At 41.1% G+C, this 118,944-nt stretch overlaps 1 protein-coding gene and 1 pseudogene across 2 annotated transcripts; both read right to left on the bottom strand.

Moving 5' to 3' along the window:
* Positions 1-2,476: 2,476 nt before the first annotated feature.
* Positions 2,477-112,833, bottom strand: MTR (5-methyltetrahydrofolate-homocysteine methyltransferase). 2 transcript variants are annotated; one of them, XM_089529855.1, is made up of 33 exons: positions 112,757-112,833; positions 103,173-103,384; positions 97,328-97,417; positions 94,199-94,268; positions 91,961-92,053; positions 90,858-90,964; positions 89,981-90,040; positions 84,372-84,466; positions 77,367-77,467; positions 75,045-75,106; positions 72,942-73,009; positions 66,767-66,846; positions 65,383-65,495; positions 63,799-63,939; positions 61,287-61,472; positions 58,613-58,792; positions 56,368-56,484; positions 56,133-56,273; positions 45,290-45,379; positions 39,805-39,957; positions 38,993-39,100; positions 30,534-30,634; positions 29,239-29,306; positions 28,304-28,424; positions 23,796-23,877; positions 20,390-20,488; positions 19,168-19,243; positions 17,721-17,876; positions 16,871-17,067; positions 10,674-10,874; positions 6,419-6,611; positions 3,691-3,803; positions 2,477-3,127 (listed from the first exon to the last, which is right to left on the bottom strand). In XM_089529855.1, the coding sequence occupies exons 1-33, from the start codon at positions 112,809-112,811 to the stop codon at positions 3,041-3,043; spliced, it is 3,816 nt and encodes a 1,271-aa protein (XP_089385981.1). In that variant the 5' UTR covers positions 112,812-112,833; the 3' UTR covers positions 2,477-3,040. The 2 variants fall into 2 exon arrangements, with proteins under 2 accessions (XP_089385981.1, XP_089385982.1); XM_089529856.1 differs by lacking the exon at positions 112,757-112,833 and adding an exon at positions 103,510-103,557.
* Positions 47,969-54,282, bottom strand: LOC149310842 (uncharacterized; annotated as a pseudogene).
* Positions 112,834-118,944: the final 6,111 nt, after the last annotated feature.

Genomic DNA, 118,944 nt, shown 5'->3' on the forward strand with positions numbered 1-118,944 from the left:
ACAGACAGACACAGACACACATATTAATCATAAATATAAGCTTTTGAAACTCAATCTCAATGTGCATTCACAGTATAAAATCATTTTGCAAGTCTAAAAGCTGTATTATTATATCAAGTACAAATGTATCAGAAATACATTTACAAGCCGTGTTTATTTAATCATTTCCATATTTTTTGTTGGATTGTTTATGCCCTGAGCATGTTTTTCTTTTATCTGTTTAACTGTTTTTTTAAAAAAAAAATCAAGGTTCTTGTTTTTATTAACATTAGTTGAGCTGCAGAATGAGCCACCAACCTATTTGGTAACTCTGCTGGCCTAACATACAGGTCAACTAGCTACTCAAAAACAGAAAATGTGACTTCTGAGAAGCAAGCTGCAAATTTTCCATTCACTGTTCTATATGCAGCTTGGACTCTCTGTAGACCTTGCCAAAATAGAACTTTCTCCTTAAGAGCTCTGCTGCCTCTTCCCTGTACAAGTTGTCCTCTTTCATGGTCTTGTAACTTATCTGGATATCAGATGTGAATAGTGACCCCTGAATTTTATTGAAAGGTTAAGAGGTTATCTAAATGACTTCTGAGTCCCTCCTTATTTATCTGACTGACCTGGATAACATTAAAAGGCCATAATTATGCACCAGAAGTCTATATACAGCTCTTTTCTATGCCAGCATTGCCTCAACTGAAAAAAGGAAACAAAGCCTGGGAGGGGAAATAACTTTTCTAAGTTTGGAATGGGGTAATGATTTGGGGAAAGGGGCCACACAAGAGCTTCTCCCATGTTGCAAAGGGCTTTGTACATTACCCAAGTGGCAAGGGAAGAAGTTGCGCTGCTGATATCATCCGGCCTGGGAGGGAGTGAAAAGGCAGGCCCAACTCCATCAGGCGTAAGACAGAGCAAGAAGAAGGGCCGTCTCTCCAGTCCATCTGCCATGGTCTAGACCTCAGAGGGAGAGAAGAACCACTGGACTTGATCCCCTTCCCCACCAACATTCCTTTTCTTTTTGTGTCATGTCTTTTTAGATTGTAAGCCTCAGGGCAGGGAACTGTCTGAATAACTATCTGTAAGCCTCTCTGAGAGCCTTTAGGCCTGAAGAGCAAATACAGTAAATAAATAAATAAACAAACCGTGACCACTATGTTCAAGTAATGGCACAAACAACATTCCAGCAAACATATTCAGTCAGTTTACCACAGGCTGATAAGCAACTAGACCATGAGAAAATAGCTATGTGCCTACTTATCAGAAAAGGTGTAGGAACTGCTCATGATATTTTACCTGTCTTTGAAAGGATGTATTAGCTTTTTCAAGAATAAAATTTTAGCTCCATTTAAACCTTGTTTTCTGAAGGCTAACCTAACTAATGGATCCTAAGACTAGAACCTGTTCAACTTTAATAACACTAGATTCTTTTTAAATATATGTATGCCTATTTAACTTTGCTTTATTGAGACTCTGTGCAGAACCTATCAAAACTCACTTGTACAAATTATACAGGTTGAGTCTCCCTTATCCGAAATGCTTGGGACCATGTTTTGGATTTTTCAAATTTGAGAACATTTGCATATAAATAATGAGATATCTTGGAGATGAGACCCAAGTCTAAACATGACATTTATCTATGCTTCTTATATTCCTTATACAATACACTGAAGGTATACATATATTTAATAACTTTGTGAATGAAACAAAGTTTGTGTAACCTGAACCATCAGAAAGCAAAGATGTCACTGTCTCAGCTGCCCATGGAAAATGTTTTAGATTTTGGAGTATTTCGAATTTTGGAATTCCAGATAAGGGGGACTCAAACTTTGTAGTTCTCAGAGAAAACAGGAGAACTATCCTCAAACTACAAGCTGAAAAGCACAATGCGTGAAATCTTGTTCTGGAAGTTTAAGCACTGTTAATCTAATCTTCCAAATTAACAATACCAGGATAGACACAGGCTATAGTAGGGGAAATCCAATTATATAGATCTCCAAAAAGCAACTGGACAGGGAAGGGAAAGTCAGCAGAGATTTAAAGAGAATGATTTCATTATGTAGTGGGAGAAACTAGTACCCTCCCACACTTTCAAAAGTAAGTATCAAAACATTTGTGACCTAATACTTTGGCAACTACTGGAAAATGACACCACAACACAGACAACAACAGAAGGCTCATCCATCTGTAACTGTAATTATATTACAAGTAAGGATTATTAAAGTAACAGAAATATTATTTTCCTGGCCTCTACAATACCTGAGGTAGGTGAGGAATCAGGATGTTTGGTTAGGAAAATGAAAGCTGAAAATGGGAATGGCATCTGCAAGTTTGCATCAAGGCACTTATTTATGCCCCAAGTGTATGTATCTGTTTAGGAGCATATTAACCATTATATATATGCACAATCAAATTAAACATCAATATTTTGAACTTTGACACTATTCGTGTATATACATTCAACAGGACACATCAGTGCAAAACACATGTCTTTTGATATATACTCATTTCATTAAATTAAGCTCCAGAAAGCAACTGCGAAATCCTCAATTGCAATGAAAAGGTCGCTGTTGCTTACAGTAACAAATGTGGGAGATTATGTGCAAATGAAAGAGGCACCACATATTAGTCACTGTAGCTGTCTTCCCAAGTTTGCTCCACTGCTTAACTTTTTAAAGAAGTTGTTGTGGGTGGAGAATATGGTTCACTGTAGGGGATGATGGCCAAAAGTAGCCATTTTAAATTGCCAGCTTAAGACTGTTATTTCTTGGGAAGTAGACCTCTTCTTAAAGCTTTTTTTCCCACCAAAAGTTGGCATAGAACCCAATTGGAACTCTTTCATAGACAAAAAATGCCCATTGTTGGAAGATAGAATAGAGCAGTTTTTACACTCCATATGTGTGACAGATACTTTGGATAGTGTAAGAGATGGTGCAGGGATCTGCAGGGAAGAAGGGAAACTGTCAACATCTCTCATTCTCCTGGTGAGTGTAATCAATGAAAGATGCCAATTGGATGTCACCCAAAAGGCCACCCCACCCTCAGATATAGTTAGTTATTCTGGATCATATCCCAATATAGGTCCCAGCCACTTTTCAACCTCTGCCACAGACATGTTTTTCCTTAAGGCATAATCTTCAACCTGCAAAATGAAAAAGAGGATCACCAATTTAGCATTTCAACTTCCAAAGCTTTCATTTGTACATGATCAGAATATCTGGAAAAGCAAGTTTGCACCATTCTGAACAAGACCTTGTTTATAACTTGCTTAAACACCTACACTCTCCTGACATGAAAGTCTCAATTTTTAAACTTTCTTCCTATACATAAAACAATACAAATGACAACTATATGAAAAATAAAATATTCAGATTAGGATTTCATAAACTTTAGATCTAAAGTGGACTTCTTTTTAGACCAGAAAGCTTTCTATATAGATATGTAAACCATCAATTAATCTTCCAATCTAGATCACTTTATTTGATATGTTTTTAGTTCTTTAAAATTACTTTTAATTATTTATGCTATCTTAAATTTTGTTAAATTGGTTTTATTGTACACCACCCTAAGATCTTTATATAAAGGATGAGATATAAATATTTAAATAAATATATCATAGATATTTCCCACATCACTTTGACATTATCATTTGGGTTTTAAGCTCTATGTATTTTATACACTTCCCATGGTAGCAGACAGGCTTACCTGGTCTTTTAATATCTTGCCAACAGCAAAGTATTGAGAACCTGGATTGGAAAAGTAGAGACCAGATACTGCTGAAGCAGGCAACATTGCAAGGGATTCAGTTAGCTGAATACCTGTGAGAATCAAAGAAATACACAAGTGACTGAGCAGGTATAATGTTATGGTTAATAATAATAATAATAATAATAATAATAATAATAATAAAGTTTATTTCTATCCCGCTTTTCCAATTTGATCAAAGCGGCGTTAAGAGAATGAGTCATGATAGCTCTGGTTTAAGTGTCATCTCAGCTGGGAAATCACTGCATGGACTTCAGGCATACCACTTTTCCTTGGCCCCAGCCCACATTACACCACGCCACTTAATCTGGAATAAGGGTGTAATGACCATGTTCTGCCTCATTATTGTTCTGAGGATAACAGCTCTTAAAGAATTTGGGTACCAAGGGAAAATAATATGTGAACATAGAGAACTAGAAATAGGATACTGTAGCAGCATGGGAGTTGCTAAGATGCACAAACCCTTCCCTTTCTTTGCTGCCAGAGGGTCCCAACAACCCCAGGGCCTAGTACAGGGATGTGCAGTTTTGGAGACTGAGCCACCACTGGTCACACCAATGCATTAAAATGATCCAAAATTAAAATAGGAACTGGCCAGATATACACTTATGATTTCAGTTTTGTTTGGGGCTTTATTTCAATTTCAGGATGGGAGGTTTGGATAGCTCTGTAACCGGTTTTATGGCAAATGCAGGCCTTCAAGAGTGAGAAATGCAATTTTTGAAGAAAGGTGGGTTTGTTTGGTTTTTGGTCTATACTTCTAAAGGATTGCTAAGAGGACCAGAAAAACAACTTTGGTGGGTTGCATGTAGCATTTGCCCATCCTTGGCCTAGTCAGGGTCATCCACACTTTAGTTTCTTATACCCACCCACCATGGAGAAGAATTTTCAAGTTTAAGTGATTGAACCAAATTCTAAATTCCAAGAGAACTACACAGATTGGAACATAGTTACTCCTTGGACCACATACATCTACAAATGTTGGGATATGAATTATTGGCTGAAAAATTGGATACAAAAATGTCTACGTTGGAGAATACTGTACATGTTAGGGAGAAATAAATTTGCCCCTTTATGTACTATTAAAAACAATAATTTACAGGCTGATGCAGACATTAGATGCATTTGTTTCATAGAATCGTAGAGTTGGAAGAGACCACAAGGGCCATCCAGTCCAACCCACTGCCATGCTGTTTGTTTGTTTATATTCTGCTTTTATCCCATATGAGGTTCAAAGTAGCTTTCCAGGTAAATAAGAAGACCTATAACAATATGGAGTACAACAGATTAAAAGGTATTAAGCCAGACATTAAATTAAAATGCTATGTTTAAAACATCAAAATTAAAACCATTAAAACATTTAAAATGCACAATACACGCTAAAAACAGCACACCCAAACTGCACATTACTTGGACAACCAAGACTGAAGTACTTTTTAAACAAGCAGGTCTTTACTTGCTGACAAAAAGACAGCAGAGAGAGAGAGCACATTGAAACTCCCAGAAAAGGGAGTTCCACAGAGTGAGAGCAGCCACTGAAAAGGCTCTCTCTTGTGTCCTCACCAGCCAAGCATAGGAGTATGTGAGATGGAAAGAAAGCCCTCCCCCAAAGATTGCAAGACTCAGGTTGGCTTGTATGGGGAGATATGGACTTGCCCTAAGCCCTAAAGAGCATATGGCTATATATACATGATTTTACAGAATAGAAACACAGTTCTTAGCTATTTAATTGCTAAAATTAGTTACGTGAGGTTACTCTAGAACAATTTTTACATTTTATTTTAGAACATTTTTCTCTATTCTTGTGTTTATGATTTTTAAATTCAGATACCGTATACTGATAGTAAAGGAATATGGACTTTAGTTGGCATGTTAGTAAAATTATGAGTGAAATAGCTGTCTTCAAGTATCTGTTACATAAAATTTTACTTCCATCAGATGATCTCATTGACAAGAACATAAAGAAAGCCTCATGAAACTCAGCAGAGTGAGCAGTCACACCTCACATACTGCGCACAAAGATTAGTTCATAGTCCTATGACATCTTTACACATTGTTTGATATGTTTCCACTTTCCAACATTCTGTGAAAAAGTTAAATTTAGGATTTATGACATCGCAAATTATGTCATTGTGCCTCAAAATTACTGTACCACAGCAAAAAAGGGCAGAAATTAAGCAGTCAAAATCTCCCATGGCAAATTCTCTTTATTTTAAGAAAAAATAAGTGTAGAGGAAAGGAAGCTCTGTCATTTTGTCAGAAATGTTTGCAACTCTTGCTTAACCAAAGATATTGTAAATGAACTACTCGCTAGTAATAAGAGAGGTGCAACTAATATTTCAGCTATCAAGAATTGTTTCATTTACAATATCTTTGGTTAAGCAAGAGTTGCAAACATTTCTAACAAAATGGCAGAGCTTCCTTTCCTCCACACTTATTTTTTCTTAAATTAAACAGATGAATGATAATTAATAGAGTGGAATTTTCCTCGTAATTTTAATTGTTCGATATTACACCTGAGACTAAAAGTGTGGAAACAAAACACAGTATGTTTTTTTTCTTTTTCTCCAAATTTTAAAATGTCAGACTTACAAATCTATACAAAAGGGTTAATTTCTATCAAAAGCATTTAAGAAAATAAATCTTCCTAGCCAAAGCTTCAGCTAACCTGTTGCTTCCTCAATGTTTGCAAGCCTCCACATAGTGATTTTTTCAGTGTGGTCAGGCTGACATGGATACCCAGGTGCTGGACGAATTCCATCATATCTAATTCTCCGCAGGTCTGAAAATTCCAGCTGCTCATTTTCACAGTATGCCCAGAAATCTTTGCGAACTCTTTCATGCAGTTCCTCTGCAAATGCCTTGGAATAAAGCAGAAGTGAAGAGTAATGTTGGCAGCGCTGTAACCCAGTACTTGATTCATAAGTAGCTTTCTCCATAGTCCTCTATCTTATATTAGACTACATAGACCAGTGCCACCACAGGGAGAATGCTCTTTGATTTAAATAGAGGTTTCTGTCAGTGTAAGAAAAAGAGACAATTTTCACTCCTTTCCCCTTTAGCCCCTTTTTATCTGTTATTTCAGTACACTGCAGGAAAGAGTCCTGAAGAAACCATACTAGTTTCCATTTCTGTGGGAGCTAACTCAAATGTAAGAATGTAAACTTTCACTTATTTCATTCCTCCATGGAAGAATGAATAATTTCAAATGTTTCCTCCACACTTGATGAATCACACACATTTATGTGCATCTTCCCAATGTCTCTCCCCCCCATTTCTTGAACTTTGTTTTGGTGCAAAACCCACCACTGTTGTCCAAAAACCTGATTTTGTGCAAAAACAAAACAAAACCTCAAGCCTTTATTCCCACCCACCCCCTAGCCATTTTCTTAATGGGGTGTCTCAATATGTCAAGACATTCTCTCTTATTCAGGAAGACAAAATTTATAAGTTGTCTTTACATCCCTGCTCATATGTGGGTGGCCCCTTCTCTGTGGTCTAAGAATACACTGAATAATAGAAACCAGGGCCATGATTTCTGGACCTGACCAAGCCATAACCTTTAAAAAGAAGAGATGGAGAGGAATTGTAGTGGAAAGGTATAATGCCTCCTACAATAAAGCTTCCAAATCCACACAAGGATAGGAAAATGGAAAAGCTAGCCAAGCAATTAAACTTTCACAGAGGTACTAGTTAAACCACTAGTGTTCCATACAAACGGTACATTTTTATTAATTATATGAGTAAGGAATTTCACTTTGTAGAGTGAAGTAATATGCTTTATTTGGTTCTTTTGAATATCATTATGACAATGTGATAATTCTGCTGAATTTACTGGAAATACATCCTTATGAACATTGTACACATTGTGGTTGCTTTCTCACCACATGATCACTATAAAATTTATCATCTTTCCCAGATCATTATGAATTACAGTTATAAAAACTTGAATCAATAAAAATTAAAGAAACAAGAAAAGAACCCATGAGAAGTGCCAAGTCCCATATTATCTTAATTTAAACCACACATCCAGCCCCCCCCCCCCCCAAAAAAAAATACATCTTAAAATGCTGTCTCTCCAGCAAGCATTCCAAGGAAATTCTTGTCCAAACTTGTACCCAGACAGAAAGCCAGAATGAATTTTCATGGCTGTCAGCACAGGTCAAAGAATAACAAGACGGCAACATATCTCAGCATATCAGTCTATTGACTGTAGAAAGTCAACTTGCTCTCTTGATCCAATTCCTACTCGTCTTCTAATCTCTATAGCTCCCTCCTTTCTGCCCTCGCTTCTCCATATCTTCAATCTCTCTCTCTCTACAGGCTCCTTCCCGTCGGACTTCAAACATGCTCTCATTTCCCCAATTCTGAAAAAACCTTCTCTTGACCCCTCCTCCTTGTCTAGCTATCGTCCGATTTCTCTTCTTCCCTTTCTTTCTAAGGTTTTGGAACGGGTTGTCTATTCGCGCTGTCTTGAGTTTCTTGAAGCCAATTCCATCCTCGATCCCTTTCAGTCTGGCTTCCGCCCAAGGCATTCTACAGAGACAGCTCTCACCAAGATCTTGAATGACCTTTTACAGGCCAAGGCTAATGGCCTTTACTCTGTTCTCATCCTGCTTGATCTGTCTGCAGCCTTTGACACCGCTGATCACTGTCTTCTAGTTGATATCCTCTCTGATCTTGGGTTCTCAGACTCTGTTCTCGACTGGTTTAGATCTTACTTGTCTGGCAGATCTTTTGCAGTAGTTGCAGGTGGTCAGACTTCATCTCCTGTTCCCTTATCTGTTGGAGTTCCCCAGGGCTCTGTTCTGGGTCCCCTTCTGTTTTCTCTCTACACACTGTCCTTAGGAAAACGCACCAGCTCTTTTGGCTTTTCCTACCATCTGTATGCCGATGACACCCAGCTGTATCTTTCCACCCCTGACCTTTCTCCAAGGCTTGAACAGCAAGTTTCGTCTTGCCTCACAGCTGTCTCGCAGTGGATGCGCCATCGGCGTTTGAAGCTCAACATGTCCAAGAGGGAGCTTCTTGTCTTTCCTCCTAAGCCCATCCTTCAACACTCCTTTTCTGTCTCTGTGGACAACATTTCTATTCAACCAGTCCAGCAAGCCCGCAGTCTTGGTTTTATCTTTGACTCTTCTCTGTCGTGTATCCCTCAGATCCAGACCACAGCCAAGGCTTGTAGATTCTTTTTATACAATATTGCCAAAATCCGACCATATTTCTCCGCCTCTACTGCCAGGATCCTGGTCCATGCCCTAGTGGTCTCACGACTTGATTACTGTAATGTCCTCCTGGCTGGGCTTCCTCTTTCTCACCTCCGTCCTTTAATCTCTGTTCAGCATTCAGCTGCACGCATTATCACTTCCACCCACCGCTCTGACCACATCTCTCCTGTGTTGGCATCCCTTCACTGGCTCCCCCTCCCTTTCCGCATTCAATATAAGCTCCTGCTGTCCACGTTTAAAGCCCTCCATGGACTGGCCCCTCCCTACTTATCAAGACCTTCTTTCTCCTCACCTTTCCACTCGGGCCCTCCGTTCTAGTAGTCAAGGTCTGCTGTCTCAGCCCAGGATTTCCTCTGCCCCATCCCGGATTCGCCCCTTTTCACTCGCTGCCCCTCACTCCTGGAACCTTCTTCCCCCACAAGCAAGAGCCATCACTTCTTTTACCAGCTTCAAAACGGAGTTGAAAACCATCCTGTTCAGAGAAGCGTTCCCAGGCATTGCATAATTGTCACTTACTATTTGATGTTCTTGTGGTGCCTGTTTATTGAACCATTTCCTGTATTGCTATGTACTGTATATGTATTATCCTACTTGAGAGTATGTATTTTCCCTGGAAAATGATTAACCATCCATTATGAAGCCTCCCCCTCCCTCCAGTCCATCTGCCTTGGTCCAGGCCTCGGAGGTAGAGAGGAACTGCTGGACCTCTTACCCTTTCCCTCCACCACTCCCTTCTCCTTCTGTGTCATGTCTTTTTAGATTGTAAGCCTGAGGGCAGGGAATCGTCTAACTAAAAGATTATATGTACAGCGCTGTGTAAATTTACAGCGCTTCATAAATAAAGGTTAATAATAATAATAAATAGGTATTTACAAATTAATGATAAATGTAAGGAGAATATGAACAGAGTGACAAGTTGCGTACTCATGAGCTCTTCTGTTTGTCTGCCAGACAGTGAGTCCAGAGCAGAGTTTAGAGAAGTTATCATTTTGAAATACAATTCCTAAAATACTCCAGCCTGTCTATTTGGTATCCATGCTGGTTGGAGTATTATGCGAACTATAGTCCAAAAAATGTTTTCCAAGCTCTACCCCAGGATGATTTTACTCTGTCCAGTAAGAGATAGGCTCTCCAAAGAAGGTTTGGCTTAAGAGTGAAGCACCTCCCACTTCCCCTCTGAAACAACTAGTTCTTACTCACTAAATAATGAGAGTGATGGCTAAGCTCCAGTGTAATACACATACAAAACACAGACCTACCTAAGAGATAGGTGACTATGCATTACTAAGTGATGAAAACAGTATAGAATTTACTCATTCTCCTGTTTGATGTGATGCAGTAGTCCAGCAGATTCACGGTTATCCAACTGGTTTCACAATTGTTTCAAGAGTTTTGGTGGGTAGACAGAGAAGAGGAAAGTGGTAGTAATGAACTATAATAAACACCAAAGTATCTTTTCTCTGAAGACTGGCTTAACAAAAACCAAACATATTAATTCTGTGCTTTCCAGCAAACATGTAAAGGAAGGCCCAGGTTGCTGCTCTCACATTTTTGACTTTTGTATGGAGGGGATGCTTTATTTCAGCATTTGGTATCAGCTCGTAAGTCAAATACATGCCCAGTTTTGCACTGCTTCAGCTGTAATGCAGAGTTGTTTAGAAAACACTGCTATCTATAAATATTGGAAGTCATTACCTCGGCTAACCGATCTCCCAGTGCTTTTATCATTATGATATTGAAGTCATCAGACTGTTTCTCATATTCCTTGCACAGCTCATCTACTCCAAAGCATGCCACAGCAAACAGACCCAAATAGTCAGGAACACCAGATTTCAGAGGGCATATAAAGTCAGACAAGCAATAATATGGGTCTGTAGAAGCAGAGTCTTTCTCAGCCTACAAGAATAAATGGAGTACAGCATTAAATAAAAATAATTCTTACTGAAAAGGTTTCAGTATAATGTAGAATACTCACAGAAGATCCCCAAGGATATTTACATGATCACATCTTTAAAATGGACTACTTAGACTACTTCAGAAGTGTACAATTTTTTCAACTTTAGGGCTATCTGTTAACTTTGGCAGCAGTATTTAGGCCATTTGGACAAATTAAGTTAAACTTTCCATCTTAATCAGTGTTAACAAAATTTATGCTATAGCTTTTAAGCTGTTACTTGGTTTTGCTTCCTTTCCATCCATATGGGCACTTTAAAAACAAAATGAGAAGCAACAGATTCTAAGCCAGCACTCTTACACACACTTTACTTCCAACTAAATATGGGTAGAACTGTGCTTAGAATGATTCTAAGAAGAAATTACATACAGTAGATAGAACAGCATATGGGATCCACCTACTAAATTAAAACTAAAAACATATTTACACTGTATTTTATATAAGATATCTAAAAAAATTAAAAACCTAAGATACACATAATTATTAAACCGATTTTAATTATTTATTTTAAAAAGTATAACTGAATCTTTAATATATAAGCAGAAGAACTAAAAATGAACACAAACAACTATAATTTAGTGTTAATGTGTTGTGAGGGTATTAGTAATCATTGGAGGAGAAGGACTACCTGTTTCCAATCAAAGCTTAATGAAGTTACTATTTTGGACCAATACAGAATCCCTAAGCCAGGAATATTTCCCAGCTCTGTATTTTTGGTAAACAGAACTGCTCTATCAAGACTGCAAAAAAGCCATTGCCCCGCTGAACACATTTCCAACAGTGAGCTGTGCTATCAATTTTCACTAATGTAAAAGGTACAAGATATCATTGTGTTGACATTTTAAAACAATGCCTCTTTAATGAAGTACAAAACATCATGGTTTTTTCAAATATAGTTCCAAATGGCATTGTCAGAGCAAGAAAGGGAGAGCAACAGCAGCAAAGGAAAGAGGTGTATTGCCACCCAAACCTAAGAACAGTTCAATACAAACTTAAAATGAAGGTTTAAAAAGTCATCATTATTAAAAAAAATCTTTTTACCTGGTGCTGAAATGGAAGCAGACTAGGTGCTAGGTGAGTGACCTCATGTATGGCATTACACAGTTGGAGTGTCACCAACAAAAACTTTGGAAGGAAGTACTCCTTCTCATAGTGTGTAATTAAACCGTGGAATTCATACCCACAAGATATAGTGATAGCAGCCAATGCTGCCAGTTCCAAAAAGGGATTAGATACATTTAAAGATGTTAGAGCAGGGGTCGGCAACCTCCGGCCCGCGGGCCGGATGCGGCCCACGGAAGTCTGCCGACCAGGCCCCTGGCTGCTGTTGTTGCCACTGCCGCCGCTGCGGCGGCCGCCCATCACGGCTTTTCGCCGCTCTGGGCGCCGCCATTTTGGGCGGCAAAATGGCAGTGAGGTCGCGTGAGACTTCGCCGCTATTTTGGGCAAAAAAATGGCGGCGCCCATAGCGGCCTCTGGGGTTATGGGTGCCGCCATTTTGCCGCCCAAAATGGCGGTGCCCAGAGCGGCGAAAAGCTGCGACGGGCGGCCGCGGCAGGCCTCTAGGAGGCCCTCTGCCGCCTCTGGGGCCCTCCAGGAGGGCTCCGAGGGCGGCAGGGGGCCTCTGGGGGGCCCTTTGCCGCCTCTGGGGCCCTCCAGGAGGGCTCCAAGGGCAGCAGGGGGCCTCTGGGGGGCCCTTTGCCGCCTCTGGGGCCCTCCAGGAGGGCTCCGAGGGCAGCATGGGGCCTCTGGGGGGCCCGCTGCCGCCTCTGGGGCCCTCCAGGAGGGCTCCGAGGGTGGCATGGGGCCTCTGGGGGGTCCTTTGCCACCGCTGGGGCCCTCCAGGAGGGCTCCGAGGGCAGCAGGGGGCCTCTGGGGGACCCTTTGCCGCCGCTGGGGCCCTCCAGGAGGGCTCCGAGGGTGGCAGGGGGCCTCAGGGAGGCCCGGTGTCTTCGCTGGGGCCCTCCAGGAGGGCTCCGACGGTGGCAGGGGGCCTCTGGGAGGCCCGGTGCCGTCCCTGGGGCCCTCCAGGAGGGCTCCGACGGCGGCAGGGGGCCTCTGGGAGGCCTGGTGCCGTCCCTGGGGCCCTCCAGGGCGCCCTCCAGCGCTGGCGACCCCCGCTTTTTTGCCGGTCTCTGACGGGGCCTGGGGCCCCGTCAGGGGCCAGCAAAGATGGGGAGGCCTGGCCCCCGGAGGGTGGAAGCTCCGCCCCCAGCATGCGGCCCCGCCCCTGGAGGGTGGAAGCTCCACCCCTGGCACGCAGCCCCGCCCCGGAGGGTGGAAGCTCCATCCCCGGCACGCGGCCACGCCCTGGAGGGTTGAAGCTCCACCCTCGACTTCGGCCCCCCAGTCGCCTGAGGGACAGCAACCTGGCCCCCGGCTCAGAAAGGTTGCCTACCCCTGTGTTAGAGCCATCAACAGCTATTTAGTTAGTATGGCTACATACTGTCTTCAATATCACAGCCTAAGTACCTCCATATAAAAGCTGCTGAGAAATATAAGAGAGAATGCAGGGGCACTCAAGTCCTGCTGCCAAGGTTCCTAGTGGCAACAAAATAGTTGGCCAACTCTGTGAATGCAATGCTGGACTGCTAGTCATTTGGTTTGATCGTCCAGGCCTCTTCATATGTTCTTAGACTGCAGACTGCTGCAGAAGATATTCCAACAGCTATCTGGCTATTAACCTGGATAAGGCTTTAAAAGTAAGCACTAATGTGTTAAATTAAAATGTAATGATGGCAGAGAATTGTGCTTTCAGTCTTCAGTTTCAAAGCTCTGCCAGTGTTCCAGAGGAAAAGAAAATATGCTTTCTGGGGTTCATTTTGTCTAAGCATTTTTTAAAAAGTACAGTTCTTATGCCATTAAAGAAGGCCCCAATCCTCAAGTCTGGGACAAAGAGTCTGGGCAACATCCAGCCTGTTCAACATCAACCTGATGTATTGCTGTTAATTGCCCTCGAGTCAACTTCAACTTATGGCAACTCCATGAGTGAGACACCTCCAAACCCCCTGTCGTCAACTGCTTTGCTCAGATCCTGCAGGCTCAGGGTCATGGCCTCCTTGATCTATCAGCTATCCATCTAGCATGTGGCATTCCTCTCTTTCTGTTACCTTCCACCTTTCTTAGCATTATTGCCTTTTCCAGTGAGTCATACCTTCTGATTATGTGGCCAAAGTACGACAGCCTCAGATTGGTCATCTTGGCTTCTAGGGAGAGCTCAGGCCTGATCTGTTCTAGGACACATTTATTTGATTTTCTAGTTGTCCATGTTCTTCTAAGCACTCTTCTCCAGCACCACATCTCAAATGAGTTGATTTTCTTTCTATCTGCTTCCTCATTCTCCATCTCTTGCATCCATACATGGTGATGGGGAAAAACAATGACTTGGACTATCTGTAATTTAGTATTAATATCTTTGCACTTTAGGATTTTGTCTAGTTTTTCATAGCTGCCCTACCCAGTCCTAATCATCTTCTGATTTTCTTACTGCAATCTCCATTTTAGTCAATGATGGATCCAAAATATGAGAAAATTTTGACTATTTCCATTTCTTCATGGTCTAGATTGAATTGCTGTAAATCCTATGTGGTCATTTTTTAAAATGTTCAGTGTTACTGTATATACTCGATTATAAGTCGACCTCATGTATAAGTTTAGGGCAAGTTTTGGGGCCAAAATTATGGATTTTAATATGACCCATGGATAAGTCAAGGATAAAACTTAGCAGCATGTAACAAATGATGTAAAGGCTGAAATAAATGAAAATGATGCTAAAGATCTTTAAAACTTTTGACAGGCATAATTGTTTGTGCTCACCCTAAAGGCAGAATGGATGCGACTGTAGAGGGGGTTAAGCTCTCACTTTTCACCAGGTCATGGTTCCTTTTTTGACAAGAGTTAAAGTACAGTTCCTACATTGACCCATGGATAAGTCGACCAAGGTTTTTGACTGAAATGTTTAGATTTATACATGAGTATATACAGTAAGCTTGCCTTTCCTCTTTAACCCTTCTTAGTAACTGTTCCAAGTCTTTGTTGTTTTAACTAGCAGTATTGTATCATCTGCAAATCTTAAATTATGGATATTCTTTCCTCCAATCTTCACTCCTCCTTCTTCCTAATACAAATCTGCTCTTCATACTGCATAATGTTTTCTGCATACAAATTGAACAAATAGGGTGATAGACTGCAGGCTTGCCTGACCCCCGTTGCTAACTGGGAAGCATTCTGTTTCTCCATATTCTGTTCTAACAGTAGCCTCTTGTCCCAAGTACAGATTTCACATAGGGACAATCAAATGTATTGGAACTCCCATAGCTTTTGTGAACTATACAGTCAAAGGCTTTGCTAGTCTATAAAGCACATGCTGATTCTCTTCTGAAATTCCCTGAAGTGCTCCACTATCCATCATGTATTTGCAATATGGTCCCTAGCGCCTTTACCTTTCTTGAACCCTGCTTGTATTTCTGAGATTTCCTGCTCTATATTTGGTAGGAATCTTTGCTGCAGAATTTTGATAATAATTTCTCCTGTGTGGGAAATAAATGCAATGATCCTGTAGTTACAGCAGTCTTTTGTGTCACTTTTCTGTGGATGGGAATGTATACTGATTGTTTCCAGGAAACATCAGGAATAAACTCTTCCAGAACATGGCCATATAGCCCGAAAAACCCACAAAAAACTATGTATTTATGTTACTTTGTCTACTACATACAAGCTCTGTCTGCATTGGTCAGTGCTGCCTACTGGCTCTGGAGCTGCCTCCCTCTTTACCTCAGGTTTACTGTTCTGATGCTGGGAGGCTGTTTACACACATGTCTCGTGGCAGTGAATTCTTCACTGTTGAGATCAGAATGAGTGACATTTACGGCCATTGGTCATCATCCCATTTTCCATATTGGCAGATTTTAGTAAGAAATCAGAATATGCCCCTCTCAAAACAGTGTAAAAATAAGTCCCTGTTTGCTTTGGATGTTCCCAGAAGATCCAGAGTCCATTGTTCCAATGCCAGTTGGCTGTTAACACTTTCTGTTGTGCCACCTGGTGCAGTGGTGGCCATAAGTCACCCATTCTGAATTCAGCAGTGAAGAACTCACTGCCATGAGACACGTTTGTAAACAGCCTCCCAGCATCAGAACAGGGAACCTGAGGTAAAGGGGGAGGTCAGGGCAGCTCCAGGGCCAGTAGGCAGCCCTGGCTAATGCAGACAGAACCTGTATTGAGTAGACAAAGTAACATAAATACATAGTTTTTTGTGGGTTTTTTGGGCTATGTAGCCATGTTCTGGAAGAATTTATTCCTGACGTTTCACTCAGGATGGTTTGTAACATGTTTGCTACTCTCAATTTTTCTGTCTAGCCATGGAAACCCCTCTGAGCTCTGTGATAGGAAAAGTGTTCCATGGTATCCTGGGCATAAAATGCTATTTGAAAACACTGAAATCCTGGATCATGCCAACAATTATCAGGGAACCCACTGAAATCCACAAACACCTGGACAACTTTAACAGAAAAGAAGAAACCCTGAAAGTAAACAAAGATTGGCTCCCAGTCCTGAAAAACACCAAAATCAAGACCCAACATGTGCAAATGAAAACCACCCAGGGTCAGGGGTTTTCCCAGCAGACAATGCATCACTAATTAAATAGACACCCTGAGGCCTTGCCATTCAACAACAGAGCAATACACTGATTAACATGCAAATCATGTCCTCTTAACCAAGGGTCACACAGTATATGTACTCCACTCATTTCCATGTCAGCATTCTCTGAAGATGCCAGCCACGGCTGCTGGAGAAACGTCAGGAATAAACTCTTCCAGAACATGGCCACGTAGCCCGAAAAACCCACAAAAAATATGGATGCCAGCCATGACAGCTTTTAACTTCACAATGAACATAAATACACGTCATCTAAGTAAAAATCAGATTGACATCCTACCTGTTGCCTTAAGCCATAGAATTTAGCTACTGGTTCTGAAGCCTGTACATCATCATCTGTGGCATATAAATAAATATCATCCTGAACACTCTGAGCTGGCCAAAATCCAACCAGACCTTTGGCTCTAAGTTTTTTTTCTGTAATCAAAGTTTTCAACAAGTTCTGAGCTTCATCATAGACTTTTTTTGCCTCTTCCCCTAATAAAAAGATGGGGAAAAAATCCAGAAGAAAGCATTAAAAGCTGAAGCAATGTCCCAATGCATCCTTTAAAAAAAGAATTTGTTCTGAATGAACAAAAAACATTTTACATTTTTTCCTAGAGAATTTACTGTGTAAAAACTATATGCTTGAATAAACTCAAGCAATACAGAACAGCCTTGCAATTAAGTCCACAAATCCTGGGATTTGCAGTTTAAGAAGGGGCACCTCAGAACTGTCAGCTCTAATGCATCCGTACATTACAAATTCCTGGATTTCATAGAATGTTGCCATTACAGTCAGAATAGAATACAGCACTATAGCTGTGTAGAAGTGTGTCTATTCACAAGCCTACATGTTATTTAGAAGGATTAATTTACAATTGCCAAAAATGAATAGGGACACATGAATTTATTAACTCTTTTGCTGCAGACTACTAATGGGCAGTTTATAGTTAATGTTACATTAGCTCTCACAGACACATTCCCCCTTCCCCAATGTAGCTGTGCTTTACTGAATTTTAACCTTTCTAATTAACATTGTTCTAATGTGATTTCTGCTTTATGTATAGTCACGAGATTTAAGTATTCTTTAAGTGATGCTTAATCTACCTTTTAGGTTCTCCACTACAGAACTTTACTGGGTTACTCACCCACTGTTTTGTCACTGAAGATTTTAGGAAATCCCCGGTTGGGATATCTGCCTCTAAGCTGCCAGACATCAAAAAAAGGCTTCCAGTCAATGTATTCCACCAGCTTCTGCAAGTCATAATCTTCAAAGACTCTAGTGCCAAGGAACTGCGGTTTAACTGCAGAAATATAATGAACAGATTTTTGCAGCTTAGAACATACTCTGTAGGCTATACCTATATCTGTTACACAGCACATACTATTTTATTATGCTCTTATTGTGTTATTGAGTCTCATTACTGTCATCTAATGTTATAGGTTTCTTACCAGCATGGTAAAACACTTTGCTTCAGACAGCCTGACCTAGAAAAGTCTGCCTATTTGAGGAAATAAGGCATAAGGATGCAAGGAATATGTGATGAGTCCAAGTTACATCACAGCCAGAGGATGCACCATCTATTTCTCTCACCTTGATTAATCTTTTTAAAATTTTACCCAGCTAGAAATAAATTGATAAGGAAGTGTAAACTGTGCATAAAGATGTGGCAAGGAAAAAACCAACCAAAGTTTAGGATATAACTTGCCCCATGTTGGCATACAATTCTGTAAAAAATATCCTTCTCTGCAGCATGTGAAAAATCACACCACTACTAATTTACCGGTCATGATATTCTGATGTCATAATATGGCACCCACTGCATGCCCAGAAGCTGAGCAGGACAACAGTTGACTCTCATTCGAGCACTAGCAACGAGATGGTGCCCTCTACTACATGTGAGACTGTTTAGGACATGTGAAAAATACAGCTCCAGGCTTCAACAGAAGGGAACAGCCAGGATCATTCATCTGACATTAGCAAACATAACAATTCCTTGCATCTTTTGTGAAGAAAGGTACCATTTTACTATTTTTATTTCTTTAGCTCTCTATTTTGTAGATGTATGTTGGTTTTCTTGGTTGAATCCCATTTTGGGAGAAAGGCAGCATATAGAGAGATAGATTTTCCTTATTGCAGCCTATTTTAGATGCCTTTATCCTCTCAGCTATTATTGAGAAGGTATATAATACCTCTTAACAGAAGCTGGCATTGAGTACCCCTTTAGAATGTTGTGCCAATGCAGCCCCTTTTTATAACAAAGAAGAGTTTTACTATTTTGTATATTTGGGGGGGAGGTGAATTTTGTCCTAGTGGTACAGCTGAAGTAACTAAACAACCACGTATTTCAGTTCACCAAGTGACTGCCTACGATATCAGGATAAAAAGGAGGTGAAGAATGTTATATAAATATTGAGGGTTTTTTCTGTAAAATGAAGTTGCAAATATTTACTTTTCATAACACAATAAAAGTTAGAAAAATAGATATGTAATAATAAATAGAAGTAAAGACTGATTTTCACAGCACGACATTTCTTGAGGGTAATAGGTCTATGTTTTAGTGAAACACAAAATATTTTTAAAGACAAATTAACCTGGTCTGTAGCCATTTAGCCAGTCATAGGAGAAACTCTTGTTCCTTGCTTGCTGTAATGATAAGTATTTTCTTTCCTACGTGGAAAAGAAACAGAAGATCAGTTCTAACAATTAACTTAGCCCAGGGGTAGGCAACCTGCGGCCCGCGGGCCGGATGCGGCCCGGCGAGGCCTTGGGACCGGCCCCAGCCCAGTCCTGCCGCCGATTGCCGCCGGGGCCTTTGGTGCCCCCTTTGGCGAGGGGCATGGTGGGGCAATTGTCTATAGAAGCCTCAGAAACATGCATTTATCTTCACATTTTTAAAAAAATCAGCAAATTTTTTCACGTGTCCTCCATTTTTTATTTAAAAAGTGCCCTCCATTTGAAAATTTTGTCCTATGTTTGTCCCAGTTTATTTATTTATTTAATTTTTAAAATTTTATTTAATTATTTATTTTTTGGCTTCGGCCCCCCAGTTGTCTGAGGGACAGCAACCCGGCCCCCGGCTCAAAAGGGTTGCCTACCCCTGACTTAGCCCCTAAACAGATGAGCCAAACAGTGCAGCTTCCAGCCACTTCGGGTGTGTGGTGTACCGACAACGCACCTTTCCCCTAACGTGGCCGGAGGCTGCTCTGAGGTTGTCACTAAAGGAATGGTAAAAAGCCACTTGCCGGCAACCTGTTTGGGTGGCAGCAGCCCGGTTTAAGAACAGGCCATCCTGTTACCATAGGGCTCAATTGCGAGTGGAGCGGCCACTGGCTGCTCTAAGCCACTTGTCTGCTTCACTCCTTTGTTGTTTCTTTAAACAAGAATAAAAAAACATGGAGCAAGTGATAGTGAAACAGAGGGATTGCCCTATGGACCATAAGAGAATGTCCAAAATCCATATTGTGGCAAAATGATTAGACCAAGCAAAGAAAGCATGAAAATATCTTTGCAAGCATTCAAAACGATATGATTATTCATCAAGTAAGTGCAATGGAAAAAAGCAGGCACAATGGAAAGTGTGTGTGGACAAAGGTGTGACAATCTTATAGTCACGTAATCTTGAAACAACCTACCTTCCATACCACCAAGAAAGCACACACCCAACAAGTCTCTAAGATTGTCATGTCCAAATCTTTTCCTGCCTGTTTTTAGAACATATTTGTCATATGAAGAAACTTGACATTTTACAAGCTTGCACAGAGATTTTCATTTCTTTGGATACAGTGCAGTTGACATTACAGAGGACATGCTTACTTTGAGAGAGTCATAGTGATCCTGCCTAATGTCTTCATATTCTTCTTGTACTTCTTCAAAGAAGTCATCCTTTACATTTTCATCCAAAAGCTGAGAGCACTGAAATAAACATAGAATGCTCTAAACTTAAGTCAGTCTTAACTGTGTGCCAAACTGTTAAACTCCCTCAACAAATGATACAAGTCTGTAAGAATAGGGATAAGAATCTTTTAAAAAATAATTGAAAGGACATTTTAAACTGTTAGTGGAGTGGGAGGGGGAGAGAACAATGTAACCCCAAATGTACCTATGGCCCGTTACACACGGGCAGGAAAGTACGCACAGAGTGCGCACTAGGGTTAAGGCGGGGCGGTGCTTCTGCACTGCCCTAACCCTAGTGCGCACTATGCGTGCACAAAATGGCGGCGGCCATTCTGCACGGCCGCCGTCATCGATACGTCACGGCCGCGCCGCCTCCAAACAAGGCGGTGTGGTTGTGACATATTGGGGTCGCGGCAGGGCGTCTAGGGCGCCCTTTCCGCAACCCCGGAAGGAGCTCCGTTTCGAAGCTCCTTCCTGGTTTGGTCCGCTGGGCGCAGCCTTCAGACGGCTGCGCCCAGCGGACCAAAGGAGAAAGGGGCCAAGCGGCCCCTTTCTCCTTCTCCCCACCGCCGCGGGGTGTCCTTGGGGCTTGAAGCCCCAAGGACACCCCTTTCCAGGCTGCAGGGAAGGGGCCTTTTGCCGCTTCCCCGCAGCCCGGAAAGCAGCGGATCGGGGCCTCAGCGGCTGCTGCTCTGGCCACTGAGGCCCTGATCCGGCGGGGAAAGGTGCGCCTACAGGCCGCCCCAAAGGGGCGGTCTGTAACGCGCCTATGTGAGCCTATTACAGACTTCCCATGTAGATGTTCAAAATGAATTGATGGATGATTTAAATCTGGAAAGAGTGAGAGTGAGGGGAGAAGAGGGATGGGATACATTTCTATAATACTTCTGTTATACATTACAACCACTGTCAAAATTATAATTACAATTCCACTTTACTGTTATCCCAATTTAAAACATTTACATATAGCTCATTAGTTGTTGTTATGTACTTCCAAGTTGATTCTAGAAAACCAGAGGGTATTCTTGGCAAGATTTTGCAAGAGCTATTTGTCACTGCATTCCTCTAAGGCTGAGAGGGTGTGACTTGCCTATTTATGTAAGAAACTTCATTTACTATTGCTAAAGTAAGGAAGGTTGATATTTCCCTGCACAAAACTGGGAAAGAATTTAAAATATATAGAAATAGCACAAGTCCTTTTAAATCCTGGTGAAAAGGCACAGAGGACTTGTGTTTCTCATATGTAAGAGGTAACCGTCTGAAAATGCAAGAGCTGAAAGCCTAGCAAAGAACATGGAATATATTTCAAACTACAGTCTAGTCATTTCTGAAATTTCTATTATTCATTAAGCAAGCTGTTCAAGTCAGATTTAATTAAGCCTCTGACTGCCTTCAGCATCCACACGCATTGGCCAGAACACAAAAATATGTTATGACATATAGAAATTACCTAACAAAGGTAATTTTAATAATACAGGCATACCTCAGCTAATAAAGCCTGTGATAAAGAAGACTCTTTTTATAAAGTCTTTTAACAGGAGACCAGACCAGCCTCCTCACTGTCTTGTTTTATTTCTAGCTGGAAGTTTTTGGGAGGATGGTTCTTCCTTTCAGACTGGCATTGGAAGGAGGCATTGGAGAGAGACGGATTTTCATGCTGGATTGCAGCAGTGTGTCTGCAGTAAACAGTGCTTGACCTGAGAAAGAATGAGATTCAACTCTAGGTGATCCTACTGCATCTGTGATTGCTTATATACAATAGGCAAGGTAAACATCTCCCGCCAGAATCACTTACTAAGCCTGTGTGAGGAGCAAAACAGGGGGGGAAAGGGAAAGCAGATTACCCTGCCTCACCAGCTATCCTGGCATGTTGAAAAAGCATAGATCTATAAGTTTCATTGCCAAAATAGAAATCATAAGAAAAGTGGAGACTGTTGAAAGAAAAAAAGAAAAATCATCCCAGGATGCATTTTGGAAGAAGCTTTCAAATAATCTCCAGAAGATTCAAAATGTTTTTGTTCACCCAACCTTGTTTTATTTCACATGTGTGTGTTAGTTTTGAATGAAAAGTCTGCTGAAACATGCTGTACTGCTCTTCCTTTTTGTGGTGCAGGAGTCTATTCCTCCCCCCCCCCTTGCATGTTATTTCTGCTTCTGGTACCAAAGTTTCTGTTCAAGAAGTAAAGCCCAGAAACACATCTACTTCATTAACTGAAGTATACCTGTATTTTTTAGATAAATTAGGACATTATGCAGCGCTTTAGACATTAACAAAATAATCTGGAGAGGATTAACAGCTAGTAAAACTCAAGGGTGCTTGGGGATTTTTTACACTGAATTGTGGGCAAACTGAGCTGTGGGAAAACAGTTATCCAGTTGATTGCTGTGTCCACAAGTAAGAATAAAATGGGGTGATATTTTTTCATTCATGTACTTGCTAGTATGTATCCACATGTTCTGTGACTGCATAACAAAGCACCAGACATATTGGTGGGAAGCAACCACAATTTAGCAGTTCATATCTTGGAGAAAAAGATTCACAAAATAGTCTGAAAACTATTTACTATTTCATAATATACATAGTGGAAGTCACAGTACAGCTGCTTTTCACAGTTATAAGTGACATTTGTATTTTTGTGAGGCACCTGCATGCTTTGGCAGAGAAGGCTAAAGACCTTGTAAAACTACAAATCCCAAAATTCCATAGAATGGAACTACAAGACTTGAAAATGGTGTCAGACTGCATTATTTCTACAGTGTAGATCAGTGGTCCTCAAACTGTTCTCATTAAGGGATTTTGGATTTCAGCTCCCAGAAGGCCAGACTACAGTTGGCCCTCTGTTTTTGTTTACTTGCCAATATTCAAGCCCCATAGGCTTGAATGGGGCACATGCCTGCGAGCGCATGCTCCATGGGGCGCACCCCATTGAAAGTAACGGAGGTCACCCCTCCATGAATATTGAAGACCGCAAACCTCAAGTCCATGCGAAAGGAGGAGCAACTGTATTGGCCACCATGGCTGAGGCTTCTCGGAGCTGAAGTCCAAAATCTCTTAAAGGGCACAGTTTGGGAACCACTGGTGTAGATGCACTCTGAGAAGCATTAATTTGGCCAGTAATAGAGAAGGATATCGTACTGAATGACAAAAACAATGGAAAAAGGGGGTGAGGAGGAATCCAAAAGCACCTTTATTTTAGCATGATCTTTTGTGGATATTAATCTAATTCTTCAGATGCACTCAAACATGATGACCTAGTTGAAAACTACTGATTGAGACAACAAGCTAAAGACTGAACTAAAGATATATATATATCCCTTGACTTACAACGACAACACTCTTTGATGCATCCAAGACATGAATGACAGGAGCACTGTATCGGGGAGCAATTTTTACAGCTGTGTGTGTTCTGAAATTACAAAAAGGACACAGAGGGTAAAGATAGTACAAAAGAAATTGCCACAGCATTGAGATGTTGATGTGCAAACATTTTTATGCCTCAATGGGAAAGCCATAAAACAAATTGGATACAGTTCCCCTGCAAGCTCATTTTCTTTTTCATGGATATTATAGTCTATCTGCAGATCATAAAAAAGGCAAAAGGGCACATTCCATACTAATTTACAAGACTGCAAATGCCAGGTGGTTTTCAGAGAGTTCACTAATCCTGATACACATGGAAGTGAAATTATTACAGGTCAAGATTTAGTAAAAGAGGTTGTCTTAATTATTAATTTGTTATTTACACCTACTATATATACTCATGTATAAGTCTAGAAATTTAGGTCAAAAAATTGACCCAAAAAAACCTGGATCACCTTATCCATGGGTCAATGTAAGTACTGTATCTTATCTCTTATTTGAAAGAAGGAACCATCCCCTGGTGAAAAGCAAGAGTATAATCTGTCCTAGAAGCACTGACCCCCTCTACTCTCTCATCCATCCGGCCTTAAGAGAAAACACAAAGAGTTATGTCTGCTGGAATTTTGTAAGTTCTTTGACGTTTTGCTTTGCTTCATCCTTTAGATCCTTTGCTATGTGCCCCTAAATTTTACTCTCGACTTATCCATGGATCATAGCAAAATCCATAATTTTGGCCCCAAAATTTGCCCTCGACTTATACATGAGGTTGACTTATAGTCGAGTAAATATGGTATATCCTGCCTTTCCTTCAATGTGCTCAAGACAGCATACATAGCTCTCCTCTTCCCCACACTGTTTGCAAATCAAGCCTTGTGAAGCTATTTAGTCAGAAGGAAAATCACTGGCCCATGGACACACAATGGATTTTGCAACTCAGTTGGGACTTGAACCTGGATCTTCCAAGGCCCGGTTGAACACTCTAATCGAAGACTGGTGTTATAGACCAGGCATATTCATTTGCCAATTTCTCAGTCTGTTAATATAACCTTAAATATATACTCTGGTAGCATCTATAGACTGTAGAATATAGAGAATGAGATCTGTGACAGTATTTGCCATTTTTCTGTACTGGAGCCGCATGAGGAAAGCTTGTTTGGGTTTCAGTCTTGAAAGAGTGCCACATGTTGGATTCAGGAATGTAAACAAAGACAAAGAGACTGATCAAAGATAACCCTGTGACCTGGTACATTAGCTGATACCTGAAACATGTAGTGGACAGATTTCTAAAAGCACGGTGATCTCTAGATAAAGCCCTCTAGTGTACAGGACATAAAGGTATGATTTGGCCAGATAACTGTTGCACTGACTGGGCATCTGGAGAGAATAGATTAGTTACGTAAGAATCATAAATCAAACTACTATTCACTCCATTATAGGCTGTTCCTAATAGCCCTGACAGTCTGCCCTACCATCTTGATTTATGGTAATATTGGTAAGATGCATGTCTAGGCTATACTAAGAATGGATATGTGTTTAAGTAGTTACAACTGATATATGACTAATAAAGACTAATATAAAATGCCTTGCATATAAAGTCATGGAACGTAACAAAGCTGAAGTGCCCAGATATTGCTGTGTCTGTGTTTCTCCCCAAGGGGAATGTATATGTATATATAAATCTATGCATACGTATAATAAATAGCCTGAAAAGAATACCAAAAGAGCCTGCTCATTCACTGGTAAATATCCTGAAACTCCCATATTTGAAAATGTTTAAGTGGAGTGTTGATTTCAACCTGGCCTGTTTGCCTTAATCACTATCATGAGCTGGGAACTCAGGTGACCAGAAGCTGATAAACATTATCCCAGACATAACCCAGAATTAGCTGAAAGGTGGCAAGGCTCCTCAGTTCCTACCAACCTCTGCCTGAAAGCAATCAGCCTCCCCAACCAACTTCCTTGTACAAAACCCTGGAAATGATCCGAGTTTCACTTCTACTCACAAGTTTTTTGCCCTAGTGACAGGGCACTTGGGCCTCAAAAAGACCTTGAGAACACTGTGCACGCCATGAGCTTTTCTCTGCCCATCTCTGTTCTAACATCACAACGGCTTCCCCATCTCATCCCCCTTGTGCCTAATTAACAGACATTTGTTCCTGAGGTATTATCAGTACTTCAATTTAGATTTAACATTTTTTAAAAGTACCGGATCTCTTAGAAACATTTTCTTAAGAGAAAGTCTAATGTAGATTAAAGTGATGTTTACACTGACACTTTTCCTAATTTTTGGCATCTCTCATTTTTGCTAATCCGATGTCATTTAGGAGATGAAAATGGCTAAACATCATGCTACCCCTGCAGAACATGAGCTAGTGTTTACAAGATACTGAGTGGGAGGGAAAATTTATGCATTCCTATTCTAAGCCAGCATCTTCATCTGTCACATTTCTCTAAAGCTCTCTCCTGACAAAATTTTCCCTCTAGAATAACCTTCTTTTCAGTACTGCAAATATATTCCCTTAGGCTTGAATGGATATATAGCAGAGCTCAGCTCCATATTGCTTTGAGAGGCCCCTCTCTAGCAGTCTGTCAGGTCTTTTGAAAATCCTGGGAGTGGTAGCTGTAATTTTAAAAAAACCATGATATGATTTGTCATGCAGAAAAAATTCTTAGTACAAGATGGCAAAAATTACCAGCATGATTTTAATGTTGAACAATGAGTTGTTCACCTGCATCTATACACAGAATCATAGAATCAAGGCTGCTGCCACATTGCTCAATTAATGCATTTTGACACTGCATTAACTACAAAGGCTCCACCCTATGGAATCCTGGATTTGTAGTTTGTTGTGGCACCAGAGTAAATGAAATATCTCACAAATATCTGACCATGAAAGCTAAATAGCTCATAGAACTACAACTATCTCACAAACAACAAATTTGTTATGTAACTTTCTTGTGGATAAATATGGCATTTACATTTAAGCAACATTTTTCTCAGTCAGCAACATAAACTGTTACACTAGTATAGCTAAGTATCTTCTGTGCTTCATGTTTAGATTTATAGCTGTTTCAAAATGGATACAGCGTTTCCTTCTTTTTTAATTTCCCTTCTCATTGGTCACCTATTGTAAAGTTAGAAAAAATTGCACTATATACATGTCATATTTATATATTTGGAGTGCTTACATATCACTTAATATACTATAATCTCTAATGTAGTTATACACCAAATATATAGCAATTTCCTCTGTTCTTTCCCCTTGGAAATAGGGCTTCAACTGAGACACTGTATTTTTGTACTTCGTAATTTCTGTACTTGTACTTTGTAATTGTGTGAACATCACCTTAAGTATGTGATGCTCTTAGCAGAAATATATCCAAATGGGTTTTAAAAAAATGTGCCAAGTAACCTGATGGGAATTCTAATATATTTCAGGACCTAAAATATATTTTAGCAGCTAAAAATATCCCCATTGTCCACAAGACTGTTGGTCAGTGTACAATGAAGGATATTCCACAATATTCAAGTACCCAGAGTTGGAAAATAGATGTTCCCATGAGAGAGAACATTTGTTTTGGGTAGCTGACAGAGAGATGTGTTATGAAATGATGGCATCAACCCATGCTCTCTGCTTTTATAAAGATCCAAATGACATTTTGCCAATCATGCATTGTTTTGGGATTTTGTCTTTCTTTTCTGCAATATTTTATTTTTTGAATTTTGTTTGTAGCAAAAGGTGAGCTTCTTTTTTTCTTTTAAAAAAACCCTGATAGATTTGGTCATTGTGTGGATTATGACTGAAGTGGGTGTGTTCAGTCCCTCACCACTGCCCTATTTTCAGAATGTTTCAGGGTTGGGGAACCTGCAGTCTGCAGACCAAGTATGGCCTGGTTTTGTGGCCTGGGAGTTCTCAAAAGTTAACACTTTGTGGCTGCAAACAGAGAAACGAAATTTGTTGTTGTATGCCTTAAAGTCAATGCAACTTATGGAGACACTAAGGTGGTCCTGTCATGGAGCTTTCCTGGCAACATTTCTTCAGAGAGGATTTGCCATTGCTCTCCTTGGAGACTGAGAGAGTGTGACTTGCCCAAGATCACCTAATGGGTTTTCATGACAGAGCAGGGATTCAAACCCCAGTGTCTTATAATCCTAGCCCACACTCTAATGGCTACACCATGCTGGCTTTTTATTTGCGTTGCTTCACTTCTTTATCTGTGTGAGCTGTTGATATTAATATTCTTTGAAATAGTATACTGTTTCTGTCTTTTGTCTGAGGAATGTTCATTTATTTATTATGGTCTTGTTTGATATGAGTTCTTTTGTTTGAGACCCTTCCCTGATGTATTGGTTAAGCATACAAAAGATTAAAAATTATATTGGAGAATGTATTTCTAGTCCACTGTGGAACAAAAACTTCCACATTTGCACTGATTCCAACCTTGGAAATAGCAGAAAGAATACAACTTACTTGGAAGTAGTTGCGCCTCCAATAAGCAAAGGAATCTTTATTCCTAGTCTCTCCATTTCCTTGGCCACAAAGATCATCTCATCCAAAGAAGGAGTGATGAGGCCCGACAGGCCAATAACATCTATTAAACATAGATAGCTTAAAAATATTTCTATCCTCAAGATATAAGACATTAGAAGAAGAAAAGCCAACCTGCTGCGCAATGAACTGAGGGCTTTGATCTAGATCTCTGACCCAGTACCCTCCCAGAGGTGCTGGACTATAATTTCCATAAACCTCAGACAGAACAGTTTGGGAAAGATGGATATAGATGTTTCCACCAAAATTACAAAGAAAATAGCATCACTCTAAACACTGGGATAATCAGTGAAATGACTATAAAGAGGATATAGGTATACATGTTCCAAGATGCCAGTACCAACACTGTTCATATTTCAATATCACGAAAGTATTTTTTAAATTCCTCCAGGCTTTTAGTATATATTTATATCATGTAATTTTGCTATAATTTGATTTTGATCTTGAACAAGTTTTGATCAACCACTATGGCAATCTTCATGAAGAGTGGTATATAGATCTCTTAAATAAAGAAGATACAATTGTAGATTGCACATTAGAGTGTTAAATGATTCAGTACACTTCTGCATTAAGATGCATTGAGGCATTGAAGAAAAATCCACATACACTAGTACTTAGCATCCAGCTCAAAAATAATTATCTGTTATTCAAACTCATATCATCCTTATTTTCTTGACAAGACCTATGGCATTTTAATCATTCTAATGTCAAAAAAATCTGATGCAGTACCACTTTATCTTTTGAAACCATTTCATTTTCTTGAGATCAGTCAGCATGAGCCTTCAAAGATGTGAGCTCAAGATCATAATGACAGTATCCTTTCTAAAATGAAGAATATGGATAGAACATCTTCCTACCTGCTTTGTTTTCAAGGGCAGCTCTAAGTATCTTGTCACATGGCGTCATGACTCCCAAATCGATAACCCTGGGAGGGAAATTGTACTTTGCTATTCATCATGCATATGTACTCATTTAAAACCAACTCAGCTATCTTGAAAAATAGTTACCTTCTTGTGGAGGTCCATGCAAACTGAATGTGGCTCATAACTCTCATGCACCAATATTTTATCTTTCAAACCAAATTGCCTGTATGACCTGTGTGGCATTTTCTGGCCCAAATAAGAGTTCCAATGTGACATTTGTAAACTGTGAGGTATACAAATGTCATACATCCACAGTTGCGTGTAAATCAACTGTGTTCCATTCAAAGCTATAAAATACAAGATGGAATACAAGTGAAATAATACAAGATAAAATAAAGGGCGATAAAGTCTAAAGCCCACGCAATGGAATAATTTTTTATTTCCCCTCAATGGCAGCAACCACATGAGCATCAGAGAATGTCACTTTTCCTATGCTCCATCATGCCTCGCTAAAAATCAGCATGGCACAGTATTTCCCCTCCAATACATTACATTGGATGCAAAAAAATTACCTGTGAAGCCAATATCAACAGATTTGTTGCAACGTGGCTGTTTTGTTTGTTTTCCATTTTGTAAATAATAAAAAAACAAAGCCTGTATGTGGCGAGTGGCTGACATTCAGGGACACTTTACGTGTGAGAGTGTCACAGAATGTCTACACTGTAGCTCTAGGTCAGTGATGGCGAACCTATGGAACGCGTGCCAGAGGTGGCACTAAGAGCCCTCTCTGTGGGCACATGTGTTGTCGCCCTAGCACAGAGTTTGCCAGAGTTTCTTACTAGAAAGCCAGAGGGACGTGGCACTTTGCAATAAATAAGTGGGGTCTGGGTTGCAGTTTGGGCACTCGGTCTGTAAAAGGTTCACCATCACTGCTCTAGGTCTATGTGGATTTTGCAATAAAGCATGTCTGAGGGACTCAAATGTCCTGTCCTGCTGCATTAATCCTCCCAGACAACTGAACTTGCAGATACCAGCTTTTCCTAATACCTCATTCTCTTCTGAAGGTCCTTCATTTTCTAATTGTTACCGCACTAGTTTCAGAATGTTCCTGACATACATCTGAACTTGACACCATGTCCAGGGAGGAAATACCCTAAGAAAAACAGCTGATTTGAATATTAGTCTGGAACTAGGAGAAGTTCAGAAAACTTTGTTCAAACTGCCCACTTGGAAGAGGAAATTCTCATATGCAAAACAATCATGTAAGGGAAAGGGTTTAGCCTTGTTACCTGAAATTATTGCAGCCCAAGACAACTCCCACAATATTCTTGCCAATATCATGGACATCCCCCTTCACAGTAGCTAACACAATGGTGCCATGGTAAGGGTCCTGCAAGAATTAAATTTTCAGTAAAGGTGATAATCTGAGCAAATTCCACTATATGAAAGAGACTGCAACATCTGTTATTTTCTGCAGGTAAAAGCAGAAGCAAATCTGTATGAAATAAGCAGATAGATATACTGTCTGATTTCAGTCATAATGTAAGCTACATTATGGGAGGGAAGATTATCGGCCAGTTTCGCTGCTGCCATTTTTGGGGAAGGTGATCGAGAGGGCGGTTGCAATCCAGCTTCAGTCGGTCTTGGATGAAACGGATTATCTGGACCCATTTCAAACTGGCTTTCGGGTGGGTTACGGGGTTGAGATGGCCATGGTCGCCTTGGTCGATGATCTCCGTCTGGGCATCGACAGGGGAAGCGTGTCCCTGTTGGTGCTCTTGGACATCTCAGAGGCTTTCGATACCATAGACCATGGTATCCTTCTGGAACGCCTGGCTGAGGTGGGAATCGGGGGCACTGCGCTCCAGTGGTTCCGGTCCTACCTCTCTGGGAGGTTCCAGATGGTGCAGCTGGGAGACGTGAGCTCCAATAAGAGGGCCCTCACAACTGGGGTCCCTCAAGGAGCCATTCTGTCTCCCATGCTATTTAACATTTACATGAAACCACTGGGAGAGATCATCCGGAGACATGGGGCGCGGGGTTATCAGTACGCTGATGACACCCAAATAGTCTTCTCTATGTCTCCGACTGATGCTGTGACCGAGGATGGCATCTCTCCTCTTGTGGCATGCCTGGAGTCAGTAATGGGCTGGATGAGGAAAAACCGACTCAGCCTGAATCCAGAGAAAACGGAGGTACTCGTGATAGGTTCCCCTGGTCCAGGAATGGCGGTGGTTCCACCTGTCCTGAACGGGATCACGCTTCCTGTGAAGGACTCCGTGCGCAGTCTGGGGGTGCTTCTTGATTCGTCGCTTCACCTTACATCTCAGGTGAACGCGACGGTCAGGAACACCTGTTATCAGCTTCGGCTTATTCGCCAGCTGCGCCCATACCTGGCCCAGAGGGACCTAGAAACGGTGGTACATGCTCTGGTAACCTCTAGATTGGATTTCTGCAACGCGCTCTACATGGGGCAACCCTTGTATCATACTCGGAAGCTACAGCTGGTACAGAATATGGCGGCCAGGCTGGTCACTAGTACCTCCAGGACCAGCCATATTACACCGGTGCTTAAAGACCTGCACTGGCTGCCTATTCGCTTCCTGGCACAGTACAAGGTGTTGGTGATTACCTATAAAGCCCTACATGGCTTGGGCCCAGGATACTTGAAGGACCGCCTCTCCCCATACATTCCGCCCCGCACCCTCAGAACTTCTGGGCAGCAATTACTTAGGGTTCCTGGGGCCAAACTCTCCTCTACAATGAGGAGGACGTATTCCATCGTTGCCCCGACCCTTTGGAACACGCTGCCCACAGAGCTCCGCTCGGCCACCTCCCTGGCTCAGTTTAGGAGGGATTTAAAGACCCTCCTATTTCGAACTGCATTCCCCGAGTAAAGTCCTAGATGGCCTCTCTCTCTTTGCTGACGGCAAGCTGGAGGGCTGACCGGGGGTTTTATGATTGTTTTAATTTTAATTTGTCTTACTGTATGTATTGTTTTATTATGCTGTTCACCGCCCTGATCAGTGGAAGGGCGGTATATAAATAAAGGTTTTTTTTTATTATTATTATTATTATTTAAGATGTCCCCAGCCTCCTAGAAACCCTCTGCCTGTTCCCTTCACTGCAAAGATTGAAAAGGAAGACAGATGGAGGAAGGTGAGGTGAAAAAAGGACTCAAAACACCTTCCCTTTCAGGAAGAAAGCTTGTTGGAAAAGCAGAAAGATTGTTAGGAATCCATTTCAGATGGCCTGGCTAGAAATTACAGTCGGCCCTCTGTTTCCACATATTCTGCACACAAAGATTCAACCATCCATGGCTTGAAAATATTCCCTCCCCCAAAAATTCCAAAAAGCAAATCTTAATTTGACATTTTATATAAAGGACATCATCTTACACCACTGAATATAATGGAACTTGAGCATCCATGGATTTTGATATCCATGGGAGGTCCTGGAACCAAATCCCAGAAGACACCAAGGGCCCACTATAATTTGAAGTAGTCTCTGGGTGGGTAACACCACACTACAGCAGGTAATAACACAAATAACATTATTACACATCTGTTATTAGATGTGGAATCTCCAAAAAAATTTGGCTGTAGCCATGCACCCAATGCAGCTATGTAATTATGGCACATTTCAAATTTTGTGAGAATGTGGCCACAGACACCCCCCCCCCCAAAAAAAAAAAAAAAAACCTTTGAGGGCTCTTAGTCCAATGCATAGTGTTTGCCTAAAAGTGGAAAACATGAAAGCAAATGATACCAGTCATAAAGCTTACTGGGTGATTTTCAGCCAACAACTTAAGAAATGAGAAAGTCTACAAAAAACACTAGAAAGTTTGTAGGGGGATCACTTCTTCCAAAGCCTTTTCACCAGAAAACATGAAAAAATTAGTTGTGGGATATTTTGTTTTGGAAATATGAACTTCAAATTCAATTTATAATAATCTTCTGAATAAACAATACCTTTAATTCATTGAACATACTCAAACCAGAATATGAATAATGCATTTTATGTTCCTAAAGTAACAGATTTTCAAACTGTAAAGGGTGTTAACACTGCATTTAAAAGAAAAATACAAACATTTCCATCTCCCCCCCCCCCCCAAAAAAAAAAATATGGAAAATTGATTCCCCCGCCAAGGACTTCAAATTTTCTGAAGGTTTTACATCTGTACAGCCACTCTCTCTCAACTTAAATGGATAAACCAACAGATAAAATGGAAAGGAAAAACCATACATTGATTCCCTTGAGTTCAGCAAACAAAGGGAGCATAAAGGCATACCCAAAGAAACGCAAAAGATCTAGACGCCAGCAAGTAAATCACTTTACACTTTGTACACTTTAAGATACTAGGAGTCGAATTCTGGGAAAACAGGGTTTGATCTCTGCTCAACCACAAAAACCCACTAGGTGACCTGGAGCATGCCATAATCTCTCTGTGAAAGAGGAAGGCAATAGAAAAGTTTCTCTGACTGAAGTATGCCAAGAAAACCTATAATAGGATCACCATATGTCAGAGTTTGTTTGAAAACACATGACAACAACAGTGTACTTTGTTAGCAAGTGTCAACAGCTTACCAGACCAAAACACTGACAAAGGAATTTATTAATTCACATATTTACTAGTAAATATATTCAACTATTACAGCTATAGAGTCCTACTTTTCTAATTATAGAGTTCAGATCTTATTTGAAAGATACTACTTGTAAAGGTAATGTCTTTCTGTAGCATTTGTCTGTCACCAATCATACATGTGGTACACACAAAATGACTGTTCTTAATAAAAGAGAAGTAGATTCTAACACCTTTGAAGATGGGTAAGCAAATATTTTGGCCCAAGAACTGTACATAGTGCCTGGAGGCAGTATGTAGGTGGAGCAGAATGGGAACTACACACGAATGTTCACGTGTCTACATATGTGCATGTAAAGATGAAAACACTTATGTGTTTCTGCAACCTGCCCATCTGCCAGGTATAGAAAGGAGGAACTTTAAAGTTCCTCCCCCCACCTGATGAGTTCTAGAGAGGAGATTCTTGGCTGCATTTAGATTGCTGGGGAATAGGGAGATGAATGCCCCTCTACCCCCAGCATTCCCCACTAAAATCAGTCTTTCCCCAACCCTGCTAGCAATTGAAGAAAAAGCTATCTTAGATGCATAATGATAGAATTCATGTCTCTATCACCATCCAGCCAACACATATTGAAACTTGCTGGAAATCACAATGTCAGCCATGTTGAAATCATTGTGAGGTGAAGGAAAACATTAGCACCGGAATAGCAAGCTTGTAGGCCAGGAATGCTGACCAGATCAGTTGGGCTCTGGAGAAAAGTAGGTGTACATCACCAGGCTCAACAGGAGAAACAATGTGCCACCAAAGGCCACAAGTGTGCTTTAGAACACTTCCTGCAAGGTATCTTTTCTACAGGTATGTTTCTCTACTGTCTTATTGAATATATACAATATGCATGTCACAGTATCAGTTGTTAAGCTTATAAATCAATTTCTTTGGGTAAATGTCCTCTGTGAAGTTCAAGCTGTATATGGTAGTGATGGCACAGTCATCAATGTAAACCTGTGTTTTTTTCCAACTGTACAGAAAGTAAAAGATAGGAACATCAGGTTTTTAAAAAATCAAGGAGATAGACACGTTAGCCTATTCTAGCAAAACAACAGCTTGTGCAGCTTTAAGACTAACAGATTTATTTACTGATTACAAACCACAAAAATTCATGCTAAAACAGGTTAGTCTTAAAAGGTGCTAGAAGACTCTTCACAGTTTTAAAAAAAACTAGACTGCATGGCTAGGGGAGACTAAATCTTTACTGTTCCATTAGATTAAAGTGCCAGGCACTTCTATCCCTAGGAAGCTCCCAAAATTATCAGAACCCAACTTGGGAATGGGGTGCATATGCTTGTGGGCATCCCTTTTGTTCTCCAAAGCAATACCATCACTCCTAGCTTTATCTACGATTGGGGCAAATCCAAGTTGAAAACAAATGGCTCTGCACCAGGATGTATAATTTGAGTCTACCACTCCATTCCCTTTAACATCTGGTAATCTTTTTATACAAATTAATCTGTGTTGCCTGAAAAGGATTGCATGTGGTATATTTATTAATCTCTTATGCCTTCCTAAAATGTAGTGATTCCAAGAATGATCGTCCAAAGCTATGTCAAATGACTGGGCTACCCAGCATCATCCTGCTCTATATTCATGAGTGCTGAAAGGCTCACACAGCTGGGGCAGAAAGAGATGTTCATTTAAATCAATCTAAAAGACATCAGTACCTATAGTGGGATAGTCGAAGAATGGCTACACACTTGATTGGTGAGGAAAAATCTAAGATAAAAAAGAAATGAGAAGTACTGAAGGAGAATGAAACACATCCAACCTCAAAGCAAGCTGCAATGTGGACCAGAACATGCATTAGATTTTATGATGCCTCCTACATAAAAACAAGGGGAGTTCAAGCATTAAATGAATTGGAGCACTCTAGTGCTGGGAACAGAACCAAACAGCTTTCTTTTTCAATCCTGGCACAAGCCTGCAAGTACAACCATTCACGCTAAAAAATAACAACCAGGTTTTTAAAAACATTTTGCTGATGTCTTGGCACTCCAAAGAAAATTCATGCCAACAGATATGTAACTTATTTTAAGACAAGCTACAAGCTACTCTCATTTTTAATAAACATATGTAGCAGTCCTTCTGTCCCTCCCCCTCTCTCCCCTTGTTCACTTGGAAGAGCAGTATCCACTTTACAGCACACATCAAGTATTAACAAAACATAATGCAGGGCTGACTTAATGTTGCACACATTCACAGACATTTTCTTCCTTTTGATAAGCATACATAAAAGAAATAATAAAATTCATAAGGTAAAATTTTATTATAGGCCTTTTTCTGTAGTCTTGTCTGCCTTAGCATATTTCACTCTCTTTCCGGATATCAAAAACAGCATAACATGCTCAATTTGATTTTAGAACTCATCCCAGTCTCAATTTAAACTACAAGAACAACTGCTGCTATTTCATTTTCATGCTTGTTAGGGACAAAAAAATTTTTTTTTAATGCAGCTACAGCATAGACCCTCAGGTTTTCTCCTGTCCTAGGATTCTTTCCAAAAAAGAGGAAATCAACATCCATTTAGTTATGCTTCCCTAAGCTGCAAGTATGTGGCTTATATAAAGCAGGAATCTTTCTGTTCCAGAAAGCATCCACATGTTGCTATCTCTACAACCTTGTCTTGAGGATTAGCCTCCAGGAGAACAAATTTTGCCAGTTTGAAACAAAAAAAAAAAAAAAAAAGGGGGGGGGGCTGTGCTGTAGGGATCCATTTAGTCCACATTTGGAAGTGAACCAATCTGATTTACATACTCCAACTAATGGGTAGATCAGGACAGCAGATGTTAATTCTAACATGACTTCTCCTTGTATGATAAATGGAAAAATACAAAATGTTTTCACCTTGCAACAAGACTACAAGACTCTTTTTGTCTGTCTTGAGGAGACTTTGCACATTTTCAAGAATTGGTTTTTGTTTTTGTTTTTTGAGGGGGGCATTTCTGTAAAATGTGTGAAATTGAACCATCTGGTTAACTATTGCCTTCCTGAACTAGGAAAACATGTAGCTCTGGTTGTCTCGTTTGTGACATTTACCCTGCCTTTTTGTGTTTGCTGTGTGCGCTTAACATCACAAAGGAAAAGGCACCAATTCTGTGCAAAATGAGAACACAACTGGAAAAATGCTTTGTGTTTCAGTCTGATATTGGAGAATACTCAACTAGCTGTGTCAGCATGACAGGATGGCCTGGCTCAATCAAAATCTCAGCAATGACTGGACAAGATACGAAAGCCAAGCTAGTTAACTCAGTAATTTTTGCTTAGTATTTATGGGGAAAAAGATGAGCTTAAATGTAAATATGGAATAATGTAAATATGGAATAAACTGTAAAGTTAACCTTTTTAAGGTGAGGAGAACTTTGATAGAAAGGAAAAGATAGTACAATGGAGAAAAACCAGGACTTTAAGGAAAAATGCAAGTAGTAGGAAGTACTCTTTTATGTTATATGTGTTTTAAAAATAATGTCAAGAGAGACGGTATATGTTTTCAAAGGATCAAGATAGAACAAGGCATGGATGATGGAAGATGGAAATTAATAAGAAAGTCTGTTATAATGAAGCCATGCGTAATAATGGAATTTAAAATTTGTAAATACATATGTAGTGATATGTGTTTGTTTATATGGATTTATATGTGTGTTTGTAGATGTATCAGTGTCATAATGTAAGTTGTTGAAAAGTCTATAAAAATTAATTTAAAAAAATCTCAGCAATGACAAGATTTTTCCATGTCAGTTACACTTTTCTGAATTTTGTGATGCAGTTTTGGGCCTAAAGAAGTACCATAAATACTCCTTAGATATACCTTCTCGGCATAAAGATGTACTGAAGGCACTCTCCTCTGCCTCCACTACTACTGGGAAAAACACATTATAGGGAGAGGCCTTCTTGGCTGTGGCACCTCACCTTGGCTAGCACTGAGACAGGTCCCTTTTTGGCTAGTTAAAATTTGGCTTTTTACCTCCAGACATTTCAGTCTTAGTTCTGATATACTTGATCATGGATTTTTATTGTGCTTCGTGACTTCTCTGTTTCCAAACTGTTCTTGTTTATTGTGTCACCCATTTTATGCTAAAATTCACATTTTGTACTTGTTTCATTTATTGTCTTTCACTATAAGACAATAAATGAAACAAGTACAAAATGTGAATTTTAGCATAAAATGGGTGTAAAATTTGTACACATATTCATCGACATTAAAGAAAACAACATATATAGATTAAGACAGAAAATAAGGAGTGATCTATGAAGGATCCACCCAGTTTGAACCACCCAGCCCAGGGTGCTGGTTGGCTTGGCAACTATGATATCAAACTACCCAAGGTGTTTTTCACCTTAAAACAACCTGTTTAATACCAGCCAGGGGCTCAGGGCTGATTCAGCCTGGCATCCTTCTGAGTTTAATAAAATAAGAATCAGCTTGTTGGAGGCAATTAGCTTACATACTGTAAACAGCTTAGGGAGTGCTTAAGTGCACAGATAAGTGATATAGAAACATACTTGCTATTGCTATTGTTTAGAACCTGGGCTATTTATGGCAATTTTAATATTTGATCAAATAAGGTAAAGGCAAAGGTAGTCCCTTGACATAAATGTCTAATCTTAACTGACTGAAAAGTAGTGCTCATCTCCGTTACTAAGCCGTAGAGCCAGCATTGTCCGAGGACTGCTCTGGTGGTCATGCGGCCAGCATGACTACACCATACACTGTTACCTTCCCACTGAGAAGTGGTACCTATTTATCTACTTGCATTTGTATGCTCTGAACAGCTAGGTTGGCAGAAGCTGGGACTAGAGACAGGAGCTCACTCCATCATGCAGTACTCAGGCCTCGAATTGCCAACCTTCCGATAATCAGAACTTAACCACTAATCCACCACATCCCTTTGATCAAATACATGGTTCTTAAAAACAAAGGGCCAGATCATGCATCAGACAGGTAATCATCATAAAATTTAGGCAGCCATACAGAGGGATAGAGCTCTGCAGCGCTGGTGAGCAGCACACTGAAGGATAATGTGGTGTTGACACTGCTGCAGTAACAACAGGAAAATAACTGGCAAACAAAAGTTCATTCAAGGCAACCAGGCATTGTAGAATTGCAAACTTACGTCTTCCTCTGTGCTATTGGACATGGCACGCATTTCCTCTCGCTCCTGCTCCATGAAAGGAATGAGATGCCCAACTGCCTTCTTCATAACTCGAGCAGATTTGATCACCTAAATAACCAGATGTAAAGAAAGAACTATTGCAGCCACTGAAATGTTTATTTGAGGGTACATCAAAAGAAAACACTCCCCTTTCCACAGGACAATCAGACATTTGGTAATCTATTTGAACTGAATATGAGAAGAGGAACATATGTCTTCTCTGTTGTCATTCTCCATGTCTAGAGAGTACAGATTTGAAAAGGAGATAAGCTCTCCACATAATTAGCAGTTCTGCCTTTTCAGGGTTCCCAGTAATAAAGAGAGCCTCCACATGTAGAATTAAGTCTCCTCATTAGACCTCTCCATGGGAAGAATGATGATGGGAGAGGAATGATGATGGACAAAGACAATAGCACAGCAGTAATGCACATGCTAGGTTCAATCTCTGGTATCTCCAGCCAAAAAGGGAGCAAGGAACAGATTATAAGAAAAAGACCTGAGATGCTGCAAAGTCACTGCCTATCACAGTAGTCAAGATTAGATTGACAATAGTCAGACCTGATGTAAGGTAAATGCTTATATCCCATTTATAGCTTCCTCAAACACTCATATCAGACTACAGTAAAGATTAGTGCCCTCAGTTGAAGAGACAACTGGTCTAGCCTGATATCAATGTTTATGTTATGTTAACTGTTCACTTATTCCCAAACACTAGAGAGGGTTTTTTGGTCTACAATTCCCAGGGCTCCTGCTATGCTTATTTATTTTCTTACCTGTGGAAGAAACATCTTTCCAGATCCAAAAAGATCACCAACAGTTTTCATGCCATTCATCAGAGGCCCCTCGATTATATGCAGCGGTCTGGAATATTTTTCTTTGTTTACTCTAGCTTCCTCTGTATCCTCAATCACATATTTTTCAATGCCCTACAAATAAGCCAAATCAAAATCAACCACAGTATATAAATAAAAAGCACGTCATAGTTATGTTAACATTAAGAAAACATTAATGTTCATATTATATATTAAAAAGTATATACCTGAAAAAAGTCATGAAGTGGTTGAGCAAAGGAAACTTTTCCTTCAAGTTACATCTATGGAAATGACTTGTACAGAGATCCACCAAGCAAATGAGAGACACATCTCAAGATACTAAAAAGATGGTTATTTTATTACTAAAAAATCCTTTCCAGTGTGATGTAATGGTGCGAGCACTGGACTATGACTCTGGAGATCAGGGTTTGATTGATCTGGTACAACATAAAAACTCACTGGCTGACCTTGGGCAAGTCACACTCTGTCAGCTTCAGAGGACAGCAATAGCAATCTCCCTCTGAAGAAACTTGCCAAGAAAACCCTCTGAAAGGGTAATCTTAAGGTTCACCATAAGACAAAAAATGACTTGGAGGCAACAACAAATACTCCCAAGGCCCTCTGTTTTCGCAGGAGATCCATTCCGCCCCCCCCCCCCAACGAAAATGGAGGCTCACGCATATTCAAGCACCATAGGCACACATGCCATTAAAAATAGCAGAGGTCACCCCTCCGCGGATATTCAAGGCTGTGGATCTCAGATCTGTGAATTAGGAGGGGCGACTGTATATAAAGCACATAAATACATTACAGTGGGCCCTTCCCTTACACGGGGGATCTGTTCCGCCCCCCCCCCCCCCCCGTGTAAGAGAAATATCGCATATGCTCAAGCACCATTGGAAACAATGGGGTTCATGCATGCGCCGCATGCACTACAGGAACACATGCCATTGTCTCTTCTAGCATGTGACTTCAGCATAAGCTGAAAGCCACATATGCCACGCCTGAGTATGGCACGGGCACTCTGTATATCATATCACATGAAATCATAGTTGCCTTGGTGCATTGCCTATAGAATCAAAGTTCAAAAATTTCTCAAAACGGAACTCTCAAACCATTTACTGGAGAAGTGAAAACATGTGAGTAAAGACTGAAATGCCTATTTGACAGTATACCAAAAGAAAATACCCCACTTTCCACAGGACAATCAGCGCCAGTCAGGCATTTGGTAATCTATTTTCCAAATAGCCTAATGGCACCAGATCCCATCTCAACTTGGAAGCTAAGCATGGTCAGATCAGTTAGATGGGAGATTGCCAATGAATACCAAGTGCTGTAAGATGTATTTCAGAGGTAAGAACTCAGAGTATTCTTTGTCTAACCCTATGAAATGCATAGGGTTGCCATAAATCGACAGGCAGATTGAAGGTACCTACACACATAAAGGCTGAAAGGTTTTTGTGAAATATCTTTTAAGCAAATGGTAGAAAAATAGGTAACAATCAACATATCAACTTTTTTCACTAATAAGATAACCATCTTTTGAGCATTTTGAGACATATCTCCAATTTCTTCTGTGGGTTTTATTGGATACTTCCCAGCCTTTGCACTCTGCAGCTTGTCCAGGGACCCAGCTTGAATTCTCAGCTGAACTAGAAGAATTCTGGTATATCTATTCCCTTTTAGACAACATGCTCAGCCAACATAGCCACACCCAACATGTGATGGTACACTGACGTATCTGAAAGGCCCCCCTTTGTTGGTAAAGGAACGATTAGATTTTTAATAGCAGGAAACAGCACAAACCACTTCCATGGAGATATATCACAGTCATATGCCCGCTGCCACCAACATCTTACTACCTATGGAACGTGTCTGGTTGAAGAGATAACTGTTCTAGCATGAGTGTCTCCATTATCTGTTTTCTTGTACCCACAGCTCAGAAAAGAGGGGGAGAGAATCCTTTGTACAGGCTGTAAGGAGAAGGAGAGAAGTCAAACCAGTTGACCCTTCAACCTAGAGCACTATTCTTGACAGTGTCCTGATATAAATATTTTAGGAATTAAGAATCTTGCTAGTCCCTAAAAGATACCAAATGTATCCATGTCATTTATCAGAGGCTTCTTGATGAGCTGGAGCTTCCCTCAACAAAAATATATAGGTTTTTGTGGAAATGGTGGGTGTAAGATGCCAGAACTCCCTTTTCCCAGCCCTTTAAAGTTAGCCTTTCTCACAACATATTCCATGATTGACTAGGTGCATCTCATTGACTTCATTCTGACCTAATTATGCAAATTACAAGGTAATTAAGTGTCCTTCTCCATCTTTATCCACACCACACACTGTATTTTAGCAAGTCAGGCTGTTTTTAATCGTAGATTATTTAATGGAATAATGGTATATTATTCTAGATATGTCCTTGGACCTGACTCTCTGCATTTATCTACTATGTTTACAGCTCAGTTTTCCTCCATAAAGGCCAGAGAGACATACATGGTGCTTATCTGTGTGGTAGGTCAACCTGAGGCAAAGTGACCAGCCATAGGTCATCCAGGGATTTTAATTTTCTTAGTGGGGTACTTGAATTCAGATCAGCTAACTTCCAGTCCAACACTTTTACCACTTCACCACACTGGCTCCCACTGCTATACAGGCTTATCTCACTAAATAAAACCTCTAACAAATAGGCTCCTTTTTATATCTGCCTAACCCTCATAGTCACCTCTTTATCTTCTGTTTAGCTGTACTTTTTAAACAGTAGCAGCACTAGGAGGATGGTGAAGGAGGGCTACAGTAACATAGACTATTGGTATCAGATTGCAGCAGTGTGTCTGCAGTTAAACTATGCAATAAACTTTGAGCTAGGAAAGAAAGGGATTCTACTGTAGTCAGTCCTATTGTTGTTGCATGGACAAATTCTATAACAGGGAAAATAAACAGCAGCTGCCTCCAGAATCCCTTACGGAGCTTGTGTGAAAAAACAAGAGAAAAGAGAGAAAATGGATAAGCCTACCCCTAACATGTTTTTTTTTAAAGCAGAGATCTATAAGTATGGTCAACAAAATGGAAAGCATAAGAAAAATGGAAACTGGTGAAATAAAAAAATTATCCTTGAATATACTTTCAGGAACTTTCAGGGGTCTCTTGGAGGTTCAAAATGTTTCTGTTTACTTATGCAAGCCTTACCTGACCTGGCTGTATTATTTCAAAATGTGTATATTGTTAGTTTTGAATAAAAACTTTGCTGAAACATACTAAAATGTTCTTCTTGTTTGTTTTTGTGTGTGTAGTATAGGGACCTATCTCTGTTTTTTCCTTGTTATTTCTGCCTCTGGTACCAAAGATTCTATTAAAAAAAGTAATGTTCAGGAACACATCTACTTCATTAACTGAGCTATGCCCGTATAGTCTTTTTCTGTGATTAAGCTTCTAATGTATGCACATTCAGATTGGACCCCATCCAAAGTTTTAGCTTTAAAAAAATTAATGTCAATGCATGCCATGCTTTAGAGTGGTGGAACAATCTTAAATATCAGTTGGTTTTGTTAGTTTTTACCATACAGCTCTGATTTTATCAAAACATCCAATCAGAAAAAAGAGAAAGGTAATTTTGGGACACTCCACCATGCTAATTATATAATTATACTGAAATCCATCTTCCAGTATCTTTCAAAACAAAGGAAGAAAAAAAGACAAAATCACTTTGACAGTTATTTTAGTAAAAGCTCTGTTGCTTTTAATCAAAGGGATTCACAAGGCTGCTAACAAATAAAAAGTAAAGTTACAATAAAAAACAACACACAGGGACACATATATTTTCAAAGCAGTAGTAAAAGGAATCAAAAATGGAATCTGGCAAAATCATCAGTGTATTCATAAGCAAAGTGCCTCAACCAATAAGGCTTCTTTACTTCTGAGAAGAGGCTTTGAGCAAATTAAAAAACCGAAATTCATCCTTCAAGTGTTTGAAACTCCTCTTCAAGCTAACAGCCCAAGATATACTCAGAACTATGAATCCCACATGAAAACAGTTAAGAGAAATAAATTTGGACATTTAATTTCAAACTAACATGAATCTTACATTACAAATGAGATGGCATGTACCCCATACAGACCCACTTCTAATATCATCTTGTTATTTTATAAGTTCTAGTGACAAATGAACTGTGGTCAATATAACCTTATAATAATATACTCTGCAGTTGACTTTAAGACAGCCTGATAAGTTATCCAGAATCATGGGGTTTGAAGTTACTAGATCGTCAAAGAATTATTTGCATATTTGCAGGTGAACTGATGTTTCACATTTCCTCACCTATGAATTATAAGGCTGTATGACTTGTAAAAAGAATCTGATGTTACAGTGTAGTAAGATGGAAGTAGAGACTGGGAGAGTTGGGAGGGCTAAGGAGGACCAGGTGGAAGAAATGAGGAAAGGAACCCAGGAGGAGGAGCCAAAGGAGGAGAGGGCGGGCCATCCAGAGAATATAAAGAAGGAGGAGACAGCTTGCGGGGGGAGAGGGAGAAGGCGCGGAAGAGGGGGACGCGGTGAGGCGGCCGAGTTAAGAGGAGAAAGGTGACTCAAAGTCCTCAAAGAGTGGGAAGGCCCGTCTCTCTGGTAGGTAGGGCCAGCCCTCGGAGGCCAGGCCCACATGAGACTGTTAGGTTGGTCGACCCCCGAGTAGAGGGAGACTTTACCTACCCAGGGGAAGGTGACTGGCGTCAGCGGGACCAAGGGAGTCTCGAAGGTGAATGGTGGGACCCGAAGGGAGGAGCCTGGGAACAAGGCCCAAGACCCCAAGACTGGGAAAAGGCAGATAGAGAAGCATTGGAGAAGCACGCGGGTGGAAGGCGAGGCGGGGAGAACACCCTGGACCAGGACGAAGAGACCGGTGGAGACTTGTCTCAGGTGGCTTGCTAAAAAGGGAACTTAGAGACACTTGTTTTCTTTGCCTGTTTGGTTGTTACCCTGTTTGTTGCCAATAAAGGCGTTATTGTTGCTGCAATTCAGTACTGGAGGAAAGTTTGTTTCCCACGTGGAAAGGAGTTCCACCCATTTTTCTCCCACCATGCAACCTGCTATGCCGGCCCCGCCCACATACAGGTCATATAATTCATTCAGAAATGGCTAATATTCACTCATCTGCATCCTGCCAAACTATAATGACTTATGACCATACTTGTGCCATTTGATATTTACTGTATGCCTCCTTTCATAACAAATCCTGGAAGATTGTGAAAAGTGGAGAAACACAGCCTGACAAGACTACAAAAACAACACCTTAGATAATTCTTCATTCAAGCAGTGCAAACAATTATATAATCTCCATTTCAAAATACTTTTTTGAGTGATTCAAAATGTTTGGTAATGATATGGACAAGAAAGCAGGATCTTTTAAAAAGAAATCATACTTTTGGCTTTGATAAAGAAAGAAAAAAAGTTCACCTTGACAAGGGCATACTCCAATCTTTCTTCTACGGAGCCATTTCTCCATTCATCAGTCTGCACCACTTTCTTTCCTCCTTGAGCATGGGTCTGAATTGAGATTAAGAGAGTTAAAAACTTGGAAAGTTCAGGATTTTCATTTAAAAAAAAATACAATTAAGAGATCTTTAGCACAAGACTATAATTCTTATCTTTTCCACACCCACTTGGGCATCAAGTTGATAATAGTTCGTTCAAACCAGTGGTTATTAAACTGTGGGCTTCCAGGTGCTCTAGACTTCAGCTCTTAGAGGAGTCTTAACCATCAACCATGCTGTTGGAGGTTTCTGGGATTGAAGTCCAAACCATCTGGACAACCAAAGTTTGAAAACCACTGGTTGAGACTACTGCTTGGCATTCCTTAACAGGTATTACTGTAAAATAGGAAAACATGGGGGTGTATTTCTTCACTTTCTTTTCTGAGTCCATCTAAGCGATTCCCCCACCCCTTATAGAGTGTAGGATGACCCCCCATAGGTTGCAAAGCTGAACATGCTACAAAAATCATGTCCAACTCATTGGCATTCTAAGCTCCCCAACCCTGCTAGTAGCATTATTGACAGTGCCTTCTACTTTACATTCTCCCTTACCAGATAAAGATACAGACCAGGATTTTTGAACCATGGTCCCCTGGCAAGAAGTCACTAGGGGATCCATGAGAATCAGTAATTGGAACAAAATTAACCTTTTTAAAGCTGTAGATATAATAATTTTTATGAAAATTATTTCAAGGGTTCCTTCAGGGTAAAAAGGTTGAAAAAGGCTTATCTAGACCATTGCTTACTAAACCATACACAATCCAACTATCGCATCATTTGAAACCGTAAACATGAGAATGCCAAATCCAATCCAGGAAGCAAGCAAATGCTGAGGGAGAAACAAAACCTTAACTCTGGTACAGCGAGCTATTGGTAGTAAAGACACAGATACTAAACCCATGTTTCTTTGGCTACTTTGCACAGCACATTCCTATATGAAGTCCAATATGAGCTTTTAGTGCCACAGATTATATTCTGCTCATTTCAAACTCAGGAAAGCATTACTGAGTTGATATTTACCTGGACACCACTTGCTATGTAGTTAATTATATATATGGTTGGTTGGATAGAAAGATACATGGATGCAGGGACATGTGCAGGGGATTGGAACACACCTGGTAACACTGCAGAAGTGGGTGTTACCTGGTGGGGCTCCCTGAGGAAATAAACAGTGATGGTGGCAGAAACATGAAGGCCTGAGACCTCCAGCCCACCATTCCAACTGCTGCTCATCTCTTCAGGGCCAACAGCCTCCTGAGGAATGAGCCACAATGGCAGCAGGAATGTGAAGGCCTGAGTCCCCCACCTAGGGCTGCCATAATTGTCCACTTTTACCAGGGACAAAATGTAGGACAAATTCAAGACCAAACTGTAGGGCAACTGCAGGACAAAACTCAGCTCAAAATGTAGGACATTTAAGGTCCACCATTTTTCTTCAATGTCCTACATTTTGGGCTGAGTTTTGTCCTGCAGTTGTCCTACAGTTTGGTCTTGAATTTGTTCCACATTTTGTCCCTGGTAAAAGTGGACAATTATGGCAACCCTACCCCCACCCCCTATCACCACTGCCATTATTTCTTTAGGATCTATGGTTCCATGAGGTAATGAGTGATGGTGGCAGCAGATACATGGCAAGCTGAATCCTCCGTCACCCACGGCAACTTCTTGTCTCTTCAAGGCACTGCAGCCTCCTGAGTAAATAAGCAGCAGTAGTAGCAGCAGCAGCAAGAATGTGGAGAACTGAACCCTCCATCCCCTCTGCTGCTATCATCTCTCTGGGGTGCCACAGCCCCCCAAGGAGATGAGTGGCAGGAGGAACAGATTCGTCATTTTTTAACACACACACACAACCATTTTGTTGGGTGAGTGTTAAAAAAAAACCTCAAACTGCAACAAGTATAAAACATGCCAGGTATGTCACTGCATGGATAAGGAAGTATATGTTTTTGCACCAATGTTTTCTGGACTGGTGTCAGCCATGCCACTCTCCATATGCTCTCCGGTAGCACACATGCTCTCTGGCAGTATTCATGTTATACACAGAAGCTTTTCTACACATTGAAAAGAAAAGGCTGCCAACTGTTTCCAAAAGGCCTTAACAGCTAAAAGAGGAAAGGCATTTAATCATAAATGTTCTACAGATAGGAAAAGACATACTGAAAGGAATGAACCATCAGATTTTTATTTCTGGGAATTTAATTTAAATTTATCCCTGGCTAGGCAAAGAGCACTTCTTTTTATGAACCTAACAAATTAACTTGGCTTCAGTACAGTTCTCGTTGGTATTAGTTTATGTTCTGTCACGTAACAGATCACTAATGAATCAAAACCTTCACTGAACCAGAATACTTCATCAGCTTAAGCCAACATCCTATCCTCTTTCACTCATTTGGGTAACCTCCCCTACCTGTCTGCCCTACATGATATATTATTTAAAATCTTCAATTCTTTCATGGATGTCAATTGGTCTAAGGGATAGGTTTCTAGGCATGTACCAAGGATCTCTGGATTGTAAACCAGATTACTCCAGTAAATGGTATCTTTAGGCAAGGAACTCTTCGCCCTCAGTATTCTGCTTATATATGGAGAACAGAACCCAACCTCACAGCTCCTAAGGAGGTACAGACATATAGTGCACATTAAAGATGCACTATAAATGAAGAGTGTCCATAGTACTATTTTTTGTTGTTAACTGCCATCAGAACAACTTCAACTTATGGCAGCCCTATGAGTGAGAACCCTCCAAAACACCCTATCAGTAACAGTCCAGTCCAGGTCCTGCAAACTCAGGGCTGTGTCCTCCTTCAAGTGAGCTTCCACCTGTAGTTTGTTTGTTTGTTTGTTTGTTTGTTGATATCCTGCTCTTTTCCCAGGACTGGGACTCAGAGCGGCTTCACAGCAATTAAAAAACAAACAAACAAACAAAAAGTACAATTAAAACATTTTAAAAATAAATAGATAAATGGCATGCATTAAACAGAATGATTAAACTAGTCCAACATTCCTGCCTGTTCATATAGTGATTCCTTAAATGCCTGTTTGAACAGGTAGGTCTTCACCTGCCGTCGGAAAGCCATCAAGGAGGGAGCTGTTCTTATCTTCCTGGGCAGGGAGTTCCAGAGTCTAGGGGCAGCCGCTGAGAAGGCCCTCTCTCATGTCCCCATCAAACGTGTTTGTGAAGGTGTTGGGATGGAGAGAAGAGCTTCTCCAGAGGATCTCAGAGTCCGGGCAGGTTCATACCAGGAGAAACGGTCTGCCAAATAATATGGACCTGAGTCATGTATTGACTTTGTAGGATATAACCAGTACCTTGAATTGTGCCCAGGAACAAACTGGCAGCCAATGAAGCTGTTTGAACAGGGGAGTTGTATGGGCTCTGTAATCGGCGCCTGTTAACAGCCTGGCAGCAGCTCTTTGAACCAGTTGAATTTTCCAAACACTTTTCAAAGGCAGTCCTATGTAGAGCCCATTACAGTAGACCAAACAGGATGTAACCAAGGCATGTACCACCGTAGCCAGATCTGGCTTCTCAAGGAACGGGCGCAGTTGGCGCACAAGTTTTAAATGTGCGAAAGCACTCCTGGTCACAGCAGAGACCTGGGCCTCCAAGTTTAAAGCTGAGTCCAAGATTACCCCCAAACTGTGAACCTGTGTCTTCAGGCGAGTGTGACCCCATCTAACACAGGCTGGATCCCTATTCCCTGATCTGCCTTCCGACTGACCAGGAGAACCTCTGTCTTGTCTGGATTAAGTTTCAACTTGTTTGCTCTCATCCAGTCCATTACTGAAGACAGGCACTGGTTTAGAACCAGGACTGCCTCCTTGGATTGAGGTGGGAAGGAGTAGTAGAGTTGAGTGTCATCTGCATATTGATGACATTGCACCCCAAAATTCCGGACAACCTCTCCCAGCAGTTTCATGTATATGTTAAACAGCATAGGGGACAACACAGAACCTTGAGAGACCCCACAGGTCAATGGCCAAGGGGTCGAACAGGAGTCCCCCAGTACCACCTTCTGAGTTCGCCCCTCCAGGAAGGAACGGAGCCACTGTAGAACAGTACCTCCAAGCCCCATCCCAGAGAGGCGGTCTAGAAGGATACCATGATCGATGGTATCAAAAGCTGCTGTGAGGTCCAGAAGAACTAACAGGGACACACTCCCTCTGTCCAGTTCCCTGCGTAGGTCATCCACCAAGGTGATCAAGGCTGTCTCTGTTCCATAGCCAGGTCTGAAACCAGACTGAAATGGATCTAGATAATCTGTTTCATCCAGAAACCCCTGGAGTTGGGAAGCCACCACATGTTCTAGAACCTTGACCAGAAATGGTAAGTTAGACACTGGCCGATAGTTATTCATTATTGTGGGATCCAATGATGACTTTTTTAACAGAGGCCTCACAACAGCCTCCTTTAGGAAGAATGGAATTCTGCCTTGTTGTAGGGAGGCATTGATTACTTCCTTTACCCAGTCAGTCAGTCCCCCTCTGGCCTGTTTAATAAGCCAAGAAGGACAAGGGTCCAAGACACATGTGGTAGCTCTTATCTTTCCAAGGATTCTGTCCACATCATCAGGCTGCACAAGTTGAAAAGTATCCATTAACAGTGGACCGGTAGGAGCCAAGGTAGCATCCACTGACATTGTATTAATTGTAGCATCCAATTTGGACCGAGCTGAGTGATTTTATCTGCAAAATGCTAAGCAAATTCTTCACAGCGAGCCTTTGAGTGGTCTGCATTTTCTACTTGAGGTTGAGTATGTAAAAGACCCTTGACCACTCAGAACAGCTCTGCTGACCGGCTCCTTGCAGATGCAATGCTGGTAGCAAAAAATAATTTCTTTGCTGCCCGCATTGCCACAGAGTAGGCTTTCAAATAGGATCTGGCTCATATTCGATCAGATTCACTCCGAGTCTTTCGCCAACGTCGCTCTAGTCTCCTTCTCATTCACTTCATCAACATCAAATCCCTAGAGAACCAGGGGGCTGGTTTGGCTCCACTCTGTGAGAGGGGATGCTCAGCAGCGATTGTGTCCACCACTCTGGCCATTTCCCCATTCCAAAGGCTGGCTAGGGCTTCAACAGAATCGCCTGCCAAGGTGACAGGAAACTCCCCAAGAGCCCTCAGGAATCCATCTGGATCCATCAGCCTCCTGGGGGGGACCATCCTAATCGGTCCCCTACCCCTGCAGAGGTTCTGAGTCCCAGTAAGTCTAAACCTGACCAGATAATGATCTGTCCATGATAATGAAACTGTGGAGAGTTCCACCACACCAAGATCATCATCATCCCACCCAGCACAAAAAACAAGGTCCAGAGTGTGCCCAGCAGCATGAGTAGGGTCAGATACTACTTGGGATAGACCCATGGTTGTCATGGAGTCCATGAAGTCCTGAGCCACTCCTGAAAGGGAAGTCCCAGCATGGATGTTGAAGTCCCCTAGCACTAATAGACGTGGAGATTCCAATACCAACCCCGAGACCACTCCGGTCAGTTCAGGAAGGGAGACTGTTGTGCAGCGGGGTGGGCAGTACACCAACAGAATCCCTGTTCTGTCTCGGCTACCCAATTTTAAATAAACACATTCAAAACCCGTAGATTGTGTCAGGAGGCATCTGGTCAGGGGGATGGAATCACGATATACAACTGCAACTCCACCTCCTCACCCTCCAGATCTTGCCTGATGTTGCACAGAGAAACCAGATGGGCAAAGCTGAGATAGATTAACTCCTCCATCCTCATCTAACCAGGTCTCTGTTATACATGCCAGGTCAGCTTGTTCTTCCAAGATCAGGTCCTGAATGGCAGCTGTTTTACCATTCACTGACCTGGCATTGAGCAGCAGTAGCTTCAACCCAGGGAGACTGTCATCAAGGCTATACATACTATTTAGACTGGGAGACACCTTGGGGACCACAAGCACCCTCTTGAGCTCCTCTCTTCCTTGGTGTTTTAATTGTCTCCTCTCTCCGTATCTACCTCTGCCTTGAATGACTCCAATGGCTGCTCCCTGACTCTGTATATCCCTTCCTCCCTCAGGAAAAAACATGCTTCCTGTTGAAGTGACAGGAACAGGAAAAGAAAAACAAACAAAAAGGACAGGTAGCAAAATAAATCGGGATGTGGTCTGGTGAGTCTCCTGTAGAAGTCCCAGCCTTATACCTCAGGTAGGCAAGGCAACTGTGCTGGATGAAACAGTGCCTGCTGAGTCAAGGCCCAGTCCTGAAAGAGCTCAGTCCAGAAAGGGAAGCAGAGGTCCAGGCAGCAGGAACAGAAGCTTCTTCTCCCAAAAGCCTCCAGATAGAACCTGTGGGCCTCTGTCTCTTCCCAGATGTTGTCTCCTTCCCAGATGTTATCAGGGAAGGCTTGCTCTTCTCTCTGTGTGTTACCACAAGGTATGAGGGATCTAATATAGATGTTGCTGGACAGGGAAGCGTCCCTGGAGAGAAGTGGCAGTTGGTTTCAGTGCCTCTTAGTCCCTTGGGGCTCAGATGTTGGCGTGTTCTCCCTCTTACTGGCTCTTCTCTCCCTCAGAGTCCACAACAGTGGCAGTTGGAAGGGAGGGAGGTTGCCTCACCAGCAGCTGGGACCAGCAAGATGGCTCTTCTCTCCCTCAGAGTCCACAGCAGTCTAGTTTGACATCCTTCTTTTCCTATTACCTCCCAATTTACCAAACATTATAATCTTTTCTAATAAATATTGGATTAGAAAAGAGAAGTCCTTGTTGATATGCAAATGGACTTTAAACTTCCTGGACTTTGCCCAATTGATGCATGGCTAGAAGAGGAAGGGCCACGCTGTTAAAAATACTCTTCCCATACCATTGTACTAAACAGAAACAACGAAGTGCAGGCATCTTACTAACATCTCTAATTTTTCTCCTGTTTAATATGTAACATCTTGCCTGATAAAGAAGCCAGTGGAGCTTTGAAAGCTTGCAATATTGTGCATTTCGGTTGGCCATTTCGGTTGGCCAAAAAAGGTATCACTATTTGGTGGATTTGTGTACTTTCTGTTAATGTAAACTGCAATTCATGGTGCAAGGACTATGCTACTGAAAACTGCTTTCTGTATTTTGAGTCTTGTTTCTTCTAGGTGTGCATGTATGCATATCCTGGTAACAGGGTCACTGCATACAAAAATCTATATCAACTCTTCTGGACTATAAGTTTAGGATTCTAGACTATCTTCCTGCTAGCAGGCTGGGACTTCATAATTGCCTTTCACTGTAAACACAGCCCTGTAAAATCTGAGGTGTTTTTCCACTGAACAAGCAGGGTTTTATCCAGGGAATATAGTCGTTGTTTTATCCTTCCATTGAGAGTTTCTAAGCAAGAAAAAAGGCAAGGAGAATGCATTTAAAGTTAACATAAGCTTGTTCTTGCCTTGGGGGCAAATTCTCATATACCAAGTTACAGGTTATTACAACTATACACATGTTCAGCGGTATCGCACAGTAGAATCTTTTTGAGACTAAACCATTTCAGAATTATCTGAGGCAAAATTCACGGTCAAATGTTCCCCTAGTTCAGTGATGGAGAACCTATGGCACGCGTGCCAGAGATGGCACTCAGAGCCCTCTCTGTGGGCACACGCACCATCGTCCCAACACAGACTTCACTAGAGTTTGTCATTAGAAATCCAGAGGGACGTGGCACTTTGCAATAAATAAGTGGGTTTTGGGTTGCAGTTTGGGCACTCGGTCTCTAAAAGGTTCACCACCACTGCCCTAGTTTAAAAAATAAATTTCCTGCCTATGGTTCGCTTGTCAGAAAGCTGAAATCTAGGCCAGTCTTCTTTTTCTTTTAGTTTTCTAAGTACAGGCCAATCTCTCTCTCTCTGTGTCTCTCTGTGTGCGTGTGTGTGTGTGCTGTTTGCCTTCAAGTCATTTCTGATTTATGGCAACCCTAAAGCAAATCTATCACAGGGTTATCCTGAAGTTTCTTCAGAGGAAGTTTGCCATTGCTATCCTCTGAGAGTGAGACTATGACTTCCACAAGGTGACTCAGTGGATTTTCATGGCCAAGTGAGGATCCAAACCTTGCTCTCCAGAGTCACAGCCCAACACTCAAACCACTACACCACACTGGCTCTCAGAGTAAAAATATTCAGTCATATAACTATCACTGCCTCTCTACCACCATCAAACACATCCATTATTATTATTATTATTATTATTATTATTATTAACCTTTATTTATATAGCGCTGTAAATTTACTCTTGTAGAAAAGCTAAAGCACATGCTTTTTTCTCAACATATTGGTAGGTTTTAATCTTCTCACATGCAATGTAAATGAGAATGTCTAGAGAGAGATTAGAGAGATGTATAGACCTAAAGGAACAGATCCCATCTGATCTTGGAAGCTAAACAAAGTCAATCCCAATTAGTACCTGGATGAGTAAATGGCAACAAATACCAGATGCTGTGGGCTGCATTTCAGAGGAAAAACTGGCAAAATCACTCCGGGTTGCACTCTGGGTGTGCTGACCCCTGCGACTTGCCCAAACATGGGAAACTCGACAGCATAATTTGTGGTAGTGATATGGCTGGTACCGTTGAGATCCACACCAACGCCAAGGAGATTGGAATGATCTAGAAGACATGCCATGTTTCTTGGCACGGCCTTCATCCGATACCAAAAGTTCAACCTCTCCTCCGTCTCTTTGTTGAAGAGTCCGGAATCATTGAAGGGCATGTCCTCAATTGCAGACCGAGCATGGGGGTTGAAGCTGGAGTAACGCATCCAAGCATGCCTTCTGAGGGCCACCAAACCCAACAGGACCTTGGAGGCACAATCAGTGGAGTGGAGTGCATGAGCCTCATCGCGGAGAGCCATAGCCAACTTTTTCTTATCATCCAGCATCTCATTTAGGAGTGGCTCCACACGCTCCATGAGGTGCTGGACATAAACTCCCATACAGGCTGTATAATTTGCCACCTTGAGGTCAAGGACTGCCGAGGCATAAAACTTCTATGCCAACCCGTCAATCTTCTTGCTCTCCTTGTCAGAGGGAAGGTGGAGGCAATCATGGCCGGTGCGGACCAGGAACACTTCACGATCTTCTCCAGAGATGGAAGATAGCTGATGGAAGGAGGCGTCGGTACTGGTACGTTGCACTCAATTGGGTCCAACACATCATCATCAGTATGGGAGACTTCCAACTCAAGTGCTTTAGCCATGTGGACGATATGGTCAGTGAAAGACCTGACGTCATCGGTGGGAAAAGCGGGGTCCAGTTCCACAAGATGGAGACCTCTTGGCATCAGAGGCCGGGCTCTGGGAGTGTGACTCTTTTCGAGATTGACCCGAACCAGGCAAGTCTTCTGGAGTCCTCGGCAAGGGCCTGTCATATAGACACCCACAACGAGGTGGTACCGGTTGGAGTGGAGGCACTGATGACCTAAGCCTCAGTCACTATCTTCAAAGAAGCAGATGGAAGCTTCCTTCGAAGTTCATCAGGATCCACCGGCAGGAGATATCTCCCAGTATCATGGTCTAACACCAAATCCAGGTATTTTTGGAGGTCATTGTGGAACGAAGACTCGACATCGAGGCAGAACTGGCCTGTTTCAGGGCTAAATGGTTGGAGGAATTGTCCTTTTTAGAATGAGAGGACTTCTCCTTGGTATGCTTCTGCTTAGAAGTCTTCTTTGCAACAGCATTATGGTCTTTTCTAGGCTGGGAAGTTTGAGTCCTTAGAAGACTTTTCCTTGACCTTCTCACCTGCCTTAGACCTCGTTTTCTCCTTTCCAGAGGAAGAGGAGTGAGCCGCTGGAGAGCTCTCCAGGGCAGGGGAGAGGCCAGTCTTGGGGCCTGCTCCAAAAGAGCCACATTTAACTTCACGTTCCGGTTCATCAGAGCCTGGGAGGTCATCAACTTGCACAAAGAACAAGTCTTAGGATTGTGGGCTTCTCCCATGCTCAGCACACAAGACTCGTGGGATTTTTGCCCCACATTTATTGCATGTCTTCAAGGAAGCCATCTTCTTCATGATTCGAGGTACAAAATCGCAAAACTCAGACAATGGTGAGACAGTCCTATGGTCAGTCGAACAGCAAACAATATTCAAGCGAAAATCCAAAAGAATGGTCAAAATCAAGCCAATAAGGTCAAGAAAAACCATTAGTCAAAATCGAAAGATCAAGCGATTCACCAGAGAAGTTCCCTCAAGCTGCTAGCATGGTGGATGAAAGGAACTGAAAATAGAGTGGGAATGCCATGGGCTTTATAAGGATGGGCAGAGCTACCGCCAAAAAGTTGCAAACTAAAGTCTGCCCAGTGATTCCAGAAGTTTCCGAGCATTCTGCACAGGCGCAGATATAACTCATATGTGTGGATTCGCAGAGACCACAAAGAAGAATACACACACACACACACACAAAACAATATGCTTTGTTGTCATTAACAAAATGGACACATACATTTAAGAAGCACATTTATTACAATGCTTTTTGTTATGAATCCTGTTTGCCTTTCATAATGATTAAGTTTGCACATCAAGATAAGCCATGGTTTATGTTAGCCACAATCTGTTGATTAAGGCCCTGTACAGACCGGCCTGAAAGCCCGGCCTGGGGGCAGAGTATCTTGTTGTAAGTCTGACATGCTAATATAGTTAACATAACATAATCATGTATACACATATTTTTTTCCCAGTCTGAACTGTTAAGAGAACATTTTGAATCTATGCAGGTAGATGATGCCATTAATCAAAACAGGCAAATTCATAGAGCACTTTTTGAATGTAGACAAAATGTAAAGATTACCTGAGCATAACGCAAAAGCTTCTCTGTGGCATCTGGGTCTTTATTCCATATCAAATCTTCACAAAGTTGCAAAAGCTCTTTATGGATGTCATCATACACAGGCAAATTCCCTGCATTCACAATCCCCATGTCCATTCCACACTAAAAATACAAGGGAAAAAAGGAGGCAGAGATTAAGAAAACCTGCATCAAGTAACTTCTGATCAGAAGCTATTTTGTCAAGATGCTTTCCTACCTTAATTGCATGGTAAAGAAAAACTCCATGCATTGCTTCTCGAATAGCATCCATACCCCGAAAGGAAAATGACAGATTGGAAAGGCCTCCACTTATTTTCACTCCAGGAAGAGTTTCCTGCCAACAACAGTATAGATATCAGCAAGCTCATTAAACTTCATAAAATCTACTTCCTTATTAGAAACCTAAGAGTCACCTATGAATTCATCAATCACATCTTCAAGGTCTGAAAGCAGTTAGGCACCAGGTCACATGGTGCTATCAATGTGTGGACAGCAAAGAAAGAACAGCAGAAAAGCAATACACACAGCTCTGGAGCTGCCAGTTTGATTAGTGGCAAAGGACTGAAGTATATCATAGCAAACAGGAAAAAAGCACACAGGCCCCTGTTTAAGAACATAACTTATCCCACAGTGAAGGATGTCTGCCTTGCACATTTTGCTACATAAGATCAACTTGTAGTATCTTTTTTCCCCATTTTGTACCTTGTAAGATGTTCTTTCATGCAAGAACATTTGAAAGTTGTTCAAAATAAGATCTGGCTTCATGGACCCTCATTCTTTGCTGGCATTAGATGACTGCGGGGAGCACCCAGGCAGAAAAAAAGTAGGTCAAGGGTGTGACAGGGTGACATGCAGCTATGCCTGGTGGAATCTAGTGCAATGCAGGTTCCAGACTAATCTCCCGAAGATGCTAGACAGGTTTTAGGATAAATGAAACAAATTCCGCTACCTTTTAACTACCCTGGCTTTAAAAATTCATTTTAACTACCCTGGCTTTACAAAAAAAAAAACAGAAGAGGCAGTCATTGATTAACTGATTGCAGGAATAATTTTTCAAGATATGTGCACACTATTTTAACTTTGTTCTTATTTTTTTTTAATGATTTTTAGACTTTTAAAAAATTAATGGGATTTTAGAGTAACAGAAACAGAAGGGACTACAAGGGTCATCTACTCCAGCTCATTACTACGCAGGAATGCATAGCTAAAGCACTTCTGATAAAATACCCATTCTACCTCTGTATAAAAATTTCCAAGGCAGACCATTCTACTGTCGAGCACTCCTTACAGTCAATACACTCTTCCTAATGTTTAGCTGGAATCTCTTATTGTAATTTGAATTTACTGGTTTCTTGGTTTAGTCTCTGGAGCAGAAGAAAATAAACTTGCACCTTCTTCTATATGATATTCCTTTGTAAATTTAAAGATGGCTATCATGTTTCCACTGAGGCTGTATCTGCACTGCAGATACAATCCAGATTGATGCCACTTTAACTGCCATGGCACGATGCTATGGAATTCTGAGAATTGTAGTTTTGTGGGACATCTAGCCTTCTCTGTCAGAGAGAAGATGCCACAACAAATTATTCTGGTGCACCAACAGACTGCAATTCCTAGAATTCAATAACATTGAGCCATGGCAATTAAAGTGGTGTCAACGTGGATTATTTCTGCAGTTTGGATGCAACCTCAGAATTCTCTTCTCCAAGCTAAACATTACTAGCTTCTTAAGTCATTCCTCATAGCCTCTACAGCATAGCTTTGCCATAGCTTCATTATTAATTTTGTGGATTTTGTAGTTTGCACTACCACTTATGAATTATTTTTAACATGTTTTCTTTTGATTGAGTGGGACTGTCAAAATTGGCGTTTCGTCAAATCTCAAGGACTGAAATTTGTATAGGAATCCGATTTGGGAACAAAATGATCAGAGAATAAAAAGTATTATTTTTCTAGACAAAGGCTTTTTGGCTAACCATCAACAGTTTGTTGACATTGCCATCTTTAATTATTCTGCATATTTACAGTACAGTTAATGGTCAGGGCTATTTTTAGATATTATTTCTGCTATTGGAAGCAATGCTGGGAAAATTGTTTAATACAAAGAACTATTTAGTCTAGCTTATGTTCTATTACTATGCACCCGCATCATGTGGGTGCCCTTTACGCGGCTTTTAGCATACGCTGAAAGCCGCGCAGAGAGGAAGGGTGGTGGGTCCCATAGGGACGAATGGGGCATGCGCCTGTGGTGTGCGCATGCCACCACAGCACAGCATGCACAAACCTCATTTGTTTAAATGGGGCTCGAGCATACGCGTTATTTGTTTTATGCGGGGGATTCCGGAATGGATTCCCCGCATAAACAAAGGGCGCACTGTACTCTCTGCTCCTGCATGGCCCCTTAGCTTAATGCTGTAAGAAAAGAACCCCAACCCAAACAATAAAGAACTCCCCAAACTCACTTTTATGGTTTTAGCTGCATTGATAAAATTAATTGCATACAAATTATGTTCTTCCATTCCAGTACCTATGGTCAGAATGTTTGGATCAAAAATGATATCATTTGGATTAAAGCCCACTTTGTTCACCAGGAGACAGTAGGCTCTACTGCAGATTGAAATTTTCTCTGATGTTTCTGTGGCCTGGAAAAAAAAAAAGATTTGAGACTGGAAGGGGAAGATAGCTTTAATGTGCAACATAACAATTCATTTTTGTCCACCTGAATTTCTAACATAACTTTTCACCCTTTTACAATCAATCTGCATACTGCTGCAACGTCCTCTGATGTCATATGCCGAAACCATAACACCAGAAATAATATCACTACTGTATTAAACTAATTTACTCAAAAACTTTGAGGCCCAGGAGCTAGGCAAATATGTTGTTCTCACAATATGATAGCAAAGCAAGAAACCTCATGGTGGTGGTGGTTGTTGTGTACCTTCACATTGTTTCTGAGTTATGGAAACCCTATAATGGAATTTTCTGGAGCTGAGAAAGTATGACTTGCCCAAGGTCACTCCGTGGGTTTCCACAGCCAAGCTGGGAATCAAACCCTGGACTGCAGGGTCATAGTCCAATGCTCAAACCACTGCACCACACTGGCACTCATACTTCTCACTTATCTCAGATTGTAAGTATGCCACTAAAAATAATGGAAATTTGAAAATAGACCACAGACCAAACAGGTAAAAATACAGAGAATCATGCTTCAGTTCATGAACATTTTCCATTTTCATATGTCCATTAAAAAGTTCAAAAGCAGAATCTAGGACTCTTTCAGACATGGATTTTGATTAGTTCCAATGGTTGCCACACAGAGAAAACAGCTTTCAAAAGTGGTATTTTCTTCCTCTGTTGGTTCCGTGAACCTTTGAGATATCTCACCAGATGATTGAGAGGCACAGTGTGAGCTGGGCTCCAATGGGAAAGGAAACTGCTTGAGAGCAGACGATGAACTCTGTAATGTGTCCTGCTGACTAAGATGCCAGATAGTTAAATACCCTGTTTTTGTGTGAAATCAAAACAATACTTCTAGGGAACATTTAGTGGAGCATGAAAACAGCTTGTAAACTTTATTTTGGATTACAGTTCCCAAAATCTCCCAGCCAGCACTACCACTAGTTCAAAAATAACTTTGTCAAGCTCTGAGATCTCTCATGTTCTTGGTGGCCATTAATGCAAGCCACTGGTATTAAGACAAATACTGAAACACACTGATAATCCTGGTCTTAATACACTGGCCTAAATTTTAATTTTAAAACACCAAGAAATATTCTAATAAAGAACTACAAGTCAGTGATCTGCTGGACAAAATCATGACTTGAAAAGCTTACTGGAGATTACTGTTAAAACTAGGACAGAGAATATACAGACCTCTAAATGTTTCTGGATAGCAACTCCCACTACCTCACATAAATGGCTGTGTTGGCAAGTGCTGATGGAGTCAGTGTCCAACATTTGGAAAGTACACATCCCCACTCCTGTTCTAAAATCACTGAATGAAGTCAAACAGCTAATGTAGCCCCCTGGTCTCAGCAAATCTGGAGAGAATCATTTGCCAGGATTTGCCTCCTCAGTGAAGCTACCTGAAGCAGGGTGTAGTGAGCATAAATGTAACAAGGAAACAGTGGGTTTTGTCCATAACCTTACATCCCCCCCCCCCCCTCATATTGTCAGCTTTAGGACTAGATATTCCATTTGCCTCTAAAACACCATTAAGATAGGTAACTGGAGGGGGGGGGGCAAGCAGACAACCCAGGAGTGGCCAGAAACCGCTCTGACTGTGATCAGGTCAGGACTGTAGCGCAAACACAGCCCAGTCCCAAAATGGGCCGTGGCCACAGTCCCAAGCCTGCCACCAGATTTAAACAGCTCCTTTTTGTGGCAGCTTCAGGCTGTCTTGGGTAGCCTCAGAGCTGCTTCCAGACACTTTGAGACTGTGTGTCATGTAAGACATTTTTATAAGGAACCATGAACCCAGCAAAATCCCCCTCTCCTGAATCAGTGCTGAAAGTTATTCTCAGGTCTGTTACAGACCGCCCAAAAGGGGCGGTCTTGGGCCGCTGCCGGTTGCAGCGCGGAGGAGCCGCAGCAGCCAAACCGTGCGACTCCTCCGCACTGCAAAAAAGGAGTGCAGAAATCGCACTCCTTCCAGCAACCCAGAAGAGCCGCTGCAAGTGTCAAAGCGTGCACTCACGACGGCTCTTCCGGGTTTAGACGTCCGGACGCTGCGCGTCCGTTATGTCAAGATGGCCGCGCCCGTCTGTATAGGGCGCCGCCATCTTGCCGTACGGAATACGCGCGAGGGGCAAGGCGCGTCCAGAAGCGCCGCCCCTCACGCGTATTCCTGGCGCAACAACGGCGCTGCTTAGGCCCGTCTGTACGGCGCCTCAGATGCTCTAGTTCTGCTCTGCTTGTGTAAAGTCGAAGGCTTAGCCCGAAAAACCCACAAAAAACTCTGCTCTGCTTCTTTATCATTCTAGTCTGCAGATGGGACAAAGTGTTCCAAACCAGCTTTTGCAACCAAGCAGCAAGTTCAAGGTTTCTGGGGACTGTAGTCCAAAGGTTATCTTTTTCAGGCTCTCCTGGAAAGCCAGTCTATGGAATGTTAGAAAACAAACACACAGTACCAACCTGACCCACTTCATCAAAGGCCATAACCACCACAGCTGCTCCAAATTTCTTTATTTTTCTGGCTTTTGCTAAGAAATCTTCTTCCCCTTCTTTGAGACTGATACTGTTGACTATGCATTTGCCTTGACAACACTTCAACCCAGCCTCTATCACAGTGAAATTGGATGAGTCAATACAGAGTGGAACCTAATACAGTGGATGAAATGTAAATGTTAGTACCATATTTTTGTGGAACCTGATACAGTGGACGAAATGTAAATGTTAGTACCATATTTTTGTAAAAGAAGAAGAAGATATGCAGCATCAAATGGATCATAAACAGAAGAATGTCACAGAAATATCACCATGTTTTGTGACTCTGCTGATGTTCCAGGAACATATGGCTCTGCTGATGTTCCTGAAATGCAACTCCCAGCAGTCCTAGCTAGTATAACAAATGGGCAGGAACTCTGGGAGTTGCTGTTCTAAGAATTTTGGAGAGTCACATGAATCCCACTCAATTTCAATTTCCTGTAAACCTGTGAACAAGGATTGTTTTATTTTGCATTGCTTTGAGAGTCTTTTTATTCAAAACAGTGAAGAGGAACAAAAAAGTATCTAAATGGATAACTAACCAACCTTATCCAGAAGATGGTAAGAGAAAAAATTAACACAGAATGGCCAAGTTATGAATTTGGGAACACCTCTGAAAAACTATGCAGATTTTGTTTCTAATGCAGAACTCAAGTGAATGGAGAAATGTTTGTCTCTCTTAGACCAAGGATAGCAATGTTAAACAAGCAGAAGTACACACAAAGAGAAAAGGGGAGAGGCAGCCAGTCCCAGCAATTTCAAAACAGGGGTGGGAAACGTATGGCCTGTCAAATGTTCTTGAAGTGTAACTCTCATGGTCCCTCATCGTTCAATGATTTGAGTAAGCCTTATGGAAGATTCACTCCAACAATCTCAGGGTATGTGTGTCAACTGTCCACACACTTCTTTGAAAGGGAAAAAAACTTTGTAGTTTACAACATGCCTAAACTGAATGAGCACAGACGACACTGTCTTCTAAGAGCTTATTTTGAAATGCTCTTTACCTATGTAAAATGCTCTTTACCATCATCTAGAAAATACTTCTTACACACTACAGCAATATCTGGTTGGCACAGACATTTAGATTTATGAAGGACTGAAAAAAGGTACAGCCAAAGAGAACAGCGAGTATAGCAAAAGCCTGCCAAATTCTAAATGGCATGCACCAGCTGGAAGGGCAAAAAGAAACTACACTTGAGACTGGGTCTAATAAGAAAATATATTATTCCCTCAATGACAATTTCATTCCTTGCTTCCTTTCACATCTATCTCACATTGCCAGAGCGAGTACATGAAAAAAGCACAGTCATTAACTTGCAACTTCTATTATTAATATCAGAATGTATGGGTGTATTAGAGAAACTCAGTGGTAATGCATTAAGTTATGTTGTTCACATTCAAGCTCCATTGATTTCTTGAAGGAAGGAGGAGACTTCAACACTGGTTCTGTAGTTCTTTGGTGCTAGAAATACATGTCTTCCCTCTAGTTTGGTGCCTTCGATATTTTTACTCATCACAGAAACAATTTGAGGAACCTGGTTAAGTGATTCTACAGATTTTGGCATTTAACACTAAACCATAATTTCAATATTGTGATGAAACTGAATTAAGACTGATTATGTTTTCAAAGCAAGCTTTGCCTTCTCTGAGTAAAACCAAATGTGCTGCATCCCATGAATTCAATTTAACCACAGGCCACAATGAGACAGAAAAGCAAGCGAGGGTTGTCAGCTTTCCAATTCTATTGCCAGGTATGTATCACTACACTCATGCCCACAAACTATTTAGCGTTTTAAAGGGAGGTTGACTGGTTGGTTACTTTTAATTTAGTATGTTCAAGAGCAAACACTTTGCATTAAAACTGTGCAGGAATTCAAACAACTCTAGCAGCAAAAATCCTGATTTCTCATGGCACTAACAGAGCACTTCAAAGCATTTTATTCCAATAAATACTTCTTCAGAAAATGTGACACCTTTTAGGTATTTCATCAGCAGTATGATTTTTCTTCTGCAAGATAGCTGCAATATGTGAAGTACAGATAGGAACTGTGCAGCCCCCTACATTTTTAGACTGCACGTCCCAGCAGGCCTAGTGGACATGACCACTGGTGAAGAAGGCTGGGACCTTCAGCTCAACCCCCGGAGGGCAACTGCTTCCCACCCAAAATTAAACTCACAATATAGACAACCAGGGCCAATTGTACAAAACATTACCATGCCACAGTTACTTGTCTAGGATCAGAGGAATAATAGGGTGACCCTATCTTGGTGAGTCTTACAGTCTTGATGAAATGAACCCACAGAATCCAAGTCAGCAAAACTTTGGTGCCTGAACCACCTATATAATGCTAATGCCAGTATGTTTTTTAAAAAATTGAATCTTCCCCCTCTACTGCAAGAACATATACTAAATGAGACACCAGAAGCTGTGTGATACAACCTTGGCGATGTCAGGTTCTGAAGCAATGAAGTTGCAGAATCTTGCCATGGCACTTGGCCCATCTAGCATTCCATCGTCCATATTGATATCCAAAACCTGAGCTCCCAACTCCACCTGGGCCTTGGCTATACTCAGCGCGTCCTAAAATGAATCACAAAATCATCACAAAGTAGTGGTTAGCCTTCTCAAAAACTTCTTTATTCCACTTCTAATGTAATGTGTAGTTGGAAATGACAAGAAATAAGTAGCTTCTTGCACTTATCCTGAAAATAAAGCTCGGAGTATTTATTAATTTAAACTTCTAGCCCATCCTTTCTGGTGGGCTTAAAGTAGATTTGCCCTCTTTTCTAACATTAAGAAAAAACACAGCCTGAAAACCCCACAAAAAATATTTTAAAAATAGTTCAATCAGAAAGTAGTTTATTTGCTCAGACAATGTCTTGGCCTGAAACAGCTTTACTTTTCCTCCTGTAAACCTTCAATTTGCACATTACCAGAGCAGTATGAAGACTGCTTCTCTATGGCATCTTCCCACGTTGTTCCAGTACTGCTTACATCACTGTAATAACATTTGGTCAGCATGTAGTCAGGCAGCTCAGCAGTAACAAATCTAGTAACTTAGTGGCAGCACAAGCTACAATCAGTTGCTACTGCAATTTTGGGGATAAGGATGGAGCAACTTTTCTAGCCTGCCTGCAACAACAACAACAATATATTTATTTATTTCCCGCCTCTTCCATTTTGGGGATCGAGGCGGGTAACAACAAATTTGTAGAATACACAACAATAAAAACAACAAGCCCCACAAGACCCTGGACCCACTCTCCCTCCCAAGTATAAAATTAAACAATAAAACATGGTTAAAAAATACATAACAATACATCGAAATTAATGTCCATATATAAAAGATCCACATGACTGGCTGCTTACCAATACAGCTCCTCCATCCATGTCATTTCTTTCCTCCTAGACACCTCTGTTACTTCATCCAAATTCTATGCATCTGGATGCAAGTACTCAGGAATCATGGTTCTATTCCTCTCTTGTACCAGTCCAAGCAAACCTGAAGGGTTCATGCCATAGCTGCTGTCCTGGTTTGACTATTTTAATGCCTATTACTAATAAGACATGCAAAACTGTTTGAATGCCAAGATTGGAATCCTGCTGTACTTGTACTATGCTAGCAGTTGCACCTTCTTCAGGGTCAAATCAACAGCAGTGAGGGAAGGCAGTCAAATCTACCAGGCTTAAGCAACTTATTTCTCCAGTTTCTAATTTCTTCCCAGCTACAGCACCCATAGCCTTTTGCTTCCCTTCCACTACCACCTACACCAATATAGCTACAGTATTCCATGAGGATTCCAGCTTCGATTCCCTCACTTCAACTAGAGAAGAGGATTCATGACTTATTACAAGTTGTTTATGTCATGCCAAGAGGCTCCACTTCAGTCAACAGGAATGTTACCACCTGATTATTTATCTACTCGAAACTATATACACAAGATCTTAAATGGATGGGTTATACTATAAGAAATGTAGTATGTTAAAGCCAATCTAGCAGGTTAAAGTAAACTAAAGGCTTACTTCATATTTGCCTGCCATGATGAGTTTGGCAAACCTTCTTGATCCCGCAACATTGCAGCGTTCCCCAATGTTGACAAAATTGGTGTACTGCCCAATCCTGAATGGTTCCAGACCTTGAAATAAAGTTTTAGATGCATCATGTAAGGAAAACAAGATAGTGGTCATATATGAAAAATACCCAGAGTACACAGCATATATCATTCTACTCAAGAGTTCCTGTACATAAGGAGTGGGCAAAGTATGCCCTCAGGCTGCATGTGGCTACTTTTGCAGCCCCTGAAGTCTCCCCCACCAGTCCCCCAAAGCCCTCCAATCTCCCCAATTTAAAAAAAAACACAATTTTTAAGGCTATTTTTGCCTGGAAACCACGTAGATACCCCCTCCCAACACATGAAAACATGCAAAACTACCCCAAACGATCTCCCACAAGCACTCCAGAACCCCAGACTACCCCAAATACTCCACTTTCTTCTGTGGCCACTCTCAAAATGATGACAGAAAACAAAAGCGTGCCTCTTCCTGTTGCCATTTTGAGAGTAGCTAAAGAAGAAAACAAGTATTTGCGATGAGAGCCATGGGGAGCATTTTCCACCCTAAAATAGGCACTGACACAGCAGCTTACTTTTTTGCAGATCTCCCAGTACCAGCCCCTGCTCCTGAAATTCCCTTTTTCTGTGAGTGTTTAGCCAAAATACTTGATGGCACTTCGGGTGCGCTGGGATGTGTCAGTGTAGTATGCGAAGAATCAACCTGCATTCCATGCACAGTTGCCCAGCCCACTGTAAAGTAGTACACAAGTCTAGAGAGCTATGGTGGACACCTTTTTGTTTTAGAAAGAGATATCCTTATTTAAATTTATGCAACTAACAGAATGGCCTTTGTTGCTGGGAACCTTCAAGTCTTTTCTGACTTATGGCAAACCCAAGGCAAACCTATCATAGCGTTTTCTTGGCAAGATTTGTTCAAAGGAGGTTTGCTTTTGCCTTCCTCTGAGGCTGAGAGAATGAGACTTGCCCAAGGGTACCCAGTGGATTTCCATGAATGAGGGGGGATTTGAATCCTGATCTCCAGTCATAGTCTAGCGTTCAAGCCACTATACCATGCTGGCTCTCTAGAATGATCCTACTCTCCAGTACTTACATACTGATGAGCAGGAGCACTTACAGTGTAAGGTTGAAGCCTTAGGATGGAGGAGTATTTCTGAATTCACTTTACAAACAAGTAACAGTAAAGTATACTCTACATCCAGGAGGTTATTGTAGTATTTCACTTTGCCCTTGCATCTGATGGCCCCAGGGGGAGTAAAGAAGCTGGGATGAGGAATGCCAAGTACATTCAAATGAATGCCAGACAAGATGTCTGAATACACATTAATTTCTCTCACCTGATAGCAACATGTAGCCCTCTGAGAAAGAGGAGGCAGGTATGCGAGGGTTGCATCCTTTTACTGCTTCAGCAAGCTCACTGTGTTACAAAACAAGTAACATAGACAATGAGGGCAGAGAGCTTTACAAGAAGGAATTAAGATGAACGTATTTGGTTTCAGGTTTTTTAAAAACTGTAATGTTCTCCCACTCTTCCAGTAAGGAACTCATAGAAGGAGGCTGGGCTGTGTGTTCAATTATTAGGAATAACCAAAGTTTAATAAAGAAATAAAACCTTTCAAGCTCTGCCTTCTTCAACTGCAGAAATCAAACCTGTCACTAGTAAATATAAGTCAGATATATTTGAATACTTTGAGAATTTATAACTTGGCTAATAATGTTGATACTTATCTTACTATCCTTAACTGACATTTAAGTTTATGTCTATGTGCATAATAATATTAACAAAAAAACCCTGTCACAAGTGCCATCTACTTTTAAATTGCATATATATATCAATCACATTGCAGTGGCAAAGCCAGGTGTCACAGTGTGAAGGTTCAGGACACCCTCTGCCTCACCCCCAAGTCTCATTAATGGTATGTTTCTATGAATCATCCTGTCATAATCCAAAGTTTTAGGGTATGGCTTTACAAAAGACCTGATCTTGGTAAAGATGATTGCTACAGGTGGACCCTCCCTTATCTGAATATCCAAAATTAAAAACTTTTGTGTGGCTGAGATAACACCCTTGTTTTCTGATAGTTCAATGTACACAAGCTTTGTTTAATACACAAAATTATTAAAAATATTATATATAATTACTTTTAGGATATGTGTATAAGGTATATATAAAACATAAATGAATTTCATGCTTAAACTTGGGATCCATCTCCAAAACAGCTCCTAATGTATATACAAATATTCCAAAATCAGGGGGGGGGGGGGGACCAAAATCCTAAAGTCCCAAGCACTTCAGGTAAGGGATACTCAATTTGCATAACAAAATGTTTTAGATCAATAAAGTCACATGCACTTTTTGAATATTTGTGGGGTGCTGCTATACAGACTGTTCTAGCAAGGGCTTGAACTTCAAATTTACCACTACACCACTGCCCCCCTTGAGTGAAAACAGTACTGAATAAACTAGTCTTTGCGTACCAGCCAAACAACAGATAGAAGTACATCTTTTACATAATGTAGTAATATTTCAAATCTCAGATGTTATGTAACATACTCATATGATTAAAATGGGCTCCCTGTGGTAACTAATCTGGATATAATATGGCTCTTACCAGGCAGAAAAGAAGTTACAACACTACAAAACTATAAGCGTTTGTCTCAACTAGTGATTTTCTACAGCCATTTTTGTACCTTATTTTATCTTCATGGGCTTGGATTCTAACATAACAAAGTTCACAACTATTTCTCTCTACCTGACCCAGGTTAAAACACAAGGGTTGGTGGGAGCCTCCTTAACATGCAGGGTGGGATGTAGAGGATTCTGCTTGCGTGTGTGGCAGAGGCATAGAGAAGTCTAAAAATTGTCTGTGGATACTAAGGTAAAGTAAGCTAAGAAGGTTTACAGAACACAAGTACCCTGTTTTGCCTTCTCCCTTCTGAATGTTCTTTCTTTTCCAACTCAGGATGCCAGGGATTGTAATGCCATTAAGCATACTCAGTCCTCTGTGGGCTACCTTTGGGGAGGTTGCCTCCTTTGGTTTTTGTTAAGATATAGCTTTCATCAGAGCTTGCTGATATATCTGTATAGTTTCTTAGTATTGGTGTTTTGTTCATTTATTCAAGTTTTCCATCAACATAGTAACATGGAGTGGTTGATCCAATAAATAGCCATCATGTTGCCTGTGCTGTACTTTTTCATCTCTTAAGTTGTAATGCCACTCTATATATCAATAAATTCTCAAGGCATATAATGAAACTATCACTACAGCATAGCCACTTTTGTGAAGTCAAAGGCTTTCATGGCCGGCATCCATAGTTTTTTGTGGGTTTTTCGGGCTAAGTGGCTATGTTCTAGCAGAGTTTCTTCCTGACTTTTGCCAGCATCTGTGGCTGGCATCTTCAGAGAATGCCAGCCACAGATGCTGGTGAAACGTCAGGAAGAAACTCTGCTAGAACATGGCCACTTAGCCCGAAAAACCCACAAAAAACTATAACCACTTTTCTTTCAGGGGTATCATCCTACCACCTTTCAATTTCTCCCCCCCCCCCTCCCCCTTGGCACACACACCCACATCAAATGTCATCTTTCTATTCTCTCATAAACTCCAGCCTAACCATTTTTTTTACAAGGGAGAAATGGCTATGCTCCTGCCATCAAAGAAAGAGATTTCCAATTAACTTTCTATAGGTTGCTGAAAAACATTTCATGAAAATAGCTCTAGGTAAATAAATTATTTAACTTATTTAAGTAGTGCTCTCATGCAATGCTCAATTAACATTTTCTATAACTGGCACAGAAGTTCTTTGAATCATGAATAAAAGCTGCTAAGCCTAAAATACAAAGAACTGAAAAGGGACATTGGCTCTTACCTGTGATATGTCCATTTCCAGTAGATAAGAGCCCCACATCCTGTAGTTTGGATTATGCTGCTTCCACTCACTCCAATAGGTAGGCAGAAAAAAAGAGTCCTTCTGGTGACTCCCACATGGGTGGAGCTAACCTTAGAAGGCCACTCACTCAACAGCCAAATGCTCCAGAAAAAACATATGCAATTTATTTGCATATCAAACTATACAGAACTAGACAGCAATAGAGACAGCCAGTGAGCAATCTAGCTTGCTCCCCATAGGACAGGACTATGTGTATTATGAACCATCCCTACACCAGCACCCCTTAGGGTGGCCAGGATGTGAGGCTCTTATCTACTGGAAATGGACATATCACAGGTAAGAACAAATGTCCCTTTCCCCACTAGATAAGATCCCCACATCCTATAGTTTGGGATTTACCAAAGCCAACCTAAACAGCTGAGGATTCAGAAGGTGAGGAGGCTGAGTTTGAGCCCCAGGTGGAAAGGAAACCTGAAGCTGAGCTGGGTCCTAGCTCTGCTCTGGCAGCTCAAGCAGAGCCTGTTCTGTGTCAGGAAACTCAACAACCCAGCCTTCCACCAGCAGAGATTCCAAACACAGAACATACGGATGAACAAGACAATGAAGTACCTACCTTTAGCCAGCAAAGGTCTGAAAGGGCATGCCTTCACCAGTCCAGGAGGCTTTATGAGAAGCACTGAGCAATCAGGAAGCACCTGTCATTAGGAACTAGGTAATATAAACAGGTGCAGGTCACTGAGCTCCTTTGTCAGAGATTATCTGGTTTTCCTGCTGAAAGGATGTTTCTCTCATTCCCTTGGACTTGATGGCCTGAAACCTTACCTCTTGAACTACTGACTGACCTGGACCCTCTGGAACATGGAATTTCCTTGCTAAACCTGCCTTTCTGGACCCTGGATCCCTCAATTGTTTGACCCTTCTCTATTGGACATTGAACTGGCACTTGGATACTGTACTTTATTTCTTGCATTTGTAAAGACCTTTAGTTTTTGTTTAAAGCTCTGCTAGGCTGTTTTGAGTCATTATCAGCAGTCTTGGCAGCTTTCCCGGATAGGAAGGTGGTGCTGGCCCCTTAGTGACATAGGCTTGAGCACCTGCTGCAAGACCCTGCTGTTAACAGCAGCCTCAGCCGAATCAAGCTAGCAATTCCTAACAAGTGTGTATAGTCGTTTCCATGTGGCCATTCTGGTGGTCTCTGCTATATTTGTTCTGAATGGGTTTGTTAAAAATGGCTTTGCCTTTGCCTTCTGAGACTGAGAGTGAGTGTCTTGCCCAAGTGGGTTTCCAAGCGGAGATTCAAACCCTGATCTCCAGAGTCATCATCCAGTGCTCAAACCACTACACCACACTGGCTGGTGGTGATACACGCTAATCCCTGGCTAGAGGTATTGATGCACCTGCACTCTTTGGTATAGGTGACATGGTTGCAACCATGAGCTCATTCTGTGTTTTAGGCTGTCCCAGCTAAGACAAAGAGGCTCTGACTATAATGGAGGCAGGAATGGAGGCCTCTGAGGAAGAAAGAAAAGCCATGCAACTTTTATGACTAGCCCCCTCCCCTATTTAATTAGTTTCCAGGCATCTCCTCTGCCCTGGTAAAAATGAGAGGGGGGGGATGAGCAAACACAGGGCAACCGTGAGGAGGAAGAGATATAGTGCAGACTCCAACCTCATGGGCTAACAATAATAAAATAACTGGAAAAGGTTAACCAGTACCCCTTGTAAATCTGAGCCCCCTGCTGCTGTGGGGGCTTTCTCCTCCTTAATTTGCAACTACCAAGGCAGGCTGCCTGGGCAGTACCTTCTTCCACACAGTGAGGAAACTGTTCCTGAGTTAACAGTGACTGAAGGACATGCAGAACCATGGGTAGATAGGTGCCTATGGCCTGTAGCGTAGCCCTGATATTAACAGGACATCTTGTTTTGTTTATCTTTGAAACTTCAAGATGGGGTTTAGAAGCTTAAACCTTTCAGTCTCAGGCAGGCTTTATAGTAATTTGGCTGCATTACAGAGGCTGGCTTGGTCCTCAGCTCCCTTCCTATTTGCATAGGTTAGCTGGGAAGGGCACAGAGGGGGCTGTTGTGGGACAGGCCTTGCCATTTCCCTGAGTTCTATCTAGATCCTGAGAAGGGATCATCTCTGATGGAAAGGCCAAGGGCCCTAACTGCTCTCCTCAAGAGTGCCACAGTTTGGTTCAGCCACCATCGGGGGTGAAGGGAACTCTCTCCCTGTCCTTCCCATAATTTTTCTCCTTCTGCCATTTTGAGGAGGGAACGCAGAAGGATTTGTACCCATGTGCTCTTTCAGAGAAGTGGGTGGAAGAGGCCATGCTCCCTCTGGTGAGGGCATGAAGCCATTTTCTGCTTTACTACTGGAATGTTCTGTGGCAGCCAAAGAAGACCATTTTAGAATTGGACGCCTCAGCCCCTACTGGGCCCTGTCTACCTCCTTTACAACCATGACACCAAGGTGGCAGCTGTATATACCAGAGGAGGAGTCCTTCACCTCCTTCCACATCATCTCATTATAAGAATTCAGAGGGACTCTGGGAGGAGCCTTGGCGACACCACCATGTGTTTCCCAGGCTGTAATAGGCTCTTCCACACCCGACAGGATCCTAGGTGCCACTGGGTCCAGAGATGGGAAGGAAGGGGGAGACCAAGAGCCTATCCCCCGCCATCTGCCCTCCTGGCAGGGTTCCAAAGTTTATGTTAGGCATAGTGCCTGCAGTGGCAATAGCAGAGGCCTCTTGGCAATGACTGCTCTGAGCGAGGGCAAAGGTTCCTTGCTGGCTATATAAAAGGGGCCCCTGGTACTCACCCTTTAGCCTTTAGTGTCTTCTGGCTGGCTTGCCTCTCTGACCCTGACCCTGTTTTAGGCTGGGCAGAGGTGCTGCAGAGAAACTCTTTCCCATGGCTTCTGGCTGGCCTGGCTCCCTAACCCCAACCTGAAACGGGCTGAGCAGAGATGTTCAGAAGGGAAGTTTCCATATCTTCTAGCCAGCTGCCTTCCTGACCCCTGGACCTAAATAAGCTGGGCAGAGGTGATATGGAGAAACACAGACATAGAGGGGATACCCCTTGCCATCTGTTCCTGTGGCCCCCATGCTGCTGTAAAGCTGTTAGCAGAAATCACCTGTGTTTCCCACCATGAAAGGGGGCATGTTTGGAGGAGAGGGAGCATCGTTGGCAAAGTCGAGACCTTTCCCCAATCCTGGGACCCCTTGCCGTATTAAATCTTTCTTCATGTTTCCAAGGCAGCAAGAGAAACAAGAGAAGGAAAAGGACTGGAACAGCTATAGAGAAGATGATGCACAGCATCAGCAAACACATCCTATTGGAGTGATAGGCAGGACAAGACTGGCCTTCTAGGGTTAGCTCCACCCACATGGGGTCATCACAAGGTCTATTTTTTTCTGCCTGCCTATGGACATCCTTGCCCCCTCTGATCAGACAAAATGCGTGCCGGTATGCATGCTTATCTATAATACCTACAGGAGCTCTGTGGCCAATACCAACCTGCCCATCCCCAAAAAATATCTGTAATATACCCTAATAGCTTCTTTGGTTGTCCACCCATACAAATAGCTGAGGTTGCCATTAACATATAGATGAAGTTACCGTATGTGTGCTGGAGTGGTCCCACAGCAGCCACCAACGATATTCACCAAACCATCTAATGCAAAAGTCTGCAAAAGAGAAAAATCACTTTTCAGATACCAGTTAGGGGGAGAAGAATTAATTAGTTATAATTGAAGAAACAAACAAAAAAAAAAAACTCCTAGCATGTCACATTCTTCCAACTCTATGATTCTATGAAAGACTTTGGCAGAATAAATGATTTGGAAAGCTGGCAGAATGCCAGGGGAAAAAACATTAACATTTACAGCTTGTCAAAATTTCCATGAAAACCTCAAAAAAATGGAATTCCAGTGGCACCTGACTCCCGCAGAGATTGCAAAAATCCATAAAGGAAAGAGTAATCAGTGCTGGAAATCTTTGAAAGCAAAAGGAACCTGGTTTCATGTTTGGTGGGAATGCCCAAGGATAAAGAAATACTGGAATCAATTTCACCTATCAATAACTAAAATCCTTGGGACAAACTTTGAACAAATTCCTAATATCTTTTAAATATGACAAATAAAATCCCAAAGAAAATTGAAGTCCTTCATTGGCACAAAATTCTCTATATGACAATAGCTTAAAGGTTGCTTCTGGCACAGTATTGGAAATCAAATGAGATTCCATCGACTTGACGAGTGGTTGTTAAAAACTTATGGCATGATGGAAATGGACAGGCTAACAAGCATTATTCATGGAAAGGAAGAGGAAAAAATTGAAAAGGAATGGGAGGCATTAAAAACTTTTTGTGGTAAACGCTGGAAAGAGATATAAAATATCATAGACTGAAATGTAAACTTCTGTAGAATCCTCAAATGATAACCACTAGCTAAGATGAAGGTGGTTGAAGCTGCCTGAGCAACTGTATTTCAAAATAACTCTTACCTTTAAAATTAATCACATTTTTAAAATGTGTATTTAAAACACATTAAACTCGCCCTGAATTCTTAGGCCTCTCTTCCTTCTGTCTTACCAAAAGCAGCCAAATGCTTTAGGCTGAAAGCCCAATTACTAAAATGCCATCCCCTCCTACCAATATTGAAAGGCCAAATTTCTCATCTGCCAAGATAAATAAATAAATGTATTTTTCACACAAGTATTTCCCTACTTTATATCACTTAGGGAGCCCTGTCTGCTAAGCAATCCCAGAGCCATGCCACATGATACTGTTTTAAGTCAGTTAACTGGTTCACATGGGGCATCTCTAAAATGACTTCCTTCTGAGTAGCATGTCACCTATTCATAAAAATTTATTTATTTATTTATTTATTTATTTATTTATTTATTTATTTATTTATTATTTATATTCTGCCTTTCCCCCAGTTTAGGACTCAAAGCAGCTTACACCAAGTTTAAAAATGCATTATTAACAAATTCACTAGATTCACAGGTTAAAACAAGATTAAACAATGAAAACATTTAAAGCAAGATTAAAATATCTATCATTGCACAAACACACTTTTCCCACAACTTTCCTGTGATCAGCACTTATAATTTTGGGTTTCTGAAGCAGCTACATTCTTGTCACAGAAAAATAAGTTACAATCCTATACAGGGTTATCTGGGAGAAAATCCCAGTAAATTCTACAGGATTTACCTCTGGGCAGGAACGTACATGATTGCAATGTACAATACAACCCTTTTATCCACAGAAGATACGTTCCCAGATTTATCACAGGCAGTGAAAATGATAGCAAACTTTGAATTTCTGGCAGAAGGTGACCATAGAATAGCACTGGAGGACCTCCAGATGCCTAAAGAGGTGTTCTTTCTAGGTATCTAGAGATCCTTCAGCTTGAATCTATGATTAACTTTTGTTTGAAGGTGACCACAGAGTCCACTTGCCTAGAGAGACCATTTTTTAACATAAGTGAAACTGCGGGCATTGGTCCTGCAAATACGGGGTCATACTGTACATAATAAATAACGCATGCTTACTTCCATATAAGTCCCACAAGTTTCAGATAAGCAGATATTAACTGAAGTCTAAACTGGACTTTTAAGAACCTAAGACAAAATACAATCTTTCCACAAATTCAGATGTAAATAAATTATTATTATTTTCCACAATGGGACCAATATGATACAGGAAATATGCCATACCTTAAGGTGCTTGGCAGTCACTTCAGGTGTTTCATCATAACCACCAAAAGTGTTAGGAAGACCTAAAGGAATATTGTGTGTTTAACTCAGCCATAATATATAGATAAAAAGACATTAATTTACATTTTCAATTTCAATTCAACAGAGCAAATAATTTCATACATACAACACACAGCAAAGTTTCCATACACATGGATATTCCATACACATAAGTCTCAGCAAGCACTTTTTATTTCAAGAAAGATATTCAATAGTCCTTAAGCACTTTCTAGAGCAATTATTTGTTTTAGAACAATATAATAGCATCATTGCAGCAATGTTATTTCACTAGAGTTAATTAGTAAGTGCTCCATGGATAATAAATGAAAATTAATTAGTCTTTTCTTAAATACGTTCTCCCAATCTCCTGATTTAACTGTAAAATATTTGCTTTGCAATATTATCCAGTTTTATTTGCCTCCTTCTAAAAATAAATGTCTTTTTTCAGTAAAACCTCAACCAAAACATTAACACCCTGCAGTACAAAAACAACTGCTACAGTATTTAAGTATCAGTTTCAGTGCTATCAACAGATTCATTCACAAGGTGAACAGCTTCTTCCGCAGGAAAAATGTTAACAGAGATGGGTGTGTGTGTTAATATTTAGTCATTTACAGTATATATCCATTTTACTATTTCACATTTCAAGCATACTAACTTTATAGGAAAGCTGGAAAAAGATACTTTCTTGGACAATATACCGTAAATCATCACATGACTATAGTAAACTATCAGCCCTCCACATTGAAGCTTTGACTTTTGCAGCTTTGATTATTTGTGGATGAATATGTTCTCTCTCAAGATCTCTAGGTCCTCCAGAGAATTTCTGCTAAAAATTGATCATAGGATTGTGCTGGAGGACTTAGAGCTTACTAGAGAAAACATTTCTCTAGGTCCTCTATGGACTATGGTCAACTTCTTTGAGAAAGTGTTGCTCTGGAAGACCTAGAGATTCCTAGAGAGGTGTTCTTTCAGGTTAAAAACATTGTGGATTTTTTTTTTATTTCAGCTTTTCCACTTTCCCATCGAATGTGGAGGGTCCACTGTATTCTGAGCAAGATCAGCACTAAAAGCTGCCTAGCTCTAGAATATTCTATGCAAAGCATTGCATAGGTGTTGGACTAATTTGTGAGAATTACAAAGACCTCTAAGAACTCAAATTTATTAGCATATATTGCATGAACACATTCCCATAGAGGGGAGCCAGCACATGAGAGGAAAAACCAGGCCATTCCACCACCCTAGGACAGAGTTTGTAATATATTGCTACTTGCTTGCTTACTTGCTGTTGGACTCAGCTGAAGGACTGATGCCTGTGAGAAACCAGAATCCAAGCTCTAAGCATCTAGCTAATTAGTGTGAAACAGCCAGCAAGGACCACCTACCTCTCAACAAGGACATAAAAGCTAGGTGCCTGCTAGGACTGAGCAGAGCCAGCACATGAGAGGAACAACCAGTCCACTCCATCACCATACGACAGGGTTTGTAACATCTACTGCCTGCCTGTTTGCTTGCTGTTGCTAGCCTCATCTGGAGGACTGCTACAGGCTGTGATCCTGAAACAGCCAAATAGGTGCTACAAGGAGGGCATAGGAGGGGAAGTAACCCAGGGAGCAGCCATCACAACAATAATGGGCAGGGGGGGAGATATGGCATGGGGAGTCAGTGCTTTTCTTCTGGTAGAAGGGAGAGTCACAGGGTGTTTGTTTCTCCCAAACTGTCGATGATAATTTTAACTGTTTTATTGTAATATGTTTTTAGAATTTTTATTTATGAGCCACTTTCAGTCCCTCCAAGGAGAAGGGTGGGATAGAAATCAGGTAAATAAATAAATACAGAGATAATATAAATAATGTGGTCACCACAGAATCAGAGAATTGGAAGGAATCACAAGGGCCATTAGCCCAACCCTGTCCCATATATGAAGATACAATCAGTTTCACTACTGATGTATAGCCTAGAAATATTTAATTGTCATATAGCCAAAATGGGGCCCTTTCCATTCAAAATCAGTTGAGCTGAGATGTAAAAAAGGTAACAGGACAAGCCAAAAGAGTAAGCCCACTCTTCTTCCAGAGAATTCTGGACATCTATGGTGTCATAATGAAGGGCCCAAATCTGACATTATGTTTTTGTATAGCATTATTAGCATAGTGTTTAAATTGATCATAAACAATAGAATGCATACCAAAAAAGGTTTAAATGTACAGTATATGTTGTGGTAGGCAATGCATATTATTTGTACTGATACAGAAAAGTTAAGTTCTTTTAGAACTAGATTACCTGCATTAGGATAACAAATGATGTAGGCAGTTGTACATTTCCCAATAGCTTCAATGAAAGGCCTCATTTCCACTGCTCCCAAAGCACAATTTAATCCAATGCTAGAAAGACATAACACAAATAAGAATATTTTTGGTATTCATTTTAACAGAAACCAAAAAGGACTTAATGAAAATATGAGTATTTGAGTGCTGACATATGGGGTGGAAAAAAACGGGCCAAGTAAAGCAGTTTCCACCTGCTTTGAAGGCAGGGTGTTTCAATGACACACACCTCCAAAGCAGGTAGAAACCAGATTAAAACTGTCCTCCAGGGATTCAAAAGAGAGCAAAAAGAAGCAGCGACAGTCTGACCTAAAGGCAGAAAATACACCCCTAAAAAAGAATGGAGCTGGTGTACCTAAGCAGTTGGGCAGCAATACAAAAAAGTGAAAGTGTGACATCGCCAATAGATATAAGCAGAATCATAGAATCATCATTGAGTTGGAAGAGACCACAAGGGCCATCCAGTCCAACACCCTGCCATGCAGGATCTCACAATCAAAGCATCCCTGACACATGACTCTCTATCCTCTGTTTAAAGACCTCTGAAGGAGGAGACTCCATTACTCTCCAAGAGTGTGTGTTCCAATGTTGAACAGTTCTTACTGTGAGGACATTCCTCCTAATGTTTAGGTGGAATCTCTTTTCCTGTAGCTTGCATCCATTGTTCCCGGTCCTATTCTTTGAAGCAGCAGAAGACAAGCTTGCTCCATCCTCAATATGATACCCCTTCAAATACTTAAACAGGGCTACTGTACAACCTCTTAACCATCACTACTCTAGGCATACACAACATATACAAATCAGACAGTCCAAGAGGGGGCATGGGTGACGGAGGGGTATGTAAGTGAAGGCATGATTGTGTTTTGCCAGTGTTTTAATGGGTACACCAATGCTCCGATGCCCTGTACTGTTGGAGGATCGCAGGTGCAACTATTTGGCCAATCAAACAGGTGGCCATCCAATCGGATGGCATCTACGTTAGGCAGTTGCCAGTGATGTGTTTGTACAACAGTAAATGCATGGTGGGGAGGTGACCAAAAGCAATTACCTAGCAGCATGGCTTGATGCCATGGCATGCAATTGGGCCATACACATTCGAATTGCCTTGAGCGGCTGGTGCAGACTGCAGGGTTTCAACTTGCTACCAGAAAATGCAGGTTTGAGCCACTTTTCTTGCCTGTCTGTACCGGGCCTATGACTCTAGAGACCAGGGTTCGAATCCCTGCTCAGCCACAGGAACCCAATCAGTGACCTTGACCAAGTCATAATCTCTCAACTTCAGAGGAAAGCAAAGACAAACCTCTGCTGAGCAAATCGTGCCAGATAAACTCTGTAATAGGTTTGCCTTAGGGCTGCAATATGTCAGAAATAACTTGAAGGTACACAACCACAAAAACAACAGCCTGTTACAAGCAACATATTTCACACAGACCGACAGCCATGATGCCTGAGGAATTTATCTGAGAATCACTAACATATCTATCTTGCAGAAACTGTGGAAGCCTTTACCTAGATTATCATCTTCTTAGGCTGCCAAGAAGGTGGGATATAAATGTACTACACAAATAAACAATAGTGTGATTATATGTAATGTGAGATAGATGTACAAGAATAAGTACATGGGGAGATATATTCAGTTATTTAGAAAAGAGACAATATGAATTCTTGGGAGTAGTGGTAGTCCCATCTCCTCTGTTATCAGTTTTCCATGTGTACAAAATGACAACCTGAAGAGAAGTTATTCTCCCACAAGTGAAGGCTCTCCACCTGACTGAGCATCCAGAAAAATTTGGGTTCCTGGTGTCAGAAAATAAAGCCTGAAATAAAATGTCCAGATGTGGAAAAGAGTGACACAGGTAACTATGGGTCACTTGCAGCATGGTGACCAAGTAATTGGATACAGATGGGTCAGAACAGGTGATATCTCTGCAAGGTCATCATGTGCCGGAAAGTGCTATGAAGTATTGTAAAACTACTGTAAATATGCATAGTCATCTTGCTTGGGGGACAAGAATTAAGGTGACACAGCAGGAAGAGGCTGGGCTTAGTGGCTGTATGGCAAAAGTGTATATAAAGGTCAAGTCTCATTGTACAGTGTGCGTTGTTGCTTGATGGTGGTGGATGTATAGTGAAAGTAGCTTTAGAATCTTTATATATAGCAACTGAAAATTAAAAGAGCCTATTTGAAGAGACATCTGTTTCGGTGTGCTTTATCAGCTCTGGAGGGAAGGAGGAGATTCCTGAACAGCCACACAGCTCCAAGACAGTTTACTTGGTGGCTATCCTGGCATGAAGCTTCAGTGTAAACCTACGCAGGTTGCACATCACATTCTCTACACCTGAACACATGAGAAAGTTCCTTCTGCACCAAACCCTCCCCTCTTCAGACTATCTATCTCTATGCTCAGTGAAGATTAGTGTCTCACCTACTCAGGCATTCGTATTAACTATTTTGTAAATACCTGAATAGGCCTGATGTTGACATTAAAGGGAACTAGGCAAACTGAATGTCTTAAAGCCTAGGTAAGGGACATTTGAAGCTTCCAGGTCATGGTTTTGGACAAATGGGAGTACAGTACTATTGACACCAGGGTGAAATACCATAGAATGCTCAGAGGTTTTAACCACCACACATCTGATCACAGAGACCCTGTTGGGGCATCTATAAAATTTTCACAGTGAAATCCCAAACATGTATATAAGGCTATGTTTTGCTGAACTACTTAGGATTGGAGAAAAGCTATCTTCATTTTAGAACAGAATGAGGCAAACCCTCTCATCTTCTGTGAATGTCTGGTATATTGCTTTATTAAGCTGCAAGAGCTGTATTATTCATCATTGCTAAATCATCATGAACATCACATTAAAACATTGTGAAAACATACATAAAATACCACCAATAATGTATCAGTAAAAATAACAGAAGCAAGACATTTAAGTGTTATCACAGTGGAATCAAAAATAAAGTTTGTTTTAGCACAGTGTAAGCAGCACAGTGTTGTGCTTTGAGCATTGGACCAGGACTCTGGAAACCAAAGTTCGAATCCCCACTCAGCCATGGAAATATACCGGGTGATCGTGGCCAAGTCACACTCTCTCAGACTCAAAGGAAATCAAAGGCAATCTCCTCTGAACAAATCTTGCCAAGAAAACCCAGTGATAGGGTGATCATAAGTCAGAAACAACTTGAAAGCACACAACAACAAAAACTGTTTTAGCCTAGGCTCTATGTCAAAGAGCAAATAAATTGAGAGAGAGAAATCTTCACAAATCATCATGTAGCATAATCCTTTATGACTTTATTAAATATATAGTGAAAGAACTGGGCATGAATGCATATCATCCTGCACACACACACCCCAAATACAAACTTTAGGTTGACTGAAAAATGCTTCTGTAAGCATACCCATCCTGCATCATTATGTTTAACACAAGGGCTTAAAAAAACTGCAGGTAGCAAGGACCATTTTTTTAAAAGGCATTCTCATGTTTCTCTTTCACACACACACAAAATGATATGTACACTTGCCAAATGGGTAAGTTCTTCTCATAGTGATATAACAGGCCACTGTTACATCATCACAAACCAGCATTGCAGTGACTTGCTTTTAAAGAAAATGGCTCCTTTTTGCTGTTCCCTCTATGCTGATGAAATTCAGTACCACAGTAGTAGTGAGGAACATAAAAATAGGTATAGGTCCTCATATGGTCCATGCATCATGTGCTGCCCTCCTTGTTCTACCTATTAGGGTGTTGACAAGCTTGAGTATGTCCAGATGAGGCCATCCAAAATGGTGAAAGGTCTGGAAACCTTGCCCTATGAGAAGTGGCTTAGGGAGGTGTGTATATTTAGCCTGTGGTAGAAAAGGTTAAGAGGTGACATGTTAGCCACATTTAAAAATGTGAAGGGATGTCACATTGGGGACAGAGCAAGCTTGTTTTCTGCTGCTCCAGAGACTAGGACATGGAGCAATGTATTCAAACTACAGGAAAAGAGATGCCACCTTAACATTAGAACAATTTCCTGATGGTAAGAGCTTTTCAAAAGTGGAATATGCTGTCCCAAAATGTAGTGGAGTTTTCTTTTTCTTTAGAGGTTTTTAAACAGAGGCTGGGTGCCCATCTGTCAGGCGTGCTTTGTTTGAATATAACTGCATGGCAGGGAGCTGGACCTGACGGCCCCTGCAGTCTCTTCCAACTCTATGATTCTTATGATTATAAAAGGGATCTTGTAGCACCTTTGAGACTGAGAGAAAGAATGCCATGGAATATGCCATGACAAAGATAAAAATAAGGTTGATTCTTTCTTATAAATCACTTACTTAAGAAATATTAGAGCCAAGATAAGGATGGCATCATTATCAAACTATAGAGAAACAGATGTCACCCTAATGCTGTTATCAGGACTGATTTATAAGCTTTCACTACCACCCTAAGCTTTTTACTCCATTTCAACACTATATCTGCCTGTGTCTCACACTAGAAGCCTTATCAATTTGATCTCTCCAGAGCTCCACAGTGCTAAGAGAAATGAGACACAGGCATTTCAATAAATGATTACAATCATGCACCTCAGGTCTTTTCTATTTCTCCTTCCTGAAGATGTATTTATTTGATGTATATTTGAACCAGCTGCAACTGGTTCAAAATATGGCAGCTAGTCTGGTCACGGAAAAAATCTAGATTAGTCTGAATAACACCTGTTCTAAAAACTCTACACTGGCTGCCTATCAGCTTCCAGGCATAGTACAAGGTGTTGGTGATTACCTTTAAAGCCCTACATGGCTTGGGTGCAGCTTACTTGTGGGAATGCCTTCTCCCATATAATCCTTCTCGCACACTCAGGTTCTCTGGAAAGAATCTATTGCAGCCAAAGAAAACCAGGCTGATTGCAACTTCCCATAGGACCCTTCTCAACTGCCGCTCCAAAAATTTAGAATGACCTGCCGGAGGATATCCGCCACATCACATCTCAAGAGGCCTTCAAAAAGGCAATTAAAACAGATCCCTTTCGGCAGGCCTTCCCAGACTGACCTCCTACCAGACTAGGACTATCCGCCCACCCAAATTAGCTTGCTTTTTATTGTTATTTTAATTGTTTTAACTGATGCTGTTGTTTAATACATGGTTTTATGTATAGTAATTGGGGCTAGGGAAGGGTTAGGGGGTTGAGGAATTGAGGAATTGAGGAAATGTTTTTTTATGTGTTCGTTTGTATAATTTTGTATTTGAATTCTGTTGTTACCTGCCTCGATCCTCCGGGAGAGGTGGGATACAAATAATAATAATAATAATTATTATTATTATTATTATTATTATTATTATTATTATTTCAAATGGTTTTGCAATAGGGCAAAGCTTCATGATACATATGCAGACACTATAAAATCCATACCGTCTCTTTTTGATTTGGTATGTAGTTGAATACAAAAAGTAAGGGATGGGCCACAAACCATATACAGTGCACCCGCGACATACGTGGTCACACCATACGCGGCTTATACTGAAGCCATGCAGCAAAAGAATGAATGGCAGGCACGCTGCAAGCACGAGCCCCATTGTATTCAATGGGGCTTGAGCATACACATTTTTTGCCTTGCACGGTGGGGGGGGGGGGGGTGTTTCCAGAACAGATCCACCACATAAGGTAAGGGCCCACTGTACATTAGAATCTGGCAGCAGGCAGATGGGCCTACCAGAGGATTTGTTTAAGTAGTCCTAGGAAGAACACAACATAGGTGGATTCACTTAATCAAGGAAGCCCCAGATTTAAATTTGCAAGATCCAAACAGGGCTGTTAAGAAGAGGGTTTCTTGGAGAGTTCTCTTTATAAGGCCACCATACCTTGAAGCCAACATGACAGCAGTTAACAACAATATCACAAACAGAAAATCATAGGATTCCACAGGGTATCTCCATGGCAGTTAATTCATAAACTGGGTAGTGTAAAAGGGCCTTAGAACAAGGCTAAGTGTAACCCTGGAGCAACATGCAGCCTCCCATGTCTGCTTTTATGGCACTAAGTCTACCAACAACAAGAAAGGGTGAATAGCATGCCATGGAAGTTACCAGAGCAACAATTAATATTTCAAATAAGTTTCGGGGGCTATCTGCACTGTTTAGTGTTAAGGTAAAAAAATACAATAGGTCCGCCATATCTATGAGGGATCCATTCACAGGCTTACCCCAGACAGCGAAATTCAGAAATAGTAGCAAATCCTTTTTGTTTTTGATAAGAAAAATGATGCAGCTATTTGGACAAGTATAGAGCTTGGAGAGGAATCTTTCTTAATAACATATGCACTTTACGAGCATAAGCACTTTTCAAACAGAAACACTTTATATTGTAAGTGCAAGCATTTTACTAACTGTACAAGCACAAGAATTTTATGCAAACCTATCCCAGATATGCCTATCTCTGGTGTAATTAGATCAATTCATGTAGAGTATTACCAGAGGCTTTCTACCTTTGCCATATAACATTTCCCATCCCAAGGAAATTAACAGTTTTCATCTCCTTTGGGATACATCTCAGGCATTCAATAGTCACTCATTAATGGTCTTTATACTGTGAGCAAAGACCAAAGGAGAACAACAGAGTGGATTCAAACAGAATAACATTCATGTATATGTAATACATATATGTAAGCAATAAAAGGAACAGGTGAGAAAGTATGCAAGAGTTTTTTGAAAACTGCCAAAAAAATTAAATTAAAGAAATGAAGAACTGACAAATTTGACTAATAAATAAGGGCTTCAACTGGATTAATCTTCCTGCCAATTTAAGATGCACATGTAAAGTTCTGAGATAACTACAGTAGAGGATGAAAAACAGCAAAGCAAAATGCATGGTTAATGTTACCAAAAGCTCCATGCTTCTGAATCTATCTTAGAAAAACCAGTAAGACCATATTGCTACAGTTTTATCATAAGCAGACTCTTGAATATCATATTCTCTCACCAGAGAGGGTCACTGTGAGATATACTGATAACAAATGCTTCCCCGGTCTGGCCTGAGAGGGTACGTCCACTTTTATCAACAATAGTTCCAGACACCTAAAGAATGCAAGGGTGATAGAGGGAAAAACAAAAATCGTAAATTAAGAAGTCTACAAACAACAGAAGCAAAACCGAAGCAAACAATGCCCAATTAACAATCAGAGGAGACATTCAGGGTGCTGACCATTCTGTGCAACCACCTCTGTGAACAACATTGGTCTGGTCACAATGTATAAAATATTAACTCTCATCTGTCTAAAAGCAAAACAAGGTGAAAAAAGGAAACATTTAAATATACACTTAGGGAATCTGAACATTATACAGAGATGTGACAGAGTCACTGGGCAGACTTGGTTTCCTGACAACCAATCCCGTTTCAGGCCAACTGTGAGGGAGGAGCTGCCAGGGAAGTAGTAGATATAAAAGAGAGGTGAAGAAAGTTGAAAGGAATTGAATTAAGAGAAGGATACTGAATGGGAGAGAAAGTATAATTAGAGATTGTAAAGAGGAAACTGTGAAATGCCTGCAACTGTAATATTTATGTAACCATATCACATGGGAACTATGCTACCTATGTTACATTCTTGCTAAATGTTATTCAATAAAGTCAGTGTTTATTTGTTACAACAGAAGCTTCTGCATGTGTAATTTCTAAACTACATAGGCTCATATAAATACATTACCAAAGATATTAAGCTTATAAGAGGAAGATACTTGGGGCCCTAGCCTTTATACATTTAGGGAAAGTGTATAAAGGACGGATGCTGGGCAGATATAATTTATGAGAGACCTTCTAATTAGCTTATACATTATAAACCGCTTAAGGAGTGCTTAAGTGCACTGATATGTGGTATAGAAATGTACATGCAATTTCTTATAAAACATAATCTCAAGGCATTGAGAGGAGGTCGCATCACAAGAAATCATCATACAAACACATACACACACTACAGTAAATGATTTTTTCCTTTTTTTTTAAAGGGAACACTCATGAATTCTATAATAGGATGGAAAACTCCTCCTTCCCCTCCTCCTCTTCCTCTCCTTCTCCTTCAGTCTATAATTTGGCCTTTGAGAATTTCATTTTGACATTCTTTTAAACTCCACAATTTCCAATGCCTTCTTTTACTTTGGCATTATATTTCCATCACTGCATATAAATGGAGCCTGACTGATGTAATACTCTCAACACTAAAAAGTCTCCCAAATCTTAAAGGATCGCCATGGAAACAAATAGCACATAACACAAACTAAAGTTCTGGTCATTCAACAATATTACTTCATCCTACAATCAGATACTGCTCAACCGAAGACACAGACAAAAGTAAGTTCCCTTTTTGCCAACGCCTTCTCTAACATGCTAATTCAACTCTCAGAAGTGCCTCAAATGAACAAAACCCATAAATTATAAGGTAGTTTTGGTATCACAAATAGGACAAATTAGAGTGAATTCATTATTTCTTCCACATAATTAATTATACTTAATTCATCCACATCACTGAGCCAGGGAGAAGTTTGCAATTCAAGCTATCCTTGTTTCATGCATGCACATCACGGAGTACAGTGAGCACACTACAGCGTTCAGTGACAACATTCTCCTCCTTGGCCAGCTACCTTCAAAGCATGATGCACTCCAACGGGAATAGCCCCAGACAACTAGAACTCAGCTGCACTGAACCAACAAAGCCTTCATGCCAGTCTCTTTCCCTAGGTATGCAGGCTGCTCCTAGAAGAAGCAGAGGGTTACACAAGGGTTCATACAGGAGAGCTGGCAACGTGATGCTTGTGATAAACCACAGGAGGTCTTTACTGGCTACTGAACAGTCAAGCAAGGTTAGAACATACTTGGAAAAAATACACATAAAAGGCAGCTGGCCAAATTCACAGAATCCAGAGGGAATGCAGAGCTGCATGCTATAAACAATAACCTTATTTAAATTTTTAGCCTGCAGGGGTTTGGGACAGGAGATACTACATTTTAAACATAAAATATGTTTTGTAAGCAGGGGAAGTACTACAATTGGTGAAATCACAGCTTCTCCTCTGCAGTGTTGTCAACTAATGCCAGCAAAAATAAGGTCTTATGTCCACTTCAATAACTGCCACTGGCAAGTGTCCAAGGAGGAGCACTGCAGACTAGCTCCCTGTATGCCCAACTGTGCAATGTAGTACACTGGCAGTATCATTAACAGAGTTGTTGTTGTTGTTGTTGTTAACTGCCTTCAAGTTGATTTTGACCCAAGTTGACTCTATGGATGAGACATATTCAAGACTTCCTGTCCTCCACTGGTCTGCTGAGTTGCATGGCTTCTCAGAATGTATCCAAAATACAACAGCCTTGAGTTTGCCATCTTGGCTTCCAGGGAAACATTTGGCTTGATCTTCTCTAGGACCCATTTGTTTGTCTTTTTAGCTGTCCACAAGATTCTCAGTATTCTTCTCCAGCACCACATCTCAAATGAATTGATTTTCTTCGTATCTTCTTTCTCAACTGTCCAGCTCTCACATCTATACATGGTAATAGGGAAAACAATGGCTTGTATGATTCTAACTTTTGTGTATAACTTTTGTGTTTAGTTGTATTGTGTTGTATTGTGTTACTAATCTTGACAGCTTTAAAAAGGCGATCAAAACTGATCTCTTCTGACAGGCCTTCCTGAATTAGCTTCTCAGTCGCCTCCCACTGACTACCCTATCTTGTCCATTTTAATAATTTTAATTGTATTGTTTTATTGTTGTTGTTTATTGTTTTGATTTATTGGTTATGGTGGGTGGGTGGGTTTATAGAGTATTGTATGTTGGTAAATAAAGCCAAAAGGAAAATGTCCAGATGTGACAATGAGGCAAATGGTCATGTACTGCTTGTTAACCAGGGAATTGATTGCAGATGGAGGTCATATCAGCAGATGGAAGTACAAGGTCATTGTGTGCCAGAGAGCACGCAGTGCTAATGTAAATATCCAGTGTCATTCTGGAAGGAGGACAATAATTCAGGTGGCACAGGAATGATGACAGCAAGAGGCTGGGCAAAGTGGCCACATAGGAAAAATGTATATAAAGTCCAGATTTCTACTGTACAGTGTGGGTTTGTGTCTTTGGTGGATGTGAAATAGCTATTGTTCGTGTGTTCCTTTCTAATCAGCAACTCTAAGAAATAAAGTGCCTCTTCAGAGATAAATCAGACTTCAGTTTGCTTTCATCTACATTCTAACGCAGGCTTCCAGAGATAATCTGTGCGCTCAATTCTGCTACAACATTGTATTTTACTGTATTTTAATGCTTTTTAATACTGTATCTTTTAATACTAATCTTTTCCAGTTCATTCATAGCCACCCTCCCCATTTGTAATTTTCTTCTGATTTCCTGACTGTAGTCCCTGTTTCTATCAATGGTTGATCCCAGGTATAAACATTCTTTTACTATTTCTATTTCTTCATTGTCTAGGTTGTCTAGATTCTGCATTGTCATTATTTTTGTTTTCTTTATGTTCAACAGTAAGCCCACCTTTTGCACTTTCTTCCTTGATCTTCCTTAGTAGTCGTTCCAGGACTCTGAGGTTTTCTGCTAGTATTATGGTGTCATCTGCATATCTTAGATTGTTGATATTCCTTCTTCCTATTTTCACTCCTCTTTCTGTGTCCAAGCCTGCTTTCCTTACAATATGTTCTGTGCATAAGTTAAACAGGTAGGTTGATAAGAGGCAGCCTTATCTGATCCCTTTGCCAACTGTTTCTCCATGTGTTGTTCCAACAGTGGCCTCTTGTCCTAAGTACAGATTTCTCATTAGGACTACCAGATGTATTGCCACTCCTATGTCTTTAAGGGCATTCTATAGCCTTTCGTGGTCTATGCAGTCATAGGCTTTGCTGTAGTCTATCAAGCACATGCTGATTTTCTTTAGGAACTCCCTGGTGCACTCCATTATGTTTGCAATGTGGACCCTAGAGCCTGTTCCTTTCCTGAACCCTCCTTGCACCTCTGGGATTTCTCTCTCCATGTATGGTTGGAGTCTATGTTGCAGAATTTTGAGCATGATTTTGCTTGCGTGGGAGATTAGTGCTATGGTCTTATAGTTGCTGCAGTCTTTTGTGTCTTCTTTTTTGTGGATGGGGATGTATATTGAATATTTCCAATCTGTTGGCCATCGTTTTGTTTTCCATATCTGTTGACATATGTTGGTTAGCACTAGAGTTGACTCTTGTCATTGTGGATTGCAGCAGTTCAATTGAAATACCATCTTTTCCTGGTTGTTTTTTATCATTTCTCTTATTGCAGCTTCCATCTCGCTTTTAGAATTTGGGGTTCATCTTCATATGGCTCTTCATTCCATGTGTCCTTCATTTTATCATCTCTTTTATATTAACAGAGTATCCTTAGTCAGTCAGAAAGACTGCAGTGATATGCAATCCAGAAATAACAGTGTCGGTCAAATTCATTTATCGCTTAATTAGTTTAGAAAAATCTTTGTTCTACAATTTCTAGAATGATCTGACCTACATGCCCAGCATCCATCCTAGTTCAAAACAGTACACTCTTTCAGGCTGACATGATGGTGGTGATGCTTTAGAATGTGCACTTGGAAATCAGAAGGATCTTGAAACAGAAATCTGATATTTAGGACTAAGTAGTGTATAACATAAAGTGTCCATGAACAGAGATATGGTGATCTGGGAAAACTTCCCAGAAAATTTTCCACACATTGCCCTCCCTATGTTTATCCATAGTTGTCTGGGCTATTGTACTGTAACTGAACATGTTAGGTGGGCTAAATATAGAATATCAGTTTCTAACTGTTCCTCTAAGGATGACAACACTCACAAACCCTAGTGCTCAGAAGAAAGGACTAATAAATGAACGCATTGCTAAGCTTGTTTCTCTTTCACAAAATCTCTTGCTTTTCAGTAAGTGACAAATACAAGGCGTCAAGACAAAATGCAGTAAGTTGCCTGTGTCCACAGATTCACATCCAACCTTTAATGAAGTGTTGAACTAGTTGTACTGAATCCTCAACTTGAAACAGAACTGATTTAATGACTTGAATGAAGCTGAAAGAACCACAGTTCTACCTCAGCAAAAAAAAAAAGGGGGGGGGGGGAAGTGCTGATACAGTAAATGATATGTCAGGCACAGCTCTCCTTAGGGATGTGCCTTAAAAATATTTATTGTTCTTTCAGTGGTAGTCATTTTTTGTTACTTTCTTTACATTATGATACATATCCCAATAAAATAATATCCACATAAAGCTTTGAATGTCTTTGAACACTGCATCTAAACCAAATGTACTACATCTGACGACATTATTTAAAGCACCAGAAAATATTCTACCAAACAGTCATACCTTTATTGGCCAATAGAAATGTACAAGGTATCTCTGTTTGGTAGATTTTTGTTTGTGTTTGTAAATGGCCAACACAGCTACCCCTGCATATTTTCTAGAAAATATTCTAATTCACCTTTTTCCAGGAAATTGACATCATTGCTCATCTATGAACTAAACAGAAGCGATAAAGGGCTTACTCACAGAAACTAAAATAGTATCATCCATCTAGAAAGTTCATTTATCATACTCACAAATATTGGTCTGGGTTCATACTCTTCCTCAAACAAATTCTGGAGGGCAAAGAGAGCTGCCTGTGCAGTAAAAATGTCAGAAAGTATTAGTGTCTCAACTTCATCACATTTTGGAGTTCTCAAAGTACTTCATTCACCTTGAAAGGTTTTTTTTAAAAAAAAAAAAAAAAGCAGGAGAGTATCACAACAATACAAAACTCTCTCTAGATGAGGCTCAATTTTCCCCAAATCAAATCAGGTACAGAGAATCACAAAGAAACCAAAGACTAACCAGTATATCATTCTATAACTACAGGGAGCAAACTGCCTTACAAGAAATCTCACAATCCCAAGAAACAAAGGTCATGGTTATGGGCAGTGGACACCCAGAACAAATATCACAAAGCATTCACAGCTCCTAAAGGAACATCCAGGGCTTCAACTAGCCTAGAATACCTCCCTCACAGTGATATTTAGTACACAGTGGGAGGGGAGGGCAAACTCTTTTGCCCTCATGTAATCTTTGTGCTATATATATAGAGAGCCAATAGGTTCAGGTTTGGACCTGGTTCCCATGTTGTTATAATCATCATCACTGTATCTTTTTATCTTTTCTTATTCCTGAAATTTCTCAAGACAAGGGAATTATCCAATTTAATTATACACTGACTCTACCTCCTCCAGGACTATATAAAGTATTAAGGAATGAAGTAGGGCAGTACCCACATCCATATTCATTTTGAAATGCAGTTGTTAAAAAAATACTATAATCTTATATAAAAGAAAATTAATGTGCTTTGGACTCTTGTCACCTAAACATGAAATCCACATGTGAGATAGGAAGTCATTATCAACATTTCTGACACATATTCAAGATTTTTTTGCTTAGAACTCTCACCTTTGCATTGGCTGTATCAAATACAGTTTCAACTAGCATGATATCTACTCCACCATCTAGAAGTCCTTTGGCTTGTTCTGTATAAGCTTCCACCAGCTCATCAAAAGCTATTAAAAAACAAACAAAACAGATTATCTCATTACAACACATATGACATTGAAAAATTCATTCTAATTCCAATGTAAAACATGGTAATCATGCTTCATAAATATGTAAGGGCAGTAAAGTAATCTTGTTCTGTTATTTCCTACTGTTTTGAGGCAAACTGTGACAGGATATGTTTAGCTATCCCCAGATGATGTTGGATTAAACTCTCAGAATCCAGGAGCTTCTGAGGGTTCAAGTCTAACAACATCTAGTGGGCCGGGTTTGGGTACTAATGTTCTAGACCTGCATGTAATTTGCTTGGCTACACAACAGATTTGGTTGGCCACCAGTGTGGTGTAGTGGTCTGAGTGTTGGACTAGGACTCCGTGAGACCATGGTTCAAACCCACCCAGCCATGAAAATCCACTGGGTTTGGGCACATTATATTTTCCCAACTTCAAATGAAGTCAATGGCAGGCCCATAACCAACAAATTTTGCCAAGAAAACCCAGAGATACGATCACCTTGGGTCGTCATAATTTGGAAATGATCTGAAGGCAAAGACCAACAATAACCCAACAGATATCACAAATGCCTCAAAATCTTGATTAATGAATTTACTGACTGCAGAAGAAATATGAAACTGATTTCAAAATGGATCTCTTTGAACACACCAACTGCAGATTATAGAAGCATTTCAGTTTATACTGCAGAACCAGGACAACAAAAGCATCAAAAACAAGTATCTTTATACACTATTTGGTGGCGCAGTGGTTAAATGCCTGTACTGCAGCCATTCACTCAAAACCACAAGGTTGCGAGTTCAAGACCAGCAAAAGGGCCCAAGCTCGACTCAGGCTTGCATCCTTCCGAGGTCGCTAAAATGAGTACCCAGACTGTTGGGGGCAAATTAGCTTACTTGCTGTTCACCGCTATGATCTTTGGAATAGCGGTATATAAATAAAACAAATTATTAATTATTATTATTTAAACAAAAAGTAAGTAGCAATACTTACTAACATTCCTATAATCTGGCTTTTCCACTGAAGGAGAAACAGAAAGGGTCTTGTTTGTGGGACCCATTGCCCCAGCAACATATCTTTTATGTCCTTAACAAAGAAGAGGCATAAAAACAAAGCATTCATATGGCAAATTTTGAATCACAGGATTAAAACATCACAAGAAATATGAATGAGAACAGGGAACTGGTCCCTACAAAGTGGCTGAAGGAAAACTATAAAACAGATATTTGTCTAAGAGACTGAGCAGACCGGCCAGGATAGTGTTATTTTGGCCCTGGTGCTCAGCCAGATCAGTACCCAGGTTGGTGCATCCCTGCACCAGTCCAGGACCCACTACTGGCCCAGGACCCTTAGTATGCCTCACTATCACTGGTACTGAGGAAACTCCCCCCCCCCCCATTGCTGGGTCTGAAGCACCCATGTGGCCTTGCTTTCACATCAGATCCAATGACAGTGGAAGGACTTCTCAGTATCAAGGACAGCACAGGAAGGTAAGGTAAGGTAAGGTCCACAGGGGGCCACATAAATAGCCATGGTTTGATGTGGAGTTTCTAGGAAGTTTCATGGAAGACCATGAGTCAAACGGATCTGTGGTAAAGGATGTTTACCCTAAGATTGGGTCAGATCCACTGGATCTGTGTCCAGTCTACCAGGATCGGGCCTGATCCTGTCCCTGGGGTTTGGGCCTGCATCATCTGCACTGGAGGAAGTGAGGTCAAGGGGAGCACCTGGCTTTTGGCCCATGCAGACAACCCCTCTGAAAAAAGAAACAGAACAAATGGTGACTAGGGAGCAAGCTGTGGGGCAGAGAAGAAATGACAGCAAGAGCAGAATTCAAGAAGGGAATAAACTTCCCAATGTTTGAGAGTAGGGAGAATATTACTGCTTACAGAAGAAGGAAAGGAGAAATGAATGCTAGACAGGCAAGTCAACAGACTGGGTAATTAAAGGAAATGCATCTTCAGAATAAAACCTCATTCAAGTGTCATCAGTTGATAAGGTATGGTATGTATCAAAAGAAAGAAAGAAAGAAAGAAAGAAAGAAAGAAAGAAAGAAAGACTTTTCAGTGGTGGCGTCCTGGTTTAGGAATAATCCTCTAAGAAAATCACAATCTCTTTTATATCCAGGTCAAGGCATGTTCATTTGATCAGGTATTCAAATTTATTTTATTAATTCTATTTTACTTGACATGTTTGTGGTTCTCTGTTATATGAGGCTTAATGTGTAAAGCTGTTTTTTTAAATATAGTTGTCACTCATTCGTTCATTAGATACTGTCCTGGAATCTTTCAGGATGACAGCCTGGTTAGATATTTAGTAAATAAAAAAGGGAGAAAGTGAGGGCTCAAAAAGCAGGAAAATGAGGAAATAATAGGAGGTGAAAGTAACGATTTCGTGAAATAATGAACAGTGAAGACACAAAGACAAAAAAAAATTAGTTGAATAAAATGAGGTCAAGAATACAGGACTGGGCAAAACAATCTATGGAGCCTAGAAACAGCAGGAAACAGGCTAAAGGAACTTGCCAAGAGGAGCCAGTATTAATGGGTCTAGAATCTAACATGACAAAAACATTCTAGCAGTTGTGACTTCTGTTCTCACTAGAGAACTGCAATCTGAGAAGCCTGAAGGGTGTACAAGGGCAGGAAGCCTTCATTTTATATACTTAAAAATTAGGAATTCTTACTTGAAGACATCTAGTAAGAACAGAAAATCTAATCTGGAAAGCTGGATGGATATGACACGATCAAAGGGTATAACAACCTTGAAAAGACTGAAGCCAGTTTGCTTTTTGAAAATGCTATTATGCCCTAAACTGCAATGTGGGAAAAAGATGGAAGAGACCTGTCCTTAGCAATTACTAGTCCCTTTTATTTTTGGTTTTGAGATCGCTGCACATCTTCAAAGCTACTGAGAGACCACAAATCATGTTTGAAACCAAATTATGTTTTTTTCTGATGGAATGTTGAAATTTTATATCCTCTAATTGCTTCAAACACTAGATATCTTCAAACATCAGAATCTGAAAACCAACCTGTTTAGCTGCATTTTATCCAATTTGGTATAAATAAATTTTAAAAATAAGTGTGCAAGCTGCACTGAGTTTAAAATTGATTTTACTGAAGGGCATCTCTAGTAATCATGTATTTTAAATAACAACCTGGTAAACAAGAGTGACTCATAGTAACCTGCAATCCAAGCACAGTGTTGTAAGAAAAGAAAATTACTTACCTGTTTCAGCAGTAACATCAACGGCTGCTCTTCTAGCTACTTGTGCTGATAATTTATTCAACCTATAAGCCTAGGAGGTGGACAAGTATGTAAGTTGGAATATGAAAAACAAGACAGAAGAACCCAAGTTATATTCCAGGGTGAACTACCCTGTTCTGACTGCAGGTTAAGAGCAGAGGCTGCTAGGGTACTTAGGCTTTGTTGCCCAAAAACACCAGTTCACTTCTATTTAGGTTTTCATACTACCACCTTGGCTCTAAATCTACATTTAGTTTGGGAAAGGCAATTGGTGAGGTTTAAAATGAGTCCGGGATGCATTTTATGGATCCCATAAGAACACTCTGGTGATACGAGAATGTGTCCCAGCCCTCTAGAATATCTGTTCTGGTCTAGAAACTCCTAGAAGAAATAAAAGCTAAACCTTCCCACGTCCTAATTCAATTAAGACAATACTACTAATTGACTACTAAAAGTCCTGAGATCTTCTGTAGCCAATCAGTATCAACACATTAGGGATGTGAGAAATAGACACTTATTCTCTTTATCCACAACAACATACAATGACACACCACATCAATAAACTACATCAAGAGAATGGTCAATTGCTGATGAGATTTATTTAATTTATTTTCTTGCTATTTGGGATTGTTTTATGACAAATTCATGGGCAGGACTGTGGTTTTGTGACAAAAATGTTTTGCATAAAAAAAGTGCCTTTTCAGCAAAATACACTATGCAGGACTTTTTAATTAAAACTAAAGAAAGAAGTGGGAGCAGAAAAATGGCCTTAGGGCTATAATCTGCTAGTCTGCAGTAATGCAGAAACTATTACTGGCCAAGAACCCAAGCATATGACATCTGCTTCCAACATGAATACCCATCAGATGTTACAGGTCCAACATAGAAATCTAGATACTCTGTTTTGTCATTAATTCCTGTTATATGCACCTTCCCAGACTTGTAGAAAGCCCTGTCTTGTCATAGTAAGAGATCTCAGCTTGGTAAAAATGGAAATGAAAGCTTAAGCCTGTTCGTGCAGTATTAAACCACAGTTTAATGTTATGTCCACATGCAGGAACTACCAGTCATGCCATTTATTTCAAGGATCCTGAAAATTAAAATCACCATCAGTTAAAAAGTCCACATAAATTCTCTCCTCCAATTTAAAAGGGAAAGGGAAGCAGCAGGGGATCCTTCGATCCAAATACTGGCATGCAAGAAAGGCAAGGGGAACCAGCAGCCTTAGGATGTTGAGCTAGAGTACAAGGTGGTGGGAAGAAGTGGCAGAGATCCTGCTTAAGCTTTGTGAGCTTTGCCAGGACTTGGCTGGCAGGTTGGAACTTCACTGCTGCTCCTGCTTTCCTTCGTTGAACAGGCCAACCAAAGAGGTAGCAGAAGAAGCCATTTTTAAGGGGGGTCAGCTTGAATCTGTATGGGGAAGGCATGTCTCTGGTAAAGGAGGGGAAGGAGTATCTGGGGAGATACTCCAAAAGTGTCCTTTGCCTATCTCACCTCTCTCAGATTGAGGGTCCTTCCTCACTGGGGAGAAATGAGGGAAGCCAACTGTGCCCCTCTCTGCCCCAGCAAAGTATTGAGAATCCTTCCTCAATAGGGAGAAGCTTCTCCCTTTGCACTCAAGCCACCTCGGGAGCAGCAATCAAGCAGCCACCTGAGAAGCAACTGAGAAGCCTCTTGTCCATGTCAGTCTTGCAGCAAAGAGTGACATAGGCGAGAGGCTCCTCAGTCACTGCTCAGTCACTGCTCCCTTTGCACCCAATCACCCTGGGAGCAGCAACCAAACAGCCAGCCAGCCAGCCTTTCTTTTGCTATAAGGCCAGAAAGGGGGAAAGCATACCTGGGCCACTGCCACTGCTGTACTTGCACATGAATGACTGAAGCAGACAAGGTGGTGGTGGCAAGCTGGGTGCATCTGAGATAGATGTCACTGTCAAACAGTAGACCTATAATCAAGAAATAAGTAGGGGGAAAGCACTAGAGTTCTCATCCCCCAAAAATGGGGACCACTGTGTTAAAGGAACCTAATTGTACGAATAGCAATTTTGTTATTACTTTCGATACAGCAAATTGTTAAGAAAAGGCCTGATGAAAATGCCCCATTGTCCCCTAGGAGGTATAGGGGTTTGTTTGTTTGTGGAGCGGGTGCAGCTCTCCAAGATCTCCTGAGGGGGGGGCTACCATGGACCCCTACTCTTCCACAGTTACTCTGATCTACTGTATCAAAAGTAATAACTAAACTCCTTCTCATAGAATTAGATTCCTCTGATGGACAGTCAAGCTGGGAATGATATTGTATTGACTTTGGTACAGAGTATATGTTAAGATAATGGGCTACAGGTCATAATCCAGCCTTGTAAATAGGCATAGATCCAGAGATGCTTATTTCTTTGTGTTACTTATCTTTTGACCCAATGAAAACACTTCTATGAGATGAGGTATACTACCTCACTATCACTAGATACAAGCTCTACTTTCTGCCTCATAGAAGTGAACAACTGCAGTATTTGTGAGCTAGCTATGATTAAACAGTTGAGCATTGTGACTGTTAATCCTTGTCTCTCCTAGTCATTTAATCCTTCTTTGCAAGGCTCAGATAATCTTTTAGCTGAAACAAGCTCTCTCAGAAATTTTTATATGCAGTACCTTAAATACACATGCAGGGGAAAAGTTGAGGAACAGTGTGATGTTATGAGCCATGTAGTCTGTATTAGGCCTTGAGACAAGATACAGCCTATGAGATTTAAATAATGTCAATTTCCTCTTTCCCCTTCATACTTTTCTATCACCTTTACCTAATGAAGAAACATCTGATTTCAAAAGCTTGCACAGAACACAGAATGCTTTTTAAGTGGACTGTCAAAAGGTATTAATATGGATTTTGGAATTTAGCTTATGGTCAAAATAGCTACTCCTGCATTTGTCATCAACATACATGGCACTAAAGAAAATAATGTAAGCAAATGGACAGTTATGTCACCTACAGTAGGGGGAAACAACAAAGGGAAAGCGAAGGATAGCAAGGTCTTTACCAAAGCAAACTTTAATATAGATAGTGGGGGAGTTCAGAATCAAGCCAATCTTACTGATGGAAAACCCAACCGACATGCTTACCAGCTGTTCAAGGCCATAGTCAGCTTGGGCTATTCTAGTGCTGCTGAAGGTGTTTGTCTCTATGATATCAGCACCAGACATCAAGTATTCCTGGAAGAAAAAGATAGCAAACAAGGCTTTTATCAAGGTGAATGTGGAAGAAATATAAAAAGTATCTTTACAATTTGAGTTTATGTATCCTGAAAAAATTACTACGTAACATTTTTTTAAAAACCATGATAACCTTATTCGGATTTCTGGTTTCAGTAGAACTCAAACATGCTGTTTTAAAGTAATATAATATAATACAGTATAATATAATATAGGAATGTTTTTCATCTTTAGGAGCTGAAGGGGAAGGAAACGGAAACATTTTACTTATGCTATATTTTTCAGTTCTATTTGTTAATCATTTCAATACATACTGAATGTACATTTAGTGATTAACTGCATTCTTCTGGTATCCAGGAAAAACATGTAAGAAGTATTGATGGTTTATTTTTTAATCACCTATAATCTAATGTACACAATAACAAATGTAATATACACATACAATGAGCCCGCGCCATACGCGGGCTCATTATAGGCAGCTTTCAGCTTATGCTGAAGGCCCGGCAAAAGGGAGAATGGCGCCCATGTGCCCACACACAACTGTGCAGCAAGCACGAGCCCCATTATATCCAATGGGGTTCAAGCATACGCACTTTTATAGAAAGCCTACTTAACACAATATTCTATAATACATAATTAATAAAAACTATACATTCAACATCATAAATGAGAAAATTTGAATCCTATTTATCAGATTATTTCTAGAACTTTCTAAAGGATGATTTCAGTTCTGGTTCATTCTGAAAGAAAACTGAAAAGTAAGTAGTCTCTCAATATAGATGACATTCTCTGTTAATAACTTAAATCAACAGTGAGGAAACTATGGCCCTGCAGTTGTTGAGCTAATGCCCTCATTATCCTTGACTTTTGCCTGTGGTGGCTAAAGCTGATAAGGACTGGAGTCCCAACAAGATCTGGAGATGCACAGGAACTTCATCCCTGCTGTAAACTGAGGAGCCCTATTATGTTTATGGCCCCTCCATATCTGTATGCTCCTGACTACTTTAACCATAGACCCTCACACTATAACCTTGACTTCAGTGACCTTCATGTAAGTTACACTGTCATGCATGTTATAAAACAAAAGTAGAACATCAATCCTTTAAAAAGTTATAAAATGAAAATACAAGGTTCACTGGTAATGAAACATGACCATTCTGTAAAGGAGAGAGCCAGCATGGTGTAGTGGTTTGAACACTGCACTATGACTCTGGAGACCAGGATTCAAATCCCTGCTCAGCCATGGAAATGGCTGAGCCTTGGGCAAATCACACACTCTCAGTTGCAGAGAAAAGCAAAGGCAAACCCTCTCTGAACAAATCTTTGCTAAGAAAACGCCATGATCTTATGGTAGCCATAGGTAGGAAATGATTTGAAGGCACACAACAACAAATTCTGTAGAGACTAGTATTCAGTAATGCGATCTATGAGTATATATGAGCTTGAATAAAATTCAAAGAGATGGTGTCCATATGTTTGCAATAATGCCTCAAGAGCTCCTTGAATGGCGTATATACCCATTTAACAGCTTCTCTACCACTGCTGGTAAGTAACCAGGTGTAAAATTGGACTCTCTAATCACTTTAATTCTGCTATTAATCTTAAGAGATTAGAGGGAAATCTTCAAAAGTCCTACCATCTGCAAATTCATCTAGTGCCTTTTCATTATTTGAACAGCAGGGGAGGAAAATCTACCATATATTATGTAATTAAATTATAATTGAAAGTGGCAATAGCAGTAATTCTACTTTGATACTCATGCTGTTCTTCCAAATGAACACACCTCAGTTTCTTAAAGAAATGTATGTTTCCCCACAGATGTGGAAGAACTGATATGACTTTATAAAGCATTAACATGGCTGTACTGTTTACTTTAAACCCTTGGGATTTCATTCATTGAAATAAAGAAAATAAATGAGGATAAGGGTAATTACAGCCAATTATATTTTAATCAGAATGTTGCCAGTGAAAAATATGCAACTTAGATTTTCAAAGAAACTAACTGATGATAACAGTGTTCTCTTGGAAACACTCTAAAAACTAAGGGCAAACTCCTATGATCATTTGGGTGACTGGAAATATCTCTTGTTGCAAATGTATCCCATGCATTTTAATATTTAAACAAGCATCTTCTACCAATGCAAAAAAAAAAAAAACTTCAACACAAACTGGGAATCAGAAGTATAAAATTACACAAGGATAGCCAGTTAGACATCACTCAAAGAAGGAGAACATAAGAGGTAACCAATCGGCATAAATCTAAATTTGGACTAAGATACTGGGAGAACTCACAATCAAAGCATCCCCAACAGATGGCCATCCAGCCTCTATTTAAAGGCCTCCAAAGGAGACTCCATCACCCTCCAAGGTATCTTATTCCACTGTTGGACAGCTCTGACCGTCAGGAAGTTCCTCCTGAGATTTAGGTGGAATCTCTTTTCCTGTAGTTTAACCCACTGCTCCTTGTCCTAGTTTCTGGAGCCATGGAAAATACGACTCTTCCCTCTTTGATATGACATCCTGTCAAATATTTAAGCATGACTATCATGTCCCCTTTTAACCTTCATTTCATCAGGCTAAACATTCCCAGCTCCCTAAGCCGCTCCTTATAAGTCATGGCTTCCAGACCTTTCAGCATTTTGGTCACCCTCCCCTGGATACACTCCAGTTTATCAACATCCTTCTTGAATTGAGGTGCCCAGAGCTGGACACAATATTTGAGGTGAGGCCTGGCCAAAGCAGAACACAGTGGTACTATCACTTCCCTTGATCTAGACACTAAACTCCTGTTGATGCAACCAAGAATCATGTTCCCTTGCACATGAATTGTTGTACAACCAGGTGTCTCCCATCCTATATCTGTGCATTTCATTTTTTCTGCCCATGTTACATTTCTCCCTGTTGAAATTCATCTTGTTATCTTTAGCTCAGTTCTCTAATATGTCAAGGTCATTTTTAATTTTAATCCTGTCATCTGAGGAAATAGCAACCCTCCCAAAACTGTCTTCCACTGTCCTGCAAATCCAGGCCCCCGGCCTTTCTGATCAAGTCTATCCTTCTGGCATGTGGTCTTCCTCTTGTTCTACTTCCCTCAACCTTTTCTAGTTTTATTGTCTTTTCTAATAAGTCATGCCTTCTCATGATGTGGACAAAGTATAACAGCATCACCTTAATTATCTTAGCTTCCAGGGAGATTTCCGGCTTGATCTGTTCTATGAAACATTTGGCTGTCTTTTTGGCTGTCAATGGCAGTGGCATTACCAGCTCAGGTGTCACCTGATGCAGGGAGCAGGCCTTCCAGGGGGTGGGACTTGTGGAGGTGGGGCCAAAAGGGTAGCTTCTCCCCAAGACTTCCAAGTCCATGGAGGACTCAGAGGGCATCCTGCCTCCCCCTGTGCCTTCCAAATCCTCCAAGAACTCAGATGACATCCTCCCTTCCTCCCCCCATGCCTTCCTCCAAGGAGTCGGAGGAACCACAAATTATTAAGCAATACACTTGGATCTCTGGGAAACTCTAGGCTTAGATGCGCATCCCTAGAGGTCCAAACATGTGGGCCCTGTGGTGCTGTTTTTCTTCAGCTCAGTTGAAAATTAAAAAAATTATTTTACAAACAGGCTAAGTGCTCAGGGACAGAGCTCAGAATACTATATTTTTAAAAAGTAACACAAAGAGCATTACCCATTACCTTTTCCAAAGCAGTGTGTTATCATTACATGTTACTTTAAGATCAATATATTAGTAATGCATTATTAACATGTAACATTTTCATTACTTTATAATAATTATTTTTAAAAAAAATACACTTTAAAAATGAGAGGTGGAGAAAAATGGCTAAGAACCACATTAATGCCCAATATTTTAGAAGTAAAGATTACTTATTGCACCAACAGAATCAATGTAACCACATATATCATTATTTTGCAGAAAGAATACCATCATGTTCTCATTAACCCAAAGATATTACAGGCAACACCATTATTTGTTATGCATTATTTCCAAGCTGTACCCAGAAGCATACTATATCATGCCCAGAGACTGTTCCATTTGATTTAACCACAAAGTCACCAAGAGAGGAATAGGAAAACAATGGCTGCAGTCTTAGGCTTCCAAGGACACTTTAACATTATCTGGAAGAATAAAGCACACTAATACAGAGAACAAAGAAAAAAGACCAAATCATGCTTTAAACGTAAATGTTTCAAAAGAGATAAGACACTGAATGTTTAGAAGTGAAATCTACAATAAAGCATATCTCCACAAAACCAAGAAGGCTCTCATTCAGACTTCCAGCCAGTCTGCAATAGTACTGTTCAAGCCATGGCTGGAGGAGGGGGCACCTTATTATCTTTCCCATCCCTCCATGCCCTTCAGCACTGACACAGCAAATGGAATGGAAGTTTGAGTCAGACTACCTGTCTTAAAATTGAGCACTGTATAACCCTGTTATATCCTTACAGTAAGCATGGGGAATGTGTGGCCCTCCAGAAGTTGTTGGGCAGTAATTCCCATAACCTTCAGATAGCATGCCCAGTTGTGATGGGTGCTGCACTTCTGGAGGGTCACAGGTTTCTTACACATTGGATGAAACCATGATTTTGAAATTTTTAATCTTCTTTTAATTCTTTATATTTTCTTTTTTATTTATTTTTATTTATTATTTTCTAAACATTCAAGATAGCTAATATGGATAAAAGCCCAACAGACCAACTAATCCAAATGCCATCCAAGTATTAACAAAACAAAATTGTAAAGAACATGGGCATAATCCAGCCCCTTATAAACTAATAAAAGTTTCCCAGTTCATTTCAATAGGAGGTGAACAGAAACAACTTACATGCTGTATATACTCACATATAAGTCTAGAAATTTTAATCAAAAAATTGACCCAAAAAGCCTTGGTGGATTTATCCAAGGGTCACTACAAGCACTGTATTTTAACTCTTGTTAAAGAAAGAAGCCATCCCCTTCTCTGAGTAGAGTAGCAAAAGGTGAGAGGTAATATCTGTCGAGGGAGAACCTAAAAGAAGCACAGAACCCACTCTACTCTCCCTGCCATGGTACAGCTTCTGGCCTTTTTGAATGCCAGGGTAAAAAAATTGTGACAGTGGTGGCTCTTTGGTGCTTCCCCTCAAAGGAGCACTGAGAGGAACTGGGCTCTGAAGGATCTGAATAAGACATCTGATTATGTTTGTCAGGTTTTCTGGGTGAAAATCAGGCAACGTTATCACATTCAAGTTAAAGGCTGTAATCACTGCCAAAACAGTTGCCATTTTTACCCTCGATTTAACCATGAGTCATATCAAAATCCATAATTTTGGTCCTAAAACCTGCCTTCGACTTACACCTGAGGTTGACATAAGGCCCGTACAGACAGGCCAAAATAAAGCTGCTTCGGGTCACTTTAGACGTATGGTGTTTAAATTACACACACATCTTAAGAAGCCAGAAGCCACACCAAAGCTGTGCTCCAGTCCTTAGGACTGGAGCATGGCTTTGGCGCAGCTTCTGACCTCTTAGGATGCATGCATAATTTAAACAGCATACCTCCAAAGTCAAGTATATATGGTATCTTCTCTAATAACATAATTCAAAAGATGTAAGAGATTCATGATTCTTATACACACCTTGATCTGCAGAAGTTTTTGGACAAAGGTATCCATGATGATTGTTGATCTTAAAAGTTGTCATATATATTCCAGAAGAATCAATACATTCCTTTAATAAGGATGTTCACCAAAAAAAACCTATACTGACCTTGTGAATTTTGTAGATTATATCAGGCTGAGTAATGCTTAACAGATCATTGTTTCCTTTTAGCGGTTTCAAATGATCTTTAAATTCTTGTCCCTGGAATTCCTCTTCTGTCAAGTTGTGTTGTTGGATCATGGTCCCCATGCCTCCATCCAAAACCATAATACGCTCTTGCAAAATGGATTCAATTTCATCTTTCAGGCTTTTTTTGGTAACTGTGTTAGGAACGAAGTTAGGTTAAATTTACACTCCAGCATACTCTTCAGCAAACATCTACTTTAACAAACTGTGCATAGTATTGAAATAAGATATCATCAGAACTCCTAGCTCCTATACTCACCCTATCCTGAAGATATAGAAATTGTTTGCATAATGGCAGCTATACTGAACATCCACAGTGGAAGGAAAAGGTTTGGATAACTGTTTCTACTCTGTAAACAATCATTTTTGTCCTGCCAGATTGAAACTCTAGCTGGGGCCTGACTAAGAAATGTCCATGAGAAGGAATTCACATAAATATAATAGCACCTATTTAGCACTATTTCATCTTTTGTTGCTAGGTCACCTTGCTGTCTCCACACAAGAGCAGAAAGCAGACCACCTGGAAGCCTGCTGTGTAGAATCTGCATGGCAATGTACAGATAAAATCATTCAGATCTGCTCCAATTTGGATGCTGTGACTAATACAGGTCTGGTGAATATAACCCCGCCTCTACTTGTCTTATGCCGGTGATGGCGAACCTTTTTGGTTCGCCGTGCCCAGGGCGGAGTTTCCACCCTCCGGGGGGGGGGGGGGCGCATGCTGGGGGTGGAGCTTCCAAGGGGCCCGTTTGGCCGAAGGGAAGGGAAGCCAAAGGGAAGGGCTTGGGCACCCGTCCCAGGCCCTTCTCTTCGGCCAAACGGGCTCCAAGAGGCCCATTCAGCCGAAGGGAAAGGAAGCCAAAGGGAAGGGCTTGGGCACCCGTCCCAGGCCCTTCCCTTCGGCCCCTTCCTTCAGCCGAATGGGCTCCAAGGGGCCCATTCGGCCGAAGGGAAGGGAGGCTGAAGGGAAGGGCTTGGACACCCACCCCAGGCCCTTCCCTTCGGCTCCTTCCTTCGTCCAAATGGGCTCCAAGGGACCCGTTCGGCTGAAGGGAAGGGAAGCACAAGGAAGGGGCATGGGCACGCCGCCGTCCTGGGCTCGTTCACGACCTTTGCAGCCCCAAATCTCTCTCTCCGGAGGGAGGTCTGGGGCTGCAAGGGCTGCGACGGAAGCCAGGACCCAGCACGCTGCCGTCCTGTGCTCCTCCACGTCCTTTGCAGCCCCAGATCTCTCTCTCCGGAGGTAGGTCTGGGGCTGCAAGGGCCGCGACGGAGCCCAGGACATGGCATGCCGCCGTTCTGGGCACTTTCACGGCCTTTGCAGCCCCAGATCTCTCTCTCCAGAGGGAGGTCTGGGGCTGCAAGGGCCATGACGGAGCCCAGGACCCGACACACCACCTCCTGGGCTCCTCCACGACCTTTGCAGCCCCAGATCTCTCTGGAGGGGGTCTGGGGCTGCAAGGACTGCGACGGAGCCCAGGACCCGGCACACCACTGTCCTGGGCTCCTCCACGGCCTTTGCAGCCCCAGATCTCTCTCCGGAGGGAGGTCTGGGGCTGCAAGGGCCGCGACGGAGCCCATGACACAGCTCGCCGCCACTGCTCGTCAGGGGCCTTTTAATGCCCCCAGCTGTCTTTCTGGAGACAGTTGGAGGCTGGGAAAGGTCTCTGGCACGCGCCGGTCACTCCGCCTCCCCCCCGACCCTTTCCCAGCCTCTAGTTGTCTTCAATAGGCAACTGAAGACCGGGAAAAGGCTGGGAGAAGGAGCCAGACACGTGTGCCTCTGGCTCCTTCTCTCCAGCGCCATTTTCTGCCTTCCCTCTATCTCCGAGAGACAGCAGGAGGTCCGAAAATGGCAGGGAGAAGGAGCAACAGGCACACGCGTACCTGTTTCTCCTTCCCCTGGTGCCCGTGCCTGGCAAAACAGCCCGGAGTGCCAATTCCGGCACACGTGGCATAGGCTTGCCATCACGGTCCTATGTTATTTGATAGGTTTCAGATTGTGCAACATGAGGATGTGGCAGGATCCTTGGAGAAGTGAGATCTACCACATACATACTAGATCCATACCCTTCCTGTCTTATAAAATCAGCAGAGGGGGACCATCATAATATTGTCAGTTGTTTATTTTAAAACTCTGCAGTTTTAAAACAATTGGTGATGTTAGATGCCTGCATGTTGTTTCCATCTATACAGGGACCCCTCTTTTGTAATTCAGTATGTCTCCATTCCAGTGAGGTTACAGGACTCTTTTTCTCTGCCTACAAAGATGCCTGTGACCTCACTGTAATGGAGACATAGTGGATTGCAAAAGAGTGGTCCCTGTTGAGATGCAGATAGACTAAGGCCTGTTACAGACTGCCAAAATAAAGCTGCTTCAGGTCTCTTTGGAGGTATGCTATTTAAATGATGCATGGGTCCTAAGAGTCTGGAGGTCGCACCAAAGCCACACTCCATTCCTAAGCACCAGAGTGCAGCTTTTGGTGCAGCTTCCGGATTCTTAGGATGCATGCATCATTTAAATAGCATACCTTCAAAGAGACCCGAAGCAGCTTTATTTTGGCAGTCTGTAACAGGCCTAAATTTCCTGGACTTTGAAAATCTCCTTATTGCCGCATGGCCAGAAGGAGGAGGAGCCTGCCTGCAAAAGATATCCTCCCCATCATAACATCTTTACAAAGGACTGAAACAACATGCAGGCATCTAACTAACATTTCCAATTGTTTTTCCCCACCTGTTTGGTTTGTAACATCTTGCCTGATGAAGAAGCCCATGGAGCTTCGAAAGCTTGCAACAAGTATACTGTGCATTTCAGTTGGCAAATAAAGCCTCTCACATATTAGCTAAAAAATCTGAAGCTAAGATTGCCCATAAAGGACAAGTAATTTGGTAAAGCAGTTCAAACGAAGCATATCTAGCTAAGTTTAAAAGAATGCAGATAGGCTAAAGCTTCTTTAGGTTCAAGGTTTCTGCTATAACTGCAGAAACTGACAACTGCAAACAGAGGTCTGAAACACACTGCAGAACTAATCCAGTATGAGACTGCTTTACCTGCCAGCTCAATGCTAGGGAATTCTGGGAATTGTAGTTATGTACGACATTTAGTCTCCTTTGTTAGAGAGTTCTGGTCCCACAATAAACAATTCCCTAGCACTGAGCCAGGGCAGTTAAAGTGGTCTCAAACTGGATTATTTCTGCAGCGTGTTTTGGACCAGAGTTACATTTTCTATCCACACACCTCCCATACATGTCTACACACAAGCATATTCTTTTACCAGTCTTTCCTAATGAGACAATGGTGGTACCGAGATGGCTGCCATATAAAAGCAATCAACTGATAGCCCCATTTTAAAAATGTTTACTCTCAAGTCTAACCAATTTTATTAAGACTTAAAGTTTACTTAAAATGTAATCTTCAAAGAAGTGCTCAAAGTTCTAGTTCTATAGTCAAATGAGAACATACTGTTTTGAAATCCTTTAAAGATAACAAGGTTATGAGGCAGTTTTCTGTGCTCACCAAGAGGATGAAGACACATCTATCTATACAAGGGCTTTGTCAGTACCTGGTGCAGAAGCTGTCCTCTAAAAGGAAAAGTATGACATGATACAGACCATAGCACCTATAATTCTATGCAACAACTCATATTGGCTGTTTTCAATGTAGTCTTCTATGCAAAGACCTAGAATGGGCTTAACCGAGAAATGTGAGTACCAGATATTATCACAAAGAATCCTTCAAAAAGCCAAATGCAAGAGGATAATCCATATTCACAGATTACTAACTGTGAGAAAATATTTGATAATATCCCAGGATCCGAAGGAAAAAAAATGGTTTCATTCAAAAGAACAAGAAATATCAGGAGCTTAGTAATGCATGTTGATTGCAAAGTTTTAAAATAAGCAACTGACAATATTATGATGGCTATGCCTAAACCAATAGGGCACCATCCAGGTGGCCATTATACATATTGCATCTATGCAACTAAAATAACAGAATGTATAAATTGTTTTGACCAACAATACAAATTATCTCATCTTGGTACATGCAATACTAGCTGTGTGATTTAAGTTATTAAATGCCCGTGCAAGAAACTATGTGAGAAGGATTTTGAGACTCATAAAGTAAAGAATAGAAAAAGTCTCTCCAATTTGAAGAATAGAAGGGTGGGGGCTCCTCTAGTTGGCCATTTTGAAGAAATCTAATATTCTTTATCAAATTTCCACTTTTGGGAAATAGAAAGAATTTATAATAACAATATATTTTGAAGAAAAAAAGATGTTGAATGGATTCTAAAATTGAAATCCCTTTTGCCTTTTGGTCTGAATAAAGATTCTAGCCCTACAATCTTAGTCTAAATACTATAGAGAATAATTGTAAAATAATGTATAAATGATCAAAATACATATATACTTGTGTACTAGCCAATCTCATATATAAGTCATGTTGGGAGCCAAAAACGGATTTTGAAATGAACCGTGGATAAACTGAAGGAAAACCTTAGGGGATGAGAATGTTTTAACGAATCAAATTGAGAAGAAGGAAGTGGAGGAAAACGGGATGTTTGGTGGTCAGAGAGATCCAGAGGCGGAGGATGGGGAGAGAAGGTTCTAACATCAGATTGGGAAGAGAATCACCACACACACACACACTCCTGCTTTGGCAGGTCTTTCAGAAATCACTGCCGAGGAACTGAAATTGGGACATTGGGGCTGCTTTTTTTAGGACCTTTCTCAGCAGTATAACTGTATTGACCTGTATATAAGTTAACCCTGGATTTTAGGGTCAATTTTGGGGCATAAATTGTTCAATTTATAATTGAGTATATAGGGCAATGTCCTAAATGGGCTGAGTAATCACCTGGATAGATTGCATCAGATGTCCCTGGGACTGATTCCAACACATATCATTGGTTCATCCTTTTCAAGGACTATCTGGAATATCTATATCTATAGGTATAGGTATAGATATAAAGCAGAATAATGCAGACTTTGTTCTTTTAATATTTAATGGCCCTGTATTTTGGAGAGTGTTCACAACTCCACTGATTTCGGCTGAAGGATATGCAGAGCTATAATCTATAAAATCTATAATTGTGTAGATTATGAAAAACTATGGATTGCTCTTAAAGAAACCACAGTATTTGATTAGTCTAATGTGTAACCTGTAATCAGGACAAGAGGTCACTATTAGGACAGAATAGGAAGAAACAGAGGGGTTTCCAATTGGTAGGGATGTCAGGCAAGGCTGCATTTCATCACCCTGTCTGTTTAATTTGTATGCTGAACATATAAGCAAAACTGGATTAGACTCTGAGGAAGAAGGCATGAAAACTGGATGAAGGAACATCAAGAATTTAAGATACCGTATGCAGATGACACCATACTACTAGCAGAAAATAGTGAAGAACTGGAACAATTCTTGACAAATTGTAAAGAAATTATAAAGTTTACAGTTTATAGTTGAACATTAAGAAAGCAAAAATAAGGATCACAGATTATATATGTAACTTTAAAATAGACTATGAAGACAGTCAATGATTTCCTGTACCTTGTCAATTATTTCCTGTACTTTGACTCAGTCATTAACCAATATGGAGACTTCAGACAAGAAATTAGAAGATGACTAGCAATTATGAAGGGACTAAAGAAAATCCTTAAGTGTGAAGATATATCTTTGAATTCCAAAATCAGGACTGTCCATGCCATTGTATTTCCAATTTCCATATGTGATTGGGGAAGCTTGGCAGCAAAGAAACCTGATAGGAAAAGAATCAATGCATTTGAGATGTGGTGCTGGAAAAGAGTTCTATGGATACTGTGGATTACTGGAAAGACAAATAAACGGGCCCTAGAACAAATCAGGCCTGAGCTCTCTCTGGAAGCCAAGATGATTAAACTGAGACTGATGTACATATCGTGAGAAGACATCTTTGTACGTGAGCCACCTTGGGTTCCTTCTGGGAGAAAGGTGGCACACAAATGAAGTAAATAATGAAGTAAATAAATAAATAAAGACATGACTCACTTGAAAAGGCAATAATGCTTGGTATGGTAGAAGGCAAAAGGAAAAGAGGAAGGCTTACTGCAGATAGATACTCAAAGAAGCCAAGGTCCTAAGTTTACAAGATCTAAGCAGGGCTATTGATTATAGAGTAAGTTGGAGGTCTCTCATTCATAGGGTCGCTATAAGTTGAAATCAACTTGATGGCAGTTAAAAACAACAAATTCCTGATCACCAACATAATGATAAAATTTAGCAACTAAACAATGGTTTATCGTTGAATGTAAATCCTATTAATAAGTTTATTATACTTCAAAAGAACCAGCGTGGCACAGTAATTCGAGTGTTGCACTATAACAAAAACAAACAATCAGTTCCATTTATATACCGCTTCATACTGAACTAACAGTGTCTAAGCAGGCTACAACTGTACGCTAATTGCCCCCAACAATCTGGATACTCGTTTTAGTGACCTCAGGAGGATGCAAGCCTAAGTCAAGCTTGAGCCCTTTTGCTGATATTAAACTCGCAACCTTATGGTTTTGAGTGAGTGGCTGCAGTACAAGCACTTAACCACTGTGCCACCAGGGCTCTGGGGACCAGGGTTCAAATCTCTGTACAGCCATGGAAACCCACCAGGTGACTTTGGGCAAGTCACACTCCCTCGGCCTCAAGAAAAGACAATAGCAAACCCCTTCTGAAGAAACTTGCCAAGAAAACCCTATGATAGGTTCACCTTATGGTTGCCATAAGTTGGAAAGCACACAACGTGCTTCTGACAACTCTGCTTAGGGAGTGCTGGGTTCACCGATAAGCAGTACAGAAATGTAAGTGCTGTTGTTATTGACCAAAGGTTTTAGTGCATTGGAATGTCTTCCTTTGGTGCCTAAATGAAGCCAACATTGGTTTAATATTGGTCTCTGAGGGGAAGCATTCCACAATTAGATTGCCACAACTAAGCAAGCCCCCTTGCACAGATTACCAGAAGTCGTCCTTTTCCAGGATATGTCCTACATTTCAGCCTTCTGTCCAGGAGGAATTTCAAAATGTCCTCCCTTCTAAGCATGACTAAGAAGCATGAATTTATATATGCAGTAGTGTTCTTTGCTTTTATTTGGTAATGGCCTACATTTTCCTTGAATGTCCTACATTTTGCAGTGACTTGTCCTCCTTTGCCGTTAAGATATCTGGTCACCTGGTCACCCTGCTCTTGCATGTCCTCACCCAGCATAATGATCTCAAAGGTGAGACAGAGATGAGAGCCTCTGACAGCAGACCTCAATCCTTGGGCAGGCACACATATGCCCGTATTCTTCAATTAGTCTTTTCCCCCTCACAGTAATAAAAACAACTTCATTTATATACCGCTTTATAGTGAACTAACAGTGTCTAAGTGGTTTACAACTGTAAGCTAATTGCCCCAACAATCTGGGTACTCATTTTAGCGACCTCCTCGGAAGGATGCAAGCCTGAGTCAAGCTTGAGCCCTTTTGCTGGTATTGAACTCACAACCTTATGGTTTTGAGTGAGTGGCTGCAGTACTGGCATTTAACTACTGTGCCACCAGGGCTCATAGGTTGCAGCCGACACAAAATTATGGTAAGGTAGACTCTCCCTTCACACCTTCAGCTTGCATCCTTCACACAGACAACACAGTAAATGTTGTACAGCTTTCAGCAGTGTGGACTATTCAGTAATCTTTCAAACAGCATGAAGTGTAGTGCCCAAATATATATTCAATTTTGCTATAACTTTTAAAAGTGTCCAAGTTCTGTAAATATGAAAAAGCCTGCTTTGTTTTATTCACCATGGCAGGAGCAGAGATTAAGAGGACTTAGTGGTAAATCTGAAGTTTTGTAACGTATTTACATAATCTATAAATGTTCAGATCAAATAACAATGGTGTTTTTAAAAGTCTGTCAGTGCCGTTGAGTAATACTTGTGCGTGAACAAAGGTGACCAAATGCCCTAACCACAAAGGAGGACAAGGCACCGCAAAATGTGGGACATTCCCAAATAACAGCTCAAAAACACTCATATGAATGTAATTCCATGCTTCTTTGTCATGCTCAAAATGGAGGCGGTTTTGAAATTCTTCCTGGACAGAAGGTGGAAATGTAGGACGTGTCCTGGAAAAGGAGGACGCTTGGTCACCGTGGACCTAAAGTTCTTTGAAAATGCAGCTGATTTCTTGTATTCTCCCCACTTTAAAACCTGCAAAATAAATAAATGAATAAATAAAAACAAAACCATGTGCCAGTCTGAGAAACCGAAAGTAAGAGGGAGACTTTCCACATGGGTTACTAAAAAGAAATCATACTGATGTATCTCAACATGAAGTATCTCAGAATTATATCTCAACATTGAGGTATCTGAGACACAGAAATATACACAAGGTTGGAAATCAAGTTGCCGGTGGCTGGTACTATTCTTTTGGCTGATACTGCCTTTTTAATATGTAGGGACAAAAGCAACGAACTCTCCGCGTGGAGCTCAGCTCATTCATATATTATTTAATCTGCATGCTGTATTGCATCATGTTTTTCAGTCTGGTACAGCTACTAATGGGAGAGCGAGACAAGAAACGAAAACATATAAACCAGGGGAGGAAAATGAATTCTTCTTACTCTATAAACTTGGTTCTGCCAAGCAAGCCATGCACCTGAATTTGCAAAACCTTTAGTTGGGGGTAGGGGGGCTATTAATAACAAGGGTCTCATTCATAATCAAAGCCAACTTGGCAGCAATTTAACCACAGCTGCATCTGCACTACAGAAATAAATCCGGCTTGACACCACTTTAACTGCTGTGGCTCAAGGCTATGAATTTCTGGGAGCTGTAGTCTGTTGTAGCACCAGAGCAAAGTTGTGCTGGTCGCCGTTGTGCGCCATCAAGTTGTTTCCAACTTATGGAGACCATGAGGTGAACCTATACTAGGGTTTCCTTGGCAAGATTTGTTCAGAAGGGGTTTGCCATTGCCTTCCCCTGAGGCTGAGAGAGTGTGACTTGCACAAGGTTTGTGCAGAAGTTTCTCAATGCCTTACCTAGAGTCATAGAATCGTAGAGTTGGAAGAGACTGCAAGGGCCACCCAGTCCAACCCTATTCTGCCATGCAGGAACTCCCAATCAAAGCATACTTGACAGATGGCCATCCAGCCTCTGCTTAAAGACCTCCAAAGAAGAAAACTCCACCACTCTCTGAGGGAGTGTGCTGCACTGTAGAACAGCCCTTACTGTCAGGAACATTAGCTCCTCCTAATGTTGAGGTGGAATCTCTTTTCCTGCAGCTTGCATCCATTGGTCCTGGTCCTGTTCTCTGGAGCAGCAGAAAACAAGCTTGCTCCCTCCTCAATATGACATCCCTTGAGGCCCTTGAGGCCAGTCACACTCTCTCAGCCTCAGAGTGAGGCAGTAATTGGTAGCAAAGCCCCCCAGTAGTCCCTCCTCCTGCTCCCAAGACCCCGGAAGGAATCCAAAGCCTTCCACGCCCAGGAAGGAAACGCACCGTCCCCCGGGAGGCCCCTCCGCTGCTTGTCCCCTTCGTGGCGCGTGGGAGCCATCTTCCTCTCCCTTCGCTCTCCCAGACAGTTCTGAGAGCACAGAGCTTGCCGGCTGGGTAGGAAGAAGAGGGCGCATGCGCACGGGACTGTCACCGACTGCGCAGGCGCACAGCCCAAGCCTCCCTCCTTGTGGGCGCTGGGGCTTTTGCTTCGCGCGGATGGAGCTCTCTAGATCAGTGAGGCGTCCCTGGTGGGTTTTGGAAGTACTTACCCTACCGGCTGACGTCGTTTCCCTCCGCCTAGATAGAGAGTCCCTCGTTCCCAAATCCCTGGCCCAAAACCCACTCTGAGAGCGCTTTAACTGCCCTGGGCTCAGTGCTAGGGGAGCCTGGGAAGTGTAGATGATTGGTAACCCCTGGTGCCCCTGATGTTGACCTCCTCCTCCTCCTCCTTCCTTACCACACCAGACAGAATCTTTAGTAATGGCTTTTGTACTCCTCGTTAGTCATAATTCCCACATATCACTGGATCTAGTAATAGTTGTGGCATTAAAACAACTAGCAAAATTACAAACTATACCTTTAAATTACAATATCATATGCACAGCCTCAATTATTATTATTATTATTATTATTATTATATTAAAGTTTATTTATATAGTGCCATAAATTTGCACAGCACTTTACATAATGAGTGATCAGAATCCAAATAAATGCCTGCCTACGGCATACGGTCTTTACATAGGCATAGCTTCATGTGGCTGAAGTGAAAGAGAAGTGACCAGTGGGGCTCTGTCCTGGGCCCAGTGCTATTCAACATCTTTATCAATGACCTGGATGAAGAATTGGGAGCATACTTATCAAATTTGCAGATGACACCAAATTAGGAGGAATAGCTATTACTCCAGAGGACAGGATCAAGATTCAAAATGGCCTTAATAGACTAGAAAGCTGGGCCAAAGCTAACAAAATGGAATTCAACACAGAGAAATATAAGGTACTGCACTTAGGGCAGAAAAATGAAATGCACAGATATAGGATTATGGGGGACACCTGGCTGAATGAAACTACATGTGAAAGGGATCTGGGAGTCCAAGTAGACCACAAGTTGAACATGAGTCAACAGTGTGATGCAGCAGCTAAAAAGGCCAATGCAACTTTAGGCTGCATCAATAAAAGTATAGTGTCTTGATCAAGAGAAGTAATAGTGCCACTGTATTCTGCTTTGGTCAGGCCCCACCTGGAATATTGTGTCCAGTTCTGGGCACCACAGTTTAAAAAGGATGTTGAAAAACTGGAGCGTGTCCAAAGGAGGGTGACTAAAATGGTGAAGGGTCTGGAAACTATGTCCTATGAGGGAACGACTCAGGGAGCTGGGGATGTTTAGCCTGGAGAAGAGAAGGTTAAGAGGTGATATGATAGCCCTGTTTAAATATTTGAAGGGGTTTTTAAATATTTGAGGAGGGAACAAGCTTGTTTTCTGCTGCTCAAGAGAACAGGTCCTGGAACAATGGATCCAAGCTGCAGGAAAAGAGATTCCACCTCAACATTAGGAGGAACTTCCTGAGAGTAAGGGCTGTTCGGCAGTGGAACACACTCCTTCCTCGGAGTGTAGTGGAGTCTCCTTCCTTGGAGGTCTTTAAGCAGAGGCTGGATGGCCATCTGTCGGGGATTCTTTAATTGAGAGTTCCTGCATGGCAGAATGGGGTTGGACTGGATGGCCCTTGCGGTCTCTTCCAACTCTACCATTCTATGATTCTAAAAGGTGGTGACTGCTAGTCATTAGTGACTGCCTCTTCCTATGCCACAAGATAAAGTGAAAGGCTCAGAATTACATGAGGAGACCTCATCAGCCTTTAGAAGACTAGGTTAATTCTGGCATATATAGCCAGTGTGGACATCTCCCATTACTCTGCATTGCATGAAGAAGAAAGGTTCCTACAGCTCCTCTGTACTACTGAAATACTATAAAGCAGCCCCTGCTCCCAGGACCCTGGAACTGTTTTTAAGGTAGGAGGTTGTTATTAATTTTTAATGGAGATAATTTTTATGGCTGAGAATGGGAGGGAAAGAGCAAGTTACCTTTTTCATCTGTTATCATGGAAACATCAAAAAACATGAAAACTCTGACTGGCACTGAGTAGTGAGTGCCCTCCATATGTTCACTGTAGCTTACTTCTAAATGGGCGTAGGATAAACTGAAGGCAATCTTTATTGTTTCTGGGAGGACTAAACAACAATGGCTGTCTTAATATTTCTTAGTGCTCAGTCATTTACTACACTTCTGAGAATTCCTGAGAAGGCTCAGTTACATAGGAATCTTGGGCCTGAAACACACAGGCAAAAAGCGGTGGCCTTCAGGTTCTGTTGGGACATAGCATCATGGCATCATGTGGACAACATTGACTTGTTGGACAACTGGAGAGGCCCAAGACCTTCAAGAACTAGGCACCACTGCTACAATCCACCAGTGATATTATCCTAATTATTCTATTTCATTCTGATTCTTTTAAATATTTTGCAGCCTTGTCCTGTGCATATTTGTTAGTAAATCCCATCTTCAGTGGACATCCCTTGTATGTCCATTTTCCCCAAGATTATAGGATTGGTCACAAAGAGCAGCTAATGCAACCAGAATTGTTGTTGGCTGCAACCAGAACTGTATGAGCCAGACCCAAGAAATGTGTTACTAGATGCTTTAAACAAGAATGACAGGGCTTGTGAAAGAACTCAAATTATTTAGTGATGCTCTGAGAAAGATGGCTTCCAAGATAAATTTCAACAGGGACAGCATGATTCTGCAAGGCCAGGATGAAAATCATGCAGTTCTCCAAAACTTGTTGGGTTGGATTGCAACTCCCAGCATTTTAGACCATTTGCTATGCTTGCAAGGGCTACTGGGAGTTGCAGTTCAATTATATTACAAATCCTACATGATAGACACTATGGACACAAGGCCAAAGAGGAGGAGGTTGAACTGGGATTGAGAAAAGCCAGCTTGTAGACATGTGTGTGTACACAGTTGTAAGAAACCTAAGTTGTTTATCTGCATGACTTTATAAGAGGCAAAGGCAAACTCCCTTTGAATAAATATTGGCAAGAAAACCCCATGATAGGTTTCACCATAGGGTCACAACAGGTCGGAGCCACAATTTGAAGACACATGACCACCACAACAATAACAACAACAACATCATTCATGTACTTATGACCCAGAGCAGTCAGTCATGTAATACCCTAACCCAGTGGTTCCCAACCTTCCTAATGTTGCAACCCTTTAATACAGTTCCTCATGTTGTGGTGACCCAAACCCATGAAATTATTTTCATTGCTACTTCATTAACTGTAATTAAATAGGTGTTTTCCAATGCTCTTAGGCGACCCCCAAAGGGGTCCTGACCCACAGGTTGGGAACCACTGCCCTAACCCATGGTTTCTTAAAAGAAATTTTTGTGTTGGAGGGAACATTTTTAATTGTAATTTTCAAACATTAAACAAGCATTTAAATAATTAAATGTCTTGAAACATGTATTTAGTAATAAATGATTAATTTTAAAAATCTTGACATTTAAAATGTAACTAAAAATGGCCAGAGCTGCTAAAGAATTTTTTCCACTCAGCAGAAATCTCTGTGAAAGGCTGCCCCTTGTCTCCCATTGCTGGTTGAAGGAAAATGGACAACTGGACAAAAATCATTGCAGACTGCACCAGTCCCATTCAGAACTATGTATTGCTTATTCTGTATTATAACAGTAATAAAATACTCCTGTTCTAGAGTTAAAAATACAAAACCAGGCCTATTAACTTCCACACATAATTATTTTTGATACTCATTTTTTTACATGTAGAATACATATATTCCCCTGAAACACCCAGATTGATTTCTAGAAAAATAGTAGTTCATCTAATTCTACAGAGACAGAAGATTCTATTGGTTTCTAAAGACAGAATTATCTTTTATAAGGCAAAACCCCTCTCTTAATGTTGAGGTAAGAGTGAGAAGAAGAGGCATCGGGAGAGGGGAGGCAAATTAAGCATCATTTCTTCTTCCAGTATTTTGCTCCTAATCATTTTTCAATCAGGTGTGTCAGAGACTATGGGTCAAATTCGATTAACATATTTGTCATGTTTTCAGATTTGCCCTATCAAATTAAGAAAGCATTTCTTTGCCACCACAAGTGATTTTTCCTCACTTCTCTGTCTTGCATTTAGTGTTCTTTGATTTTTAATTGGATATTGGAAGGTAAGAAAGCCAGCATGATGTAGGCACACTCTCTTAGCCTCAAAGGAAGGCAATAGTAAAAATCCCCTCTGAAGAAATCTTGCCAAGAAAACTCCATGATAGTTTCACCTTAGTTTCTCCATGTCGGAAACGACTTGAAGCCACTACCCACACAAATCACACACTCTCTAAGCCTCAGAAGATGGTAATGGAAATCCCCCTCTGACAAAGCTTGCTCCATCTTATGGTCACCAGGAACCGGTGCTTGGAAGGGACCCATAGGTTGAAAACATAACTTGGAGACACACAACAAGAACAAGCATAATAAAGCACAGAAGGCACAGCACAATAACAAGAACAAAGAAAGCTAGCGGTTTGAGCTTGCAAATCTGGAGACCAGGGCTCGAATCCCAGTTTGGCCATGAAACCCACTGGGAGACCTTGGGCAAGTCACACTATCTCAGCCTCAGAGGAAGGCAATGGCAAACCCTCTCTGAAGAAACTCACTTGGCCATGAAACCCACTTGGAGACCTTGGGCAAATCACACTCTTTCAGCCCCAGAGGAAGGCAGCAGCAAAACCCCTGTGATCAAATTTGCCAAGAAAACCCTGTGATAGGGTCGCCAGAAACAACTTGAAGATACACAACACACCCCACATCCAGGTCACACTCTCTCAGCCTCAGAGAACAGCAATGGCAAACCACCTCTGACGAAACTTGCCAAGAAAACCCTATGATAGGGTTACCTTAGGGTCACCAGAAACAACTTGACAGCACAAAACACATACAACCACCCAAGTCTGGGAGGAGAAGGTGCCTCAGGGGGAAGGACTTCCCACTTGAAGGGGTGGGATTTCTGGCCAGAAGAGAAAGGACTTCCACCTAGAAGGGCCACGTGCCACCCCTCTTTGTTGCGGCTCAGTTTTCCGTGAGAAACTGCCTCTCCTTGCTGTGGTCACCGCATGCGCTCAGTGATGGCTTTGTGTGTCAGAGAGGGCACGTGTGCCACAAGTTCACCAAAATGGCATTAAATCTTTGCTTTTACTTCTTGACTACCCTGCAGTCTTCTTGGGTGAGTAAAAATTTCTTCCACAAATCAAAATCTACTTATCTAGGACCTGTTGGTACCAGCAAGCTTCCAGCTGCTGGATGGGAAATGACATATTGGTTTTCAAATCATAGTGTCTGGTGTGTGTTTTAAAGAAAAGATACAATTTTGAACCAAATTGCCTTCTTGTTAGTATGCCTAAATTTTTATATTTCTAGTTGGGCAATTTGGTTTTGTAAGGTTTTAAAGTATATTTTACACTTGCAAAGCAGGATAAAATTAAATTAATCTTTATGCCCAGATGGGACTTGAATATGAAAGCTCCTGATTCTTTTACTCTCTGGATACTCCTTCACAAAAAATGTGGAGACTGGTGTGACTACACGCAAGTGGTCAAAGCACTATGGACTTTTCAAGTGCTGTTGAGAGGCTTCGTCTCCTATGGCTGCAGGATGTTGCTGTCTCAAAAGGGCACCCACTTAGCCGTTATTCTTGATTAAGGCTGCTGTCACATTGCAGCATGAATGCAGTTTCACACCACTTTAACTGCCATGACTCAGTGCAATGGAATCCTGGGGTTTTAAATTTGTTGTGGCCCCAGAGCTCTCTGACAGAGAAGGCTAAATAACTCACGAAACTACAAATCCCACAGCTCCTGTCAGAATGGGTGCCTCCTTTCCTCCTTTAGCCTTCTGTATACCCAAAAAACTGACCTAAAAGGGCTGCAGTAGGAGGATAAGGAGAAGCAAGTACCAGTTCTGCAAGCTCAGAATAAATAGTAAGTAATATTAATGATAACATTATCTACATTTCTCATGCAAAACATGCAGCCTAGTGGCTTGGCTTGCATAGTATAGTCAAGAACATTCATGTAACAAAGTTGGGAAATGCCATTGCTAAAGATTTTTTGAAGGCAGGTTGAA

The sequence above is a fragment of the Sceloporus occidentalis genome, unplaced genomic scaffold (assembly GCF_023333645.1).
Source record: "Sceloporus occidentalis isolate IW3139 unplaced genomic scaffold, rSceOcc1.0.p SCAF_6, whole genome shotgun sequence".
Taxonomy (NCBI): domain Eukaryota; kingdom Metazoa; phylum Chordata; class Lepidosauria; order Squamata; family Phrynosomatidae; genus Sceloporus; species Sceloporus occidentalis.

Bases quoted from the DNA above. Each gene is read 5' to 3' on its own strand.
- MTR (XM_089529855.1), bottom strand. From the start codon at position 112,811: ATGGCTCCCACGCGCCACGAAGGGGACAAGCAGCGGAGGGGCCTCCCG. The intron at 84,467-89,980 runs GTGAGTATGATA...TGCATTCTTTAG, and splicing joins ATGAACCCAGACCAATATTT to GTGTCTGGAACTATTGTTGA. The intron at 61,473-63,798 runs GTTGTATCACAC...CCACTGTATTAG, and splicing joins CAGAACCTGACATCGCCAAG to GTTCCACTCTGTATTGACTC.